The 144,179-nt window shown below is 29.0% G+C and overlaps 9 protein-coding genes and 5 pseudogenes across 29 annotated transcripts in view; 9 read left to right on the top strand and 5 right to left on the bottom strand.

Annotated features, from left to right (window-relative positions):
• LOC145191768 (transforming growth factor beta regulator 1-like) overlaps positions 1–4,088 on the top strand; it is an 8,173-nt gene extending 4,085 nt beyond the window's left edge. Inside the window, exons 4-9 of the mRNA XM_090066197.1 lie at positions 1–181; positions 277–387; positions 530–585; positions 3,315–3,461; positions 3,557–3,803; positions 3,901–4,088. The exon at positions 1–181 is cut by the window's left edge and continues 55 nt beyond it. Of these exons, the coding sequence (XP_089922323.1) occupies positions 1–181; positions 277–387; positions 530–585; positions 3,315–3,461; positions 3,557–3,803; positions 3,901–3,989 (831 nt within the window). The 3' untranslated portion in view covers positions 3,990–4,088. The remainder of the gene's footprint in view (positions 182–276; positions 388–529; positions 586–3,314; positions 3,462–3,556; positions 3,804–3,900) is intronic.
• A 19,805-nt stretch (positions 4,089–23,893) lies between these two features.
• Positions 23,894–26,363, bottom strand: LOC149881974 (uncharacterized; annotated as a pseudogene).
• Positions 26,364–29,826: 3,463 nt separating this feature from the next.
• LOC145191659 (transmembrane protein 164-like) lies at positions 29,827–35,663 on the bottom strand. 3 transcript variants are annotated; one of them, XR_016445172.1, is made up of 6 exons: positions 35,187–35,663; positions 34,428–34,477; positions 31,646–31,926; positions 31,040–31,121; positions 30,826–30,926; positions 29,827–30,732 (listed from the first exon to the last, which is right to left on the bottom strand). XR_016445172.1 is itself a non-coding variant. In XM_090067403.1 (6 exons), the coding sequence occupies exons 1-6, from the start codon at positions 35,565–35,567 to the stop codon at positions 30,502–30,504; spliced, it is 1,023 nt and encodes a 340-aa protein (XP_089923529.1). In that variant the 5' UTR covers positions 35,568–35,662; the 3' UTR covers positions 29,827–30,501. The 3 variants fall into 3 exon arrangements, 2 of the variants coding, with proteins under 2 accessions (XP_089923529.1, XP_089923530.1); XM_090067403.1 differs by having other exon boundaries at positions 31,646–31,823; positions 35,187–35,662; XM_090067404.1 differs by having other exon boundaries at positions 31,646–31,712; positions 35,187–35,662.
• Positions 35,664–48,990: 13,327 nt separating this feature from the next.
• LOC145191069 (multiple epidermal growth factor-like domains protein 8) lies at positions 48,991–79,143 on the bottom strand. 8 transcript variants are annotated; one of them, XR_016444907.1, is made up of 35 exons: positions 78,874–78,967; positions 78,517–78,753; positions 77,061–77,221; positions 76,234–76,446; positions 75,835–76,009; positions 75,616–75,707; positions 75,274–75,475; positions 74,531–74,717; positions 74,150–74,295; positions 73,568–73,864; positions 72,046–72,587; positions 71,725–71,940; positions 70,023–70,253; positions 69,716–69,807; positions 68,111–68,239; positions 67,676–67,783; positions 67,523–67,591; positions 67,258–67,419; positions 66,942–67,096; positions 66,442–66,658; positions 65,575–66,166; positions 65,100–65,411; positions 64,744–64,842; positions 61,812–61,986; positions 61,391–61,554; positions 61,145–61,289; positions 60,196–60,882; positions 59,757–60,011; positions 59,419–59,650; positions 59,092–59,278; positions 57,862–58,017; positions 57,632–57,765; positions 57,403–57,517; positions 50,997–51,126; positions 48,991–50,168 (listed from the first exon to the last, which is right to left on the bottom strand). XR_016444907.1 is itself a non-coding variant. In XM_090066518.1 (35 exons), exons 3-35 carry the CDS (start codon positions 78,677–78,679, stop codon positions 49,188–49,190), a joined length of 7,791 nt encoding a protein of 2,596 aa, XP_089922644.1. In that variant the 5' UTR covers positions 78,680–78,753; positions 78,874–78,930; positions 79,056–79,143; the 3' UTR covers positions 48,991–49,187. The 8 variants fall into 8 exon arrangements, 7 of the variants coding, with proteins under 7 accessions (XP_089922644.1, XP_089922646.1, XP_089922643.1 ...); XM_090066518.1 differs by lacking the exon at positions 50,997–51,126 and adding an exon at positions 79,056–79,143 and having other exon boundaries at positions 78,874–78,930; XM_090066520.1 differs by lacking the exon at positions 50,997–51,126 and adding an exon at positions 79,056–79,101 and having other exon boundaries at positions 78,903–78,957.
• A 5,624-nt stretch (positions 79,144–84,767) lies between these two features.
• On the top strand, positions 84,768–97,757 carry LOC145191074 (golgin-45-like). 4 transcript variants are annotated; one of them, XM_090066736.1, is made up of 9 exons: positions 84,768–84,873; positions 85,284–85,334; positions 87,583–87,611; positions 87,958–88,289; positions 95,671–95,729; positions 95,838–95,978; positions 96,443–96,571; positions 96,963–97,230; positions 97,554–97,757. In XM_090066736.1, exons 2-9 carry the CDS (start codon positions 85,306–85,308, stop codon positions 97,704–97,706), a joined length of 1,140 nt encoding a protein of 379 aa, XP_089922862.1. In that variant the 5' UTR covers positions 84,768–84,873; positions 85,284–85,305; the 3' UTR covers positions 97,707–97,757. The 4 variants fall into 4 exon arrangements, with proteins under 4 accessions (XP_089922862.1, XP_089922863.1, XP_089922864.1 ...); XM_090066737.1 differs by having other exon boundaries at positions 84,793–84,911; XM_090066738.1 differs by having other exon boundaries at positions 84,832–84,906.
• LOC149881973 (uncharacterized) lies at positions 90,101–91,777 on the top strand (annotated as a pseudogene).
• Positions 90,749–93,257, top strand: LOC149881972 (uncharacterized). Its single transcript, XM_090067757.1, has one exon. It carries the CDS (start codon positions 92,482–92,484, stop codon positions 93,115–93,117), a length of 636 nt encoding a protein of 211 aa, XP_089923883.1. The 5' UTR covers positions 90,749–92,481; the 3' UTR covers positions 93,118–93,257.
• A 300-nt stretch (positions 97,758–98,057) lies between the features above and the next one.
• Positions 98,058–122,579, top strand: LOC145191071 (conserved oligomeric Golgi complex subunit 3-like). Of its 6 annotated transcripts, none has more exons than XR_016444984.1 (25): positions 98,058–98,292; positions 99,560–99,670; positions 100,195–100,256; positions 100,462–100,627; positions 101,091–101,165; positions 101,270–101,362; positions 101,504–101,638; positions 101,983–102,066; positions 102,466–102,509; positions 103,962–104,088; positions 104,528–104,619; positions 104,694–104,799; positions 104,924–104,957; positions 106,702–106,781; positions 107,846–107,923; positions 108,034–108,088; positions 108,459–108,553; positions 115,887–115,944; positions 120,571–120,660; positions 120,978–121,181; positions 121,268–121,309; positions 121,755–121,929; positions 122,001–122,128; positions 122,242–122,340; positions 122,419–122,579. XR_016444984.1 is itself a non-coding variant. In XM_090066732.1 (24 exons), the coding sequence occupies exons 1-24, from the start codon at positions 98,140–98,142 to the stop codon at positions 122,443–122,445; spliced, it is 2,355 nt and encodes a 784-aa protein (XP_089922858.1). In that variant the 5' UTR covers positions 98,068–98,139; the 3' UTR covers positions 122,446–122,579. The 6 variants fall into 6 exon arrangements, 3 of the variants coding, with proteins under 3 accessions (XP_089922860.1, XP_089922858.1, XP_089922859.1); XR_016444986.1 differs by lacking the exon at positions 115,887–115,944 and adding an exon at positions 105,456–105,577 and having other exon boundaries at positions 105,749–106,781; XR_016444985.1 differs by having other exon boundaries at positions 98,123–98,292; positions 99,560–99,699.
• On the bottom strand, positions 98,299–99,149 carry LOC149881971 (uncharacterized). 2 transcript variants are annotated; one of them, XM_090066740.1, is made up of 2 exons: positions 98,965–99,149; positions 98,299–98,791 (listed from the first exon to the last, which is right to left on the bottom strand). In XM_090066740.1, exons 1-2 carry the CDS (start codon positions 98,988–98,990, stop codon positions 98,449–98,451), a joined length of 369 nt encoding a protein of 122 aa, XP_089922866.1. In that variant the 5' UTR covers positions 98,991–99,149; the 3' UTR covers positions 98,299–98,448. The 2 variants fall into 2 exon arrangements, 1 of the variants encoding a protein (XP_089922866.1); XR_016444987.1 differs by having other exon boundaries at positions 98,657–98,791; positions 98,929–98,980.
• Positions 111,035–114,024, top strand: LOC149881970 (uncharacterized). Its single transcript, XM_090066735.1, has 2 exons — positions 111,035–111,504; positions 111,646–114,024. Exons 1-2 carry the CDS (start codon positions 111,147–111,149, stop codon positions 113,235–113,237), a joined length of 1,950 nt encoding a protein of 649 aa, XP_089922861.1. The 5' UTR covers positions 111,035–111,146; the 3' UTR covers positions 113,238–114,024.
• Positions 122,580–125,292: 2,713 nt separating the features above from the next.
• Positions 125,293–128,394, top strand: LOC149881969 (uncharacterized; annotated as a pseudogene). The gene is made up of 3 exons (XR_016444757.1): positions 125,293–126,221; positions 126,791–127,714; positions 128,204–128,394. The product of XR_016444757.1 is annotated as an uncharacterized LOC149881969 (transcript).
• Positions 128,219–130,662, top strand: LOC149881968 (uncharacterized). The gene is made up of 5 exons (XM_090067495.1): positions 128,219–128,394; positions 128,671–129,656; positions 129,778–129,847; positions 129,990–130,158; positions 130,415–130,662. The coding sequence occupies exons 2-5, from the start codon at positions 128,775–128,777 to the stop codon at positions 130,551–130,553; spliced, it is 1,260 nt and encodes a 419-aa protein (XP_089923621.1). The 5' UTR covers positions 128,219–128,394; positions 128,671–128,774; the 3' UTR covers positions 130,554–130,662.
• Positions 130,663–135,293: 4,631 nt separating this feature from the next.
• Positions 135,294–138,315, bottom strand: LOC149881967 (uncharacterized; annotated as a pseudogene).
• Positions 138,316–142,157: 3,842 nt separating this feature from the next.
• LOC145181748 (uncharacterized) overlaps positions 142,158–144,179 on the top strand; it is a 4,021-nt pseudogene continuing 1,999 nt past the window's right edge. Inside the window, exons 1-3 of the transcript XR_016445004.1 lie at positions 142,158–143,311; positions 143,614–143,770; positions 144,149–144,179. The exon at positions 144,149–144,179 is cut by the window's right edge and continues 158 nt beyond it. The product of XR_016445004.1 is annotated as an uncharacterized LOC145181748 (transcript). The remainder of the gene's footprint in view (positions 143,312–143,613; positions 143,771–144,148) is intronic.

Raw genomic sequence — 144,179 nt, 5'->3', positions numbered from 1 at the left:
CAGAGCACCAAAGCATTGGATGCTCTTGAAAGGACCAACCCTGGAAAAGTTCCTTTGTCAATATTGAGTCCTGTACAACCAGAGCATGGGAATGTAGCTGCCATTAAGAAAAAAACTAAATTACAATCTCCTTTGGTTGAGTCTACGAATCGAAGTCCTGCAAAAAGCTCTGACAAAAAATGTGCTTTTTTGAATTTTTTTATTTATTTATTTGGACATATCAAATAACAGATTATTTTTTCTTTTATCCTTTAATTTCTATATCTTTTTCATCAGCTCTACAAACGCAATACGATGAAGATGCTCGCTTAAGCGACGAGAAGCCTAAGCGCAAGAAACCTGGCACTGCCAGAAAACGAGTTCTACCGCTTCACCTTGATGATCTCGGTTTAAATTTGTTTTCGTGAATCCTGAATAAACATTTGTCAAATGTGTCATAAAAAATCAAAACATTAAATTTTAGTTTGTTTTTTTTAATTTTAGTTGTTTTTTTTTAATACTTTTTTTAAAGAAAACTTTTTGACTTTAGGTGTCCCCCTTTTCCCAATCACGTTGGGCACTCTATGCGTCTATGATCTTGGAGAGGTAAGTGTCAACGTAAAAAAAAAAAAAAGTCAAAGCATTATTTATCGAGCTGTCTTAGAAAATCACCTGCCTTTGTGTCAGACGTTTGTGACCGAAACATCAAAAAGTTCGTGTAATTTTATCCAAGTTTTCGCACAAAAAGTTTGTACGAAATTTCTCGAAGTAATTCGGAAATTTAAAAAAATTTTATTCGGCATTTTCGATAAAGTAGGATAATTTCATTCGGATAAGTAAAAAAACTTATGATGCACTGAACATTTTAACGTTTCCTTTTGAACCCAGGAGTTTTTAAAAATTAATATTGACAACATAAATAAACTGACTTACTTGATTTGTCCAAAAAAAAAATTATTGAATGAACAATCTGCTTTTTTTTATTTTATTTGATGTGTTGTGATTTCCATTAACATAAAATCATTCTTATTGATATTTTTTTAAAGTTAAAGGAAAACTTATGTTAAGTTGATACTTCATCTGATTATTTAGTAGACATCTGCATTACGAACGTTCCGTAGGATTATGAATTTACGAAATTTTGAATTACGAATTATGAAATTACAAAAATTACGAAATTACGAATTACGAAAAGGCAAGATAAGTCATAATTTTTTTTTTATAAATAGATAAAAATTACGAATTCAGTCGTAAATTTCGTGTGTTTTTTTCGTTCACATTCAAGTTCGTTAGCATTTTAATTTTGAAAAATAATTTTACAGAAGTGTTGTCAAATTTTAATTAAGTGATAGTTTGGTGTTCATCCATGCAAATTAAAATTAGTCAAATTTCGTCACAAAATTTAATTCTGATTTGCGTGATAAACACCAAACTATCACTTAACTAAACTTTTTATTGTATTTGGTGATAAAAACATTGTTGTGTGCAAATAGACAAAAAAGGAAATTGCTTTTTAAAATAAATCAAGGCGGAAAAGTTGATCAATCAAGCAAGGCAGTAAATCGAGTTTTTGCTATTGAATTTCGAGAGAGCTTTGACAATCAAGACCCTATCCCTAGAGCTGATTACAGGTTAAGCAAATGCAAGTATTGCCCTAAAGTCATTCGATAAAGAAAGGGTGTTAATGCCGGGATTAGTAATCCTTGAAAGATGTTACACCGATTTTACAACCAAAATTACGATGTGTACACAGGACACTTCACTCAAGAAAGGCCTCACATCAAGAAAGGAAGGTTAATGACTTAAGGTTCATCAATGAAGCCTATTTCTTCAGTTATGTAGATGAAACTTCCCTTTTATCCCCCTTAGCTAGAGTTTGATCAAGATCTGATAGAAATGTTCATCTGTACCAACTTACTTTTCAGCCTTGTGGAGAATAAAGGATTCCGAAAATTTTTCACCTGGCTGTAGAGTTCCTTTATCAAATAACTTTTAAACGACGGCTCTCATCTGACCTTCTGACTGCTCCAAAGGTGAGTTCTCAAACTGTCTGCAACTCTATAAATTCTCAAGAAACAGACCAACAACAAAGGAGTTAATTCTTAACAGAATTTGAAAACGAAATTGAGAAAAGGCTTCCTGACTGTGGATGCAACAGTTTCACATATACGGATGAAAATCTTCTTCATCCATTTACAAGGGTGCGCTGCTGAAGAAGTTGGGCTAGTTCAATAAAATGAAGATCCAAATCATTAAAGAAAACCCTTCCAGATTGGCATTTTTGGATAAAATTCAGGAAAATGTTTGCGCCAACAGAAATATCTATTTCTTTGTATTTCCATTCACAGAAATATACATTTTAAGATGATCATTTCTTATTTATGTGTTGCAAATTTGGCTCTTAACGACCTCTAAGGCCAGATTTTTCGTAAATAAGCCATCTTTCTGAATTTTAACTGAAAAGTTTCATGTCTTACGAAAATGTTTGGAATTTAAAATCTCGTAATTACGTATTACGCTATAATTACGTTCGTAACTGGGAATTTTTTTCGTTGTGCAAATGTCTATTAGAAATAATAGTCTATTATATGTCTATTACAAATAATGTGTCTATTATAAATAATAATTTACTTTGTATTATTTCATTCAATTCCAATTCCATCATTCCGATTTTAAAATCTTCTTAGTATCAATTCGTAACACTTTGTTACGGTTACACTTTGTGGCGGTTACATTTTGTGGCGGTTACATTTTGTAGCCGTAACAAAGTAAATAATCCGGAGTTTTATATTTTATAATCATCAAAACTTACTGAAAATTTTGAAATCAATAAATAAGGCAGATAAGTCTTTTTGGATTTTCAAGTTTGAGTTCCAAACGGTGTACACCAATATGTAACAGATTTACTATCTGGAAGTAATAAGCAGTAAAAGGTGGCTGTAAGGTCGCAACTGTAGTTCGAAAAGTTTTATAATCCAAGTCAAATGTTATTTCAGACAGAATTTTCTTTTAAAGTAGTTTTAAAAAGTTAGAATGTTATGAAAATAAATTATTTGAATATCTGTATATAAAATAATATATTTAATTTAAATTTAAATTTTGGCGACATTTTGTTCGAAAGCGATAAAAATCTGACTTTTCTTTTAAATTGATTTAATGGCAAAGTGGTTTTTCGAACCATTGGTTATCTTATTCGAAAAAACAGGTTTGAATCGAAAAATATTTTCGAAGGAAGTTTTTTCAGAGTTTTGTAAAATCAAATCAAACAAAAATTTATTCGATCCTGAATTAAATGTATCGCAAGCTTTAAAAGTAAATTTTTGTAATTTTTTCAGGTTGTATCCCACAAACCAGGTTTTCACTCGGAGCGATATATATGGCCTATTGGTTTTTGTAGCACTCGACTATACCCTAGCATGTTAGATCCGGACCATCGTGTGCAATATTTTTGTTACATTAAAGATGGTGGATCAGACCCAATGGTAAATTACAGTTTTGACTTAATTTAAAATAATTTTGTTGTCGTATTATTTCACCTGCAATAAAAAGCTTTGAAGGTTTTCTCGGAACTTTTTAGTTTGAAATTATTCCTGAAGACGAACCTGACCAACCAATAACAGCAGTGACCGCTACTGCCTGTCATTGTGTCGTATTGAAAAGATTAAATACCGCTCGAGGAAAAACTGCAACTAACACGGGATCTGGACCTGAGTTTTTTGGGTTTTCTCATCCGACCATTCAATACTTGATCGAAAATCTTCCTGGTGCCAATTATTGTGAGAAGTATCAGCGCCAAAACTTTGAGCTGGCCGAAAATTCATCAGGTTCTGTACCGCTTTTTTTAAAAAAAAATTTCGCAAAACGATTTTTTAAGTTATTATGAGTAATGTTAAGATTTTTTTTTTTTTTTGCGTTTTTTAGCTGCGAGCGGTAATGTTATACGCATCGACAACCTACCAAATTTACTGTGTTACAACCGGTCCCAACTGGAACTACCGCAACCAAAATAATGCTTACTTTTTGAAGAGATGCTTCAAAAACCTTTTTATTTTGTATATCAAACATTTAAAGGACGATTTTACGAAGATCTTTGTGAACCGCATACATGATTTTCGATTTTGTTTTTATTTTAAGTTCGCCTCATGTGATGATGTCGACAGATTCAAAGCGTCGGTTTTAATTCTTATGTAAAGTTTGAACTTCTTATTATAACTTTCAGTTCAACATAAACTAGTAACGAATATTATGAATGCTGACTGGTTAATGGAGTCTAATATATCTCCTAATAAATGACAATCAGACGTTCGACAAAGAAATATATTACTGAAAAAATAATATGTTTTTTAATCTAAAATTTAGTTTGAAATAGAAAAAGAAATCAGTTGTTAAAAAATTATATCATATTTCTTTTTTCGTTGTTTATGCCGACTCCTTATTTATCCCCTATATTCTCAAAATAAAAACTTAAATCTTTCAGTACAGTACAATTTTAACAGTTCCATGTGTCATAAAAGTGACTCTAAAATCTGAACTAGTGTAAGAAAAAGAAACTTGGTGGCAATACACCTAATGGGTGCAACAACAAGTGGGTGAGATTTCAGCCTGATCTGTATTTCAGGATTTACGGCAGTTTCAACATCGAATTTTTGTGTTTTTTGAACTATTACCAAGAAATCTCTCTGTTAAAAATGCTCTTTTGATGTCAGTGATGTCATAATGATGGCAGTTAAAAAAATCCATAGTGATATACAATTAGAGAAATTTTTGAATTTCTCAAATTGTTAGTATATTACTATAGATTTCTCAAAATCGATTCTGAATTATTTGTTCTCTTTCTAATTTGATAGAGTAAAAAGTTCTCAGTTTTAGTTTAAATTTAGTAAAAAGTTCTCAGTTTTAGTTTAAATTTTGATAGTTTTTTGCTACTTATACCTCAAAACGTTACTTCCAAAATGCAAGTAAACCCTAAAAAAAATGTACAAAAACTGGTCAAAGGACTATCAGTTGGTAAAACAAAAACAAACAAAAAAAAATACGTTTCTGTTAACAAACTTTATTGACTCTCAATACCTTCTTAAATACATTTACTTTCAAAATTAAGTGAAAAAATGATTATTTAAACCCTTTTTTTTACTTTTTTTTTTTCACCATTAAATAGCATCTGGTTAAAATATAAGACATGTATTTTGATTTTCTTCACAAAATATTTATTAATAAATAGCTCAATATACTCTTTTAGTACAAATACTCTACAACACTACTTTTAAATGTAATATCAAAGTTCATAGTTTTTAAATTAACAGCATTTAAGGATGAAGTTAAAATGTTCATTGTAAACCGTGAGCTACGATTATCTGCTTATCTCTTATAAATTAAATTATACTCGCAGTTCTTTAAAGATGCTCACTGTCAGTAGGCACTTCACATGATTTTGATTTCTTTACTATCTTTAACCATAATTATTACCAAATTATTATGCACATATGAAAGTTAAATATACACATATGAAAATGAAGAAAATATGTAAGTGGGTCATAAGCAATAAAATCTCTGTGGAAACCATTTAAAACAACTTGAAAACAAGAGATTTTTCAATCTTTAAAGCATTTCAATCATTTGTTCCTGAAAAAAAAATGTTACTAATAAATTTGATTATCGTTAAAAAAATATAATAGATTTATCTTTGTTTACATTTAAATTGTAGGATCTGAAATAACAATCAACATCAAAAAGATTTTAAATTAATAATTACTGAAAAAAAATTCCAATCATTATACTTTTTATAACAAGATCATATCTCCTTTATCAAAGTCAGATAACAGTGGAAATGTGTAAATACTGCTAGCTTCTGATTCATTAATAACATTATATGATGTTTGCTTGACTTTTTTTCCGACTTTTGCTATTCTAACAACATCTGCTTTGCACCAAAAACACTCTTCTTCATCTACAGTCGACTCTCGATATCTCGAACAGTAAGGGGACCGGAAAAAAAGCTCGAGATATCGAAAGTTCGAGATATCAAGAAAAGGGTTGAAAATAAATAAAATTGCCCGACTTTCATTAAAACAAGTTATTTTTCTGACAAAAATCATTAACAACAAAAACTACAACTTTTGGAAAAAATCTGTTATCTGATATTGCTTTAAATTATCCATCTTTTCCATCTTCATTAAATCCTCAAGTTTTAGTGCTAGGGATTGTATTTCATTTCCGTATTTTGAGCTGTATAGCGAAGCATTTTGAATTGTTTCAAAAGCAATTTCTAATTGAATATCAGATGGGCGTGGCGGGGCTTCGACGTCAATAGCTTCGTCAACGCTATCTTCAACTTCATTATCGTCGTTTTCAAAATTAGGGTCTAAAATCTGAGCAATGATTTCAGCATTAGTAGCAAGTGAACCGGTGGTTACTACATTGCAATCTAAACCAATGTAAGATTCCGCTGAGAGATCTTCTTGGACGGCACGAGGATCTAACTCTCGCAAACGGTTAAGTTCTTCTGTCAAAAATTTAAAAGAATGATCATCATCAGCTTCTTCAATACTCTTGTTTGTTTTGCTGATACCAGCTTTTTTAAAGCAGTTGATGACAGTCTCCTTCGACACAGCATTCCACGAAGAAACAAGATCTTTCATTGCTTGAAGTATAGAAATTTTTGGCATGGGTTCGTTATTATCGACAGCCTTGATACACAAACGCACAATTTTGTGACGATAATGAGCTTTAAGACTTCGTATTACGCCTTGATCCATGGGCTGAAGGACAGATGTGGTGTTAGGGGGGAAAAATATTAGGTTGATGTTGCTTAGCCCTTCGATGTGTGGGTGGGCAGAACAGTTATCCACCAGGAGTGCTACTTTCCTGTCTTGAGCACGAAAAAATGAGTCAAGTTTCATTACCCATTCTGTAAAAAGGTCTCCGGTCATCCAACTTTTTAGCTGATTTTTATATGTGCAAGGAAGTCGTTTAATGTGCTTAAAACACCGTGGGTTTTTAGATTTTCCAATAACAAACATAGGTAATTTTTCTCCCGTTGCACTCCCTGCTGCTATGCCTGTTAGTCTGACTTTACTATTTTTTCCCCCAAAACATTTTTCTCGTGATAAATGGTATGTTTTGTTTGGTAGGCACTAGTAAAATAGTCCAAACTCATCGGCATTGAAAATGTTTTCAAGCTTGTAATTCAAAAGCAATGTTGGAAGTGTAGTTTCATTCCACGAAGCAGTCATACTATTCGTCACGGCGGCACTTTCGCCTGAGATTATTTTAAAGCTGATGCCGTTCCTAAAAATAGGAACAGAATAATTGAATTTTAATTACACGTTTAAAAAACTAAATAAATTAAATATAAACAGATACATGTTATTTGTTTATATTAAAATTGAACAAGATTTGACAAAATTTAACTGACCTTTCTTTCCAATTATGAAACCAACAATCAGATGCTTTAAAATCCAACTCTCCTAATGCTTCTGCGAATTTTAGTGCCTTTTCTTTTAGTATGGTACCATCAATTGGTACTTGTTGACTTCTTTTTGCAACTAACCACGTGTATATGGCCTTGTCTACATTTTTGAAATTACCACTACGAAGTTTCTTCCGTTTAGATTTTGTGCCATTTTTTTCCAGTGAGGTTAATAACTTGGTTTTATTTTTAATCCAGGTTGATAATGTGTTCTTTGGGACTCCATACTTTTTGGCAACCTCTTTGTTAGACATCCCAGTCTCTAGGTCTTTTAATGCCTTGCATTTTTCTATTATAGATTTGTTCGTGAGTTTTCGTTTAACGAGCGGCATGTTGCTGCGTTTGACAAAAAGAATAAATTATATATTAAAGGAAAACTTTTCAGAAATTCGATTCTTAAAAAAAATCGAATTTAAAAATCGAATTAAAAATTTTTTTTTTTCGAAAATTGGAATTTAAAAAAATTAAATTTTATTAAAACATTTTTGAAAAAAAAAATGTTGAAAAGTTCGAGATAACGAGAGAAAATTGCCCTGTGGACCGAAAACAATGTTCGAGATACCAAAAAGTTCGAGATAATAAGGTTCGAGATATCGAGAGGATTAACTAGTACGTTATACGTAGAGTATAAACTAGTACGTTATGTCCATGGGACCGCTAAAAAAGTTCGAGATACTCAAAAGTTCGAGATATCAAGTATTCGAGATATCGAGAGTCGACTGCACTTCTTTTATTTTATGAAGAACTAAACTACCTGGATCATCTAATAAAGTCGGTGAAAACTGGACCTTTTTTTGTCTTGCAAGATGTGACATTCTAGAATCCATTTAAATAAATGTTTACTTTGTTTTAATGATTCAACTTTTGCACAACTTTGACTTCTTTAACTTTTCTGACTTTAAAAAAGATTTCAATTGAAGAAAAAGAAAATTATTTCTTTTGTTTTATTTAACTTTTTTTTCACACGGTTTAATTTCTTTTTGAGATTTCTTATTTCTTGACACAACATTTCAACTTTTGCATTACTATTTTCTAGCATTTGATTAAGGTAATTTAATTCCATATTTAAAGTTTGAGATTCTTTTTCAAATTATACTTTTAATGCATCAATTTCTTTTTCTTGTTTTTTCAATTTTATTTATCTCGATAAATTTTCTTGTTTAAATTTCGAATTCGTTTGTTTTATTCTTTAGTTTCAATGTGGTAACCTTTTTTTCTAGACTCAACAGGCTTTTGTTTGTTGCTGTATATAGTGCTTTACACTACATGGCTTGTCTTACAAATTCTAATTTCTCCCCATTGCTGGTTTTTACAGCTAATTTCATTTTTTAAATTTCACTTTCAAGACCATTCAACTGGTTACAATAGTTTTCAGAAACTTTTTTAAAATTGTCGATTTCTTCAACTTTACGCTTTAGAGTTTTATTTTTGATTTTGAGATGAAGGTCTTTCATAAGATTTGTTTCTTTTTCAGATGACGTTGATTGTAAAAGTGGTTGAACATATGTTTCAGATAATGGTTGTATAAAATTTAAAAGCAAAAATTCTTCTTTCTTTTTTTTAGTGAGCGACTTAACTTTTTGAATCACTCTTTTTATTTTCGAAAACAAAGTAACGTCATTTTTAGCAATTTGGAAATTAGAAAAAAAATGTTGTCTAAAAACTGTGCACACATTGGCTAAGCTTTTGTCTTCTAAATTTTGATACCAGAAATACAGATCTTCATTCTGCATTTCAAATTGCTAGATATAAAAAACTAATTATATATCAAAATCGCATTAATATGCGCTTTCTAAATATCCATCTAAATAACTAGCTATATAGGTTAAACGGAATACCATAATGGCGCCTAGGAAAAGTTCGAAAAACTGATGGAAAGTGTATTTTTTAAATTGATAAATCCAGATATAAAAAGCAAATGGTTATAAAAATTAATATCAAATACTATAATTTAATAAGCTTAATATTCTTTTTGAGGTGCTAGAATGCCAAAAAAGCAATGTAAGTCAGCATATTTAATTGTCAAAATGTGTAAATTAACGTAACTATGAAAAAAACGATTGAAAAATTTTCTGGCTTCTTTTTTAAGGAACTTTAAAGAATAACCTTCACAGAACAACATTTTTATTTAACATTTGCCAAAGGTATGCAACGGGCAATTTGGTTTTAAATAAGATAGCTTTAAAATATTTCCCGAAAAAGTTGCCGAAAAAAATCGCGTTTATTTATATGCGACACAGAAAATGTCACGTGACACGGAAAATGTCACGTGACTGAAATCCCTATTACTGTTAAGATCCGTCTGTGATTTTTAAGTCACTGCAGGTGAAGAAACCACTTAAGTATTAATCTAATCTTAAGAGGTTTATGTAAAAATTTAGCTCTATCATCTTGCTGCTTGATGTTTGGTTTACAATTTTTACGAGTTTTTTTTAATCTGTTGTTAGACAGACCCGTATTTAACTGTACATTTACAAGAGCTGGAATGGTCAGTTTTGGAGCGCTTGATGGTGACAGGACACTACTTTGACCTGAAACCAAAACATGTTTATAATAAACAAAGTTTATCATAAACATGTTTTATGTTTATAATAATCTTTGTTTAGAAAGTTTGGTAAAACTTTTAAATTATTCGTTTAGAAACTTGTCAAAAATATACTTCCTATAATCTATCTAGCTTCATTTCTTTCAATATATGTATACAAAAGTTATATAAGTAACAAGGAGGCCCGCCGGATACTATAGCAACTCGAAAAGTTCCATCCGGGGATAATTCTTTATTGGAAATAACTCGAGATCAATTTGTTCATCTGCTTTGGCATCTTTTGGTAATAAAGATTGAAAGTTTTCTCTGTATCTTATTTGATAGCATTGGTGGGGCAAACCTTTTCCTGAAGGGCTAAGGCATGTGCTGTAATGCACACTTGGTACTTTCTCAATGGTAGTTTGCTCTTCAAGAGGATGTTTTTCTTGCAGCTTTGAACAACCAATTTGAAAGATTAGGAATAACACATCATGCCTCTTGTTTCAAACCTCACTTGTATTGACTTAAAATCAAATAAAGGGGGGAGTGCAACTTCTTTCCCCTCTTGTTTCCAGCGCAAAGTGGTTCTGCACGATTTTCAGAGTCATTATGGTACTCGAGAATCACTGATATTGATCTTGGTCTTGTACAGTTGGCTTATTCGATCTGCTTGGAAAACAGTAAACTATCTTAAACACTTTTTTTTTGTACCTCTGCAACTTTTTTTATAAAATTATAAAGATTGATTTTCCTCAGACTGATTTTCCAAACTTTTTAGCGGTCAGTTATCTTGTTATCTTATCAAAACTTTTTAAATCAATTATCTTAGTCAATATAAAAAATATTTGGTTTCTTCACAGTTTTTCTGTTTTAACAGAAATAAATATTTTTCATTTTCTATGTAGATATTCTTAGAAAAACATTTCAACCCTTTTTTAGCATTTTTATGCACTTTGGAAGTAGTTTATACCTTAGGAAATGCTGAGATTTTCACACTCTGCATAAGCCAAGTGAAACCACGCTTTAAATAGCAAATTGAAAAAAGTGACCGAATATTACAGTAATCGGTAACGTTTTGAGGTATAAGTAGCAAAAAACTAACAAATTTTAAACTAAAACTGCCATAAATCCTTAACCAGTAAACCATTCCGACTGAAATGTTATCTAAAGTTTGGTGTGGCTATAGGCTACATTTGCACTAATTTTTATTAAATTATATAAAGTGTTTCTCATTCTACAGGTGTTTTTTTTGACGCACTATGAAGTCAAAATTTCACTCAATTTGAACATTCAAATTAAATTATTATTTGCGGACAAAATTAAAAGATTTCAAAATTTGCATCACAGGGTACTTCGATGTGTACGATCACCCCATATAAGTGGCGTTCTTTGGTCATCTAGATTGGTATTATCATGATCCATGATAACTGTGGTCTGTTCACTGAAGAGTCCTAGCGGAGATTGTTCACGATTAATGAAGCTTTGATATGATACCATTTGGGACTATCAGAGATGATGCCTTGAACTGATCAGTTTTGTTTGCTTATCTGTTTCCAGGACAAATCTAAAGCATGACTTAACAACTTCAATACATTTGCATCGATAAGTGACCAGATATGCTGAATCCTTTGTGATTCTCTGGCAAATCTTCTGAGGTTGCAACAAGAATTTGCTTTTTTACCCCAGTATATTAGTATATTACTATAGATTTGTTAGTATAGATTTGTTAGTATATTACTATAGATTTCTCAAAATCGATTCTGAATTATTTGTTCTCTTTCTAATTTGATAGAGTAAAAAGTTCTCAGTTTTAGTTTAAATTTAGTAAAAAGTTCTCAGTTTTAGTTTAAATTTTGATAGTTTTTTGCTACTTATACCTCAAAACGTTACTTCCAAAATGCAAGTAAACCCTAAAAAAAATGTACAAAAACTGGTCAAAGGACTATCAGTTGGTAAAACAAAAACAAACAAAAAAAAATACGTTTCTGTTAACAAACTTTATTGACTCTCAATACCTTCTTAAATACATTTACTTTCAAAATTAAGTGAAAAAATGATTATTTAAACCCTTTTTTTTACTTTTTTTTTTTCACCATTAAATAGCATCTGGTTAAAATATAAGACATGTATTTTGATTTTCTTCACAAAATATTTATTAATAAATAGCTCAATATACTCTTTTAGTACAAATACTCTACAACACTACTTTTAAATGTAATATCAAAGTTCATAGTTTTTAAATTAACAGCATTTAAGGATGAAGTTAAAATGTTCATTGTAAACCGTGAGCTACGATTATCTGCTTATCTCTTATAAATTAAATTATACTCGCAGTTCTTTAAAGATGCTCACTGTCAGTAGGCACTTCACATGATTTTGATTTCTTTACTATCTTTAACCATAATTATTACCAAATTATTATGCACATATGAAAGTTAAATATACACATATGAAAATGAAGAAAATATGTAAGTGGGTCATAAGCAATAAAATCTCTGTGGAAACCATTTAAAACAACTTGAAAACAAGAGATTTTTCAATCTTTAAAGCATTTCAATCATTTGTTCCTGAAAAAAAAATGTTACTAATAAATTTGATTATCGTTAAAAAAATATAATAGATTTATCTTTGTTTACATTTAAATTGTAGGATCTGAAATAACAATCAACATCAAAAAGATTTTAAATTAATAATTACTGAAAAAAAATTCCAATCATTATACTTTTTATAACAAGATCATATCTCCTTTATCAAAGTCAGATAACAGTGGAAATGTGTAAATACTGCTAGCTTCTGATTCATTAATAACATTATATGATGTTTGCTTGACTTTTTTTCCGACTTTTGCTATTCTAACAACATCTGCTTTGCACCAAAAACACTCTTCTTCATCTACAGTCGACTCTCGATATCTCGAACAGTAAGGGGACCGGAAAAAAAGCTCGAGATATCGAAAGTTCGAGATATCAAGAAAAGGGTTGAAAATAAATAAAATTGCCCGACTTTCATTAAAACAAGTTATTTTTCTGACAAAAATCATTAACAACAAAAACTACAACTTTTGGAAAAAATCTGTTATCTGATATTGCTTTAAATTATCCATCTTTTCCATCTTCATTAAATCCTCAAGTTTTAGTGCTAGGGATTGTATTTCATTTCCGTATTTTGAGCTGTATAGCGAAGCATTTTGAATTGTTTCAAAAGCAATTTCTAATTGAATATCAGATGGGCGTGGCGGGGCTTCGACGTCAATAGCTTCGTCAACGCTATCTTCAACTTCATTATCGTCGTTTTCAAAATTAGGGTCTAAAATCTGAGCAATGATTTCAGCATTAGTAGCAAGTGAACCGGTGGTTACTACATTGCAATCTAAACCAATGTAAGATTCCGCTGAGAGATCTTCTTGGACGGCACGAGGATCTAACTCTCGCAAACGGTTAAGTTCTTCTGTCAAAAATTTAAAAGAATGATCATCATCAGCTTCTTCAATACTCTTGTTTGTTTTGCTGATACCAGCTTTTTTAAAGCAGTTGATGACAGTCTCCTTCGACACAGCATTCCACGAAGAAACAAGATCTTTCATTGCTTGAAGTATAGAAATTTTTGGCATGGGTTCGTTATTATCGACAGCCTTGATACACAAACGCACAATTTTGTGACGATAATGAGCTTTAAGACTTCGTATTACGCCTTGATCCATGGGCTGAAGGACAGATGTGGTGTTAGGGGGGAAAAATATTAGGTTGATGTTGCTTAGCCCTTCGATGTGTGGGTGGGCAGAACAGTTATCCACCAGGAGTGCTACTTTCCTGTCTTGAGCACGAAAAAATGAGTCAAGTTTCATTACCCATTCTGTAAAAAGGTCTCCGGTCATCCAACTTTTTAGCTGATTTTTATATGTGCAAGGAAGTCGTTTAATGTGCTTAAAACACCGTGGGTTTTTAGATTTTCCAATAACAAACATAGGTAATTTTTCTCCCGTTGCACTCCCTGCTGCTATGCCTGTTAGTCTGACTTTACTATTTTTTCCCCCAAAACATTTTTCTCGTGATAAATGGTATGTTTTGTTTGGTAGGCACTAGTAAAATAGTCCAAACTCATCGGCATTGAAAATGTTTTCAAGCTTGTAATTCAAAAGCAATGTTGGAAGTGTAGTTTCATTCCACGAAGCAGTCATACTATTCGTCACGGCGGCACTTTCGCCTGAGATTATTTTAAAGCTGATGCCGTTCCTAAAAATAGGAACAGAATAATTGAATTTTAATTACACGTTTAAAAAACTAAATAAATTAAATATAAACAGATACATGTTATTTGTTTATATTAAAATTGAACAAGATTTGACAAAATTTAACTGACCTTTCTTTCCAATTATGAAACCAACAATCAGATGCTTTAAAATCCAACTCTCCTAATGCTTCTGCGAATTTTAGTGCCTTTTCTTTTAGTATGGTACCATCAATTGGTACTTGTTGACTTCTTTTTGCAACTAACCACGTGTATATGGCCTTGTCTACATTTTTGAAATTACCACTACGAAGTTTCTTCCGTTTAGATTTTGTGCCATTTTTTTCCAGTGAGGTTAATAACTTGGTTTTATTTTTAATCCAGGTTGATAATGTGTTCTTTGGGACTCCATACTTTTTGGCAACCTCTTTGTTAGACATCCCAGTCTCTAGGTCTTTTAATGCCTTGCATTTTTCTATTATAGATTTGTTCGTGAGTTTTCGTTTAACGAGCGGCATGTTGCTGCGTTTGACAAAAAGAATAAATTATATATTAAAGGAAAACTTTTCAGAAATTCGATTCTTAAAAAAAATCGAATTTAAAAATCGAATTAAAAATTTTTTTTTTTCGAAAATTGGAATTTAAAAAAATTAAATTTTATTAAAACATTTTTGAAAAAAAAAATGTTGAAAAGTTCGAGATAACGAGAGAAAATTGCCCTGTGGACCGAAAACAATGTTCGAGATACCAAAAAGTTCGAGATAATAAGGTTCGAGATATCGAGAGGATTAACTAGTACGTTATACGTAGAGTATAAACTAGTACGTTATGTCCATGGGACCGCTAAAAAAGTTCGAGATACTCAAAAGTTCGAGATATCAAGTATTCGAGATATCGAGAGTCGACTGCACTTCTTTTATTTTATGAAGAACTAAACTACCTGGATCATCTAATAAAGTCGGTGAAAACTGGACCTTTTTTTGTCTTGCAAGATGTGACATTCTAGAATCCATTTAAATAAATGTTTACTTTGTTTTAATGATTCAACTTTTGCACAACTTTGACTTCTTTAACTTTTCTGACTTTAAAAAAGATTTCAATTGAAGAAAAAGAAAATTATTTCTTTTGTTTTATTTAACTTTTTTTTCACACGGTTTAATTTCTTTTTGAGATTTCTTATTTCTTGACACAACATTTCAACTTTTGCATTACTATTTTCTAGCATTTGATTAAGGTAATTTAATTCCATATTTAAAGTTTGAGATTCTTTTTCAAATTATACTTTTAATGCATCAATTTCTTTTTCTTGTTTTTTCAATTTTATTTATCTCGATAAATTTTCTTGTTTAAATTTCGAATTCGTTTGTTTTATTCTTTAGTTTCAATGTGGTAACCTTTTTTTCTAGACTCAACAGGCTTTTGTTTGTTGCTGTATATAGTGCTTTACACTACATGGCTTGTCTTACAAATTCTAATTTCTCCCCATTGCTGGTTTTTACAGCTAATTTCATTTTTTAAATTTCACTTTCAAGACCATTCAACTGGTTACAATAGTTTTCAGAAACTTTTTTAAAATTGTCGATTTCTTCAACTTTACGCTTTAGAGTTTTATTTTTGATTTTGAGATGAAGGTCTTTCATAAGATTTGTTTCTTTTTCAGATGACGTTGATTGTAAAAGTGGTTGAACATATGTTTCAGATAATGGTTGTATAAAATTTAAAAGCAAAAATTCTTCTTTCTTTTTTTTAGTGAGCGACTTAACTTTTTGAATCACTCTTTTTATTTTCGAAAACAAAGTAACGTCATTTTTAGCAATTTGGAAATTAGAAAAAAAATGTTGTCTAAAAACTGTGCACACATTGGCTAAGCTTTTGTCTTCTAAATTTTGATACCAGAAATACAGATCTTCATTCTGCATTTCAAATTGCTAGATATAAAAAACTAATTATATATCAAAATCGCATTAATATGCGCTTTCTAAATATCCATCTAAATAACTAGCTATATAGGTTAAACGGAATACCATAATGGCGCCTAGGAAAAGTTCGAAAAACTGATGGAAAGTGTATTTTTTAAATTGATAAATCCAGATATAAAAAGCAAATGGTTATAAAAATTAATATCAAATACTATAATTTAATAAGCTTAATATTCTTTTTGAGGTGCTAGAATGCCAAAAAAGCAATGTAAGTCAGCATATTTAATTGTCAAAATGTGTAAATTAACGTAACTATGAAAAAAACGATTGAAAAATTTTCTGGCTTCTTTTTTAAGGAACTTTAAAGAATAACCTTCACAGAACAACATTTTTATTTAACATTTGCCAAAGGTATGCAACGGGCAATTTGGTTTTAAATAAGATAGCTTTAAAATATTTCCCGAAAAAGTTGCCGAAAAAAATCGCGTTTATTTATATGCGACACAGAAAATGTCACGTGACACGGAAAATGTCACGTGACTGAAATCCCTATTACTGTTAAGATCCGTCTGTGATTTTTAAGTCACTGCAGGTGAAGAAACCACTTAAGTATTAATCTAATCTTAAGAGGTTTATGTAAAAATTTAGCTCTATCATCTTGCTGCTTGATGTTTGGTTTACAATTTTTACGAGTTTTTTTTAATCTGTTGTTAGACAGACCCGTATTTAACTGTACATTTACAAGAGCTGGAATGGTCAGTTTTGGAGCGCTTGATGGTGACAGGACACTACTTTGACCTGAAACCAAAACATGTTTATAATAAACAAAGTTTATCATAAACATGTTTTATGTTTATAATAATCTTTGTTTAGAAAGTTTGGTAAAACTTTTAAATTATTCGTTTAGAAACTTGTCAAAAATATACTTCCTATAATCTATCTAGCTTCATTTCTTTCAATATATGTATACAAAAGTTATATAAGTAACAAGGAGGCCCGCCGGATACTATAGCAACTCGAAAAGTTCCATCCGGGGATAATTCTTTATTGGAAATAACTCGAGATCAATTTGTTCATCTGCTTTGGCATCTTTTGGTAATAAAGATTGAAAGTTTTCTCTGTATCTTATTTGATAGCATTGGTGGGGCAAACCTTTTCCTGAAGGGCTAAGGCATGTGCTGTAATGCACACTTGGTACTTTCTCAATGGTAGTTTGCTCTTCAAGAGGATGTTTTTCTTGCAGCTTTGAACAACCAATTTGAAAGATTAGGAATAACACATCATGCCTCTTGTTTCAAACCTCACTTGTATTGACTTAAAATCAAATAAAGGGGGGAGTGCAACTTCTTTCCCCTCTTGTTTCCAGCGCAAAGTGGTTCTGCACGATTTTCAGAGTCATTATGGTACTCGAGAATCACTGATATTGATCTTGGTCTTGTACAGTTGGCTTATTCGATCTGCTTGGAAAACAGTAAACTATCTTAAACACTTTTTTTTTGTACCTCTGCAACTTTTTTTATAAAATTATAAAGATTGATTTTCCTCAGACTGATTTTCCAAACTTTTTAGCGGTCAGTTATCTTGTTATCTTATCAAAACTTTTTAAATCAATTATCTTAGTCAATATAAAAAATATTTGGTTTCTTCACAGTTTTTCTGTTTTAACAGAAATAAATATTTTTCATTTTCTATGTAGATATTCTTAGAAAAACATTTCAACCCTTTTTTAGCATTTTTATGCACTTTGGAAGTAGTTTATACCTTAGGAAATGCTGAGATTTTCACACTCTGCATAAGCCAAGTGAAACCACGCTTTAAATAGCAAATTGAAAAAAGTGACCGAATATTACAGTAATCGGTAACGTTTTGAGGTATAAGTAGCAAAAAACTAACAAATTTTAAACTAAAACTGCCATAAATCCTTAACCAGTAAACCATTCCGACTGAAATGTTATCTAAAGTTTGGTGTGGCTATAGGCTACATTTGCACTAATTTTTATTAAATTATATAAAGTGTTTCTCATTCTACAGGTGTTTTTTTTGACGCACTATGAAGTCAAAATTTCACTCAATTTGAACATTCAAATTAAATTATTATTTGCGGACAAAATTAAAAGATTTCAAAATTTGCATCACAGGGTACTTCGATGTGTACGATCACCCCATATAAGTGGCGTTCTTTGGTCATCTAGATTGGTATTATCATGATCCATGATAACTGTGGTCTGTTCACTGAAGAGTCCTAGCGGAGATTGTTCACGATTAATGAAGCTTTGATATGATACCATTTGGGACTATCAGAGATGATGCCTTGAACTGATCAGTTTTGTTTGCTTATCTGTTTCCAGGACAAATCTAAAGCATGACTTAACAACTTCAATACATTTGCATCGATAAGTGACCAGATATGCTGAATCCTTTGTGATTCTCTGGCAAATCTTCTGAGGTTGCAACAAGAATTTGCTTTTTTACCCCAGTATTATTACCCCAGTATGTTTACCCCAGTATTTTTACACCAGTATTTTTACCCCAGTATTTTTGGCAGTGTTTTGGGTAAAGAGGAGCTTTCTAAAGTTTTGCATCAACAATGTTGATGCAAAACTTTAGAAAGCCCTTTCCACCATCTTCATCACCATCACTAAGCTTTACTATGTAATCTTTCCGAACCTCTGTAATTCTTTCTGTAATCGAACCTGTAATTCGAACCTGTAAACCTTCCGAACCTTTCCAAATCTGACTGAACTGATTTACAAGATTTGATAAATCTTTGCAGTAAACAACCAAGTGGCTTGTGCTTAAACCTGTTTTTGCATCAAAATTTTTAATTTCACAGGCATGAAAAACTTAATCAGCTGTTATCCTGCCATTTGGAAATTCCTGTAAAAGTTGGGCTTATTCACCTGGTTGTTTGTTATTTGGTCAACACCTCTTACCAACTTTTTTATTCTGTTGTTCGATAGTCCAGTGTGCTCATTATGATATTGATAGGGCGTTGGGTAGTCAATGCTGATGATTTGAATGGCACTATGGCACGGTTTAGACCTCTAAAAAAATATTTTTCAATAAAAAATTTAAGTCTTAATATCTTTATCTAATTTTTAAATCCTGTTCAACAACTTTTTTTGTTGTTGTTGTTGCTAATTGACGAAATCAGGTTCTCATAAAGAAATATCGTTCAATACTAAAAGTTAAAATTGAATGTTCACAGTTTGATTATAAATGATATCATTTAACTGATTTTACTGGAAGAAAGGATGTGTATTAGGGCAGGCCAAAATCAAAAATATTTGAAAATTACCCCTGGCTGTGTGAAAAATTGTTTCTCAACATATAAAAACTATTATTTAAAAAAAAAACATTTTATCGGATGGTTCTGAGTACTGCCGATTCACGTTTTTATGCTAAAACATCCCCAAAAAAAGGGAGCGAGGAGCATTTTGTATCAATTCCAAATGTTCAAAATGCACTTTTTGTAATGAAAAATATGTTTTACTTTTATAATTTAACTCAATGATTACTTGTAATCTAGTTTCCTTCAGTTTGGTGTTGTGGTCATGGAAAAAAATTTTTATTGAACAATGTCAGAGAATAGTTGCTTCTTATTCAAATAACCAACAAATTTTATATAAATTTTAACCACTTCAAAAATTTCGTTTCGTACTGGATCATCCAAAAGTTAACCAAACATTTTATATATATAATGTAATATAAATTTTCAATATTTTTTATAAACATCTTTGTTTTACATTCGTAAGGATCTGAAGATAATCCGAGCATAACTTGATTCCTAGCTCAGCAGTATTGTTGGTAACATTCACTGTTTTAATGAAAAATTTCATATTCAAATAGTTTTCATCTTCCTCCCATTCTGAAGGAGGATGTTTGAGCCATTTGCCATAATTGTTCAAATTATAAAAGAGCAACCATAGTCGCTTCCCAATATATGACAAAAAAAGCTCTGATTTCATTTGAATTGATGGAAGAGTAGGTTTTCCAGAATTGATAGCATGTGGCTTTCCAACATCTTTCAAATTTAATACAACTTTAGTTTTTTCATTTGCAGGAAGTTTATTAAACAAGAGACCGACACCTCCTCATTTAGATACCAAGAGTGCCTGTTAAGAACTTCTTGAGCTTTAAGAGCTGCGACAGAGAAGGCTCAGATCTGTCCCAGAGCTCCTAGATCTTTGTATAACTGAATATCATTAACTGGTGCATCAGCAGCTTTTGTTTCTTTTAGCCAAGCTTTAACATACATTACTGAGCTAAAAGTAAAAAAAATCTTTAATTGCATTCAAATTGTTGCATTCAATAAACGTGACATCCATAAAATCTTTGTTGCATTCAATAAACGTGACATCCATCTGGCATGATAATTCGCTCCACTAGTTTTCCATATTTTAGGTTCTGGTCCGCCTAAGAGGTAAAGTGTTAATTCGGCAGCTGCCTCATAATCAGCTAATCCATTCTTTCTGAAAATCTTTGAAATCCAAATTAACATCAGCTTTTGTTTCTTTTTTTAAAAAAAGAGATCCAAAATGCTCCTAGGATCAATTCTAAAATATGATGGCAACAAGCAAGCCAAAGAAGAGTTTTCATTGATTTGCATTCCTCTAAAAGAGTTTCAGCTCCATTCTTAACCCCTGTATTACAAGTAGTCGTATCAAAAACCTGGGCAATATTAACTTTCAGATCCCATTCCTCTAAGTCTTCTAAGACTCCCATGCAGATAGCAAGTCTTGTACCAGACTGTAAAAGTTTTATTGATAATATTTTGCCTTCAACACAATTAGGAAAACCACTCACAAAACAGTACTCAAACATTTGGCCAGAGATTTGTTTCAAAAGTTTCCTACTCCAGCGAAGTGTCAAATAATCTGAATTAAAATTATTTTAAAATTCTCTTATTTTCCTTACAATCACTTGCCTATTTTGCTTTTTTGATCTTCCTAAGGTATTTATTGAAATGTTAACATCCTCAAGTTTAACACCCCCTGCATAAAATGAAAATAAAAGTTTAAAGATTGGTCAATAAAAATTTTATTTTTTTTTATACAAAACCAACCTAGAACTAGAACAGCAGAAGCATTCATCATTAGCTGAGAAATTGATAGCTTTGTTCTGTCTGCAGTTGCTGTTATCATTGGATGAAAAATAAAGTTTCTTTGAAAAACCAGAGTGATATTATCTGATCCATTATCTTTCTTTGCCTCAGGTTCACTTTTATGAGAATTCTGAGATGCAGAAGCCATAGAATTATTAGGTTCACTGACAAGAGATTCTTCAGCTAAGTCACTGCTGTAACCATCCAACTGAACAGTTTCTTCATCATTCATTTTTCTTTTCTTTTCCTTCTCAGTCGCCATCTGTTTCTTTTCAATTCTTGTTTTTTTTCTCCTAACACTGTAGTCTAGCATATTATCTTTTACGCTAATTCCTCCATTTTTTGTTCCATTTTTTAGAGCTGTAAATTAGGCAATATCTTCATCGGCATGTTTAGCTGGTCTGGATTTTCTAATGTCATCTTTACAAATAGGAGAAGTAATATCAAAAATTCCATCTAATGTTTGATTGAAGCTCTGTTCAAGTAAATTCTTCTTATTGAAGTGCTTACTTTTAGATTTTGTGAGCAACCTCCATTTTTCATGCAGCTTTAGAATATTTTCAATGCTGTACTTAACTTGCTTATAGGGAATATCGGCTTTATCCCAGAATAGTTTGACTGACTTCATAGTAAGCATTGCAGCTAACTTAGATTTTGAAACATTGCTTTGAGCATGCACTGCCTCCCTAACTTTAGAAAACTCTTTATAGGAACTATCAATAATTCTCAAGTGATACCTTAAAAAGAAAGACGCAAATTAAATTAAAATTCTAAATATACTTTCAAAAGCTTAAAATAATGTCAGTCAGAATTAAAATTGTGTTAAGTCTAACCTAAAAAACTTGTAAACATTTCTGGTAGAGGGTAGACAGCTTGTTTATAAATCTTCAAAAGAATATTCAACCAACCATATTTTGTTTGTTGACTTTAAAACATTCCCGTATTTCTTTTTCAGACTTTCTTAATTTTTCTGATTTAATTTCTTTTTTCTTCAGTTTAAGAGGTGACGTTCTTTTCATCGTCTTTTTGCTTTGAAACACATAATACAATTGTAATTTTAAAAAAATGAGCATCCATTATCTATCATAGCTTCTTTATTATTACGTCTTTTTATGAACTTTGTTTACGATAAAGAGAAGCATTCTGCAATTACTTAATAAGCGTTTTGCAGAATGTATTAAAAAATTGGCATAACTTTCATTGAAGTATTTTGTTCATGTTTTAGTATAACATTATAAATATAAAGAGAAAATTCGGCAGTACTCAGATACATCCCACAAAAATCTTTTTATATAAAAAAATGCTTTTAATGATAAAAGGAACTATATTTATTGCAGCCATCATCACAATATCTTTTTTGAAAGATTTATATGACAGTATGTATGCCCTAATGTGTATACTATCACTCCATATAGATGGTGTATGTATGTATGTATGTATGTATGTATGTATGTATGTATGTATGTATGTATGTATGTATGTATGTATGTATGTATGTATGTATGTATGTATGTATGTATGTATGTATGTATGTATGTATGTATGTATGTATGTATGTATGTATGTATGTATGTATGTATGTATGTATGTATGTATGTATGTATGTATGTATGTATGTATGTATGTATGTATGTGTGTGCGTATGTATGTATGTATGTATGTATGTATGTATGTATGTATGTATGTATGTATGTATGTATGTATGTATGTATGTATGTATGTATGTATGTATGTATGTATGTATGTATGTATGTATGTATGTATGTATGTATGTATGTATGTATGTATGTATGTATGTATGTATGTATGTATGTATGTATGTATGTATGTATGTATGTATGTATGTATGTATGTATGTATGTGTGTGCGTATGTATGTATGTATGTATGTATGTATGTATGTATGTATGTATGTATGTATGTATGTATGTATGTATGTATGTATGTATGTATGTATGTATGTATGTATGTATGTATGTATGTATGTATGTATGTATGTATGTATGTATGTATGTATGTATGTATGTATGTATGTATGTATGTATGTATGTATGTATGTATGTATGTATGTATGTATGTATGTATGTATGTATGTATGTATGTATGTATGTTAGGGGTAGTCATTTTGAGGGAATTTTTGAAAACGAAGTACATACCCAGCTAAAGTTGGAGCAAATATGCTAAAACTTTGTCAAATTCTTTTTTAAGTCAATCGGGTGACTTTTAAGTCCCCCTCAAGACTAAAGTTGTTAAGAAATTGTGCTTCAAAAAAGGAAAAATAGAGTATGTTCAGAGTGTTTGAGGGGGATTTAAGTGAAAAAATTATTTTCGTTTTTTTTTTTTTTTTGTTATTTGTTATCTATATTTTCATTTTAAAAGGGTACGTCATCATGTTTTTTACATATTCTTAGTTAAAACCATATTTACGAAAGGAAAAAATGAAAATTTTACGTTACGCAAGAGGTTATGAAATCAGCTAATTATGTATTTTCATACTTAAAGTTCATTCATATTGACAGCCGGAAAAATTCACGCCTAAATCAACCAAAAAAATAAACTGTTTTGAACTAAAAGTAATTTACCATTTAATAAAAATCATTAAAAATACTATCAAGACAAAAATTATGCATTAATTGAAATATGTATTTTAAAATGAACAAAAATTTTTTAAGTCTACAATTTCCTTTTCTACAGTTTAAAGAGTGATATCAGGCTTTCTGATAGTTTTTTTTTTTGTAATATTACTTTTTCCCACACCAAAAATCTTGAAAGTTGACCTTACTTTGTCGACAGTTAAAAGTCTGTTCTGCTTGTCATATTCATTTTCGTATATTTGCACAAACTGCTGCATCATTCCGATTGCTCGTTCAGAATGATCATTGACAACAATTAACATTTTGGCAAAGTTTTCAAAATTCTTAAACGAGGACTGGGTGTGCCAATATATTGGGGTGGAAGTGACAATCAGTCTCTCACTCTCTGGTTATCCAACCCTATAATTGAAAAAATTAAATATGAAAACTCATTAACCAAAAGAGAGAGGGTTGGTACCTTCATATTATTTATGATATTAATCTCGTCTATTCGATCTTTGCTTCTACGTTTAAATAAATCTGGATCCGGCATTTGGAAGGAAAGCAAAGCATCTGCAATGGCTGTTTTTTTATCCATAGAAATATTTTTATCGAAAAGAGCCAAGGGAATAATCGTTGAATCAAGATACCATGTATGCTAATAAAGAGATGCTAGCACAGCGTCTAATGCCTCCGGATTGGAGCAAACTTTCTTATACTCATTCATCTGAAAGATTGCATCAAGATCCGACGCAGGAGATTGAATCGCTTTATGTGCTGATACCACCTTGTGTAAAAACATACTATGAACTCGCAGATGAGTTTCAAATCTTCGCGTAGATTATCATTTTCTTGCACAAATGTCAGCTGCTTGCACAAAAGCTGAAGTTTAAGGTGGTATAAACTCTTGCCCAAAAACCTAGCATGATGAACAGCTCTAGTTTTCTTTAATTTGAAATGTGCAGAAGGGGATAAATACTGCATGGTTAGTTCAACCAACTCTCTTCGGTCATTTCTCATATTGCGTTTTTTAGTAATATAGGTTTCACAGTAATCTAAAGTTTTCGTTGCAGCTTCCTTCAAAACTGTTCCTTCCACAGTTTTCCAATCAAAAGAGGTCAGGTTATTTTTGTCGTATTTGAATTTAGGGTTCTCAAATATATGTTTGAACTTTACGAATAAAGGATTTTCAGGCCCTACGCTTTTCTCTTTTATCACTGCTTCACAGAAATGAACCATTCTAAGCTCAATGATATGATGCCTACATGCTAGTAGTAGAAGGTATTTGTCTAGCTCTTTTTCAATCCTAATAAGTGATCCTTTCTTAGAACCAGTATTACTTGAGGTTGTAGCAAAGCATACTCCGCATACTTTTGAAATGAGATCATACTCTTCTAGTATTTTCATGATTCCTATATACATATCTTCACCTGAAATAGACGGCAAGGCAGGTATTCCGAGAAGATGCGACACCCCCTCAATATTAACGAGCACAGCTAATCTTTCATTCTTCAGTCTTTTTCCATGATTCATTTCAAACAAAGTCTTTCCGTCAAAATGAATTATACAGGGATAACGGCTTTTTTCCAAGGCCTTCTTTATATCTAATTTAGCAATTTCTGCAGTATCCTTGGCAGTTTTTTTTATCTTCCTTAATGCTGTTGAAGCACTGGCTTTGCATTTTGCGATATCAACTCCACATTCTTGAAGAATTGCTCCAGTTACTTTTTGTAAGACATTGGGAAAGATATCATTTGCTGTAGCTATGATAGATACATTTCCATCAAAAATATTCTTAGGGACTTTGGCAGTAATGTTACAATCACCTGCTCTTCTATAATTCCAAACTTCGGGTTCAAATTCTGAATCAGAATCATTGCCAGTGTCAGTGAAACTCAAGTCTAATTCTGAGGTAGCATCAATCTTAGGAGATTCGTATTCTAGCCTTGTCCTCTTCCTCATTCCTTCAGAAACATAAAAAATGTTTTAACATAGTGTATGTGTATTAACAAATAATGTTTGTTAAATTAGCAAATTTTAATAAAAAAAGGTCAAATTAACCCACTAAAAACAACATAAAACCTTTTTGCTAAATTTTCTATCTTCTGATCCCAAACTAAAATGTCTCGGCCCTTCCTGGTCTTCCAAAAAAGTTAAATCATCGTGCTTATCTTTATCTGAGCGTTTTTTATCCTTCCTAATTTGGTTCTTTAAATCTGTAGAACCAATCCAAAACAGCTTTTTCAAAAATGAAATAAACTCCCCTTGATTAACCTTGTCTCTAGCTGTTCCTCTGTATTTATTTCTACTCAAATCTGAATACCTCTTGTCCATCTTCATTAGATTCTTGATAATATTTTTATCTAACATTACTTGAAATCCCGCTTTAAGCCATGGTCTTTTAATTAAGCCTAAAATGCATTCACAATCATCTACTTCACATCTCTTGTAACCCTGAATCTTGTTAGGAGGGCATGATAAAATTGTTGACTTCTTAACATTATGAGGAAGTAGTGATCTTCTGTAGGCAATGTGTTGAAGAATATCCATTCCAGTAGGGAGTTGAAGACCTTAAGAAAAAAAAAACCAATATTGTAATTTTTAACATAAAGTTTAAAATTCAAAACAATTTTTTAAAATTAGATATGTACATGTAATAGCTGGTTTAACCTCATTTATGATAAAAAGTTTGCTTTTGCTTGATCTGAGAAACTTCCTCACCCCAATATCTTTTACAATTTTTTTTCCATTTTTGTATTCAATCTAAATAGATTTAATGGTTTGTAATTAGTTAAAAACTTCAATACAATTTTACTTTATATTGTAATTCGATTAATAACAATCAAGTAAATATGAAAGTTATTTACAAAAATGAAATAATGTAACGCAATCTCAGGTACAACTTGTTTATAAAAACTCTTAGTCACTTAAGAATAGAGTGCAGGATCTTCAGCACATTTTCTTCGGCATTGTTTTATAAGAACTTTTTTATTGTTGCTGATTTTCATATCCTCTTGCGTAACGTAAAATTTTCGTTTTTTCCTTTCGTAAATATGGTTTTAACCAAGAATATGTAAAAAACATGATGACGTACCCTTTTAAAATGAAAATATAGATAACAAATAAAAAAAAAAAAAAAAAAAACGGAAATAATTTTTTCACTTAAATCCCCCTCAAACACTCTGAACATACCCTATTTTTCCTTTTTTGAAGCACAATTTCTTAACAACTTTAGTCTTGAGGGGGACTTAAAAGTCACCCGATTGACCTAAAAAAGAATTTGACAAAGCTTTAGCATATTTGCTCCAACTTTAGCTGGGTATGTACTTCGTTTTCAAAAATTCCCTCAAAATGACTACCCCTAATGTATGTATGTATGTATGTATGTATGTATGTATGTATGTATGTATGTATGTATGTATGTATGTATGTATGTATGTATGTATGTATGTATGTATGTATGTATGTATGTATGTATGTATGTATGTATGTATGTATGTATGTATGTATGTATGTATGTATGTATGTATGTATGTATGTATGTATGTATGTATGTATGTATGTATGTATGTATGTATGTATGTATGTATGTATGTATGTATGTATGTATGTATGTATGTATGTATGTATGTATGTATGTATGTATGTATGTATGTATGTATGTATGTATGTATGTATGTATGTATGTATGTATGTATGTATGTATGTATGTATGTATGTATGTATGTATGTATGTATGTATGTATGTATGTATGTATGTATGTATGTATGTATGTATGTATGCAGTTGCCTAATATAACGCAGAGGTGTACTCAAACCCCTATAAAGCTTTTGTACTGCCCCGCTCCAAAATTTAATAGGTGCTCTTCCCTACTTCAAATCTTTAACAAATAAAAAGCAAAACAATATTTGAAGCCTATTTTATTTGTTTATCTTTATAGAAAAGCACAAGCCCAATCTAATTGATTTTGATTCGTATAGAAAAATCATAGAAAAGTTAAGTCCTTAACACGAAAACACACACACACACACACACACACACACACTTTACATGACTTGTTAGTAGTAAAAATATGAAATGACTTAACTAAATGATAGTTTTGATGATTGCTAGCTTGTGTCGAATTCTCGCCAGACGTAGAAACGGGCAATGTCAGAAAGAAGAAAACTTAAACACGTATTTGGGGGAAAATTTAATGCAGTTCCTTTGCATAAACACCGTTTAGAAGTTTAAGGGGCTTCTCACTGACTAGTATATTTCTTCTCATGTAAGAAAGGAAAAGTAAAATTACTGAGATCGTCTTTGAACGATTTAATGCTTCATTGAAAATTTTGATATTCAAGATTCATGCTTTCTTTAGGAATATGCGGAAAATTTCGTTCAGACTGACGTGAGCAGTAGCAAAAAAGGTAGCACTGATTTTTTCATGTTATCCTTCCTTACATTTGAGAAGAATGCAGAAGATGCGACCAAACCCCAGCTGTTTAATGTAATTACGTTGAAAATTTTATCAGCTACAATTCACTGCCCTTTTTTATCAGAAAGGGCAGTGAATTCAGACCACGTTGGCGTAAAGTTCGCCTTTGGTAGAGGTGGAGGATTTTTCAAAGTTTGCTTGACTATCGATGATAAGAACTGACTTGACACAGGGTAAATGCACATAATAAAAATGCTGGATCAGTTAATTCTCGACACAAGTGTTAAAGACATATTGATTACTGCCATTGCCTCAGAGGTGATAGAGACCTACAGAAAAGACAGTAATAAACTAACTGAAAATGGAGAAACTGTAAAGACAGTAATAAACTAACTGAAAATGGAGAAGCTAGATATCGTTTACACATTTGCATTGTATCTTAAGTTGGTAAGTATGATTGGGGGCATCCAAACACATTGCTGTACCTTTCTGGCATCTGGTGTAAATGTTTCAAAGCTTATTTCCATAATCCACAAAAAGGAAAATTGTTTTACTTGCGGACAAATGGTCATAAAAAAATGTGTTAACGCATTTAATGAAGCAAACTCGACGCCTTTGAATAGGAAAAACTCTGTTGAAGAGCGGGATTTCAAGAGTGGTGTTCATAAACTCTTAGGTGACGAAAATGGATTCCTTTCTACTTGCCTTTCTCCACCCAGTTTAAAATTGTTTGCTGATATACAGTATCCCCTGAAGTTGCCGACAAATAGATAAAAGGCTTGGACTTGCACGACCAAAATTGCACTTTGAAGAGTTCAATGGAAATGTGTAAACGTCTGCAGAAACGGACTGAAATGATAAATATCCATAAGTGGAAGCACTAAAATTATTTAATGATTTCACTTCCTCTTGTTTTGGAAAAGAGCTTGTTCCAAACTTTGTAGAGCTGATTAAAACATTCAAACATGCATACTTAAGGCTGAATACCAGTGATTACTGCTGTACACGAAATCTTACAGCACGTTCTGCAATTCTGCCAGCTTGTAGAATGGGACCGGAGAAAATTTAGTGAACTCTGAGTCTGTTTACAGACTCAGAGTTCACATCAGCTTTAACAATTTGTGGGAGAAGAGTTCTATAAGTGCCTTCTTCAAGACACATATAGAAAAAATTTATTGCAAGCAATCATTAAGTATAACGGTAGAAGGATTTTAAATGATTTTTTAAAATACATTTCATTTTGGTAATACACAAACATGCCATCCTAACTCATTAGTATATTAGATAAGTAAAGAGAAAAACGAAAAAATGTTGAATAATATACAAAAAATTTTTTGTCGCTTAAACCCTCTGACGATCGTCAATTAAGCGAATCAAATTTTAAAACTATCAAAATTTTAACATTAATTGTGCATTAACAGAGAGTTTTTTAATTAAGTCTGATTTCAATATTTTTATAAAAATAGCATTTAACTTTTTTATTGCAACGTTGTCTTATGTAAATTTTTTTTAAGTTACTCAAATGGTGTAGAAGTTTTATTTTTGTCAGATGGTGCAACAGATGGAAGATCAGATGGTGCACTTTGTATTTTATTTTGATGATGTATAAGAAGTATTTAATTCCATAAATATATTCCTGGTTAAAAATGTTAAAAAATTTTTACACTCATTTGATCAGAAAATAGAAGCGTGCTGAAAAACACGTGCCTAAAGATTTATTAAGCTTCTCTCAGAGTTTGAATTCCAGAAATCTGACTTGTAAAACTAAGCTCTGCATAAATATTCATTTCAAAAATAAAAATAAACGCTAATAATAATAAATGACACGTCATAACAATATTTACATTTCCAAATATTCACAGAAAAATAACAAAACTAACTAATAAATAGTCGAATATTCTCTGCACTATTGCATGCCATTATTGAATATTCGGCGCTAACTTGTTCCTACTTCTAAAAATCCCGTAGAGTAATAAATGTTCCGTATTTTATTTAAAAAGACGCAAGAGAATCTCAACAGCAAAAAATCAATAAAAAATACATGTATGTTAACGATCTAAAATATTAAACCCAATTTTTAATTTCAATATGAAATGAACTAGACTAAATCATTTCATGCATTATATATGCATACTTGTGCATTATTTATGTATAATAATACATTGATACCCTAAAAATAAAAATAAAATACCAGTAATTTACTTCTAAATTAAAAAAATATTATTTGAACTAAAAAAGCTTTGTAATCACAATTTTAAAAAAATACTAATAGTAATGCCTTTAGAAAACTTCACTTTAATTTATCTGAGCTTTTAGCAAAACACAACATGGAATATGCATTTTTCTTTCCACTAAAACTATTAACAAAATTTAAAAAGTAGGCAATTAAAATGGTGTAAATTTTTCCGAACGATATAATCAATAATGGTTGATGGATCATCGCAAACCATCGCCAGGAAGGCCCAAAAAACGGATCTGATATTGCAGGACAAAGAACGCTGTTTAAATTCACAAAAGTTACCTTAAATGTAATAGAAGGCATTATTCATCATTTTACACTTTTGAACATCGCGTATAAAAAAAACCTAAAATTTATCTATATTAACATGCTTACCAAGGCAATTCCTTGAAGGAAATACATCATATAAAAAAAGAAGACAAGAATTCCCAAAAACGGCCAAGATATATCTGTTAAAGGTTCACAATTGAATGCACCTGTAGAACAAGTTTTAAAGTGTTAAAATTTCCAAAATCTTAAAATAATAGTTTGTATATTTATTCGCTAATTTTATTCTCCGCCTATTTAGACAGAGATTTGCTCATATTACCTCCAACAAAGATGAGGTACGGAGGAACAATAATTGAAATCATTATATGTTGCAGCCAGTACATCAGTTGCTCTCCAAAACTCTATGAGACAGAATAAAAGAAAGCTGTTGAACTAAAATATTGAACTAAAAACAACTAAAGCAATAAAAGTAATTTAGAAGGACAAGTAGTTAACTCTTAATATTTTTAAACACCATTTTCACTATTGCTAAAATTTTAGTGTAGTTTTGAAATAATTTTTAAATGAGATCTGAGCTCTGAGCCACTTTTTTTGCTTATGTTTTCTAACCCTCATTAATATTATTCTTTTAAATAGAATTGCCTTAAAGGAGTTGCAAAGAATTTATTCATAGATAAATAAAGAGAAACAATGTAAAGGACTTTAAAAACTATCACAAGGATTTTTTACAGATTATTAGAATATTTGTTAATAAATAAATTGTTGTCTTTATAGCACAGATTTTTTTCAACAAAACAAAACATTTCTCAGGATGTTGTTACATAAAGATAAAATGCACTTTTTGTTGCACAAGTTTTTAAGCATTAAACTTATAGAATTTATTTCACTAAAAAAACTTCAAATGTATTTCACTAAAAAAACCCACCTCAAATGTATTGAGAACAGGAAATATCAGCGCCAGAAAGGTTCCAAACAGCAGATGAAAGTGGACTCTTAAATTCAACATATCCATTATTATTTTTATTGCTAATGTTAAATTAACACTATCATCATTGAATATTACACAAAAAACCAACATGATGTAGCAACCAAGGATGGGAAGTCTAGAAAGTGGAAGTGATAAATAACCAACTTTTGACACTGAAGTCAAAATCTCTTAAAACTGCTGACTCTCAACACCTAACTAAGCATCAGCTTTTGGTTTTTCTGAAAGTATTAAACAAATTTATTTGCAAAAATTTTATTGATCTTTTTAAAAAATAATTGGATTTAATTGAATACTGTTGTGCAATAATTTCAAGGGTTGAAACAAACTTATTAAAAGTATGTTACTCTGTTCACAACATATTTTTAACAATTATTTTAACCTTCTATCTAAACATAAATTATTGTAAATTCAATTTATTTAAAAGGAATAATGGAGTGTGTTTGTTACATGTTTTCATTTTTATGGAAAAACCAAATGCTGATCTATACTCATAATTCTTTTGTCTTTTTAGTTTTATCTCAAATAAATAATAATTATTACTTTACACTAAAGACATCTGCACATTGTTGGTGGTATTTTTTTTATTAAAAAATATCATTCTTTATTGTATTCTTCGACAATAAATACAATTCTTCATTGTATTCTTCAAGAATAAATGAATTCTAACATTTAAAAGATGTTTTGTTCAATGAGTCATTTTTTTCTGACTTCTAAAATTACTCTAACTATTGACTTCCCACTCTTGGTAGCATCCATCTTTTAACATTAACTGGTGAAAACATTTAATTTGGCCTGTTTTTGAAGTGCCATAACTCACTTCAGAATTAAATTTAAACAAAATGAGATTTAGATGAAGTTTTTAATATACTTTTTATATTATTTGAAATTAATTTTTTTCCATTACCCCATTTCTATAGACAAAATCAACTTTAGAAACAACTCAGCTAAGCTCTGAATGAGCTTTGTGTCGATTTTATGAATACAAAACATGTTTTTTAATTGATCTAAATTTTCAGCTTGCTGATTGTTCTTGTACACCAGTCCTACAAAAATACTCCAAAAATTCTCTATTGGACAAAATTCTGGCAAGTTTGCTGGGTTGTCTTCTTTTTTAACAAAATTAACCATTTTCTCTCAAAAGTAATCAAGCACGGTTTAAGTGTAATGAGCAGGCATCAAGTCATATACATATTCATAATACATATTCATAATTGGAATGGTGCACTTTAATGAATGGAATTAGTCTTTTTTTGATAAAACCTTCTGAGTAAATTTTTTGATTGATAGCAAAGCCAGTTGAAATAAAAAAAGGCATTGACATTTCATTTTTTGAAAAACATATCCAGATGAATAACTTCTTTTCAAATTTAGGAAGAAGATTGTATTTTACATTTGTAGAGGCGTCATTTATAATACTTGTGTAAAAAATCTGTTGTTAAAGTCTCATCATCTAAGATGAAAGTTTGATTTCAAAATTTTTCATACAGTCTTCTGCATTTTGTTCTTTTGAATGCTTTCCGAATATTTTTACAGCTTGGAATCTTTATTTTCTTCTCAAATGGATCTCAGTCTTTTTTGCCAACATTTTACTAATGTACGCTTAGTTGCAATCACTCTTTCAGGCTGCTTGTCTTTAAAAAATTCCATCCTTGTGGTCAAACATTTCTTTTAAGTGCTTGATATTCTTTTTAGTCATTATTTTGGGATTATGACCACTTCCTGTTGTTTTTTGACAGCTAGCTCTGCTTTTATATCTCTTATTATGGTATATTATAGTAAAGTATAGCTCTGCTTTTTATATGTCTTATTATAGTATAGATAGTTGATTTTGGTACAAATTCTGTCGTAAAATGGTCAGCAGTAAATTTTTTCCCTTTCCTTTTATGCATTTTATAAAACTCATACACATGCTTTTTTAAGGTCTCTGACTCAGAAATCTTTTTTTTTTCAATTAATAAAAGTATATAGATAAATTATATATTTTCTTAAAGAGGAGAATATTTGCATTATTTTGAATGTATTTACAATGTTTCAAATTGATTGCGATATTAAGAAATTATTCTTAAACTGCAGGCCAAATGAAATGTTATCACCTGTTACATGCAAAAACAACTTCTTTGAGTATTTTTAAAGAGCAATCAAAAATCTCTGCATACTCTTAAGAGCAATCAAAAATCTCTGCATACTCTTTGTATGCAGAGATTTTTGATTGCTCTTAATAAAAAAGAATAACCAAGAATATCTGATGTTATTGTATGATGTTAATCAACACATAAAACTATTTCTGATAAATGTAAAAAGATTTTCCTTTTAAAGATCTGATAATCAAGCAATTTAGATGATGGTATATAAAAAGTTTTATCCCCAGATAAATTTCTCTGAAAACTAACTCAGATTAACTCGAACTTAGTAGTTTTTGATGATAAACCTTTTAAGTACTTCAACTTACAAAAACAATTAAATAAAGCTGCTATTAACAAATACTTTTCTGCTGCAGAGTTTTATCATGGAATTCAGTCAAACTATCTAGGCCTATTATACATTTTCAAATGATTTAAACATATTGAAAATTTTTTAAAAAGTAACAGCAAAGCCATGTTTTAGTAAGATTTGTTATCATTGATGAATTCAACACGCCATAGTCAAGCATTGAAGCATAAGCTTTACATCATAAAACAATAAGTTGTTTCCTAAAAAAAGTTATATAAAAAAACATTACCTGAATATAGCCACAGTAGTTCGTGATGGCTCACTACCCAGCAAGTAGATCTTTAAATAATACAAAATTTAAAAACAGAAAGCTGAGCTATTAAAATGCACAAAAATTGTATATAAATCAGAAATAAAGTCTATCATTATCTTCATAATCTTTAGAAGCCCTAGAAAATATATGCAGCATTTATTTGACTGTAGGTTGATAAAATTCAACTACATATTTTAGGTGTTTTAAGATTTGAAATTTTAATAACCATCAACAACAGAAATTTAGCTTGTTTAAATAAAATACATATTTTTGAATAATAAATACTTAAAGATTTGACCAAAAGAGTGAAGTATATTTAAACAGACTTTTAAGGGAATTACTAGTGTTTATCCTCATTGATAATCTTCATTTACAAATTATGCTGCTTGCAGATTGCTTATATATCCACATGTGTATCCACATGTGCAAGAACCTTTAGTACCTGATATAAAAAACATTTATTTCTTAACCTGGGTTTATAAAGAAAGTGATCTTCAAATATAGTCTTTAAAATCAATAACTTAAAATGTTTTTATAAAAGTAAAAAATGAACACATTTTTTATTGAATTTTTTCTTAAAGTCACTAACATTAAAGGTATACTAAATTGTACTTTTATTTACAGGTTTTAAATCTAATAGTTAAAAATGTTTTTTGATCTGAACTCTTTACCTATAAACTTTACAGATTTTGTATTGAATACATTTTAATGTTATAAATTTAGAAAGCTACACACCTGAACAGCTGTAATTACATGACATGGATTTAACAAAAACAGCCAAGCGCATTTCAATATTTTAAACCCAACTTGTATTCCAAATACAAAGGACAACGTTATAAGTAGAACCTTTCGCATTCCTGATATACTTAAAGCAACACTTTTAGTACACAATTTTTCTATTTCAAAATCTTTCGGACATGATAAGCTCCGAATAATGTATGGCAATAAAGTAATTCCAAAAATAAATGTAAAAACAAAGGTATCAAGAAGACGCTGCTGCAAAGAGATAAAGTTGTAACAATCTTCACCACCATTCCCTGCTATATTATGATTTACACCTGAGTAGCTACTTCGAAAAAACTCTTGCATTCCAAATAACATAGAAAACTGCATCATTTCATTTCAATTTACAAACATTCACTTAACCTATGTAAGGTGTCTTATCTAAAAAGAAAGATTAAGTATATATATAAATAATAAAATTACAAGTCTTTTTTTTTTCCCATGAAATAGGTACAAAAAATGTATTTTAGATGTTGCATTAGGTATATACATTCCTGAAAGTTAAATCTGAACAATTTCTGTTTATGTGTGTTTATTAATCAACTCAATATACACAAAAAATTTTACACTTAAGCTTTTATAATTTGTTAAGACTATAACTACAGTCTGTTTAAAATTATATTTAAGTCTTAGAATATAAAATTAAATTTGTATTTATTATCAGAGTATATTTATAGTATGTTTTACAAAGTTATTTTTATTACTATTAGGTAAGATATGATACAAATTGTATTAAATATTATTAAAGTTTGACATTTTTAATTTTTTAAATTATCAGTTAAATATGAAGTCTGTGACTTAACTCTAGCATGCATTCTTTCAATGGCGCAGCGCTCAATTCAACATTTTTTTAGTATGTCGACAACTTTCGAGACTGCTATTAACCATATTTTTATAAGGAGGTTAACTTGATTTTGAGGGCTTTTTGAAATTTTAAAAATAAGCATAAATTTTAAATCTAAATATGATTTTAGCATTTTAAATTATAATTTAGCAACTAATCTTGAAAATTTACCATGATTTATTTATTAAATTTGAACAAAAATTTACTTTTTTTTTTAACCAAAAATGACCAGTTTAGAGCCTTCAAAAGATCATTTGCGGCATACGCTGCTGTTATTCTGTTATCAAAAGAAATCTGAAGAAAAAACTTATGAAGAGCATGCAACATCTGTTTAAACATGTGAGTACTGATTTAGACGATTTAAAAGTGGTGATTTTAATCTAAATGACAAGGAGCGTCTGAAGCTGCAGTTTGTCAGCGTTTACAATTGACAGGAAAGATAGAAAAACATGGTAAATCCCAGTGGGCATGCATCATCTGCACGACGCCAGTAAGACGTCCATAAGTCCTTAAGACGTCCGTAAAACGTCGTGCGGAAGTTGCATGCCCATTGGGATGGGTGCCATCTGCATTGAAAGAAAGAGATTTGAAAAGAAGTTTCTTAATGAGTGAAAACCATAAACATAACAATTGAATCATGAAATATTCAATTGTTATAGGTGATGTAAAATGGATCTACTTTGACAATCCTATGCAATAAAATCGTGATGTGACCCTGATCAAGCGTCAACATCTACACCAAAGTAAGAAAGTTATGCTTTGCATCTGGCGGGACCAAAGAGGTGTGGTGTATTTTAAACTAAAAACCTGGAGAAACTATAACAGGCATACGCTACCAATAATAATTCATAGCTTTGAATTAAGCTCTTAAAGAAAAATGAACAGATTACGCTAAAAGACACAATAAAGTAATTTTTCAGCACGATAACGCTTATCCACATGTTGCAAAATGTGTAAAAGAATTAATAAGTTTTGTTTACGTTTTAAATAAAGAAGCTAATGTCAATCAACGCAATGATTACGGGCGAACTCCACTACACGTAGCAAGGGCAGTAAATTACCCAGAAATGGTTTCTTTTTGAAAATGGGCAGATATAGACAGCAAAACTTATGAATATGAGCAGACACCTGTCCATTATGCAGTAAAAAATGGTACTGTAGATTCTTTAAAAATTCCTACTAAATTGTGGAGCTAATATAGAGAATAAAGATTATAAACAGAGAACACCCTTGCAGGTGATAACAATGCTTTAACTTAAATGTTGTTCGATTTCTCAAAGATGCTTATAAATAACATCTGAATGAGTGAATCTGAGTGAATGAGTCTTTAAAATGTGAATAAGTCTTTAACAAATACTTTTCTCGTAGCTAGCTGCAGAGTTTGACAGGCCAACTTCTGCAAAACTCCTGATCGAGAAAGGTGCAAATGCTGGTGTGCATGATAGTAGCATGATAGCTGCTCATTCAAAAAATGCCAAATGAAGTAAGTATTGAATTACGCATTGTCAAATAAATGGCAGCCCATTCATTTTGCAGTCAAAGGTGAAACGCTTGAAGAATTAAAATGGGATGGCAACATATAGTTTCTATTGTAAGAAAATTTTTCTGGTTTATGCGTTATCCAGCATTCGAGCCAATTTTTGAATTTTGAAAGCAACTAAAATGTTGCTCTCCAAGTGAATGCTGCATTGACCAAAACAAGTGATAATCAGAAATTATTTCGGTTAAATTCATTTTTTATTATTTAGAAACAAATGTATTTTTTATGATAGTAAAAATCCCTCAAAATTAAGTTAACCTCCTTATTAGTAGATAAAAGGATTATAGGAAACTGAAAAGATGAAATAAAAATATCTCCGATTAAAAAGCTACACTTCTTTAAAAAATTTAAATTTTTATTCGAATCTAAAAAGAAAAATTTTATTCTAAATGATTTCGTAAATAATTTCAACTTTAAATTTAAATAAAATGCTCAGCGGCGCAGAATGGGTTTCAGCCTACCGAAGAGTATCTTAAATTCGCCGGCCTCTTATTTACATATATAAATCCAGAAGGTTCATATTTTTGCACCAAAAGTTTTCGTATCGTAAAAAATTCAAAATTAGTAATCTATTTAAAAAAAAATACTACGAACTAAAATTTACCGTTTTGGGTTTCTTTACTTAAACTAAATTTGGGTAACTTAATAGATAAACAGAAGCTAAAAACAGACGAATAATTAATCTTGAATGTCCATCAAAGTTTGTATTTACACAATCAAATCTCGGGTTTTTTGCGGGTATGTAAGTTAAGTAATTATTAACGAATTTATGTGTTTAAATTAACATAATTGACTAGTTATTTTGATGAAATAAATATAAAAATGGGTCTGTTAATAGGAATAAAAGTGAGATTATAATATTCACATAAAAGTATAAAAAATTTTAATTAGTGCACTGATTGTGTATTGCATGGAATACCTATCAATCTGTATCCCCTGCTTGCCTTAACCTTTGTAATACCCATTTTAAGTTAATTTCTTATTAAATAGCTTCAATATTATCTCCTTAGACCTTATTTTGAAAACTTGTGGGCTCCTTTAGCATTTATAATTTTGAAATTTAAGTTAGAAAAAAATTTTTCCTTACTTACGGATACCCTCAAATTTTTTTTAAAAAAAGAAATCAAGTTTTTCCTAAAGAAAAAAAAAATAGTTAAACTAAAAAAGTACACACATGATAAATAACAATTATTAATTTTCTTAACAGAAGGGAAAACTAAGCATCAGCGTTTGGTTTTTTAGTTTTAAAAGAAAAGTAAAACGAATCCAACTTCTATATCACTAGTAAGTATCACCAGGTTGAATCAATGATTTTTATATATAATTCTCATTTTAGGCCCTTTGTTATTTACAACATCTACATATGTTTGAATAACGCTAAAGTGTTATTTAAACATATGTAGATTTTGTAAATGTACTGTATTTGAACAACATAAATTCTTTAAATAAAAAACATCACATCAAAACCGATTTAGTAAAATTACATTCAAAATTAAATCTCTGAGATAGCAAAACCAATCTTAAATTTATCTTTACAGATACATGTGGAATTAGTAGTCAGACGTGGTATTAATATAGTAAATACTGTCCTATTTTCACAACCTTTAATATTTAACCTATAAAGATTGTCAAGACTAAAATGGAAAAAGAAAATTTAATATAAGAGGGAACATTCAGTCTTTCAACAGATGGTAGCCATATTGAGAATACTGTAGGAGTTTAAGATCTAATACCAAAAAGAAACAATTTGCATATATGATTCCTTTTTAGATACTGCTGGCTCTACAGACAGTTTTGGAACTTTCCAAAGAAGGAACTCAGATCTTAGTTTTATTTGAACCAAATTGCGTTATCAAAAATATTTTGGAATTTTTATGATTTTCAGTCATATATTGTATTCTTCTATACTGCAAGATTTGTTGAGTTTAGAGGAAAAGTAGGATCAAAAATAGACTGCAGGTTTTTTTCAGAAATACAAGTGATTTTATAATGCATATTGGTGTTGTCGCAAGCAAACCACTTAAGTGGAAAAATTTCGAAATTTACTTTATTGATGAAAACTGTTGTTTAGTACAAGAAGTATTTGTGGTTAATATTATAGCAACTTGATTATATTTCAAGTCCTGTTACAAGATTATTGAATTCACAAAGATTTATAGCTAATTACATGATAATGACAAAATACACAGTTTTTTGTATGTCCTGTAAAATTTAGCTTTTTGGACGCGTTTTGCTTGTGACAATGACGATATGTAAATGAAAGGAAACTAAACCCTTATAAAGTGTTAGTGAAAATAGCAGTGCTTGATCCTGAACGTTCATGTTTTTCAAAGTATCAAAATAGTAGCATTCAGTGTATTATAGGTCTTAGCTATTGTTTAAAAAATTCCAAAATCTAACTGCAATTTAGGACTAATATTACAACTTAATGCAAACGCATTAAATTTTTATGTAATTGTATTAATTACAACTTATAGAACCACAATATAAAATTGATTAAACAAAGAAAAAAGAATCATATATGATTAATATTCATCCAAGAAAAAATCTCGTGACATTATCTCAAGCAGTTTATGCACATTAGTAATTTTCTTTTGCTTGACCAGATAAAACAGTTTCTTGCAATCGACATTTAATATTATTACTTTTGATTAATTCAAAGATTAAGTATTTGGTTGAACGTTTTTAAACATAAATTTCTGCACTTAAAATTTGAATATTTTCAATGAAAACAATCATAAAAACAATCTTGAGTAAGTATGTTGCGGCTGAGTTTAAGAAGCAAATATCTTTAATAAAGATTGTAAAACTAAATAGAACGGCCTATTGTAAATGCTTCAATGCATCTATTTATCAAAATATTGTGAACAAAAGGCATTAGTAGACCTAAGCCTACCTGTAGGTGAATCTTTTTCTTTTAAAATGATGAAATTAAAACGATATAGGTCATTGTTAAAGGTCTCGTCCCAATTAAAGTAAATACCAAGGAGTTTTGAAATGTAATTTCGTTCACCGTCGATGTTGCCACTTTTATGTCAAAAAATTACATTACAGCTCTCATCCTTCAAAATACAACAAAGGAGAACAAATCTAATTGCATCTCTAACAGTTCTTAAGTCCGAAGTTGAGTTTTCTGTTTCAAATGAAGCACCTCTTAAAATGTATCTTATTCACTGGAGTTTTAATCTAAAGTTATATCTCCTCCTCATAAAAAAACTTTAAGTATTTTAGGCCAACTCTGTTTGAAAATGGAGGAAACATGAGATGACTTTTTGCAAAAGCGTATAACTTTTTAATGACTGTTAAACCTATTAATGAAGACCTGAACATGCTTTTTTACAATCGGATATTTTTGTAACTAAATCTCTTTTAAAAATAATAAGTAATAATTACATATCTATAAAAACAATGAACTCTTTAATATTTAACAAATAGTTTCAACAAATCTAATTTAAATATGAAGTTTTTTAAACTTTTAATTTCCGAGAACCTGGCGCAAGGTTCTAGGAATATGTATTCCTAATATTTCGAGATACGATAGCCCAGGATTACATAATGCATTCCTGATATCTCGAGATAGGATAGCCCAGGATTACAAACCTTGCATTTAAACCACTTTTACTCATAAACAAATTGTTACCACTTTTCTTATGAACAAGACATAAAGAGTTCAACTTCTGACTGGGAGGCAAAAATTGTGTAAAACATGATAACGCTTCGAGTTGTCACCAGGGGTATGAAATAAAAAGTTGCAACGCAGAAGCTCACTTCTAGACCAATGTCTTACTACTTTTTATAATTTTAATAGATGGACAATATTAAATGTTAGAACAATATTTTCATTTGCATTTGGTAGTTTCATTTCATTTTGCATCTGCGGCAGCCGAGTTTTCTCTATGTAACATCACAGGATACAACTTGTAAAATAAAGATAAATAAAGAGTAATTTGAGTAGAAAAGATTTTATAAAACTATTTCATAAAACTTAAAACATTATATGTAAGTATGATAGTGTCTTTAGAAAACTATATTTGTAAGTATGATAGTGTCTTTAGAAAAACCCAATAACAGCTTCTTTTGTCATATTCTAAATACATACATTATTTTAAATACATGTTTTTTGTCACTTTTCAGTTAAAAACTTTCTGAGCTTTTATATGACTCCACAATTTAGATATTCAAATTCTCTAACCGAAAGAATCCTTTTCATCACAAGGACCAATTGCTTCCATTTAAGCAAATTTGATAACGAAAGCACTTTTCTAAGTATTTTCGATATTATGCTAAAAAATTGAAGGAAAAATTTTGAGTTCAAAAACATTTTTATTGATCAAAAAACTATATTCTTTTTATTAGTTAAAGATAATAAAATCGTAGACTTTATTTCTATGATCTCACGCTATTTTGTCTCTAAGCAGGAAAATAAAAACCCCCAAAAAAAAGATCGCACCAAGACAATAGCAAGTAAATAGAGAGAAAAACTTAGGAGAGAAAACAGAAAGTTAATGATAAATGCAAAAGGAAAATAATGATGAAAAAAAACTGAGAAAATCAGATATATAGAAAAAAGAGAATTAACAACAGAGGTAAATTGCTGGAAGCATAAATATGTTAAAAGGAAGAGTGACAACAAGAAATAAATAAATAGAAAAACAGAAAAGGAATGAATGAAAAAAGGAAGAGAATGACTTATAGAGAGAAAAATAAAAGAAAGACAAAAGATAAAGAAAATACTTGTATATACAAAGATATAGAGACAAATTGTTATATTTTAACTATTTTAAACATTTTATACAACCTTTTTATTATTTAAAGTTATATTACGAAGTGTGTTAAAAAAATACCCGGAATTTTCGTTTTTTTGAAAAAATATTTATTTATTCGTCTACATTAATGTTTTCTCCTTCAAAGTAGTCCCCATTTGAAACTATGCACTTGTGCCAGCGCTTCTGCCAATCCTTGAAGCACTTCTCAAACTCGATCTTTGGGATAGCCTTTAGTTCATTCAGCGATGCGCAATTAATGTCATCTATGCTTGTGAAACGACAGCCTTTTAAAGTTTTCTTCATTTTTGGGAATAAGAAAAAGTCGCACGGAGCCATATCTGATGAATACGGAGACTGGGGCATGACTACGGTGTTGTTTTTGGCCAAAAAATTACGAACAAGCAACGACGAATGATCAGGTGTATTATCGTGGTGCAAAAGCCATGAATTGTTTTGCCATAAATTGGGGCGTTTTTTTCGGATTTCTTCACGTAAACGTCGAATAACTTCAAGGTATTACTCCTTATTAACCCAACGACCTTGTAGTAAGAACTCATGATGAATTACGTCATTATAATCGAAGAAAAAAGTAAGCAAAAATTTGACATTTGATTGAACCTGACGTGCTTTTTTCGGTCTTGGTGATTTAGGGTGCTTCCATTGCGACAATTGTGCTTTGGTTTCACGTCATAACCGTACACCCATTTTTCATCACCAGTTACAACCCTTTGAAACAAACTTGGATTGTCGTTGACGTCATTTAGCAGCTCCTGAGCGATGTTCATGCGATTGTTTTTTTCGTTGAAATTCAGCAGTTTTGGAATGAATTTTGCTGCCACTCGTTTTATGCCCAAAACATTTGTTATGGCATGAGCAAATTAATATGCCAACTTCATCAGCAACTTCTCTTATTGTGATTCGGCGATCATTCATATCCATTTTTTCCACTTTTTCCACATTTTCATTGATTATTGACGTACTGGGCCGACTGCCCAGTAGGAATTGGACGTCTAAGGACGTCCAATGCCTACTGGGCGGAGTCTTCGTCATCTTCAATGTCTTCGCGGCCATCTTGGAAATGCTTATATCCGTAAACACTTGTTTTTTTCATAGCAGACTCACCATAAGCCTTTTGTAACATTTCACACACTTCGTTACACTTTTATTTCACTTTTTATGCAAACTTTAACACAAATCCTTTGACTCTTTAATTCTTCCATTTTTTAAACAAGCAAAAATCGCCAAGCTCATAAAAACACGTCGAACCTTAGCGAATTCCACAGACAAAGTAAACAATGAATATAGCTGAGAATTTTATCATACTTTAGGATAATGTATACCAACACACACACACACACACACACACACACACACACACACACACACACACACACACACAAAGATGCTGACAATCAGGCTTTCTAAACCCACGAAAATTAAAAATTCCGGGTTTTTTTTTTAACACACCTCCTATATTCTTATTTCAACTCAACAAATATAATGAACATAATTGTTCATATTTGTTTCATAGTTTGTAGAGAATTGTAAACCTCTAAATAATATAAAATAAACTCAACTAACTTATCTCTATCAATTTAAAAATTGAAAAACTTTGCATTTCAATTTTCTTTCGCGAATTCCGTTTATTTGCAATAATTCCAGCTTATTCAGGATTCCAGTAAGTTTTAGGTTAGGGTAAAAACCAATTGATATTTGTATATAACTAAGATAAGGTATCTAATGAAATTTGATTTATCATCGGATGCCACGTTTGGTTATTTCTAAACCTTAATGTACATTTTGAATACAAAATGCACATATTTAAAAAAAAAACTAGGATATTGCTAGTGTTAAATGCTTGAATCAATCAGAAGTATACCACATGGCTACGTTTTTACCACAACAAATTGGCCTATCTGTGGATTCGTCACATGTTCTTAGCTAAGAGCCCCACCCTTTTAAGATGGCAGAACTCTTGGTTTAGAACCTGATTTACAATCCTTAATGATCAAAATTATTAATTTGATAAGATTCAAATTCGTTTAAACCGCGTTAATTTTTAATTTAAAAAATATCTTTTAATGCTTTATTTATTTAATCTGAAAACTTAACAAAACTTAAAACTTAGCTGTTTCAGATCAACGTACATTTTGACGGGTGATAATTTTTTTTCAACTTTTTAACTTTTTTTTTAAATTGAAATACCACTATGCGAAAAGCTGTTTGATAAAAATAAACCAGCTTTCCTCTGTAATCAACTCTTTTAATTGAGTGTTATTATTAAGAAAAACAACTGTTGGCTTTTCTAAATATATAAGTTCTATTTCAGGTACTTTATATGAAAATAAAGTTTCTAAAATGGCTGATTTAGTTAGAAGATCAAGACGGGAATCAGCTAAAACCATAACAACTGCTTTAGGAGACAAGTACCAAGAATGAGCTTGCATACTCTTCAACAGTGCAGTACCTGCTTTTAAGTTCCATACTTTCTGTATAATTTGTGAATTTTTAAAAGCTCTAAAATCATTTAAAACAGAATGCTCAGCAAGACTAGACTTCAAAAACATGGGTGCATGGAAAATTGCGATTATGAAGCACATCTTCGAAACATTTTCTTTTTGTTGTTCATGTAGATAATTAATTACTGGTGATGAAATTTCAAGTACCAAGTGATATATGGAATCTGCCATAAAACGAGCTGCATGACAGGCACCGGGCTGATAAATTTTAAAATCTTTTAACTTATCAGAGTTGATGTTAAAATAAAAAGCAAGATATTCTACAAGATGCTTGTAACCATCCCTTGGAAAAATTGTGTTATTCAGAGAAAACTCTATAAAACTCTTTGCTTCAAAATATAAATTGTATATGCCTGAACCAAAAGTGAGTAAATCCTCAGAAAACTTTTAAATTTATATTTAGCATCAGGAGCAGAAATTAATGGCAAAAATTCCTCCCATTGCTTCCTAAAGTTGGAATTAAGTGTATTATTTGGGCCTTTACTTTTAGCCCCAGTTATTGCTTTGTGCACATGAGTAATGTGCAGTTTGTAAATATGATGTCAACACATTAACCAAAGCAGTGGTTTCTTCAAAGTTCTTGTTAAAATCATGATTGTTCCTTCCAATCTGCCTGTATTTGTAGTAGTAGTGTCAGTACAAACTGCAAAAACCTGGTCGGTTACTTCAAAATACTCCAATAGATTTTGTATAACTAAAACCTGGTCAAGTGTTTTTTCAGTCTTACTTTGTACAACTCCAAGAAGAAGATCATCTGTCTAAATTCTGGGCTTGTAACAGAAACAGCAATTCGATCACGGTTAATTTTCTGCTTCAGTTTTTCTTCAATAATGCTAACTACTTTATCATCAAAATGGAGAACAAGTTTTTTACCTCTTAATTCATCTCTATAAATTTCTTGTATTTCAATACCTTTGTGTGCTACAGTTTCAAAGCGTTTCTGCCTCACAGTCTCTCTATTTAATTTTAAATCTTTCGTTTCAACACCTAAGTAGTTCATTACACAAGCAATAAACATAGTTTGATCTCTGTAACTTATCCCTTTTCTTACACTTAAAGGTGTTATTGCCGCTATAAGACCATCTCTGGTAACAATATTATGATCAATTATGGTAGTTGCATGTGTTTGTTTTTCTTTATTCATTTTAGATATTTGGATTTCATTGGAATTGTCTTCTTTCTGCTTCAAACTCACATCTTTAGAATCATAAGATAAAATATAAACTAAAAAGAAATTTTTTTACAAAGTCTTGATAAGGACATAAAAAATTTAATAAAGCAAATAAATACCAGATTCTAAACATATCCTTCCTTTATTGCAATTTTGTTCCACTTCCAGACCATAATCAGCTGAAAGACACTTATTGACTTCAAGGCATTCAGCAATATCTTCTTCAATTTCCATCATGGGTTCAAAAGAGCCATCTGTCAACATTTTCTTCCTGTATTTTTCATACATTACATATCTCTCCATTCTTCTTTCAACTCTTGCTTCTTATTCCTTATCTCTAATGTGACTAATGAACTGAACTTTTTCATTCCTCTGATCTTCAATGAATGAAAGATCTTCCATTATACTTTCTTTGTTTCTAGGCATATTGATACTCTGACGGATTAGTTCTTCTATCTTTGCTTTTCCAATATCAAAAAGACCTTCCATTATACCCTAAAAAAAGTTACTTATAGTTATATATTAATATACTCTACATATTAAATCTTAGTATAAAATATTATTATACAGATCTACATATATTACAAAACAATGTTATATGTCTGTACTTGAAACTCTATAATTTTTTGTTCTCTGACATCTATCTTCCAAGTTAGTTTTTCTTGTTTTACCATAAGCTGCCACTTTTTGTGAAGTTTAACAAATTTTTCAAGAATTTTTGATTCAGAAATTAAATAGTTGCCAAATCCGCAGATTTTCCAGAGGTTTACTATTTTTCAGAGGAGACAAAAGTTTTCATTTTCTCACTGACATGTAGGGTTTTCTTTGCATACGATATCAAAACTTTTGCCAGTTGCACATGCAAAGTTTGTTTTTAAGCTTTTAAATCAATTTGACCTAGAGCTAATAAGATATTGGTAATGTCTTAAAACTGTTCCATTGGGAGCTGATAAGGTGGTAATTCAGAAATTGGTGATTTAAGGAGATACAATGGTCTTCTGACATTTGTATTTAAGTTATATAAAGAATTGGTTTTTATTTTTTTTGCTTTTGCCATCCTAATCTGTAAATGCAATACTTAATTAGTTTTCTAAAGTCATAAATGTGCAGGAAATATTCATTCTATTAGTTCATAACAAAGAATAGTAGAGCTTAATGTTAACAAAAAGTTAAAAAAAAAAAAAATAGAAAAAGTGACCAATATCATAAAAATCAATTTTTACATATAGCACTTTAAGTGGTCAAAAACAACTTTCTCAGACCTTTTGAGAATCGTAATGAGACGAAGAACAGCTTTAAACGTAGTCGTAATTTTTGAAAAAAAAAATTAAAAAATTGTCACCCAAATGTACATTATTTTCTGCAAGATTTAAACACTATTGAAAAGACTTGGAACATTAATTAGATTGCAATACTGGAAGATTATATCTTTGATATTTATTACTGATAAACCACAAAAAAGATAATTTGATTTTCAACAGATTAAATCCCTGAGGTATTTTATATAGGTTTGTTTTTTTCGAACTCTTCTGTCTATTAGTATACACTAACAACATAACTTCTTAACATATATATCTATATATGTATATATATGATATATATGTTAAGAAGTTATGTTGTTATTAAAGTCATTAAAGTTGTTTTTTTGTTTTTCAGAGCTTATCATTAGTTAGGATTATGTCAAAACATAGACATTTTATGATTTTACTTCATGAGGCAGGCGAGCGTAAATATGATATCGCTAGAACCTTGAAGGTTGCCGAGGAAACTGTATTGAAATTAATTCAGCGATACAAGGAGTTAGGTCATGAAGGTGACAGACCAGGAAGAGGTCGAAAACCCTTCGTCCGTTCGTCTCGCTTACCGAAAATTATAAAAAAATTGTAAATGGGAACGACTACTTTTTTCAGATGAATAACTTTTTACAATTCAGAAAGCCTACATTCCTCAAAACGATAGGGTCTGGTCTCAAGTGCCCCCAGAAGATGGACGCCATCCAAATACATCCTTACTCATGATTTGGGCTGGAATTTGTGCCACTGGGAAAACTCCTCTCGCTTTTATTGATCAAGGGATTAAATTTAATTAAGAAAAGCTTTTAAAAAAGCGGATCCTTCCTTGGGCTCAAAAGGACTTTGATGATAACCACTGGATCTTTCAGGAGGATTCTGTTCCTGCTTACAGAGCCTGAGTTACACAAGACTGGTGTCGTACCAACCTTTCTTCATCACCTTTCAAGAATGGCCTCAATCTTCACTTAATCTTAGCTCCCTCGGTTATTCAATCTGGTCAATTTCAGAGAAAAACTGTCGTTCTAAACTCCATAAAAATTTGGAGCCCTTAAAGCCATTGTTGTGGATAAAATAGGTGAAGAATGGCTTCGGCCTACGGCCCTTAATTTCTGAAAACGTTTGAAGCTCTGCTTACAATCTAAAATAACTTCTGTGAGGAATTTCTCAATGTACAAAACTTTCTTTCACTGATGCCTTTTTCTATTGAAAAAAGTCTCCGTTAATTCTTGTCACCCTGTAATAATATGATTATTTGAAAATAATGAGGCCTAATAGAAATATCCCGTAAGTGTTTAACATAATAATGAATTAATAATATTTTAAAATGTTGTTTTTTTTTCTTCCTAACTTTTAATATTTAAAAGTGATTTTCCAGGTTTTCTAGAACCTGTACAAACTTGTTCTTCTAAAAATCAGTAATCCTCCGATTTTTATCTAAAACTTTGCAAAACAAAAAAAAAAGAAATTTCACGAAAATTTGATACCACGAAACACAGAAGAAAAAAACACTAGAATGAAAAACTGACTACTACTCAAACAGAAGAAAATAAAGCTAATAAGTCATAACAAAGTATTATAAAAGTAAAAAAGAATTATTATGTTATGAGTTTTAAATAAATAGATGTTTCCTTACAAAAATTTATTTTAAAATGCTTTTCATGACAATATACATCTAAAAACATAAAAAATAATTTACAACAGAAGCATAATAATTTTTTTGCTATAAAAGATGCCACTAAGAAAAATGTCACATCATTGAGAAAAATGTCAGTCATTATTGTTGAAAAACGTGAAAAATTACTTAACATCAACAAACGTTATTCAAGCAACTGTGGATAATATTCGAGTATTAACAATACGGCCTTGCGGGCCGGTCAACGACGTTTTTATTTGTAATAGCTGTTGATTGTGAGCTAAAGTTAAACCACTACCCAAGCAAAAACAGCATTCAGCCAATTCATTAGATGGAAACTGCACCATTACTGTTATAACTGATGCTAAACTATCTTCAGTATCCTGAGTAGCTAGCGGAGTAACCTTATTGCAAAGCGAACTTTTTTCAACTTTTCGCTTACTTATTAGTTCATCGTTGTCACAAAGCAAAAGTTTGTAAGATCCAATAGGCCTGTTAGCCATTGTCTTTAAAGCCAAATGCTGCTCTCCCACAACGATGCCTTGCAAATATAATTGTCGAGCTTTCCATGCCAATATAAAAAAGCACATGACAATAAGCAAACACACAATTAAAACGAGGAAAAATAGTATTAAGTGTAATCGAGGTAGATCTTGCCTGTAATATATAAAAAAGGCCGAAGCAGGTTTTTTAATGGTAGATAATCCTAGATAAAAAAATTTTGTACTTAAATCATGAATGGGATATTTAATGATTATTACTAAACGCTTTCTTAGGTTCTTAACAAGCAAAATACTTCCAGAATACTCGCAAAATGTGGCAAATTTATCTGAGGATATTACTAATTCTGGCAATGTTATATATTCGTTGGATCGTCTTCCTCGCTTTTCGGAACCAAAAATAATTGAAAAATTCTGACTTTGAGTCGTAGCATTTTCAGAAATAACAAAGTACTGATCCGAATCGGTCAGATACACATCCAGTTCCCCATATATGACATCAATTACTAACCGCATGTTAACATTTGTGTAGCTAGGTGAAGCCATAAAAAATGAAGACTTTTCAGATGCTAGAGTTCTTAATACTGGGTCAAGGACAGTTGAAATCTTTTCGTAACACTGCTTTCCATTCACTGGGTCTCCACTGAAACTGTGTTTACAATGTGTGCACTAAAAAACAACGAAATACTTTTTTTTACACGTGGCAACCTTTTTATAAATGATTAAAATTAAAAATTTTGTTTACAATGAACTTTTGATTGATGAATGAGCAATTTATTTTAACAAAATGAACTTAAAATTAAGTTCATTTTATCAAAGAGCTTGTTAAAAAAAAACAATTTCTGAAAAAATCGCTCAAGTAAAAGGTATTTTAACTATTATTTAAATTTAAAAACTTTTTGCGAACTCTAATTACTCTAATTACATTAATTTTAAAGCAAATGAAGTTAAAAAACATTTCTTATCAACTTTCAAGACACCAAAAAATATTGTTTTATAGACTATAGAAATGATTACAAACAAAAGACTAAATTTCCAGCAGCAGCAGCAGTAATAAATTAATGCAGTACAATACAAAACAGGACAACACAATACAACAACACAAAAAAATACACACTTTTTAGTTTTCCTGATATCAATCATGTTAATCTTCTCATTAGATTATGTCTAAACAGACTGGAAGATTTGAAAAAAGAAAAACTTAGACCTAAATATTTGGAAGTATACCTATCTACATTACTTTTATCAAACAGACAACTTCAAGAGGCCTGATAAAATTAAGTCTATCTAGAGATATCAAAAATTGAAGATATAAAATAGGGGAGACCGGGGCTAGTTAGCTACAGTTTTAATTTTTGAGCTCTATGCATTTCTGATATCAAATTGCACTTCAAAGGAATATGAATTTGGCAAGCATGTTCAAGTTTCAAACATTAAAAATAAATAATTGTTGGCCCAAAAAAGGCCTCCAAAAAAGAAAAAAATGTGCCAACTTACCCTGGCCAGGGGGGGTTGTTGCCTATACCATCAGGGTAAGTTGGCACACCATATAAAAAGAGACAAGTTTAGCAACATCAAGCATCTATTTCAAACGCATCTTTTTATGAAAACTCTTGATAACTTTTATCTAAAAATATTTTTTGACATAAACCTTTATTGCCCTTAAGTTGATCAAATAGATTTTTCTTCTATAAAAATAGCATCAACAGCATTTTTTGTAACATTTTTAGAACTTATAAACCTGTCTACAGTTCTTTTATAATTTCTCATGTGTGTAGGTCTGTAGTGTTATATAACTTAAATGAATTTACAGCTAATCCAAAAAGTTGTAAGTTGGCACATGTTGCCAACTAGCCCCACAATCACTGCGCCAACTAACCCCAAAAGCTTTTTGCTCACAAAATGGCTTATAAATGCCCAATAAAATGCAAAATATTGAGAAACACAAAATGTGCCTGGTTAGAGTGAACCATACAACACCTACATCTATTCGAGTTTACCTGTAAGCTAATACTAATGCTTTTTAAAATTGAAAAAGTAATTTAATTACAAAAGTTACAAAATTAGTAAAAAAATACAAAAATCGCTATAACTTCTATGTGCATTCACATATAGCTCTGATACAACACTGAAAGATGAATTAGTTAAGTGGGAAGGTTCCATGTGAATTTTAGAAATTTCTGGTGGAAAGTTCCAAAGTTAAACGCAGTGGCTCAACTTACCACTGTAACCAACTAGCCCCGGTCTTTCCTATACAAAGAAGTATCTTTATGTGTGTGTGTGTGTGTGTGTGTGTGTGTATATATATATATATATATATATATATATATATATATATATATATATATATATATATATATATATATATATATATATATATTGAGGGGATTTTAAATTCCTAAAGATAATTTTGTTTTTATAAACATTGAGTTGCAGAGATCAAAAAAAAAAAATTCTCAAAATAATATAATTTTCTCATTTTACATTTTATTGTTTCTAAGCAAACAAAACTTTTCTTAAAATTTTTTGTTAACTGTTCTTAGCTCATTACTTATTGAGTTAGAAATTTACCACTTTTTTGGTAAAATTGCTCAAAAATTTCTAAACATATATTATTTAAGTTTTTCAGCTGCTTAACTAAAATGGTAAAACTTAGCTTTATTATTGTTACTGATAGTATACTTTTATTTATTAGAAATTTTTATTTTAGTTGACAAATAAATTAGAGACTAATTATGTGATGTCATAATGGCTAATTTACAAAGATTAATCTTTGTCAATTATCAGTTAGTATCAAAGTATTTTTAACATCTAGAAGTTTGGAAGTAATTCAAACAAAAACTAAATATAGGAGAACCTGAGACAGAACACGCCACTACTTTTTTCAGAGGTCATAAAAATCTTATAAAAACAGCTGAAGGTTGGATAAAAACTTTGACTGTTTTTATAAGATTTTGGATAAAAGTTTTGACATTTTTGACTTGAATAAGCTTTAAAAGCTTCAATTGCTTTTATAAGGTTTTTATAACTTCCAGATGTATATGTCTTTAGTAAAGAAAGAGTTATTAAAGACATCAAATCAGTTTTCAAAGCTTGAACTGTTTTTATAACGTTTTTTTTCTTTTTCTTGTTAACATGTGTGTAGGCTGCACCATTGAAAATTTAAATTAAACACAAGAAAACAGTGCATTTGGCATTATTAACTCCATCACTAGAATTATGCATCCATTTGTGGCAACTACTAAATGCAATCCAGTTCTTTATTAAGTTTGAGTAAAGTTCTTTGCAATAAAGACACTCTTTTCACCACAGACACTCATGTCACCATTGTCAGCAGAGGAAGATGTACCTAATAGAGCTCGCTTTAAACAGCATCTACTTTCTACAGTGGCTTTCTTAGTTTTGTTCTTATCGTCTTTGGGCTGTGCAGATTTTTTGTTTTTTGGCTTTTGTTTTTCATCTTTTCTGGAGTTTGTATAAGTTAATTTTTTACTGATACATCTAAATAAGTAGGCCAAGATGGCACATTTAAAATTTTATTTGTGCTTGAAAAGTTATTACATCGACAGATCATAAATTTCCTGAACTTAGCATAAATAACTCAATATCAAATGATTAAAAAAATAGCATCACTAAATACTAAATGTTTAATTGTCATATTTTAATTGATTAAAATCTTTTAGTGGGATTACTTATTGCTGCAGTATTGGCAAAAGCAGAACCAAAAGAGATGCTATGTTAAACATAGTAATGAATTTTCATGGGTTTTCATGTTCTAGTTTCATGTTCATAGCAAACATTTATTCATTTCATCTAAGGGCTGCAGCTGATCAGAGGCATGTGGCGGGAAATTCAGCAAGATCATTCCATTTTCTCTCATCACTTCAAGGTTTTTTATGTATTGAAGTTCCTTCAAGAATAAGGAGAACAACATTTTTCTTGGATGTTTTTTGGGTTCACAGAAACACTAATTTTTTCACGATTAAAAACGCACCCTGGTGTGAGCTTGTATTCAATTTCCATTAGCAGATTAAAAAATATGCTAATGCTTGATTGTTTTAAATATTTAGCCCTAGCTCCAGATGTAACTTCGGACATGTGAATGCTTTAGACTGAATGTTTTTCCAGAAAATACAGCATCCAATCTTCACCTACTATCTTGGTTTCTTTGCTACCGATAAGAGATTTTTTTTTTTCCAATAACATAAAAGCCATTGTGTGGAAATTTTTCACAGCTAATCTATAAAATTTACTTTTCATCTCTTTAAGTCTTTCATTCAAACTTTTCCTTTTTTATCAATTTTAAATATTCTTCTCTTTGATCTTTTTCACATACTGATGTGAAGTTGTTTTTGATGAGAAATTATTAATGGTTTTTAACAGCCAAATATCTCCAATAAAAACTGCTTAAATGACTTCTTGCATAATGTCTGTTCCTCATTTTACATCTACTTGTCTTTCATATATACTTTTTGACCATCTGTAAAGATAAAATAACATAGGTGTATTAATAATAAAATAACTAATACATAAAAGGTTAATATGATTAGCAATATCAGTTTTTTATTTTAATATTAGGAGTGTGGAAACTAACCATCAAAACAACACAATGTCAATCCACAACTATCTAACAAAAATCATTTTAATACCACTGTTATAATTAAATTAATAATCACACTTTAAGTACAAGATAAGTAGGCAGAATTTTTAAGTAAATACAGGGGATTAATAGGGCTTAATCTATTTTATTACTGATAGAAGTCTAAATTATTTTTAAAATGTATAGACAATATTAATAGGATTAATGTGTGGTATAATCAATTTTTGAAACTGGAAAAGCAAAATCTTTTTATGAAAACCATATAAAAAATATCTTATGAAAGAACTAGGTCTAAATCTAGTTTAGAATAAGACCTATTCTGACTAAAGTTGATAAAAATTCCGGTTTTATTTATATTCAACCTTAGATAACATGGTTTGCATGAAAGGGTTAAATTTAATAACTAGATGATTGGTAGATATAATAACTAGATTTAAAGAACATTTAATAAACCCACTTCAAATTATATTTTAAAAAAATAACAAGATAAAAAAAGATACTTACAATAGCCAGTTGAAAATCTTAAAATCTTTTAATGAGTAATGAGAAAATCAGGAAAGCAATCTATGATGTTAGCTAAGCAGCAGAGGCTATTTCATAACGCTCATTTCCTGTCTAAATTTAGTTTCTAATTATTCTGTATTTTGCATCATAAAAATTTAATAAATAAGGAACCACTTTAGTGTTCCATTTCCCATGGGTTTCCCCTATTACATGTCAAACATGCTTTAAAAAACCATATTTTTTAAGCCAAGTTAACAGAGTTTAGTATAAGTATTAGTAAATGCTGTAACTGGTGTGAGCCAGTGAGTGTGGTATCAACACACTATGACAGCCGATTTACTTAATTGTTGCTCATCCAGCAAACAAGACCTGCTTTAAAACTGTTGAGTGATTGTGCTTTAACCAAGGCCAATTAAAGATCGGCCAATTTATGGAATCGCTTGGCAAGCATTCCATAAATTGGCCGATCTATTAAATAGAAAGTTTTCACGGCATGCTTGCTTAGTGATTTCTTTGACGTATTTAAAGCTGTGACCTCTTCTTTGAGTTTTTTTAATACTAATTTTTTTTTATTGTTTCCAAATTGTTAAAACCGTTGAAGAATTTATAAAGTTGAACCATATCTCCTTGTTGCCTCCTTTTTGTCAAGGTAGTCAAGTCAAGAGCTTTTAGATGATACTCATAGTTGATTTTTTTAAGAATGGTATTAATCGAGTTGTATGATGTTGGACTCTCTCTAATAACTCAATTTCTCCCTTTCGAATAGGTGACCAAACTTGTACTGCAAACTCTAACAGTGGTCGTACAAAAGAAACAAAGTATTCTCAGTAGTCTAATATCTAAGCAAACGAAGCATTTTCTAATCTGACCCAACATTTGGTTGGCTTTGCCTACACATTTTATTACATGATTTTTCTATTTCAGATTGCTTGAGAAGATTACTCCAAGATCATTTTCAGATTCTGTTATGTTTAACTTTTGTTCATTAATATAAATGGGTGATTTTTTGTTATTTTGGCCAAAGTGCATGACCGTAAATTTTGAAATATTAAATTTCACAAGCCAATCTTGAGTCCACTTAAAAGCTGAATCGAGATCTGATTGCAAATAAAGAGTTGATGCACTGGAAAGCATTTCATTCATAATCTTGGTGTTGTCAGCATATACAGTACTGTTAATAAGTTTTAGCCCACCATAAGTATATAATTATTTTTGATTTTATCGTAAAAATATTACTTATGAAATAAAAAAAAGACTTATGAAGTAAAAAAAAATCTGGTTTATAGACATATATTACAAACAAAAATATCTAGAAATAATTTAATAAAACATGATACTAGAACAAAAAGCAATTAATACTTCTTATGTCCGCCTTTTGCATTGATCACAGAATCTCCTGAGAATTGATTCATATAAATTTGTAATGAAATTTTATGGACTCTCTTTTTAATATTCAAAAACGTTCTTCAACATTTTTGGGGTTATATTCAGCCTTTTTTTTATCCAAATAATCCCAAGCACGTTCAATAATGTTCAAATCTGGACTTTGAGGAGGCCAGTTCATTACTTCAAGAACTCCCTCCTCACACATGTCCTGTAAATATCTTTTGGCCACTCAGGAACAATGTTTGGGATCATTGTCTTGCTGTAGAATGAAGTTATTACCAATTAGTCTCATTCCAGATGGTATTGCATGATGTTGTAAAATTTCTATATATTGTTCTCCTGTCAGTTTGCCATCAATTCTAATTAAATCACCTACTCCAGATGATGAAATACAACACCAAGCTAAAACAGAACCTCCCCCATGCTTGATTGTTGGATGTAGACAATCAGGGCGATAAGCCTCTCCAACCCTTCTTCTTACATACTGTTGTCTTCTGCTACCGAACAATTCAAATTTTGATTAATTTGTGTATAGTACACGGTTTAACATTTCTAGCGTCCAGTTATTATGCTGTTTTGCATATTTAAGTCTTTTTTCTTTATTGCCATGAGGCAATAAAGAAAAGGCTTTCTCTTAACCCCGCTTTTAGCAAATGTCGTTGAATGCAAGATGAGGAAACATTTGTCGCAGTCGCAGCCTGAATGTCTTGGGCTAGTTCACTACAGGTTTTTTTAATATAAAAGAAATAAAAAAAAAATTTAAATTAGAATAAGTTTTTCTGGTTGAAAAACAAAAAATAATATTAAACACACAGTATCTATGAAATATGTTTGTAAACTGTACTATCATCTAATATGAAGCCTTCATAGCAATAAATAAAAAAAAATACAAGAGCAAACTAAAAACAAACGAGCTGATACAAATTGGATTCAGATCAGCATACAATAAAAATAAACATGTTAGATATCTAAATACAAAAATCTATGTAAAACTTTGATAAGTATTGCTTTTGTTTGTTAAAATAGTGTTTAGTATTGTTTGAAGTTAGACATTAGTTTATATAAAAAATATAATCAAAAGCTATTATTCAAATTATGTTAAAAAAACACGAGTTTTAATAAGTGGGTTAAAACTTATTCACAGTACTGTAGCTTTGTTAGATTTTTTAGAGTTTCAGGCAAATCGTTTATAAATAGTACCTACAAGAGTGGTCCAATTATCTTGTGGCACACCATTGGTAATTTCTACCCAAGAGGATACCAGTGTTGTACAGCTTTTACTTTTATTTTTTATATAAACTGAAAAACTTTACAAATTGTTCCTCTTTTAGCTTTCACAGCATCAAATCTGGCCATAATATAGTTAGCAATTTTTCATAAAACAGACATGTAAGAAGTATAATCAAAAAATACCTGCTCTTTAAAGCAATCTTTCTTACAAGTTGGACTGACTTCAGTATTATGAGAACACTGGCAATCTTCTCCAGTATTTTTATCACATATATCTGAATGACCATTACATTGGCATCTGTGATGAAATGCAATATGTACCAACAAAAAATTAAACTATCAATTTCAGATTTAAAGATGAAAAGATTAAATATCTAAAAAAAAAAAATCTCAAATATGTTAAAAAGCTTACGGCTGACATGCTTGATTAGAGAGTTTAAAATACCCATCAATACATGAGTTACAGTAGTCTCCCTCACTGTTGTTTTGGCAACCAAAGCATTTTACATCACTGATACTTTTTGGTCCATAGGAAAGTGAAAGGAGCTAAAATTTTAAAATTGAAAGCAAAACCCTTTGTGTTTTAGAGAAACTTTTTAGATTATGTTTTAGAAAAATAAAAATTCAATTACAAATACTTACAATCTGGTCGATGTTTTTATTTTTGAGAAATTCGTACTCTTCATTTGTCATGCATACATCTGTATTAAAATTGCAAATAGAGCGACAGTCTTGACAGTTACCACCAGCAGTAGGATCTCCTACATACAATGGTTTGCACTTTTCACAAGTAGATCCCTTTGGTGATTTACAAAAACAATTATTTTTTTCCTTGAAAAATGCTTTAAAAAATTTATGTCAAATCATCATCATCATCGTCATCGTCATCGTCATCATCATCATCATCATCATCATCATCCTCATCCTCATCCTCATCATCATCATCATCCTCATCCTCATCATCATCATCATCATCATCATCATCATCATCATCATCATCATCATCATCATCATCATCATCCTCATCATCATCATCATCATCATTATCATCATCATCATCATCATCATCATCCTCATCATCATCATCATCATTCATCATCATCATCATCATCATCATCATCATCATCATCATCATCATCATCATCATCATCATCATCATCATCATCATCATCATCATCATCATCATCATCATCATCATCATCATCATCATCATCATCATCATCATCATCATCATCATCATCATCATCATCATCATCATCATCATCATCATCATCATCATCATCATCATCATCATCATCATCATCATCATCATCATCATCATCATCATCATCATCATCATCATCATCATCATCATCATCATCATCATCATCATCATCATCATCATCATCATCATCATCATCATCATCATCATCATCATCATCATCATCATCATCATCATCATCATCATCATCATCATCATCATCATCATCATCATCATCATCATCATCATCATCATCATCATCATCATCATCATCATCATCATCATCATCATCATCATCATCATCATCATCATCATCATCATCATCATCATCATCATCATCATCATCATCATCATCATCATCATCATCATCATCATCATCATCATCATCATCATCATCATCATCATCATCATCATCATCATCATCATCATCATCATCATCATCATCATCATCATCATCATCATCATCATCATCATCATCATCATCATCATCATCATCATCATCATCATCATCATCATCATCATCATCATCATCATCATCATCATCATCATCATCATCATCATCATCATCATCATCATCATCATCATCATCATCATCATCATCATCACAGTATTTTTTATGTTATAAACCTCACCATTGTGTTATTCCTACAGTCCAAACAAATACTTCTGTCTGTTTCATTAGGGCAATTGCTATGACCATTGCACTGACATGGCACGCTACAATTCTTGCCAGTCCATCCAAAGTTACATATGCATGTGTCTGGTGATATGCATTCCCCATTTCCGCAGTCTCCACATAGCGGAACACACTTAGATAAACTTCATAAAGGATAATAATAACATGAAAAACAACAACAAACAAATAAATAATTATTAATAGAAAAATAAAAAAATAAAAATTTTAGTAAGAACACCTATTAAATCTGTTCAATTTTTATAAAACTAAAACTTTTAATCACCTGCTATTGCTCAACAACCTGCTATATCCTGGTTTGCACTGGCATTCAAATCCCATTTCTTTATCTACACATGCTTCATTAAGATGACAAGGGTCTTTCAAGAATTCACATTCATTTTCCAGTGGGCAAACCATAAATGCCCATGTCTTATTCATTGCAGAAATATTTGAGTTGATAACTAACAAACCCTCATTATCATAATCTGCTTGACCACAAATAGAAGTTGCTGGACCTTACAGGAGAAACAGTTATTTAGATAATTAGCTAAAAATATGTTAAACAGGAAAAAAAAAAAAAAAAAAGGAAATAGATGAATGTAATTTAAAAGGAAATTTTACCTTCGACATCACCTTTTAAACATCTTCCAGTTCCTTTATTATCATCTGCACACCAACCACAATGTGCCAGCTTTATACAAGACAAGCAATCATACTGTAGCTCACAAGAAATCGGGCACTGATTCAACATATTTTTAGAATAAAGTTGGCCACATGAACCAAATGAACACTTTAATGGAAGAAGTGAATATGAAATGCAAGCACTTAACTTCTCACTCCATAAACAGCCAGTTGATCCACCAAAATCACCTAACACTAAGAAAAAAAATCATATACTGTTTAAGTCTACAAACCTTCACTCAATAAATCTTTGCTATCATAATATTCTCATGCATCTTAAATTTAATATGCTATATTAAGTAAAAAAAAGTCAATTATTATGTTTTTGTTTTGCTGATTTAAAAGAAATTGCTTTTAATGTAGAAAAAGAAGAGAAAACCTTGCACATTTAAACAATCATTACAAGTTGTGTACTCAATGCAATATCTTGGACACTGTTTTGATGAATCTTTGACACCCTGAACTTGTGTACTTGTTAGGCTACTGGACTTAAGAAGAGAACTTTCAAAGCAGTTGTATGGGTAATTTAATCCATAAGTTCGTATAAATTCTGATGTGTACTCAAAATTGTAAGTCCATATGCAATTATAGCCACAGTTTAGACAGGAAGCTGCAACACATGAGTACTCTCCACATTGATTAATTTCAGTATAAGACAAACATGATGTCAACTTTGAAACACAATGGCTATTTAGACACCATTTGCAACTGCTACTTTTTGGATATGTTGATAAACAAGTACCACAAGATGTATAAGTTGAGCAATCTCTTGCAGCATTCACTGAACAAGCCACACCATTTACAATAAAAGAAATATCTTCACCACAAGATAGAGTGTTTAAATCAAAACAGAAAGGAACTTTAGAACTACACCAACTACATCCCATTTCAAACAAACAGTCTAATTTTGTTCTATGACGCTGACAAATGTCTCTAGGTGGAGTGAAGACTGTTAACTTACCATTAACATTATAATTAAAACCACCATATAAGAAAATAGAATTGTTAAAAGCAGCTGATAAAGCAAACATCACATTTGTCTTTCTACTCTTCTGAAAGTAAGTTGCTAAACAAAATAAATCATTGATGAATAAACAAGCTTTAAAATTTATATTATATTTTGACGCATTACAGAGGGAAGATGAAATAATTAACTATAAGCAACTCTTGCTGTTAATTTATATTTGTATTTTATTTAATACTCAGAACATTCAGTAAAAATAAAACTACTAAACAAACTAAAGTATATTTCAGTGTTATGTATAACATGTGAAATAGAATTTATCAACCTTTTATGTAACATGTGAAGTAAAAAGATATTTAAATACCATTTTTCTTAACAAGAAACCATTGATTGCATTCAGGTCTCCACTTATAAATATGATTATTAAAACCATTTAAGTTATCATAACCACCAATGATGAGTAATGTGCGATTGATCATATGTCCGCAATGTCCAAAAAGAAAAGGAGGCTAAAATATGAACCAGTTTAGGTTTTAACTTAGAAATAACTTTTAAACTACAATTAGAGAAGGTAAACATTTTACACATTTATGATAAACAGAAAGGGTACCAAATTTCCAGGTCTTGGCTCCATAAGGTTCCAATATTCATTTAAAGGATCAAATACATAAACCTGATTTGATACTTGAAACTTTTCATTATAAAAAGCCATTCCACCATGTACAAATATCTTTTTCTCTGCAGGGTAATAAACTGCTATATGTCCATAAAGAGCTAGAAATAAATAAACTGAACCAATTGCAATGTGAGCCCATAGATGTTAGAAATAATAAAGTTAAACTTGATAAGTCTGTGTATAGAGGTCAAACTACTATCAAAAACCTATTAAACTTATAAAAAGTACTAAAATAAAATTTATGCAGCTTTTTGTGTAAAATGTGAATTTTACAAAGTCTTTAACAAACTTGATGAACTAATTATATAAGTTAGAACACTTTAAGAAGAGAGAGAAAAAAAAAAAAAAAAAAAACCTGAAGGAGTAAGTCCAGTAAATTTTTGATATTGTTCTGTAAGGGAATTGAGTTCAATTAACCGTATGAATTCACTGTAACCATCAATTGGATCATGACCACCAATTATATAAACAATATCCCCAACCAATGTACATGTGTGCCCTGCCAGTTTTACATTTTTCTCAAAATTTCCCTAAAATAAATTTATAAAACATATGTTCATTTTTAGAAATTTATTGTCACATATCAAAATATGCACAATAGATAAAATTTTCAAATTTTTAAAAATTTTAAAAGAGCATCAGCCTTAATGATGTGAATTAATGCAAATACATGATATATAGCACTCTTGTTTTACTGTGACAAAAACCACTCTCATGACATAGAAATATTTCTTATTCTCATTATGACTTGTTTTGTTTACATCAAATTATTTATCACATTAAATTTTTTATCACATTTTGTTTTCATTAAATTATCAATCATTAGAGTACACTCTTATACCAATCAACTAAACTGTAAGTTATTTTACATACTGTACAATAATAAAGATTTGCAAAAGTTTCTGAAATGAAGATAAACAATTTCATGAAATGGAGATTAAATCACAAGGAGAAGTTGATTATGCAACAACAGCACAAGTAAAAATGTATCCATCAAAAGTAGTTGCACAAAATTCCTCAAGCAGTAGTATGTCTTCCTTCATCTAGCAAAAATGTAGCATCTTTAATTGCATCTAATTTATCAACATCTTCAGAAACTTCTGATAATCATAATAATGAATATGGTTATACTATTGACAGTGTTAATCCTCTTGCTAAAGTAAGAAAAACAAAACAATATCCCACTACAAAAACTGCACTTCAACTAGTAAAACAGATCATATTAAGTTCCTGTAAATCAGCAAGAGTTTGCAAACAACTCTAAAGAAAATCTTAAAAATGAAAATTGAGCTCCGATCCAAGTTGCTGCATTAAAAAATTAGAACCACGAAGTTTATTTAGCTGCACTAACCACGAAGGTTATTTAGCTGCACTAAAAATTTAAAGAAAAAGGCATTCCAATACTTTAGTTTATTGGATGTTAAGGCATTCAATGGACTACGTTTTGGTAGAAATATATCTCCAAATATATCATATAATTTTATGCAAGCCATGTGATATATTTCAAGTGTTACAATTATGCAAATTTAAAAATGACTTTCAAAGAAGTGGTATAAAAGTATTAAATGGTGCGATGATATGCAGCTTTTATAACAATTGGGAAATGGCTACTGATATTATCAATAATATGCTATATTTTTTTTTATCATCTTTAAAACATTACCTAATATAAGTAATGCAATATAAAGAGCAATTTATACCTTGTTTCCTTTTGTACTACTCTCAGACAAATGTGAACTGCTCAATGAAATTTGTAAATTGATTGTGGAACTTGGTTTAAAATTTAATTCAGTGACCATTATGACAATTATGAAAAATAGTCCAGCTTTTTAAAGAAATACAAGAAAGCACACACAATTTTTACAAAACATTGAAATAGGACAACATAGCAATTTAAACACAAGGAAGTGATATTTGTGTCATACAAGCAGTTAAAATTATGAAAGAAAAAAAGGGTAAAATTGTTGAGAAAGTCAATTTAAAGTTTATTTTATTAAACAAGTGATTGTATTGCATTATTCATCATTCAATTATTACCACTGAATTGTGTTTCATATTATGATTTACTCAAAAATACATAAAATTTACAAAATTATTTTTGATGAATCCTCAGGCCTTTTAACTTTAAAAAAGTAAATTTTTGAACCCAAAAATTGTTGAGTCCAAAATTTCAAAAAAATTTTTTAAATTTCTTGAGGGACGTTTTTGAAATAAAACCACCAATGAATGTCTAATTCAGTGTTTTTATACCAAAACTTATCTGGTAAGGCCATGGTCATATGAGGTTCTGCACAACTACGTATTATTAGGAAAATGTTTGATAAGCTGAGAGAATTCTAAAGGTCAGAGAGAAAAAAAAACAATAAAAAAAAAAATAATAAAAATAGAACAGGTTTTATAAAAATTGCTGTGCTTATCTGATTGTTGACAGGCTTTTTTTTAAAAAAATGTTTAAGATATTTTAACTTTTAGTACTATAGAACAAATACATATTGCCACTCTAGAGACTGGACATATTACTATATCTAATATATCCAGTTTCTTGAGTGGTCAAACCCCAATAAGAACTATGAGGGTCTAACCCCTAAAAAAGTATTAAATATTTTGACATAAAAAAGTTATTTGAACATAAAGGGCAACATTTTACAGATATATTTTTAAATGTTGTAGTAACATTTCTAGTTGCACACAATAAAAAGACAAATTAGTAAAACAACAACTAAGTAATATATACATTGACTGACAAATAAATCAATTGCTTAAATGCAGGACAAAATTATTTTACACACTTTTTTATTACATTATGAAACAATAAAATTTGAAAAACATTTTTTAAATTAAAAAAAAAAGAATTTCAAATTGAATTCAAAGCATTTAATTTATTTTAAATACCTGGAAGATAATAATTCTAATCTTTTTCGGGTAATAATGATATTAGCAAAAAAATCAACTTTATTTTGAAGAGAAAAATGTAAAGAAAAAATATCGTTGAAATAATGACCATTAAACTCCAAATGTGTTTCCAATTTTTTTATTTTATAAAATTACTTTAAACATATTGTTAAGTATATACTGGATTTTATCATAGATATATTTGTATATTGAATACCATTTTAAGCATAATGATTTATCAAATATTATACTAAAATTATTCATATATTGACCATTATCTTAAATATATTTTATATGATGTTTTAGCTCTTTTTAATATTTATAGCATTCTAGTTTTGGATTCCTAAATCTTTTTAATTAAATGTACATAAAAAAAAGAATAATATTTAACTTACAGTTAAGTCAGTCCAGTTATTTGTTAGAAGGCTGAACTTCCATATCTCTTTAGAAAGACTGTAATTAGTTGTAATACCACCATATATATACATATTTTGCTGTAATTAAATGAAGAATTTTTCTTAATGGCTAAAAAGGATCTTTGTAAACAAAAAGTTTACAATAAGAGAATTCTTATTGCAAAACCAAATAAAAGCTTTCTCAATTTGTAGTTGTTTTTTTTAATGTTAATTGGTCATGCATTAATTAAATGGTCATTTATTTGCTCAATTCTTCAAAAAATAAATTTAGTAGACAATTTTAATGGAAGAAGAATGCACTTAAAAAACAAAAATAATAAAAAAGTAAGAAATACCTTATAAAGAAAAGAACAATGAAAATATCGACCTGATGGTTGAATATTACCAGTGAAAACAAGTTTTTCTCTGAACCCTGTTACTATGTTAATACGAAAAACATCTGGAGACTTGAGAGTTCTAAAGTCTCTACCACCAAACATATACAAAAATGATTGATCGTTAACTAAAGTCCCACCAAACCTTTCATCTTCTAAGAAATTTCCTGCAGATGAAAAAATGTGCAATGTTGACATTTGCCAAAGAGAACTGGAAACTATCTGACTACAATTTTCTCCTGTAAAACCTGCTTTACATCCACAATAAGCGTCCTAAAAAGGTTTTTTTAATAATTTAGTAATCTGTAACCATATGCACATAATAATCTAAAACAGTTATTGGATTGATTTATATACAGATTATACAATAACATAATTTAATATATGATATTTTAAATACTGTAACTCATAAAGTAATCAAATATATAAAACTCACTAAGATACAAATCCCTTGATTTCTGTTTTCACTGCAATTATTTAGACATTTTGCATATTCACAAGAGTCACCAAAAAAACCATCAGGACATGCACAAACCCCCAGTACACTGCAAACATATGGTGATGGACAATAATCAGGGCACTTTAAAATTTTAAATTTAATGAGAAAATTTGAAGCATCTTGTTTAAAAGTTAAATGCTTTCCTTCATACACCAATGATAGCATACCAGTGGACGATTGAAAAACTTTTTCAATATTTGTACCACACACTCTGCCAAGGTTTTTAAAAGATGACATCAAGAAGTCTTTTTGATTTCTGGGATTATACGGAATTCCATCATAAATTGTAAGTTGAGACTCAAAACATGAAGTAGGATAGTTGGTATGTGGTAAACTGATCAATATTCGTTCATTGAACTGTGATGGATCAGAATAAATATATTCGTTATGTGTAAAATTACGAGTAGAGATTAACCAAACACATGTTGTATAGTCAGAAAAGGGAAACTCATTTGTAAAAGGACTTAATAAACCAGAGTATGAATTAGAGATGATGCTGGATCGCTTACATGGTACATAACAAATCCCACTAATTGCAACAGAAATATTTTAATAGCAATACTTCAAAAAATAAAACCAACTCTTTTTTTTAAAATGATATATTTATGGTAATAAAAATGGAAAACTTTTTAAGAAAAACAAGGTCTATAGTCAAATTAAAAAATTGTGATTTTCAGACTCATTAAAAATTTACTGACACACACATTAATACAATTTGTTAAATGAATACTTACAAAAGATTTGTTGCTTAAAAAATGATTATAAAAGTTATGAAGGTAAATAATAAAATTAGTTAAAACTTACTTATCTTTTGGATCACCAACAAAACCAGGTTCACAAAGTTCACATTTATTACCAACTGTATTATGCAAGCAAAAACATATACCATCAGTAGAACTACAGTAATTTTGAAAAGCATCTCCATGACCATTGCACTCACATTTCTTGCATCCAACAGAAGTTAAAGCATTTCCATACGCACCTTCCTCACAAATTTCACAATGTTTTCCAGAAGTATTTTCTAAAGGCATCAAGAATATTACATTGTAATTTAATCATAGACCTTGGTTTCTAGAAAATCTCTGGAAATTCTTATGACAAGATATTTATCTCCAAAAAATAATACAATCTTTTATATCAATAAAAAAAAAACACTTCAGATTCAGTCTCAGCTTCAAAGGTAATATTTAATAAAGATTCAGCTTTTAAAACGATTTTACAGGAATTTAGCAGAATAGCCTTAGTGCAAAAATCTGCAGGTCTGATCTTTTAGCATCCTTTAAAAGTCAAAATTTGAAAGTTACCTTGGCATTGATCACATATGCCAACTTCACTAAAACAAGTACTGTGGCCATTGCAACCACAATCTACAGAACAACTAGAATCAGTCCAACCTAAATTACATTGGCATTCATATGTGGTTTCATTACATATTCCTTGAACACATTTATGCCAGCATCTGAAACAAAAAATTTCATTTTTCTTTTGAGCCCAAAATCAAATGAAATTTAGATTTTTACTTTAATCAATCATCTATTTGATGATTTCTTAAAGTAAAAATCTAAATTTCAAATTCAGATACTAATCAGGATTCACTTTAATGTTCAAATTAGTCCTTACGTTTTTTTACATTCTACTTTTCCATCACCAATATAACCTTCATTGCATATACATTCATAGGAATACAAAGTGTTGACACAGATGGAATTGTTGACACATAAGAAAATACCTAGCTTACACTCATTGATATCAGGACAGATTTCATAGCTCCATGATGACACACTAAAAAATTTAATGGATTGTTTAAAAACAGGATTGTTAAGTCAAAAAGCCAAGTTTAAAAATTAAAAAAAATAAAATAAAATTGATACTAAAAATAGTAAACCTTTTGATCATAACAGGAACATTTTGAAGGTCGCCATCATTTGGACCAGAAAAATCTCCATTAACGCAACTTAATAAATTATGTCATAATTAAAAATAAAATACATAAAAAACCGAATCAAAAGCTGTAGAAAGAAAAAAGCCAATAACTAACCACCCTATCCTTGGATCATTGAGATCATAAAGCCAACCACATTGAAAAGCTTTTAAGCATGATGAGCATGATGTTAACATGGTACAATTCTGTAATGGAGCTAAATATCTAAGAAGTTTTTATAAAGCTATGAGGTGAAAATTTTTTTTTCATAAAATGTAAAACTGAGTAAAAAAAGTTGTTTAAAATTAGATCTCATTCACAATAGCAAGCTTACAAGTTCACTTTACTTAAAATTAATAAGCAAAAATAATATTTTAAATATAAAAAGAATTACATTTATTGTATTAACCTATCTTGGTACTTGCTTTTTACATGAGCCCATAGATCAACGAGAAAATATTTTGAATAATTTTCAAATTGATTCAACTTATTAGACTCATTTTATCACAAGCTTAAAATTCATCATTTTTAAGAAAACTATCTATTAACTACCTATAATATACAGTTAGGCATTCTCCATATTTATTCTCAACAGCAACTTGAGAGTAAAGCATGCACTTTTTTCTTTTAGAACACCATACACAGGTTAGTTTGTTTAAACAATCTTCTATAGATGATTGGCTAAATTGAAAAATTGTTAACATTGAGTGAATACAGAGTTCCCAGGTGCTACTAAATATAGAAAAGAAGAAAATTATCAAATGAATTTACTTTAAATTAACAAGAGGAATACTAATCTCTGTAGAAATCATAAAAAAATGATAATGACAATCATCTTCAAACTTTAATTGCATCTGTTTTTTCTGCAATCACAAATATTGACAGAATCCTGTTTTTTTAACAAGTTTCATTCTACTATTTCTTTAATTTGTTGAATAAAAAATTTAAGTTAATTAAGACTCATGCAGGTGAAAGTTTGTTTACTGTTACTTCCAGGGTGAAAAAATGTAACAGGTTGCAAGTCTTTTTTAAATTTAGAAGTCAATTGCAATTTAACTTGCATAAAATAAAGACAAGCCATCTTACTTTTCAGAAATGTTGAAAAACTTTCAAACTTTTGGAAACAGCACTTACATTAAGCTTTTTCTCCAAGCAGCTTTTCCCTTTAGAAAAAATAGGGAAAAAGTTACAAAAATGTATTTTCCTGCTTTATCAAATTTAAAGCTAAACAATCATCACACAAATAAACTAATATGTAACTTTAGGTATCATTGCAGTTTAATGCAAATGCATTATCTTATTCAAAGATAAATTTAAATGGCTCACAAGTGTTTTTCCAAAACAAAAAGGCTTGCCAAAGTATTTTTGTAAACAAATAGCAAATTATTGAAGGGATTTCAAAAAAGTATTCCATAGACTTTTCTCTAAATTTTATAAAATGCAACTTTACTTTAAGTATTAAACTTTAAAGTTGAAACATTCATTTACTTGATATGGATTGTTCTGCAATTTACTTAATATTTATTTTAATGCAACTTACTTGATATGTATTGTACTGCAATTTATTATATGAATTGTAATGATTTTTGATAAATTTTTCTCTGTGAACTGAAAATATTTAAAAGTATTCTAAATAAAACAGATGTCCACAAGTGTCCACTTTAGACAAACTTTCACCTTCACATGGCCTTAGCTTATCTACCCCATTAAGCTTTGTTAAGCATTAGGGTTGAGCTTTTACTATGTTTAAAGTTTAGTGGGAAAAAATGTTTAAAATGTTATGTTTAATGCCTACAAAAATATTTAAAATATAATATTTAAAAATAAAACATGACCTTTAAGAAAACACATTTTATCAAGAAACTTAGCATTCCCTCTGCGCATAATTTTTAACACAAAAAAACTGACTGCCAAAAAACAATTTCTGACTCCACACTAGTTCTACCAAAAAAAAAGTTAAAAATTTCATGTGAGTTACAGTTTTGTTTTTTGCTAGTATTTTCATATTTTTAACGTTTTCTAAGTTGTTCAGTATCACCAGGCAATAATTTGGAAAGTTTAGTTGTTCTAAGCTATCAACAATTAAAACATTAAATCAGTGCAAATTAAGTATTAAAATTTTGAGACTTTCACTATTAAAATTTCACAATTTCTTACTTAATACAAGAGCTGCACTCTAATGATGATGACATAACAAGTTCTTTTCTTGCACATTTTGATATTTTATCATCCCAATTACAAAATGAATTCTGAAAGAGCAAAAAAGTTACTCAAAACAAGTGTTAACCATATGACAATTTTTACTGAAGTTATTTTATAAATAAAAAGAATTTAATATAAGGAAAAAAATTAAAATGCGTAAAGGTATTATTTTATAATAATTCTTAATGGGATTGTTAAAAATTCTATGAAGGTGTTAAAAATTCTATTTAGTAAACTGAAACATTGGAAAATAAAATTAGACCTTTTTGCAACTTTCACAATCAAAATAATGACTGCACAAAAAACATTGAGTTTGGCTCCTAATCAAATATTCAGCTGATGAGTTAAAACATATTAGCCAACTGCTGCGAGGAATACAGGACAGCATATTGTCACACCATCCACAATATCCATCTGATACACAAGCAGAGCAAGTTAAATACTGTGAACAGTTTGATGTTTCAAATGGCTGCAAATAACTTCTTGGTATAGGCTACAAAAATTTGAAAGAAAAGAGCAACTAGATAGAAAGACATTATTTATATTCCTTTTTACTTAAAAAAAAAAAAAATTCCTTTTTTATTTTTAAATATTTTGACATTTCAACAAAAATAAAAGTTATTAAATTGGTTATTTTAAAAAGAATAACACAGGTAAATAATAAAATTTCACCATGAATTTACATAGTTGGTTCAAAGTAATTTCATAATGCTAATCCAATCCATTTTTCAACTTTTTCACTTTTCTTTAATTTCTTATATTTCTTAAAAATAGCTTTTTTAGCAAATTGTTCAACAATTTGATCAAAGTTAGGATAGTTAAATTTATTAGTTGAATATAAAGTTAAATCAATTTGAATAGTTAAATCTATAGATCCTTAAAAAATAATCATATGTTCAGCATTTCATTAACTAGAGTCTCAATAACTTTGCAAACAAATGGCTAATTTTAAAACTATGTATCATTTGATAGAGCATTAAATGAAGCATTATTTTTTCAAAAATTATTTAGTTATTGTAAATTATCATAAATTATGTATATATTAATAGCAATGAAATTTTTATACTTCAAAACTAATCATATGATTTTATACTTAATATTAAACATTTAACAAAAACAAATATTATATATTGTATATATATAGGTCTTGTTTCCCTCTTGCTTAAATAATATTTAAAAAAGTATTTAAATCCTTTTACTCAAGCATATTTAGTAATTGCAGACTAAAGATAACATATACCAATAACTTTTACATAACTGAAAAGATTTCATATCAGTTATATATAAGTTGTTGGTACATGTTATCTAAGTCTGCAGTTAATTGTTGGTATATGTTATCATTTCAGTTATTAGTATTATATGTAAGGACTCATACTTTTCTACAAAACATAAAAATTTCTACATTTAATGAAGCAGCTAATCAGAGATCAATTGAATGTTGGAAGAAAAAGTAATATGAACATCATTTGGAATGCTTGATTAAAAATTGGTTGCAATATTAGTATTAAAATAGAAGTAATAGAGGAGCATTAGGTGTACTAATATAAAAATTTATTGATAACTTATTTAATGTTCATCATAGAAAACTAAACAAGAGAAAGAAGGTTACCATAGAAACTGAATTTGACTTCTAAACTAATTTGGATTTTTTAGCCAATGCCTCAAAAGTGTTACAATAAATTATTTCTGATAGGACAAAAGAGATTTGTAGGCTTCTGTAAAAATATAGACTATAACATTGTGTCCATCGTCATAATAACAACTAAAATCTAATGTTTTTAATATAACTCATTATAATATTTATTTTTCACTTTTTTTTATAAGCAAAAAAAATTTACAGTTTTAAAACTAACTTAAAACTCTAATATTTAACTGCACAGCTGAGAAATTGTTATAATTATCATTCTGAAGTAACAGCTACAGTGTCTTCAAATAACTTTTTAAAAGTGAAGAAATTATCTTACATAGAGTGCAAAATAATTATTATCTGTATGATTCCATTGAATTTCAATAGCAGCATACTGATCAGAACCGAGCTTCATTAAGTCTGCCTTCAATTCAAGATTGTACCATAATTTCTGTGTTTGAAAGCGATCATTTTGATCATAAAGAAAAATAGGGTTCTTTACAGCTGCAGCCTCATGGTATTCATCATTAAATGGTAAAGAAACTACCTCAACCTGATAATAAGGAAACATTTTGGATCATATAAAAAATAAACAATCACACTAATATTAATTACAAAATTATAAAAATAAAGTGTTTTTGAATGATAACATCCTTACCAACTTTGAAGCATTGCTTGTATCTGATAAACTTAGTGTTGCATTTATGTTTTTTCCACGAAGCAAAATTTTATGGTTAGTAAGATCAGCATTGGAAAAGCGAAAAAAAGGGTAAACTCTTCCTTTTAAAACCAAAGTTGCTTTTGACGTGACATTATAAACAATGGATTTTCCATCAGACAAAATTTTAACAAAGTCAGGATAGTCAAAATTTTCTGGCTTCAAGTAGTAAGCATAACTAATTCCTGGAGGTTCATCAAAAACTTGACATTTGCTTGTTGTATTAATTAAAACTCCTTTGCTTGAACCCCACCACAAAGTTTTTTCTTGAAAACAAACAGCACTTTCTTTATACTGACATGAACTTGTTAATGTACACCAATTGCAATAGTCATACATGGTACACTCCTCACAAGTAGATAAAACTGTACATTGATCACGACACTGATATGGCTTCAGTATTGCATCTGAGCAATTTTTTTCTTGATGATTAGGAAGACAAGTTGAGCAATAAATACATGAAGGATCAGAAAGACATTTATCTAAAATATTTATTAACATAAGGGTCATTCAAGAACTAGTACATAATTGTGAAAAAAATATTGGCACATAATTGTTATACAACTAATAATAGCTAATTATAGTCTAAAAACTGTCAGGAATTCAAAAAATAAAGCACATTTTTAAAAATCTTTTACAATTAGTTTAAGGTATGTTTGTAAAGAAATGCTTCTGTAAAAGTTGTTGACTTTATAAACACTAATTTGTGGTTAATAGTTAATACTAAATATTAACAAACTAAAGGTTTGCGGTTCCCACAAACTCTTTACCAAAAAATTATAAAAAGATCCTTCAAAAATAGAAACCTCAATATAACTTAAACTAAAATGCAAAACTACATTGATTATAACAATTGTTTATTTACATTTTTAATGTAAATAAACAATTGTTATCATTACATGTAACCACATACCTAATCATTCTATATGATAAAATAAATACAATCAATTTTTTGACTAAAACTTTACTAAATTTTTGAAATAGAACTTTTTTATTTATAACATCTTATTCAGTATTAGTTTAGAAACTCAAAGAATAGTACTAATTATGCATAATGTGCTAAAGCCTTTTTCAAAATGAAACTGATAATAAAAATTTAATTACTCTGGTTAACAAACGAAAAAATCATGGAAAAAGTTAACTTCTTTAAGTCTTGTTACTAGTTTTTCTTCCTGATTAAAAATCTGTAACTAGAAGTTAATTCCTGAAAAATATTATCCAGCAGAGTTATCCTGAATTGCCTATACTTAGCAATAGGAGGGTAGATAGGGGCAGAAAGAACACAAACCACCTCTCATACTTTGTTTGCAAACAATCTATTGCACTCTTAGCATATAAGATAACTCTATTTTAATAAAATGTTCAGAACTCAATAAATAATAGAAAAAAAAGTAAATTAATGTGGTTTTGCATTAAAGAAAAATACCAGTGAACTTTGATATTTTTGTATATGAAAACAAACCTTTATCTTGAGAGTACAATATACAATGAAAGCCAGTAACCCACACACCATCTGTCCTTAAAAAAAGGACTTCAATTGGGATCTTGAAAGCTTGAATATCATTTAATAAAAAAGCCCCATTGAAACCTCCAACTATAAGAATTGTCTGCTTATTCATCATCAAAGCAGTGTGAAGATATCGCTTTTTAAGTGTATACAAAGTATTATTCAGAGAATAGGTAGTCCATGACTTACAGTCAAGGTTGTAAAAGTATGTTTCATTAGAAGGCTCATACTCAGCATTTGAAAGCCATCCACCTTAAAAATTGAACAAGTAATAAATATCTTCCAAAAAATATTTAAAATAGTAGAAAAAAGTGTAGAAAATTGGGTGGTCATAATACACATGTAAAATTGGATTATTGAGACGCTATAAACAGGGTTAAATATTCATATTTTAGGTCAAATACTTTTCAAAGCTAAATATTTTTAAAAATTGATTCATGCTAAGAAACATCAAGTAACCTAAAAAAAAAAAATTGCAGCAAAATATCACTAAATAACACTTAACAAATTTTAATTTTCTTCTTTAAAAAACCTTACCATGTACAATGAGATGGCTTCCAGCAATAACTGAAGAGTGAAAAGTAAGAGCAGGTGAAGGATTTTGAGATAAATCTGGCCATACAATCCATGTGTTAAAATTGATATCAAATACAAGTATGTCACGTGAAACTATACTTTGAGCACTAAAATTCAAAAATGATACAATAAAGTTTTATCTTATGTCACAAATATAATTTAATCTAAAACCATTTAACAATTGTTTTTAAGAGAAATCAAGAAATGTTTATTCAAAATCTTTTCATTCTGAAGTTTTGATAACCTTCTAGAGTTCTTATTTATAATAAACTTTGCTTAAATGTAGAAAAATTTGTTAAACACTAGTAAAAAAAATATCAAATTTTTTTATTACAAACATACTTTCTTGATACATAAAGAAGTCCTCCATATACCACAATTAAGTTTTTCTCTTGGTAATAATTGGCAGAATGTCCAACTAGTCTCAGCCTTGATTGCAATGCTTTCATTGGTTGGATAACTTTCCATGTGCTTGAGTTATAACAGTATATATACATAGCTGAAGATATTTTGTCCCCAAAAACTCGCCCTAAAAATATTATTTGTATATTATTTTTTAACTTCTTAAAACTTAACATAGATTAATATCAAAAACACTTCTATATCAAGCTTAAAATTTCATTATCCACAGAAACAAAAGCTTCTGTTACACTTTTCATATATTTAATATCTTATTATTAAAAAATTTCATTTTTTATTAAAAGTGATTATAAAAAAGATTGATTAATGTTATAATGTACACCTTTATGAAAGAAAGAGAAAAAGTCTTTTTAAAAAAGTCTTTCAATTAACTAAAAAGATATTGTTTGACAAACAATTTGAACTTCAATTCTTTCACGAAATTTTTTAACAATGAACTGTTGGAGTAAATCTTTGTTTTTTTTACCATAAAAATGTGCTATAATACATAAATTATATTATCGTAGTTTGTGCATGATTCAATGTAGTCAATGCAAGAAATCCAATACCTGCACAAGTCATTTTTGTAAAGAAGAATTACAATAGCAATTGATAGCCAAAATAAATATTCCATAAGTAAAAGAAAATTAAGCAACAAAATTATTTTTTAAATAATTTTTCCATACCTCCAAATATATAAATCTTCCATCCAACAACAGTTAGAGTGTGCCCTGCAAGACCAGGAACCATTTTACTATCACTTAAAAGCTTCCATTTAGTGTTAAAATACCAAAGTTCATTTGAGAAATTTCCATCAACTAATTCACCACCAAAAATTACAAGTGCTTCTTCAGCAAATTTATCACCAGCATGATCATAGCGAGCAGCCTATAAAGGAAAAATAGTTTTTAGGCTTTATTAGCTGCAAACACTAAAATGCTGAAATAAAAACTTTAAATTAAACTTATGTGAAGTTACCCTGTAGATAAAGTTCTTATAATGAAATATTTTAAATATTTTTACCGTACCGGTTTTGGATCATTTACATCAACAACTGCCCATTGATTCCAACTAAAGTTGTAATACAAAAGCTGGTCAGACAAACCATCACTTGTGAAACCTCAAATGTAAAAAAAAACAAACAATTTTTTCTAAATATTTTTAATCACTAATTATTGAACATAAAGTAACAGAATACATTAATATAAAAAGCAGAGAAAGTTTTTATAAAAATTAAAACAAAATACCTCCATGAACAAGTAAGCTATTATTAATGTAGACAGCAACATGACTTGATCGAGGCTTAAAAACTGACGATCCAGTAGATACTGTATACCATGAATTAAGACCATCATTTATCTTGTAAGGTATTGAACAAGATTCACCAAAAAAACCATTCCCACATGTGCAGTTCAGTAATTTCTTAAAGTACAAACTGTCTATACATACAGAACCAAAAACTATATATATATATATATATATATATATATATATATATATATATATATATATATATATATATATATATATATATATATATATATATATATATATATATATATATATATATATATATAATTATCTAAGTTTTATATATATACATATAAAATTATCTAGAAAATTAAAATAATAAAATAATCAATAACCTCATCACATTCATTAAAACCAAGAATCTTGTAGCAATATTTAAGGCAAGATTTATCTTGACAAGATATCCAGTTTTTACTCTCAAGACAATTACATTTTCCTACTGAGCAAGTACCATTATTGGAACAGTTGTTTGGACATGAATTAATTGTATAATTGAGTAGAAAACCATTTCCATACGCTGAACTATCAGAATAGAAGTATAAATACATCTAAAATAAATTGAAAAAAAAAAACATTTTAACGCCATGTAACTTTATAATTAAGTCAGAACTTTGAATTAAGAGGATGAGCTCAACAAATTGATTTTTATTTATATAAACTTTATTAAGTTAAAAAACAGAACCTTGAAAGAATTTTTATAAGATATTTAACAACAATCTTTGATGAAACTATAGAAATTTGTGAATCTATAAAATCTATTATTTTCATCACTCAGTTTATTCTTGAGCTAAAAATTACTTTTTTTTTAACTAAAAAAAAAATTTTTTTTTGATTTTATCACATACATTTTAGCAACTATTATAAAGTTCCCTCTTTATTTAATGTACCCATAGAGATTAAATAATAACTCATCAACATTCATAATGAACTTCACTTAAAAAATCACTGTTAATCGAAATGACATTTGACTAAATTTTTAGTCTGTATATAATTATAAGACATGTATCTAGATTTTAGAAATAACTTTATCAGGTAATGACATCAACCAATTTTACCAAAACAAATGCCTTAGAACAAAACATTTATAAAGTCCCAAAGGAGCAGAAAATTATTTAGTTAATGAAAACAAGCATAACTCATATGTTGGTAGGACTTTTCTGACCTGATTAGTTGTACTAGTAAAGGATACACCATTTTGAAATCCACTCATTGAAGCAATTAATTTTGATGATGAAGAATTTCCATCAAATACAAATAAGAGGTTAAAACCAAATTCAGTATTAAATAATAAAAACTCAATTGTAATTGTCTTTCCGATTTCTCCTACAGAAAAAAAAAAGATTTTTATACATAAATATAATAAATAACCTTAAAACTCAAACGATTTCACAGTGACATGCAAAAAATTCTGGTTTATGACATTTTGTACTCTAATTTATTTAAAAAAAGTTTAATGATTTATAATTATTATGAGATGCATGAGATATAGGAAACAAAATAGTATAGCAAAAGAATAATATTTTTGCTTGTAAATATATATTTATAATTGCAACTGTTATATTTACATGTGCAAACATTTCTGGCCGCTTTTACTTCAAGGAAAATCACTAGCCCATGTTCTATAACTAACTTTGTTCCCATATCCTTTGCAGCAGAGTTCATAATTCCATTGATGTCAATCTATGGACCTACTCCTTGTGCAGAAAAAATTCCCAAAGTCATCACACTTCCTCCATTACGTTTTACAATTGGAAGTAGACACCAGATTAATGGTTTTTTAATACAAGATTAATGGTTTTTTAATACCTATAAAACCAAAAAGTCCAACATTATGTTGTCTTCTTGTCACTTACTGCAACTAAAAGTAGCAAGGTTTTTCATCATTTAGCTTGCGTGCTATTTTGGTTGATTTCTGTTAATGATAAAACATACATTTTTTTAGACATTTTTCTTGGTCTTCACTATGAAGAAAATCTTTTAAACCATATCTACAACATTATTTTACAATAATATTGTTCATGGTTGATTTACATATTGATAATAGTGGAGTATTTTCACAAGAAGATTTTCCTTCCTTTAAAAATTTTATTACTCCCTCACGAATTTGGATTTGCATGTTAAACCATGTTTATTCTCTCACAACACTTTATGAACTAAATGCAAACATTCAATACGCTATTATCTGTAAATACATCTTTGAACATCCTACCAAATAATTGTATACTATGTGGCTGGAAACTTTTGTACATGTAAATATAACAACTGTAATAATAAATCAATTTACAAACATAAGTAATACTCTTTTTCTATATTATTTTATTTTCTAAATCTCATACTAAATTATCTTAGTAATTATAAATCACTAGTCTTTTTTTAGATTAAACTAGAGTATGAACTGTCACTGGCCAGATACATTTGCATGCCACTGTATATACACACATAATTTAAATACATGTGTGTATGTATGTATGTGTATATGTATGTATGTGTGTATGTATGTATGTATGTATGTATGTATGTATGTATGTATGTATGTATGTATGTATGTATGTATGTATGTATGTATGTATGTATGTATGTATGTATGTATGTATGTATGTATGTATGTATGTATATACCTTGGATCAGCCATTCATCACAATGCGCATTCTCATCATCGCTTAATGATTCTAATTTTATTACACCTGTCTCATTTGTCAATATTTTACGATTATTGAGGCAGCTCAATGATAAAGAATTAATAGAACTTATCATAAAGTATACATATAAATAGCAAATCATGGCAGCTTATAGAAGACAATCACATTTTGTTTTCCATACTGTTAGTCTTTTGAACAATTTTCTCATTTTGAAAACTAAACAAGAACTGTATAAAAATAATATTTAACTTTTCAGATAAAGAGGAATTATTACACTAATATTTTATTTGAAATATCCAATAATGAGTGTCTTTAAAAAAAAAAAAAAAAAGGCACCTGATAAAAATAATGAATCACATTTGTACCTGCATCAAAAAGGTTGCAAATATAAATCTAAGATGTCAAAAAATCTTGTTTAAGCTAAAGAAATTGCAAAGAAATGACAATAACACAAAAAAAGTCACAAGAAATATATTTACATAAAGATATTTGGTAAAAATACTTGAGCAACATTTTACCTTTTTTATATCAAACATACTTATTTATAAATTTTTCATTTATATTGAAAAACTTTTCTGCAAAAAAATGTTCTATAGAAGCATAACTGATTAAAATTTAAATTACGACTTTAAAAAACAGAAAAAAAAAAAAAAATTAAAGATTAATGTTCAACTGAATGTAAGTAATTTCAGCAATAAGTATATAGCCTTGAATTTTGACTTTTGATTGATTTCTTAAGAACTTATCTTGATGATAACAATTTTTAAGAATTTATAAAGTAATAAAAAATAAAAATAATGAAAGCAAAAGTAATAGTAATAAAAATAATAAAAACAAAATAATAAAAATAACAAAAACAAAAATAATAATATTAAAAATGTAAAAATAAAAATATTAAAAACAAAAGTAATATAGTAATAATAATATTAAAAAAATTAACAATAATAATAATAATAAAAATAATAATGACAATAATAATAATAATAATAATAATAATAATAATAATAATAATAATAATAATAATAATAATAATAATAATAATAATAATATTAATAATTGAAAAAATAAAAATAGTAGTAAAAACAAATATAGTAATAATGAAAATAATAATTAAAATAATTAAAATTGTAATAGTAAAAACAATAATATTAATATTGTAATAATAATATAAACAATAATGATGATAAAATAATATTGAAATAATTCAAGAAAATGTGCATAATTTATGGTTGTAAAAAATGACAATTTGGGCTACTACATACTTTTCAGCTACTAACTGGATGGCCTTGCAACTCATCAGATTTAAATGTCATTAAAAATTGTTGGGATTGCATAAAGAACAGAGTAATGGAGAGAAAGCCTACAACCAGACCTCATCTACATTATTAAGCATGTCTGGATAGAATTCAATCCCTCTGCCTATTACTTCTTGCCTTGAAATTAAGGGCCTTCATATAGAATATTAACTATTTATGAACTTTTCATCTGAGTTTATTAAATTCAAGCTGTAAGAAGTTTTTATTATATTCAAGCTGTTTTTATTATATTCAAGCTTTTTATTATATTCAACAAACATCTAGAAATGAAGGACTTAACAAATCCATCACAAAAAATGAGACAAAGAATCACAATCTTTTTTGGTTGGCTGAGTATCATAGAAACCGTTTCCCTAATTCACAAAAAAATATTTCGAAAGACTCCAAACCCTAACAAGTGTTGAATAAATCTTTGGTGATTTTAAGAACTACCTTAAACTACTTAATACAATTATGTAATTTTGAAATAGTTTTTTGTAACTGCAGATGTTCTTTTGAAATGTGCATGAGCTAATACTTGTGTTTAAATTAACATTTCAATTTTCTTTTCATAGGAAAGGAACAGAATATTTTCATAAAATTTCGTTAAATATACTGTAGTGTAGTTTTAGTAGATATATTTGCGACAGACAACAACATGCTACTTTTAAAGAAATCGTAAAAGCCATACATAATCCATATGAATAAGAAATAAATAAAAGGAAGTCTCTAACTAAGAATAAAAATATACATAAAATAAATAGACATTAACTAATAAATTCAGTAGAACTCAAAAAATGTTAAAAAAGAAAAAAGTTATTCAAACTTGCCAAAACGAAAAAAAAAACAAAAACAAAACAACTAAAATCATGTAAGCGGACCCTAGCGATTTACGGCTTTTAATGGGAGATTACAGGGGGTAAACCTGTGATAATAAGAAAACCACCCAAACATTTATTTCTATTATATCTTGTTTTTTAGGTGAACTTTGACGCAAATAACACAGGTAAATAACATAGGTAAATAACACAGGCAAAAAAATATTGCAAAAACTATTTAAACAAATGCAGCTAAATATAAAGTATTTTTGGTATCTGAAACCATATCTGGCATCAGTTTCTTGTTTCACATTCAGACCTTAATCGTATTGTTAAAAAAGGGATATCAGGCTAAATAAATAACAATTAACTGATTTGAAACATTTATTTAATTACAGATTTCAACTTAACATTCCATTTATTTTACTACATACAACAAAAACTGTAAGGAAAATTTTTGCAACCAGCAAAAACTGAAAAATGAGCTCATGCTGACAGAAAACAAACACCTTTATTTGCTTTGAACACTCTCTTCAAATTTCTGACTACTTTACCCTAAAATTGCGGCTTTGTTTATGAAGTTTTAGTGAACTTTTTCGTTTGAACTTTCTTTTTTTAATCTCAACTTGCTTGTTTTTCATCTAATTGATATTAAATCCACTAACAATTAGCAAGGTAGCAAGAGATAATAAACAAGATAATAAGAGGTAATAAGTAAGGTAATAAGAGGTAATAAACAAGATAATAAGAGGTAATAAGTAAGGTAATAAGAGGTAATAAGTAAGGTAATAAGAGGTAATAGGAGGTAGCAAGGAAAGACCATGTAGGTTGTGTTCTAGAAAAAGTTTGTATGCTCCCAAGCTAAAGTGATATTCGTGATTATCTTATATTATCAAGACTGGTTCTTTTTTAATAGGTTTTGTAAAAGAAATGAAGTGTTCTAGATAATCATCAAATATGGACACATTTATCCAACTTGAATCAGAAACCGTATTAATGATCTCGCTATTTTGGCTTTTATGCTACAGTTTGCTGATTCTCTATCTTTTGAAAGTAAATATTCGAGGTACATGTTTACCATTAGTAATGACAGCATAAACAACAGTTGCCTTGACACCAAGCTCTCCATTTGTTGCTTTTGCAACTTGAAAGCTCTTCAATGGTCGCTTTTGCTACTTGCTTTAAGCTTTCTGGAGCAAAACTTTTAGAAATTTTCTAAACAATATTCACGCTTGTTTCTGCAATTATGAAGATAAAATAACTAGGAAAACTCAGCTGTACAACGTCAAAACACAGTATCTGTATTTTTCATAATTGGATATGAAAATGATTTTGTAAAGTACGTTGGGCTGCCTCCTTAACTTCATACTTATCACTTGAAGCTTCATAGTATGAAGTTTCAAGTGATAAATATGAAGTTAAGTTGGCGGCCTAACGTACTTTGCAAAATCATTTTCATATCCAATTATGAAAAATACAGATACTGTGTTTTGACGTTGTACAGCTGAACTGTGCTTCAATTGGAGGACTTCTGATTGGTCAAAACACTTTAACTTATAGTGTTTAATACTTTTACTCGGTTTTACAGCTTTTACTCGGTTAAGTGACGTAGCTTCAGGAGTTCGTAGAGTAATGGAAGTCTTGACTACAGGAAGGTGCTGTATACATGAAAAAGTATTACCAGTATTATAAAAAAGCTTTTTGCGATGACTATGGTGTTATACCATAAAATGGTTTACAGCAATTAAGTATTTATTTTTCTAACTGGTCCTCCAAGCTTTTATCAAAAAGAGTGGGCCAACCTTTTTTTTGTTCCTTAAATACTTCTTGATTAACTTGCTTAAGTAAAGTTGTTTTTGGCACTGAGTATGAGGTAGTTTTTTTGCCCAATATAAGATGTTTACTCCTAACAATTATCTTTTTTTTAATTAAGATACGATAAACAGATGAGCGAATGTCTAAGGGAACTTTTACCTTAAACAAACTCTATTTAAATGCAGTCCTAAATACTCTACCGTTCAAAAGCTTGTGGTCACATTGAAATGTCCTTATTTTTGAAGGAAAAGCACTGTACTTTTCCTAACTTTAAAAAATACACTCTATACATTGCTAATGTGGTAAATGACTATTCTAGCTGCAAATGTCTGGTTTTTAGTGCAATATCTACATAGGTGTATAGAGGCCCATTTCCAGCAACTATCCCTCCAGTGTTCTAATGGTACAATGTGTTTGCTAATTTGCTCAGAAGGCTAATTAATGATTAGAAAACCTTTGTGCAACCATGTTTACACATCTGAAAACAGTCTAGCTCATTACAGAAGCTACAAAACTGACCTTCCTTTGAGCAGATGGAGTTTCTGGAGCATCACATTTGTGGGGTCTATTAAACGCTCAAAATGACCAGAAAAAGAAAACTTTCATCTGAAACTCGACAGTCTATTCTTGTTCTTAGAAATGAAGGCTATTCCATGCTAGAAATTGCTAAGAAATTGAAGATTTCCTACAACGGTGTGTACTACTCTCTTCAGAGGACAGCACAAACAGGCTCTAACTAGAGTAGAAAAAGAAGTGGGAGGCCGCGTTGCACAACTAAGCAAGAAGATAAGTACATTAGAGTCTCTAGTTTGAGAAACAGACGCCTCACAGGTCCCCAACTGGCATCTTCATTAAATAGTACCCAAAAAACACCAGTGTCAACATCTAAAGTGAAGAGGCGGCTGCGGAATTTTGGGCTTCAGGGCAGAGTGGCAAAGAAAAAACCATATCTGAGACTGGCCAACAGAAGAAAAAGATTAAGATGGGTAAAAGAAAACAGACATTGGACAGAAGAAGGCTGGAAAAAAGTGTTGCGGACGGATTAATCCATGCTTGAGGTGTTTGGATCACGAAGAAGAACGTTTGTGAGACGCAGAACAAATGAAAAGATGCTGCAAAATTGCCTGACGCCATCTGTTAAGCATGGTGGAGGTAATGTGACAGTCTGGGGTTGCTTTGGTGCTGGTAAGGTGGGAAATTTGTACAGGGTAAAAGGGAATCTGAATAAGGAAGGCTTTCACTCCATTTTGCAACGCTATGCCATACCCAGCGGACAGCGCTTGATTGGAGCCAATTTCATCCTACAACAGGACAATGACCCTAAAAACACCTCCAAATTGTGCAAGAACTATTTACAGAAGAAGCAGGCAGCTGGTGTTCTACCGGTAATGGAGTGGCCAGCGCAGTCACCAAATCTGAACCCCATTGGGCTGTTGTGGGAGCAGCTTGACCGTATAGTTCGCCAGAAAAACCCACTCAACCAATCCAACTTGTGGGAGCTGTTTCTAGAAGCGTGGGGTGCTATTTCTCCAGCTTACTTTATCAAATTAACAGCTAGAATGCCAAAGCTGTTCAATGCTGTAATTGCTGCGAATGGAGGATTCTTTGACCAAAGCAAAGTTTAATGTTATTTCAAGTACAAATCATTATTTCTAACCTTTTCAATGTCTTGACTCTATTTTCTATTCATTTCACAACGTATGATGGTGAATAAGTGTGACTTTTCATTGAAAACACAAAATTGTTTGGGTGACCCCAAACTTTTGAATGTTAGTGTACCTACACCCCACCACCCTCACCTGATGCATAAACACCACAATATTCTCCTCAATAAAATATTACTAACTGAAGTTGAAAAACATGTTTTTCACAGTTTTCAACGAAGGTTTCGATAACTTCATAAAAAATTTACCTTTCTTTGACTTTTTATATTTTATGAATGAATGCGTTTTTCTTATTTTGGAAAAAATAAATTTTTTTTGTTTGTTTTGGAAAAAGATGTTTTTATCAAACGTATTTATTTTAAGATGCTTAAATTAATGTGTTAGGATTGTTTTGATTGTTAAAGAATTAATAAACATTAGGGAATATATTTAAATATATATTTGTGTTGATCGATTTAATACTACTGCAACAATTAGAGTTGTGGTAGGAGAATTGTATTGATCTAAAACAAACAAATTAATAAGTTTTCATTTTTAATTACATTGTCACTTAACGATAGTTCTTACTTCACCGCAGATTTTTATATTTAATTAATCTGGGTAATCGATTTATTATGAATGGGAAATCTACCGACAATAAGACGAAAGTTACGGGTTATTTAAAAACTTTATCGTAAACATTTAAAATGGTGTATTTCTGCGATACAAAGTCATTTTCAACCACGGGCTACTTAAAATATCTATGTACTACTCTATTTTAATTCCTGATACATAATCGTAGAGTATTAAACTTAATTTTATATTGTATTGAATTATACATATTATTAACTAGTATGGTATTTTAACTTTGCACAATTTAAAGTTGTTTCACTTTTTTTATTTCAAAGTTTTAAATTAGACAATTTATCTTCTTTTTTTACCAACAACTACCGACTACTTAAAATAACAAAACTGTAAACTCGTCACCATGGTTTTCTACAGTGATATAAATTTATATTATATCAGTTATTGTATAATAATATGCAAAAATATATTGTAAAATAATATGCAATAAATATATTATCAGTTATTGCATATTATTTTACATTAAAAAATTGTAACTTATTTTTTTGACTTTTCAGGATTATAAGTAAATTCAGGTTTTTTTGTTTTAGTTTTAGTTGCTATATAAAGGTCATGGAGCCGACTGTTTTAAAGATTTCTAGGTAAATGTATGTATGTATGTATGTATGTATGTATGTATGTATGTATGTATGTATGTATGTATGTATGTATGTATGTATGTATGTATGTATGTTAGGGAGGGTCACTTTCAATTGAGATTAGGTATTTTTTAATGTCTCAGACCATATGTGAATTTTTTTTTTTTTTTGAGAAGTTTAAAATTTTAACATTTAATTTTTACCCTCAAAAATTGTTTTCTTTTGCAAAAAATGTTTTTTTATGTGTAGTTGAGAAACTTTTTTTGTATTGCTCTAATGATTTTAAAAGTATGCTAGAGTAGACCTTTTGAAACATTAAAGTTGGCCCATAAAAGGCAATTTTATAAAATTTTTAAAATTATTTTTGATGCTCATGTATCTTATGTCAGAATTTGCTACAAAATATCAAATAGCCTCCTTATTATATAAAAAGATCAGCCACCTAATCAGATTGATTTACTCAACTTTTTTATGTGTAAAAAAGTTTGAGTAAACCAATCTGATCAGATAGATGATCATAGCTATAGCTATGAGACTTTTACATGAAAATTTATAAGCATTTACACATAAATAGGTTGAGTAAATCAATCTGATCAGGTAGATGATCTTTTTATACAATAATGAGGCTATTTGATATTTTGTAGCAAATTCTGACATAAGATATATGAGCATCAAAAATATGTATTTAAAGCAAACATTTCAAAAAATAAAAAAATTTTAATATCATTGAAAAAAATTTAGTCTTTGATTTTAAATTAAATAGACAGCTTTTTAAAAAAAGATACTTAAATTAATAGTAGTTTGTGTTTGTAAATGTAAATTAACCATTATTTTTGTTTTATCATTTTAACCAAGTTAGGTTACATAAGAACAATAATGGATCATAGAGCATATTACCTGTAAGAGTAATATGTCCCTATAATCAATTGTTGCTTGGATAATCAATCTATAATGTAAGTAATCATATATATAAGTCATATATATAAGTCATATAAATAAATCATAAATCATATATATCTATAATATAAGTAATCATAAATCTATAATATAAGTAATCAATATGTAATTTTTTTTAGAATTACTGGAGCACTAGAAAAAAGTTATACAATTATGTATGAAGAACATTTTTCTAATCATTTACATATGGTTTAAGATATGCCCAGACAAAATCTTTTGAAAGTATACCACTCTGTAATGTACATTCACTAAAAAATGCTTTTTGTAACTTTTTTTTCTTCTAATTTTGTTAAAAAGAATGTAAAATTACTTTTTTTGTTTATTTGTTGAATTTTGATATTAAATTTTAAATACATCTAACATCTAAGAAGCAAAAATAGTATAAAATTACTGTTTTAATTTTTATAACATCTGTGGTTAAACAATTTGATGCCAAAAAAGTATTTGCAAGCTTAATTATTTCTGTTTATTATTTTTAGTAGATGAATTTCAATAGTGGTTTACAATTTAAAAAATCACATTTGCATAATTTGAAAGTTTAATTCTTTTTTTTTTTTGGTAAATATTTTCAAAAATAAAATAAGCAAAAGGAACTTGGCCCAAAAAGCAAAGTATGATAACAAATAACAAAATGCAAAATTGTGAGTTATTTCCAATTTGCTGTCAGCAATTAATTAACAACAAGTTAGGGTTAACATCAAACAGCTTGCTTCAACAAACTCAATACTAAGCCAAGCCATTTATAGAGAAAATAAATAGAAAATAGATTAAGTAAATCTCAAGAATTCGGCTACAAAAATTGAAGCAGATATTAAAGGATACATTAGACAAATGCAAATTCAAAATCTTTTCTTCAAAATGTTAAAGAATTTAATGACAACAGTTAAATAAGGAGTTTATTTTGTTTTGGGTTGAAATGAATCGCTGCTTCTGCTGTTAGGAAAACTAGTTTTATTTATGGGAATATTATCCTTGCAAAGCCTCAAGCAAAAGCTCTTGAGCAAGATGCTCAATCTCCAGATCTTTATTTATTTAATTATTAGATTATCTTTTCCATAAATATTTTTTTATTTTTAATGTATCAAGTATACATACATCACAAGTGTTTTAATGATTAAAGTAGTTTTTTTAAAAATTAAAAAAAAATAAAAATATCAGTCTTTGAAAATTTTTTTTAGTGACTATAAGGTATGTATATCATATGGAATGTTGTATAGCATTTTAAAAATATTATATCCCATAGAATATTTGCATTTCAAATTTTTTTTTTATCAGCATTTTAATTGCTTTTTAGAAATGGATTAAACTGCAATGAAGAAGATAGTGAGTAAATGGTGGATAATTTTATAAGTGTTTTGAAATTCATTCATTTATCATGTTTTTGTTGTTAAAAATATAAGGTATAAGGTCAGTAAAATCACTTCTTTTGATCTCTTAATAACTTTTCATTTTTATTGGTATTTTTCTTAAATTTTTATGCACATTTTTTATGCAATACTACTTTTCCTCATTTGTACATCTAATTTGTCAAGTATTTTTAATATATATTATAGGCAAAAAAAAAAGATCTAGGAAAACAAATTATGTAAAAAAGTTTTTTTTTTTTTGCAGCTTTTTTTTAAAAAATATTTAAGTTTTTTGCTCTCAGATATTTTTCCTTTTTCTTTAGTTATCAAAGAGCGCTTCCCTGGAGATGGAATGGAGTCTGTCCTGCCTAAAATTATACCAACTTTCTCACAAAATGAGTTTTCTGCAACTGCAGGAAATCTTAAAAAATTTAAAGCTCTTCAGAACTTTCATAAATCTGATAGCTGTGATAACCCTCTAACATATTTGCCAAATTCTTTGACCAATGAAGACATAACAAATATGCCTTTTCAAATTCAAAATGAAGGTTTATTAGAGAGATTAAATGCAAAAGTCCAGTTTTTGCAAGAACATAATGAGAAGCTAATTGAAGAAAAGTTGAAAATATCACATCAATTGGCTAGCCAAACACAAGTTAATATTTTTATTATTACATTTTTACTTTCTAACTTCAAAAGAAATAAAACTACATCATTATTGTGTCAAATTAAATCAAGTGGAATGCCTACCTATGAGAGTGTAAAGGATAATTGAAGACATAAGTGAATGAAGGTGTTATGTTACACCAATATGGAACTGTCCCTTAACACTTACATCCGCGTTAAATCGTGTTATGGGTGAATTAATATGTAACATAACTCCTTCATTCACTGTGAAAATCGTATTTTAGCACATTTTTGTGCGGTGTCATTATGTTCATGTGAAAGAGCGTTACTTAACACCTTTATTTGTGTAAAAAAGTGGAATTTTGTATTTTTGCGACATAACGCCTTCATCCACTTATGTCTTCAATTATCCTTTATGCTCTCAAAGGTAGGCCTTTTATTGTCATCCTGTGGCTGCATTTTATGTTTGAAAAAATGAAATAGAAATAAATTTTTTTTGCAGACATTTCATTTGTGTAGCTTTTTCTATTTATGATTATTAGTTTAGCTTCCAAATATTTATGACAACAAAAATCTTAATCAAGTAAAGTACTTTTAATAAAAAATAATCCAACATTCCAATTATTCAAATACTTTTAAGTGTATCATCCAATACCATAGTATAACATTTTGATCATATTTGATCCAATTTAGAATAAAAGTCCTGCAAATAATTAACAGATGTCAATATAAACGTTCATTACAAACATTTCTAAAAGTTTAACTTATTTACAAAGCTAAGTATATTTCTACCCCATATGTAGTAATTATTTATTTACCAAGCCAAGTCAATTTCTAACCTCATAAATAGTATTTAAAAGCAGTATAAATAAACCGTATTAGTAAACAAATTAAAATTTGTTAACATCAAATTAGTTATCATTTTATTTGAAATTGGTAGATGAATATGCTTAACAAGTGTTTGTCTTGAGCATGCAACCCTAGTGATCCTGAAATACTTTCTTTAGGGTAATTCCATGTCAATTGAGCCAGGCCATGTCACCATGCATCTCAGATTTTGCTGATTTTTATACAGTTGAGAGTACTTAGTAAAACAAGAAATTCTTGAAAATTTTAGCTTCTAGCTCCAAGAGGATCCTGAAATATGATCATTTTACTTTCAACTGATCTTGGCCAGGCCCCTCTTGTCCTCTCAGAATTATGACCTTTGTTTAAAGGTTTCAAGTCACATAGCTTTAAAAATATTTGATATTTTGACTTAAAAATTTGTACCTGGCTATTTTCAGGGTTGAAAAATCCAATGAAATAATCAAAAATATAAAAAAATATTTTTAAGTACCTGTAATTATCAATTTAAATAAATTTAGGCAATTTTTTATATACCTGATTTTGATGCTCAAGAAACCCGCGTGACCTTGATGATATCAAAAAAAAATATTTTACACATTATTCTAAATTTTAGGATCTTTCAGAAAACATAAGAATTTTGATCTGCAAGTATATGGATTTCCATATATGGATAACGGGACGCAGGCCCCACCTTTTTGTAGCGGAATCTTGCAATACATTTTCCACTACCTTTCAGACTAGCTAGAGCTATGAAAATTTCTGTATTTATATAGTGTCAATAAACGAGCATTTTAAAATTAAAAAAGGGCCTAAGACACTAGGGGAGGGGGCTGGGGGCATGTGCCCCATTTTTTTGAGCAGAATCTTGAGATGGATTTTTCACTATCTTCCAGACAAGCTGCAGCTCGAAAACTTTAAGCATTTGTGTAGTCCTCATGAACATGCGTTTAAGTTGTTTCAGGTCAGATGACCAGATGGTCCATGGGGCTGGGGCACCTGGGACCATGCCCCACTTTTTTTCTCAAAAAAAAATTTTTTTTTTTTAAACTTATTTAAGATAACTTTAAAACTATTGTCTTCAAATTTTTTTTTTAGATTTTCATTTTTAACAACGTTAAACATTTCTTTGATAACATTGCTTCTCAAATTTTTGTGATTTACATTTTGATTTGCATGTATAACATTAAAAACAGTCTAAAGTAATGGTTTTAACAGAATTTCATTTTGTATAATTTAATCTTTTTTAATTTGAATTAAAAAAGATTAATATATTTTGCTAATTCTAAAATGGTAACAGCAATTTGTTAACAGAAACAAAAAACATCCTGTCATTACACTAATATAGAAGAAATTTGTTACCTATTAAAGTCATCATTAACATTTTTAACATTAAAGAATTGAGTATAATTAAACTTTGTGAAAAGGAAACTTTCTTTTTGTCAAAGTAAGATAAAAGAAATCAATCACTGTTTAGCTTTGTATTACCATGGTGATTGGTTAAGTTGCTTTCATTAAATTAATTACTATTGGTTTATCATTTTAAACTAATGTCAAATTGTTTTTAGTGTTACAATAAGAATGGATTCATGTGATTTTGGAAAAAAGTTAAATGATACTTCTCATAAACTAAGTTATTGTAGAAAGATTGATTTAAAGAAATTTGATTGCTATAGAGAAGATACCAACGAAGAATTTATTTGGAGATCTGGAATAACAGATGATAAAATTTTAACAATCTGCCTTCATCATGCAAAGATTTTTGGTACACACATTTAAAGAAGCACACAAAATATTGTAATTTATTGGACAAGCATAAATCAAAAAGAAAAGCAATCAAGGTAAATATTTTTGATAAAAAATTATTGTAAAATCTTTTTTGAATAATAAAATTAAAAAATGAAATTAAATTCTGGTTATGCATTATATATTGAAATAAGTGCAAATAATTTTCATATTGATAGGTAATTACTAAAATCAAATTGTTCTTTTCATTTCAGGGAGTCATGTAATAACATTAGACATGGCAAAACAATTGAGAACTAATTTTCCAAATGTTGTGCCTGGATATCAACTTTGTCGGAGCTGCTTTGAAGCTATAATCAGTAAATTTCATGAACAAGATAATTGTGAACTTGAAGAATCTATTTCATGTGGTACTTCTGAAAAGTCACGAGAGGCGTTAAATGTTAGTTTGGAAGCAATAGGTGCATCCCCATAAAACTTCATGGCATTCGAAAGCATCAACGGTTATCTGTCGCTAAAAGAAAAGTTATAAAAACATTGTCGAAGTATGAAGAGCATATTTTAAAAGTATATAATGTTAGGGAAGAAGAACTGAAACATAAAATTCCTCATACGAAAATTATTGACAAAAGTAAATGCGATGATCTAGACAAACTAACAGCAGAAATAAAAGAAAAGTTAATTGTTTCTGACCAAAAAACTAAAATTCAGTTGTTAACATGCTGCAAGATATTTCAACGTCACTATATACCAAATTAAAGAAGCGCGCAAACTAAAGAAAATAAGTGGGATTTTTTCAGTTCCAGGTACTAAGAAAGGAAAAATATTTTCAGAAATAACATTAAATAGAGTCAACAATGTATACCATGATGACAAATTTACTAGACAAATGCCTGGTAAAAAAGATTACGTAAGTATTGGTAGAAAACAACACATGCAAAAGCGCCTTATTTTATGTAATCTTAAAGAACTTTACGTTTCTTTTAAAACTAAATATCCTCAAAAAGTTATTGAATTTTCTAAGTTTTGCAGTTTAAGACCAAAATGGTGTATAACTGCTGGAGCATCAGGCACTCATTCTGTTTGTGTATGTACCCTCCATCAAAATGCAATACTTTTTTGTCATCAGATCTTTGTAAGTACAAATAAAATGTACTTACAAAGATCTGATGACAAGAGATGTTTGTGATGCGACAAGTAACGAGTGCATGGTTCATCTATGTCCGAACTGTCTAGGTGTAGTTTCTTTAAAGAAGTTTCTGGATGCACAACTAATTGACAATGACGAGGAGGTGTCAATCAATCAGTGGCAGAAAACAAACAGAACAACATTGATCTATCAGACAACAACAATGGAAGAATACAAATTGATGTTATCAGAGGCAATAAACAAGTTAACAGCTCATTCCTACATTGCAAAATGTCAAGCAAGATACCTAAAGCAACAAAAGGAAAATTTAGCAAAAGACTGCTGTATTGTCTTAGGTGACTTTGCAAAAAAATTCACTTTTTTGATTCAAGATAAAATCCAAAGTTACCATTGGTGAAAAAGTCAATGCACATTGCACCTCGTTGCCCTCTATTTATTAAACGAAAATGACCAACTTGAAGAAAAATTGTTTTGCTTCATGTCAGAAGATAATGAGCATGACACTGGTTTTGTGTATGAAGTTCAAACACAAATAGTTAACTATTTAAAAGAATATCATCCTAAAATTTCAAAGATTCTTTATTTTTCTGATGGTTGTACTGCACAGTATAAAAATCACAAAAACCTTTACAATATCTGTCTCCATAAAAATGATTTTGACATTGATGCAGAGTGGACATTTTTTGCTACAAGTCATGGTAAGTCACCATGTGATGGTATTGGTGGCACTGTAAAACGATTAACTACAAATGCAAGTCTACAAAGGCCCATAAATGGCCAGATATTGAATTGTAACAAAATGTTTGACTACTGTATTAACAATATTAAAGGGATTATTTTTTTCAAGATTGAAAAAGAAAGACTGACAGAATTGCGCACCACTTTGAAAACAGGTTTTGAGCTAAGTAGAACAATTCCTGGAACTAGGAGCTATCATCAATTTAAACCAGAATTTGTAGATACTATTAGCTTTAAACGAACAAGTGAAGATGTTCATATAACAGGCATTTTTTCTATTTCTGGTATTCAAATTTCTCGAAATGATCAGCAAATTAACATTGATGCCTGTAACAACAAATGGACGTTTTTATACTTTGACCGTCGATGCATCTAAGCTAATCTTAACATTATCTTGACTTTCTTTTTTTTGTATTTTATTTTGTAAATGGTGAAGTAAAACAGAGCAAGTATAAAGCAATAAAAATTTTTGAATACAATATTTTCAAATTTATCTTAAATTTAAGACACATTTATGTGTTTAAAAAAAAAAAAATTTTTTTTTGAGAAAAAAGTGGGGCATGGTCCCAGGTGCCCCAGCCCCATGGACCATCTGGTCATCTGACCTGAAACAACTTAAACGCATGTTCATGAGGACTACACAAATGCTTAAAGTTTTCGAGCTGCAGCTTGTCTGGAAGATAGTGAAAAATCCATCTCAAGATTCTGCTCAAAAAAATGGGGCACATGCCCCCAGCCCCCTCCCCTAGTGTCTTAGGCCCTTTTTTAATTTTAAAATGCTCGTTTATTGACACTATATAAATACAGAAATTTTCATAGCTCTAGCTAGTCTGAAAGGTAGTGGAAAATGTATTGCAAGATTCCGCTACAAAAAGGTGGGGCCTGCGTCCCGTTATCCATATATGGAAATCCATATACTTGCAGATCAAAATTCTTATGTTTTCTGAAAGATCCTAAAATTTAGAATAATGTGTAAAATATTTTTTTTTGATATCATCAAGGTCACGCGGGTTTCTTGAGCATCAAAATCAGGTATATAAAAAATTGCCTAAATTTATTTAAATTGATAATTACAGGTACTTAAAAATATTTTTTTATATTTTTGATTATTTCATTGGATTTTTCAACCCTGAAAATAGCCAGGTACAAATTTTTAAGTCAAAATATCAAATATTTTTAAAGCTATGTGACTTGAAACCTTTAAACAAAGGTCATAATTCTGAGAGGACAAGAGGGGCCTGGCCAAGATCAGTTGAAAGTAAAATGATCATATTTCAGGATCCTCTTGGAGCTAGAAGCTAAAATTTTCAAGAATTTCTTGTTTTACTAAGTACTCTCAACTGTATAAAAATCAGCAAAATCTGAGATGCATGGTGACATGGCCTGGCTCAATTGACATGGAATTACCCTTTAGCATTTCATCAAAATTTTTGTTATACTGTTTTTTAAATAGAGCTTTATTGTGAATTCAAATTTTAACCAAATTCATAATAATACAATTTTTATTTACCTATAAAAATAATTTTGAATTAATATTTAAAATTTATATACACTAGTCAAAATTTGCTGTTAATTTAAAAAAAGGCAACTACTTTTAACTTTAAATTTTTATAACCTTAATATTATGATGAAAGCACTCATCTTACTCATCACTCAGACACCAAGTAAATTTAAGACTTTATGTATCCATATTCCACTTAGAGATGCAAAGAGTAACCATTAGAAATTGCACCAAATGATTTTCCATTATGGAGAAAAATGTAGTTTAGTCTTTGAACAACCACCATTTATTTGGATGTTTGATGTTCAATTCAATCTTAAGTCCTGGTACATTGCAACAGTTGACAAAATCTATTGTTAGTTACAAAGAATATTAATTGGCTTTTTTCCTGATTGCAAAAACAACTTACTTTTTTTACCCTTTCAAAATTTTGTTTTTAAGCTAATAAGCTAAGATTTCTTTTGATAAATCTCTCCCTTAATCATTTAATTCTACCTAATCAAAGTTTTTAGGCATTGTCATCAATGCATCTGCAAAATCTGTATTGTTACTTTTTTTGGTGTTGTTCTCTAACTAATTATTTTTCTATTGAAGGAAACTGTGAAAACAGTTAAATGTAATTTATCTGAATGAAACAAGGAGCAGATTCCTAAATCCAGATCTGGGTAAATGGTTTTGGTCAAATTTTTTTATTATAACCTGAAATCTTTTGTTAGACGATAATAACAGTCAGTTATAGTTCATTTACTCCTCCCCAGACTTCTTGACAAACTGTAGGAATAGCAAATACTTTTTTTTAGTTTTCTTTGTCCACTGGCTGAATTTTTAACAGTCTATGAGTTAAAGCCATACAGATGATTATTATATTATTTTATTATTATTTTTTATTCTAAAATTAAAAAATAAACGTGTTTAGATATCTTATATCTATATTGTTTATGCCGATAGTCTTATAGTCAAACACATAGATATTAAGTATAAAACTCCATTTGCATACATGAGTGCTTACATATTTTTTAATTGAAATTATCTCTTTTTACAAGCACAAAAGATTTTTAATTTTGTTAACCTGTTTTATTTGTTCTACTTTGATAAAATGCTATAATAAATTCAATAAAATCCTAGGGGATAGGGTTGTTCATCTTTCATTGTTAAGCTGAATGAATGAGAATTTTTTAAAAAACAGACTTCAGTGTATTGAAAGTTTAATTTAACATACTTTAAAGATGAATTAGTTTAATTTACTGTTAAACCAGATTTTTATCTTTATTTAATTTTATATTTATCAAATAGGATGATTACCCTTATTACTTGGAATAATCAAAAATATGTAATAAAAGTCATTCATTGTTTATATTCATGTATACTTATATACTCATTGTTTCAAATGATATTAAAACCTTGAGTTAAATAGTTACATACTTTCAGGTTAATAATGAGCTGAAGAATCTGTTAATTGCTTCAATTGGTGATGATCTAGAAGCAAAGTAAGAATCCTAGACTTCTAAAAGTTCTTTTACTTTTACAAAATAAAAGTTTTTTAAATATTTTTTTTGCTAACAATTCAATCTTATTTTTTAAATTGTGTTTTATAGACATGAGCAAATGATTTTGGATAGAATACAGAGAGATTTAGAGCTGCAAAAGTTGAGAATTATATTAGAAGAAAATCAGGAAGAAGTACAGCAAGCACAAATTCAAGTAGATGTGTGGAGAAGTAAATTCCTTGCTAGCAGGTTGACTTTTATCTAATTTGATTTTAAAATATACAGCATTTTTGCATAATTTTACCTCTTTTTCTGAGAACCTTCTAAAAATGTAGTTCTATGTAAATACATAAAATGTGCTTCTATGTCGCTAAATAAAATTTAAGGAACTGTCTAAAATGTGTTGTTTTTTTTTAATTTAAAAAAAATCATTTTTAAAAAAGTTATCCTTTTTAAAATCACTGCAGAAAATAGGACCAAGCATTTCATCATTTTACATTTGTATAAATTAAAGAATTTTTGTCTATATTTGTTGCAAAGTTTGATAAAATAAAAACTTTATTTTTAGATACTTTTTACTTTTTTGGCTTTTAACATGAGCTGTATGACTTAAATCAATTTTGTGATATTCTTTTCTATATAGAATTATTTTACATTTTTATAGCTTGCTATCTTAGCTTTCTGTTGGTTTAAGTTTTCTGTAAAACTTTCAGGGTAATGAATGAAGAGTTAGTTCAATGGAAGTCTGCATTGTATTATAAATATAGAGACTCCCATACTGCATTGCAAAATCTTTTAGAGGAGCATTCAAAGATCAGAGCTCTAAATAGTGCAACAAGAAAGTAATTTTTTTTCTTTTACTAATTTACATTTTTATTTTTTCTAAAGGCATGCATGTTATATTTTGTGTAGAAAATGTGTTACAAGAAACTTGAATAGCTAATTTGTTTAAATTTAATTTTTGTATTGCACACATCTCAGTAAACAAAAAGGGTCTCACTTTCCTGAAGACTTTTTTGAAAAGCAGCTCTCACATTTGTTCACAAACCGATAATTGTTCAAGTTTCTCTTTTCTTTGAGGAAACTTTAACTTTTTTAGAGGTCTCACTTTTCTTTGAGGAAATATTTAACTTTTTTAAAGGTCTCACTTTTCTTTGAGGAAATATTTAACTTTAAGTGTCCATAGAAAATTTTTAAGTTCTAAAGCTTTAGAAAAAATTTTACTTTTTTTAGAGGTCTTGTTAAAATTGCAGAGTTGCTAAACTGTAAAGATGTATCACTTGATTCTGAAATTGGTTTGACATTGGTTAATACTGCATTTCTAAATCATGACCTGGTGGAGTCGCTAATAGAAATTTTAGAGGAATCCTCTTTATTGGAAAAAGCTTTACTAGAAATAAAAGAAAATATTCCATTAAAGTGTATTTTCAAAAAGAATTTAGTAAAAGAGACTTTTGTAAAACCAAGTGAACTATCAACAGCTGAGCAATTAGCACATGAGGTATGAATTACATAAGTTGCATATTATTATACTAACATATGCAATGAGTTTTTTGATCGACTGCAAAAGTTAAAAACCAGTCTAAAGAAAACATATAAGACATACAAAATCATCAAGAGCATAAACTTAGGCAAATCATTATTTATTTTTGTTTTCTTCATTTCTACTTCCACCCATCATTTTATTCCTCATTTTATCCACTCGTAATAAATTTCCAATCATACCATTTCATCATTGCAATTGGAAAAAAAAGTTTTTTTTTTTGTAAGATAAAGAGCTTTAGTTAAAAATAATTTCTAAGTGTATATAACTTTGTTGTGTAGATTGTCATGAATAATGGTATACAAACAGAAGAGCTTGTTCGAATGAGAAGGGATTATTTAGCACATAATAGAATCAGCCATTTTCTGTCAACAAATTATCATGTAACATTTAATTGCTGCAATTCTTGTAGAGGGCATCTTATACATTTGTAAATATCCTTTTGAATGTAAAAGATTTTCATGAAGGAAATTCTGTAACTGGAATAATGTTTTAATGATTTTTTTGTGCACTTTGTTTTATGATTGAACATGATTTTATAGTGTAGAATATTGGTAATATTTTTTAATACACTCATGAAAAGAATATTATGCTAAAAAATTTTAAAAATTTTATTCACCATTTAGAGTAGTTTAATATCACAATTTTTCTAAAAAAATATAATAATAATATAAAAATAATATGGTTTTATATATTTTTTAACTGTGGGGTTGATAACTGCATTTAAATTGTATTTATCAATAATTATAATACTAATTTTTAGAGAATTTTATTCCATTCAGTTTGAATTAAAGAATTTCTGAAGAACAAATAAATAAACTTTAAAATTTGTGTAACAAAATTTTTTTTCTAAGTATATATATAAAAATGTCAAATAAATTAAATGTTGTTGAACGCAGATATCTTGACTTGATTGGTTTATGGGACTCACGTGCTTCAAGTCTGGCTCCACTTTCTGAGAAGCAAAAAGATAGCATTGTTGAGCTTAATACATATGTGCATAGACCAATTCCAAAAAAGGTAATTGCAAAATTTTCAGCTTTTGTCAAAATTTTAAAAGGTTTCTTTGTTTAAACCAAATTTTTTTTTCAAAATGAACTCCTCATCTTCTCATGTACATTAGAAGCTTAGAAGCTTTTATTCTACTAAGATATTGTAATCTAAGTGATTATAGTCTTAAACAATTTCAATAATGTTTTGTGTGTACATATTTGGTTCCATGAATACTTTATTCCTACTTTTATACTCCAGTGCCAGTTGAAGAAGTGTTGGAGGTTTATTTTTTGCTAAACTTTCTGTTGAATAACACATTTGTGTTTTCGTATTATTACTGAACTTTGGGCTTGTTTTCTTTGTTGTAATATTGTGCTGATCCTTGTTGCTTGTTAGGTATATTATTTCATCTTCAGAACATGTAGATGGTTGATCTTTAATCCTTGGCATCAAGGGAGAATATTCAGCATCACGTATTTTCTTCTTCTTGTAACTTTGCAAGATTTTCTCAAAATGTTTCCTAGTTCTAAATTTAATTAAAAAATTTTAATCTTTAAAAGGTTATCAATTACAAAGTTAATTTAAAGAAAATTTTTATTGTTTGTAAATAAAAAGTTCATAAGAAATTCTTAAAAAAAGTATAAAAAAAATTTTCATGTTTACTATCATTACTATGCTATATCAATCTTCACAGCGTACCTATGTTCTGCCATTCCAAAGCACATCTTAACTTTTTTTTTAACTATTTACGTTTGTCTTTAGTATCTCTAATCCTTGTATTTACATTTATTTGAAAACAAATATTTTGTCTTTTTATTGCAAGTTTAGCATTTTGATAAAAGACAATAAAGCTAATTAGAATCAAAATGATGAGAAAAGTGTTCAGAATTTTTGAAGAGATTTATTTTATGTTTGAATATATTTAACACTGATTTACAAATTTTTTTAATCACATTGATATAATCTCTTCACAGTTTTCTAAGGTTGTTTAAGAGTATTGCATGTTTGCTTTATGTCAATTTTATGTCAATCATTGTAAATCAAAGTATAATAGATAATGAAAAATACTTTCTATTAGCTTATATTAACTTATTTATCTTTGTTATGTTTTTAATAATTTAGTGATGATGATGATGATGATGATGATGATGATGATGATGATGATGATGATGATGATGATGATGATGATGATGATGATGATGATGATGATGATGATGATGATGATGATGATGATGATGATGATGATGATGATGATGATGATGATGATGATGATGATTTTTTTTTTTTGTTACAGTTTTGTAAGGAGAAAGGGGATGAAAAGTCAGATGTGCAGCATAATGATGAAATTTCTGAGCATTTGGCAAGTTTGGATCTTGGAACTCGCAAAATTGAAAACTCTCAACAGGTTTTTGGTTTGTTCTTTGCAGACATAAGGTTTCTATAATTCTTATACATGTTATTTTCAATTTAAAAAGTAATGTTTTTACAAGTGTAACTAATGTCACAAAAATTTTGTAACTTTGTTTCTAACCCTGGAATAGATTTGATGTTAAATTAGTGGTTTATTTTTGAGGCAAAATATTGTAGTATCTTTCAAGGAATTTCTCTCACTTTAAATCTTTGGTAAATTAAGTTGCATGAGCTGATTTCAAAAACTGACTTTGCAGAATTTTCAATAATTTCTTTTAAAGTTGTTATGATTCCCTTGAACCAATGAGATGTTGTATTGTTTCTTATGGCAAACATGTAACAATAAATGTCTGATAAATGTAATTATGGAGTCATGAATAATTTCATTTTTGTTTTTTCTGTCTTTTATTTTTCTTTTAATGCAAGTTTTAAAATGTTATTATATCTGATTTACTTATTATTGTTATTATATTATTATGTCTATTATATTTTAACCATCTTTCATGGTTTTCTTTATAGTTTTTTTCATGGTTTTCTCAAGTTCAAACTCAGATGGAAGAAAATAAAGAAAAAAGTTACAAGTATGTTTTTTTGCATTATGCTACTGCAAACTTTTAGCATGAATGCTTATTAACATAAGGAAGACTCATTTAATATTCTAATTTTTTTGCTTTTTTATTATTTAGAATGTATTTTTATTATCTAGAATGTGTTTTTATTATTTAGAATGTGTTTTTATTATTTAGAATATGTTTTAATTATTTAGAATGTCTTTTTATTATTTAGAAGGTATTTAGAAACTTTGATGAATTATACTAATAAATGTGATGCAATTTTGAAAGAAGTTTTGGAGGTTCATAGTCATTTAGATGTGTTAGAGAAGCAGCACAAATTTGTTTCTGAACAAACTCATGCTCTTCACAATGCTTGTGAGCATTCTCTTCAAGAACAGGTTATTGGGAAAAAGTGTTTGATTGGATCATATGTTATTTGTAATTTTCAGCATTGCTTTTGTTTTAAGTTAAAGTTTTAAGTTAAAATTTTTTTTTTTAAATTAAATTTATTGGATTGCCTGCTTATCTTAGGGAGTTTTAGTTTTGAAAAATCTAACAAAGGTTTAACTCATACATTCAAATCATCAGGACTTCTATATTAAATGTCTTGGTTCAGAACATTTGTTTCTAAAACAATTTATAACAATCAAAAGAAAAATGGTTGCTTTATTTTTAAGATTTTGTTGAACTTAAAGGAGAGACTTGTTGTAGATTTCCAATTGTTGTGCAATCTAAAAGCAAAAGGCTTTTCCTTAATATCAATCATTTAATATTTTCCACACTTTTAGTACTCATTCTCTTATTATAAATCTCAAAGTTCTTGCAGTTGTTAAGATTTTGTGATGTGTTTGATGTTTTTAGAGTAATTTGATGGATCAAGCTGAAGACATTTCATATCATCTATCATTTTTTAATTCTTATGAAGTTATAAAAAATGTAAGTTTTTCTTCAAGTTGCAATAAAATTTTCTTTTTTTGTTTTAATTGATTTTTTTTAAGATTCATTTTCTAAATTAACTTAATTTATATGCATGTAAGTAGAAGTTGAGTAGTTCCACAATATCAGTGACAGGAGAATCCTTTATTCATTTACTGAAAAAAATAGATGAGGCGATTGAGTATGTTGAAACTCATGTAAGATTTGTTTGTTTAAATATTTAATTTTGGTTTTATTTTGTTGTTATGATGCTAATATTAGATAATTATTCACTAACTTGAGGTTGCTAAGTTTTCAACTCAATAATATTTATTATGAGTTACTGCTCTTTTATTTAGCAAGACTTTAAAGAATCAACATTGTATGCAGCAAGATTCCAACAATGCCTCAATCAAGCATTAAGTCTAGTAAAACAATATGTCACAAACATATTGAGAAATGCTGCTAATAAAGCATTGGCTGTCATTCACAAGGTTGTTTGTATTTTAATTTTTTTTTAAACACTATTTAAAGAGATCCATAAATTGTAATTTTGCAAATGATAGTTGACCAAACTTTGATGGCTTTGATGGTTTTAATGGTTTTGATGGTTTGCATTTATAATGTAAATGTAGTATATCAATGGTCTAAGAGTATTGATGATAACTTTGTGAACCTGCTGAAAATTGTTAGATAAAGAGTGTTTTTTAGCTAAAGAGGTTAATAGCAATTAATAATAAATCTATCCTCATTTTCAAAATATGTTTTCATTATTTTGTTTGACATTTTAAATTTGTTTTTTTATTTAGTTATAATGATAATTATTATGTTTTCCCAGGAAACTGATCCATTAATGAGTTTTAGTGACAGCTCATTTGCTTTACTATATGGCAAGTTTAAGAGCCAGGCTATGAGAGTCAAGGTTTTTACTTTTCTTATATAACCATGTTATATTAGCATTAAATTCTTAAAGTCTTCTTTTTATTTTAGTCTTATGTATAGCTTGTTATTTATTTTTTATTATTCTTTTTATTTCTTCTTCTTCTTCTTCTTCTTCTTCTTCTTATTATTATTATTATTATTATTATTATTATTATTATTATTATTATTAATATTATTATTATTATTATTATTATTATTATTATTATTATTATTATTATTATTATTATTATTATTATTATTATTATTATTATTATTATTATTAGTTGTTTATGCTATTATTAAAAATAATAATTATTATTATTATCATTAATTGTTGAACTATTATTATTAATTATTGTTGAAACTTTATCTAATCAACTTACTTTAAATATATTTTTAGTGCATTATGGAGCAAATTGAAGAGCGTTCAAAAAAGAGCACTGAGTCAGTTTAAATTATTTTTTATCTAAGTTGTTTTAGACAAAGTTATTTTAAATTAGATTTTTTTATAAATTCAAAGTTTTTCTAGATTGTATTTTTGTAATAATAAATTTTAAAACTGCGTAATTTTATGTAAATATGGAGCAATTAAATAAAAACAACAAATTAGAAAATGTTGTTGTCTTTATTTAATTTAACTTTTTTTAATTTTTCATCTTTAAACATGACAGTTAAAGTATATTAAAGACAATCAGTACCCAACTATGTTTTCTGAGTTTCTTTTTAACCTTTTTGAATTTTATGTTGGAATTGTTGAACTTTTAGAAATCTTATTTGATCACGGCCATTTGCCTGTTGTTATGATCAGTAAAAATGTAACTAAAATCTGAAAATACACTAGTAGCCTTTAGTAAATTCAGCCATAATTAGCAGTGGAAAGTCTTAAAATGCTTATTCCAACACTTCAATTAGATTATTTTAACACTTCATAGATTATTTTGTTTGGTTTACCCATGCTGAGGTGCATTATCATGTCATTTTCCAGTGACACCCTAGGAAACAACCTGATTTTAACTTTTTTAAAAACCACTACCTCATTTAGTTTGACATCCCTATAATCAACATCCATCCAGCTATCATCTTGATCTTTTACCAAGATGATAGTTGGATGGATGTTAATCAGTTCATCAAGCACTTTTCAGTAGATAGATACCTACACATAATTTGAAGGGTTTCCAGATGCTGGTATCTATAATTTCTTCTACTGTGTTGGCAATCAGTTCCACCTCTAAATGAAGGGTGCTCTGCTGAAAAGTGCTTGATGAACTGGTTAACATCCATCCAAACTACAAATAAAATTGTAGCTGAAAAAAGTTAGTATTTCTTTTTGATCAACTTTATGACATTAAATTCTTTACCTATCTTGTATTAGTTTTGATTGATGGTAATTGTAGAGCTAGGGTAAAGGGAATGACATGGTGACTTTATCATCTTTAAAGAGCTGCTCCAGTTGTTTTTCAGCAACTTCCTTTCAACATCTTCAGGAGTTTGGATTACAAGTTCTAGAGTATATAGAAATATAAATAGAGAATTATATAGAAAATATAAAGGTGTACAGGCGTTATTTTGTGGAAAAATTTTAAATACTTTGTTAGGACAATCTTAATAAGGTCCTTCTTTATTTTGAATGAAATTAGAATTTAAGAAAACTTTAATTCATTCAATTGCAAAAACATTTGTTTCAAACTTAATTTAACTGGCGCTATTAAAATTTTCCATCTTAAAAGGCTTTTTTTATTTCAAAACAGATGATTATATTTAAAATTGTGCTTATTCTCTATAGAATTTTATAACAAATGAACAATTGTATCGAAGTTATAAATTTTTAAGTGATTGTTTCTAAAAATGATTTGTAAAACAAATTATTCATTAACATTACTTTTTTAAAAAATGCAGATATGATTCCCTAATTTCTGACTGCCAACAGTGTTATCTTGAATACAGATGGCAATTGGTTTCACCATTTGTAACTGAAACAATCCATCAGTTAGAACAACAACATTCAAGAAATCCTTGCACTTTGGTAATTCCATATAGTAAATCTTTTTTTTATGTAATTGCTGATATTTTTAGTAATTTCAGATTAAAGGAGGATAAGTTACTTTTTCGGTTTCTCAAGGAAGTTCACATTTGAATGATTTTGATCACTTGTTTTGTGATTTGTATAACTGACAGCCCAAAAAACATTAAAAAAATGTCTTTAATGATTATATGAATTTTTTAGCTGAAATAGAATACCCAATATTCAATTGTTTTGACAGAATGTGTCCAAGGCTCACTTACAAAAAAGTGATAGCCTGTATTTTTAATAGGTTTCTAATAAGGAGGTTTTTAAGGCATTTGCAATACAAGTATGAAAATACTATGTATGAAATATTTTCCTGAAAATTTACTTAAACAATGAATAATGAATATAAAGAAGGAATAAAAACATTTAAGTTACAACATCAGTTTTTTATTAGTTTCGTTCAGGATGCTCATTTATGGCGCATGTGTGTTGCGATGAATACCAACTCTATCATGAGTTTTTTGCCAAAGGAAAACAAAACTTGGAGTATATTTTTAAATTTTTTATTTAACGTTCTAGACAGAAAAAAAAACTTTTTTGCTTCTGTGTCATTTTTTTAGTACATTAATGGAAAATCTATGTGGTATATTATATGAAACATTTCGACCATTAATTATTCAAATGACCCACATGGAAACATTAGCTGAACTTTGCAACATTTTAAAGGTTGTTTTGAATATTTGTTACTACTTATTTTCTAATCATCTACTGTTTATAGCTGTATGGCATACAAACATTTTACTATTTTTACATTTGTTTTAATGCAATTTTGTTGCTAACATATTTAAAGGTTGAGATGTTGGAGGAGCATGTTCCAAGGAAGAGTGAGTGAACTTCTATTTTAATTTTTTTTTTCTTTTGTTTGAAAAATTTCTAAATTTTTTTATACAATTTAGTTTCTTTTTTACATAAATTTTTTTGATTCCAAGTAAATGTATAAAATAAATGTACTTTTTCATAAATAAAAGATCTTTTTTCCTTCTATTGAAAATTTTTTTAAAATCACTGAACCATGTTTAAAAAGTCTTCTTTTTAAAGTGCTTTTAGCATGATTAGTAAATTCAAACCATTTTCCAGAAAAGTTATTATCACTTTCTTTGAAAAATTTATGAGAAAATGTAACATACCTTATGTAATGTTCATGTAATTTTATTGTGATTATGTTACTCAGTCTTGTCTTGCCTACTTTTAATATAAACTTTATTTGTAAACCTTAGAAAGGGTTAATCAAAAAAGCAATCATAGGGCAAATTGAAACAGTATCAAAAATAAGAGGATTTTATTATTATTTTTTTCATGATGATTTTTGCTTCTTGCTGTAGTACAACAAAATTCTGACCTAAAAGATTTTTTGTGATCAAACAAATTGGGAAGAATGATCCTTTTATATTGTTAATAAAAGTTTTATTTGGAAATAAACTTTAGTTGAAGAAGATAAATGATAGTATGGTTTTTACTATTTTGTGAATAAATTTTTGCTAAAAGTTAAATGTGTATGCTTAATAATAATGCATGACAATATAGCTGAACTAACAGTATTTAATAATATAGCCTTTTTTTGATTCCAGAAGAATGAGGTTTTAAGAAAACATTTAGTGACATAATCTTGTTGCAGGAGTGCATCAGGAAACTATATTCTCATGATGATCTACCTACCTAGAAGTTATTCAGCATTGTTCCCAAACACTTTAGCCACCTAACAGATCTGTTTACTGTGATGCTTTTGCATAAAATATTTGCTGACTTTTCTGTAGAAAGTATAAACCTTAAGGTAAAACTGGATAAAGTGAATGCTCAAAATTTAACCAATATTGGTTTAATCAAAGGTAACACAAGATTATTATAAATATTTGAAACCAACTCTAACTATTACATAGCTGATGCCATGCACTATTTTTGCTAATCTATAGACCACCAATTATTTCAACTCTTCACACTGCAAAATGCATTGGGAGCTCCCAAGGAATTGCTTAAAGAAAGATTTAAATGAAAGAAACCTTGTTAACTATAATGCAGATTTATACAAGCAAAACGTTTTTGTGAAAACATACTTAAAATTATTTTGTTACAGTGTTTTTGACATTTCATCAAACCATTAGTTTGTTTATATAAGATTAACAAAATTTTTTTGATTTTTCAACTCTTCACCTGTTCCAAATAACCCTGATTATGAGGCTTCTTAAAAACTTCATTGATGCTTTTTGGCTCAAAGTTTCTAACAAAGTTTAATAGTTCAAGTAATAGTTCAACAGTTCTTTTTTAAAAAACCTGCTACACAGCACAGAGTATTAGAAAAGAAGCACGTAATAAGCAATCCTTTCACTAAACTTGTTGAGAATTACTAAGTGCATCTCTGATTTTGGAGTAGCAAGTTGTCAAGACAGAGTTATAAAGATATATTTTAAATTTAAGTTTAAAAAATAATTTTAAAGTGAAAATTATTTTAACACAATAAAAAAGGCTATATATAAAGAATCTAAATGTCTTTAATATTCTTAAGCTTTTTAAAGTAGCAAAAGTTAAAGTTATGTAAGAAAGAATGAAGTTTGTTTCCCTTTTTTTTTTTAGGTGATCAATTAACTTCATTCCAGGTTATAATCTCTGAAATGCTTGAAGATGTCCAAGAAAGGCTTGTGTATCGAACTCAGGTGATTTTTTTTCTTTTAATATTATATGTTCAAAATGACATTAGGCTTATTTCAAAATGAAATATCTTCACAACAACACAATCAATTTGATTCATTTTTTTACCATTTATTCATGACACTTAAAAAATGATATAACCTATTAAAATGATTTATAATATTTTCAATTGGAATTTCTAATTTTTGTTTTCACATAATATCTTGCAAGAATATTTTTAATACTTTTTTGATGTATAAGCAATTTTCTCTACATGTTCTCAAGTGAAATCACTTGTTTTTCACTCTTTTTTAAGTGACCTTTTTAAAAATGACCAGTAGGACAAGATGAGGATACTCTTCAGGACATTTAGATGGGTTAGCTGATTTTGAGACAAAGTTGAGTTGTTCTGTTCAACTGCCTTCTTAGAGTTATGAACCAATGTTAAATCAGGCCAGAAATGTGTTGTAAAAGTGCTGTGGCTCTTGATAAAAGGTAGCATTCTCTTCAGAAACTCCTTGATGTAGTTATTCAATGTTAAAATCTGCTTTGTTAAAAAGTGAAAGCAATAGAGGCAACTACAGTAAATTGCTTGCCAGATGAAGTAACCATGAGTAAATGTCTGAGTCCAAATGTATTTAAGCTTGTTTTCTACATCTTTATCTTTGATAGTAAAATTGATGTTTGGGAATACAAGTGAAATCCTATTTGATATAACCTTTTTCATCTATAATGAGGTATTTATAATGTATCATAGAGATGATCTTGCAATTTTTTATTCTTTTGCAATTGCAGAATGTGAAGATAGTGGATTTTGAAATTTCTTTTCCAGAAATTGTATGGACTAATCTTTGTTTATATTTTGAATTAACACCAAAGTAAAATTTATATTCTGAAGTATTTACCACATCATTGAATATGGCTAAGAAAGTAAACAGTTGAATCATATTTGTTTTACCCCACATTTGCTCAGTACCATAAAAATATTTTTTAAATAACAAAGTTTTCAAATTCATTCAAAGACTGTGTATATGACATATTACAACCTAATGTGAACTTTTCAATGAACTATAACCCACTTTATGTTTAGACTTATATAAACAAAGATATTGCAAAGTATGCACCTTCAGCTGGTGATCTTGCTTATCCAGATAAATTAATGATAAATGTAACGTAATTTTTTTTCTTATAAAGTTCATCTCATAAACTTAAATGTCAATTTTTTTTTTCTTATAAAGTATCTGATAAAGTTAAATATGTCAATTTTTTTTTTGTTAGTTGGGAAACAGCGCAGATTGTGAAAAAGATGAGAAGTTTTCAGTTTATCGAAATGGTATAAAGTTTAATACTAAAAGTAGTGTATGAATAATTTAATTTTAGGAATGGTGTATGTATGACTTAGTATTATAATATTTAATATTTATTTACGTTACTAATTTTGATGCTTTGAAAATTTCTCTTCTGCAATTTTCTGTCATTAAGTTTTTTTAAATCTTATACCAAACAAAATTTAATTTTGTTTATCTACTGTTTATTTTTTAATAATCAAATAATTTTACTGTTAATTTTCTTAAAAAGAAAATGTTTAATAAATTAGTAGAAAAATAGTATGGCTATTAACTGTTTTCTGTAGACAAAATACTTATGGATTTCTTAATTAAATCCCATTTTTTAATTTGTAATTTTGTAAATTTTTTTTTTAGAAAATCAAACTGCTGTTGTTGATCTTCAAGCTATGTGGTATCCTACTGTTAGGAGAACATTGGTTTGTTTGTCAAAACTCTATAATTGTATCGGGGTATGTTTTTATTTTTTCATTGAAATAACTAAGTTTTTGCATTCTTCTACTTCTGTATTTTGAAAACCAGAAAAGTTGGTATAGTTAAATAAAATATGAAAATATTAGGAATGATAAAAAAGATTAGAATTTCAGCTTTGGAATCAATGAAACCAAGTGCACAGCAAGTGATGCTAACTGCTGCCAGAGAAAAAAGATATATGCATCCTCAATTAAATTTATTAAGGCAGTATATGATATAGGCTTACTTCCATATTTCAGTACATTTTTTAATGATAGAGATTCTAAAGAGATTTCTTTATGCTTCAATTTATCAATTATTGGTTGCCTATTTTAAAGTGGAAGTTATTCATCAAGTGAAATCAAGATAATATTCAGAATTCTTTCACACAATGTTTATAAAAAAATTCTACTCTTAGAGCTTTAAAGTTTTAAAACTTTTTGACAACTTTTTTAAATGAATAATAATAATTTTTTTTTTTTAATTTGAAATCTCATTTGCATTTGTTTTCTGAGCGTTTTTAATTGAGAGTAATCACTTGTATGCAGTATCTACAGGCCAGAAAAAAATAGCTTAGTTCTTTATGTGTTAACTCCCTATTAACAGTCTGGTTATTAATTTGCACAAAAAACAAGTTAGAGATTTCTTTTTTATTTAGAATTATAACTTTAATGTTTATCCTTGAGTATTTGCTTTCAGTTTTGGAGCATCAGCAATTATTTTATTTAAGGTCTTAACAATAGCAATTGCAGAATGTGATCCATAAAAAGGTAAATATTTTGGAATCATATACTGCAATTGCTATTTCACAATTTTTAAAAATCAAAATATCTGTAAATCACTGCTATGAAATTTGACCGCCAGGTTGAAGTTTGTGTCAATGAAAAATTCTGATTAATATAGTCTTTACTAACATATAGTAATTGGAAACAATTGAGTTTGAAATCAAAATTGTGTGCTAAGTATAAAAAATTTTCAATTTTCATCCTTTTTTTCAATATATTTTACAATAAAGATTACAACATGGATGATACTATTATAAAACTCTTCTTGTATCAAAATCGACAACAACCTTTTTTAATTTTTCTCCATGTTTAATATGTTCTGTGCTGACTTTATATCTTTTCCAGGTAGGTTTAAATTTAGCATGCACTGGTTCACCAGCCTGTTCTGCAAAATTTCCCAGTCCCATGTTATAATGTTTTATAAATGGAACAATGTGGCTCACAATAATATGTATTTTACATGTTGTAGATAAGGTTAATCCTTCTATGTCTGCATTATGGATGTCATTTTGCAGGGATTTAAAAATATCAGTAAAGTTGTTAACAGTTGTTTCAAATTCTGGTTTTAAATCTTTACCAAAAGCAGCATCTTTTACTGATTTAAAAGTTTGTAAGCAGTTAATTACAGGTAATATCAGATGTTAGTATATTGGGGTTTCCTCAATCTCAGCTTGTTCAAGATAATCTAACTTTTCAAGTATTTTGTTGGACTTATTTCCATCCCACCCAATTCCGTGGTAGCTTCGAAAGATAATATGATGACAAGTCAACCAAGTTTTAAAACCAGGTTTCCAGAGGAACAACAATACTTTTCCTAAAACTCCAACTGCCCCCATCATCAAGTGCAATTCTGGTAGAGCTATCTTATGAATAACTAGTTTTTTAGGATTCTTATCCAAATAAATTAATCTTTTACTAATTACATTCTAATAATTTGACATTTTTGTGTTTGGTATCCATCATCTTTATATTTCTGAGCCCAGTAGTCAAGACTTCTAGATGTCCTACAATCTCCAGAGATTAAAGAACATAATCCTGTACAGTATAAACAGGCATATTTTCCAGAATGTTTAGACAGACCTGGTACAGCATTTACACATTTTAAGTTAAAAGCTATATAATAATTTACTTCCTCCAACTTAAGTTTCGATAGAATCAGTCCTAAATTCCAGTTGGATTCAGGAATGTCCTCAACTATAACTTAAATCTGGATACGCTGAACTCCACTATCTTGATACTTTGAAGAACAGGAATGCAGATTTTCAGGATCAATCACATTACATACAACCTTCAGGAAACCTCCTCCTCCATCCACAGCTATATTCACAAATGCTTTATGAGGGTTTAGTTTCCTTTCGTTTGTAATATGCATTACAAAAACACTTGTATTTTTAACAAAAAACAAATTGCAGTCTATTTTTGACCCTCCCTTTTTTCTAATCTCAACTAATGCTGCAGTATAAAAGGATTCAACATATGACTGAAATTCTTCAAGTTTCCCAAATATATTTTTGGTAATGCAATTTGGTCCGAATGAACTCTTTAGACTGGAACCAAAACCTGAGTTCCTGCTTTGAAAAGTTCTAAAACAGTCTGTAAAGTCAGCAGCATCTGAAAATCAATTATTATCAAGAATAAAATGGAGAAAGAAAATTTAACACAAGGGGCAACATTCAATCTATCAACTGGTGATAACCCAATTGAAGAGCGTTTTTTCAAAAGGGATATAAGTCCATTTTTGCTGAAATCGAGTTTTTTTTACTTTTGGATTCTATAGTGTAAATGGAACAAATCTAACTATAATAACATGGATAGAAAATTATTTATCCACTTTACTTTCAATATTAAAATCACCAAGTTTTTTCAAAAGGGCATAAGTCCCAGCATTAGAAAAAAGTATAGCAAAAACTTAAGTTCACGCTTGCGCAGTAGCAACTTCCGTAACAAATTTTATCTAAAAATGGTATCTAAAATAATAGATTCAGAACTGGAAATATTTTCTTACTCTCTAACCCCTGGACATGGTCGGAAAAGATCGAAAATAAGCAAAACAGGAGAGAAAAAACGCCAGAGATATTCATCTCTTGGAAAATTACCTGTCATAGCTTGTAGGCACAACAACAAAAGATGTAAAGCAGGCAATCTTGGCAACCTGGATATTGTTGGTGAGCTCAGTTGTATTACACTAGCCACTTTTGTTAGTTCAGAATTATTATAGTTAGCTATGAGTTTCAATCTATACTATGAATTTAAAATACAAATAATTCTTTATTATATCAATATTGACATACCAAAATTTTTTTTAGGTTTTTTCCAGAAGCTGTACAATGAAGAATTAAAAGTTAAACAGGATAATTTTCTTCTGAAGTTTGTTAAATTAACTCAAGTTAAAAGACACAGGCCAAGGAATGAATATTTTTGTTTGAGAAAACATTCAATAAACTACAGTATTGCTGACAGAAGTTGTAAAACAGTTCCAGTTTGTAAAAAAACATTTCTTTCCATAACATGTGTTGGAATAAAAAGATTGCATAATCTTATAAAATATTACTCTAAAAATGGGTGTCTGAGACCTGAAAAACGCAGAGGATTTAGACAAACGATAGGTGATAAAGAAATCACCAATTCAATAGTGAATTTTATAAGTCAATATAAAGGTTGTGTTTCACACTATGGGAGAGGGAAAAGTGTTAGAGTGTACCTTTCACCTGAATTAAATGTTGTAAAGTTATGGAGAAACTGGAAACTTCATAGAAACCAAGAAAATATGGGTATTTCATCACTTTCTAAATTTAAAAACATTTTTTACACAAAGTTTAATGTTGGATTTGGAAACCCAAGAACAGATATCTGTTCTTTTTGTGAAGCACAAAAGAAGTTGATAAGAAAAACATTTGATACAAAGTTAAAGGGAGAAGAGTTTGCTAAATATCGTCTGCACAAATTAAGAGCAAAAAAATTCTACTCTCTTATGAAAGAGAAAAATGAAAATGTCATTAAAGTGTGCTTTGACATGCAACAAAACCAACCACTTCCTAAATTAAGTGTTAGTGAAGTATTTTATGCTCGACAAATTTGGCTCTATAATTTAACATTTGTTCGACATGATCAAATAGTACAAAACAAAGATAACATTTTTATTTATACCTGGTTGGAAACTCAGAGTGGTAGAGGATCTAATGAAGTTTCTTCAGCCCTGGTTCACTATTTGTCTAAGTTGGAAAAAGATTTAATTACAGAAAGAGGAGCTAAAGTGAAATTAGATCTACATTTATTTTCTGATGCTTGTTCATCACAGAACAAAAACTTTGTTGTTTTGTGTTGTTTGAAAAATTTTGTGGAAACGAGTGTTATGTTTAATGCTGTTAAACATTTTTTTCCAATCAGGGGTCATAGTTTTTTACCTCCTGATCGAGTTTTTGGGCGTATAGAAAAAGTGGTACGCAAAAAAGAAACCATTCTTTCTCCTCTGGAATATTACAAAATATTTTCAGAGCATGGAGCAGTGCAAAAACTAGGAGAAGATTGGTTTCTTAAAGATTACCAAAAAATGGCTAAACAGATTCTTAAAAAAAAAAAGCCATTTCCAATGAGAGATCAGAAAATTATAATTTACTCTCAAAAGAAAATCGAAGTGCAAAGTGCATATTCTGCAGAGCCTTGTCTAGTTAGTTCTTTATTAAAAAAAGGACAGTTATTTGCAAAAATGACTGAAGCAATACCAAGACCATTAGAAAACAAAGTCAAAAAGGAAAAGAAAGCAGATGTAAAAAAGTTAATGGCTTTCTTTGAGGTACCATATGATGCAAAGGACTTCTATGCCTGTATTCTTGATGGTATTGAGGGAGTAATGCAGAATGATGTTGATGAGTTTGATGAAAATGAACCGTTTGTTTAAACTTAATAAAATAATTTTACTAAACTTTTGTTTTGTTTTTTTGTATTATAAAATGTTCTCTATTGTTGTCTTAAAATGAGATTGTCTAAAAATATGTACTAAAAGAATATAATATTAAATCCATTCAAATAATTTTTTGTCCCAAACATTAAGGGTTCATACATTAATGACGTCTCTGCTGAAAGGGGTACTAATGACGTCTCTGCTGAAGGGAGTATCAGTAAATTAATTCAGATGGTAATTATTGGTAAAATTTTGAATTAAAACAAAAATGTTTAATTAAACAATTTAATTATATCATAGGCATCTTGAATTCCTTAAAAACTCTTTAACCAATGTTTGATTAACTCAATTTAGTATTTTTATGAAAATAAAAAAACTGATCTGCAGCATGCTTTGAACTGGTATGGCTGAAAACCATCGAAAAACGTTTAAAATATTTTCGCTTTTCAAATCTCCATTAAACATATTTCTGGCATAAAACAACAGTTTTTTATTTTTTAAACAGCGTACGTATGAATTTTAATTTTTTACAAAAAAAGAAAAATCACAGAGAGGGTCTTACTTATCATGTAACAAGGGAGGAGGTGGTCAAAATATTAGGTGTGTTTTAAGAACTTACGTTACAAATTTGTAAGTCCATCCAAATAAACTTAATTCGCAAACAATTTAAAACATAATTTTGTCACAAATACTTATTTTTCTCTAAAAAAATGTGGACTTATGCCCTTTTTGAAAAACTTCTTACATTTTAACCCGTTATAAGTATACTTCAAAAAAAGAAAAATTTTAATTGTAAAATTATTTTTATAAAAATCAAAATAAACTACCGCTTACAAAAAGAAAAATTTTTATTTGTTGAAAGTTTAAATAGATTATTAATTTTTTTTAGTTTTTTCAAAATATTTAAAATGTGACTTATATCCCTTTTGAAAAAACGGTCTTCAATTCAGATTACCTTATGAATCTTGTATTTGAAATCAGAAAGAACCAAATCTGCAAATATCATCATATTTGAAGCCAATTGTTCTACCTGTAAAGCTCCAATACCAAAGGCTAAATCAGTAAGGTTTACAACTATCTGACTTTTACAGCAATTATGAGGTCTTCCAGCACCTTGATAAAAAATTAACAAGAATTTATAAAGAAGGAAATTCACATACAAAATAAGAACAATAATCAAATAATTGAAGATTATCTTAATCTTTTTTTAAATTATGTTTACAAAAAAAAAAAATTGCATATTACAAAGTTTGTAATTTAAAAGTGAGTAAAGAGTAAACTAAAGGATGATAAAAGCTTATTACATTTTCTGTTGCAAATAATGTATATATTACATACATACATACATACATACATACATACATACATACATACATACATACATACATACATACATACATACATACATACATACCTACCTACCTACCTACCTACCTACCTACCTACATACATACACTCATACATGCATAATGTGATATATTATAATCCAAATAATTTTAAAGCATCAGATTTTTACCTAAAATATCAAAACATTGACAGCATAAATTTGCAATTCTGTCAACAGTTTCAGGTTGTGTAGATAGAATAGTATCTAATATATCAACACCATGTCTGACTACTGATTCTACATGAATCTGTAAAGATAAATTTGGTTTTGCTGAGTCAAGTAGGTAAAGGTTTCTTTGACAAGTAGAACAAATCATTGTAGAATATGCTTCTAAGTTAGGATCATATTTGTAATTAACAAAAGGATTTATTTTCTGAATGATAGGTTCAGAAACTGTAGTTAACTTCTTTGATCTTGCACCTTTATGTTCCAGACAGACGCAGCAAACACTAAATCTTGTCAACATTTTCTGTATTTTATATTTTGTATGAAACTGTAGTACTCAGGATTTTTCAGTGCATTTTGTATATTTCTAACTAATAAAAAATAGATGAAATATAACATTTATTTTTTGAAAATACACTAACATAGCACGCAATTTTGATTTCAAACTCAATTGTTTCCTATTACTATATGTTAGTAAAGACTATATTAATCAGAATTTTTTAATTGACATAAACTTCAACCTTGCAGTCAAATTTCATAGCAGTGAAATAATCAATTGTTGTGCTCATGTATGCATTATTAGCTCTATTTATTAATATATCTGTACTAAAGTCTGTTTTTGAGATATTACTATATTATACATTATAATAGGAAAAATGATACCAAATAGAGAATCAATGGTGTTTCAGTATTGTAGGAGTATAATACTGGTATTAAAACTGATACTTAAAGAAAATGCTTAAATTACATTTATTATGTAAAATGCAAAACAAAAACATTAAAATAGTGATAGTTTTTTTAAAATATTAATAAATAAAATTGTAAAACACAAGGACCTTAAAATCACACAATTTTTGTCTATTTGGTAGAATTTTTATCTCTAATTTCATTAAAGTACTCTCTTAAAAAACAAAGAATATCCAGATTTTTTTGTCCATTCTGCACTAAAACTTGTTTAAAATTACACCAGCAGCAGAAAAAGCCTTTTTGGATTCAATACTAGTTGGCCAAAGTGCTAAAAGAAGATGTTAAAACTATCAAAGATATTTTCCTCATACATCTTCATTTTCAAATAGCTTCATTTTTTTTTTTAGGCACTTGATTATATTGTCAGCACATTCTGGTTGTTTCCCGATAGGGGTGGGAGTTAAGGTTAGTTTTAGTCTAACTAAAATTAGTTAACTAACTTTTTAGTCTAACTAAATTTAGTCTACTAACTTTTTAGTCTAACTAAAAACTAGTCGACTAACTTTTTAGTCTAACTAAAATTAGTTGACTAAAACAAAATTTAGTGCTAAAAAACACTGAATAACCTATTCCATGAAATTACATGAACATAATGAATTATGACAAATTAATTTAAAGATATTCATCAAAATTTATTGTTTTGTTTATAATAGAGTTTCTGACAATTAGGTATAAAAATTGTTTTGTTTGTACCAAGTATTGTCCAAAATTTTCTTTTATTGATTTAAATAAAAATTGGTTTGTCAGCAGATCAACTCCATCAAAAACAGCTGATATTTTATACTGAAAACATAATTAGTTATTCGCATTTTAATAATAATTTTTAAAAGAAAAACAAAATTGAGAGTTGAACAAGATATATGTTCATACACACAATATAGAAATAATAAAAAACATGAATTGCCTAACTGTTTCAATCTTATTGTTTTCATTGTAAATATTTGCGTTTTTATGAGTGTAGAACGAAGTAAATTAGGTATTTTTACCTCAAAAAATCATTGCCGGGATTATGTAAAGGAAATCTGAAAATGCTTCTGCATATAACAAACCTTTCAAAAACATGGCACTATTTTTTTTTATAAATTGATTTCACATGTATTTTATAATTTATAATTCACTTTAATTAGAAATTGAAAAATCCAGATTTGAACCGCTTTTAATTGAAATTTAAAACAAGCACTTAAAAATAACAGGAGACTAATTAGATAAGTTTTATTACAAAATTCCAGGTGTATATGTCACAAACTTTTCTCCAAAAACTTGAAAATCGACCTTGAAAAAGATACCCTGGAGATGTAAATTATAACTTACAGCAATTTGTTATTAAAAAAATGACGCTCAAACCACTTCACAACTTACACATAGCAAGTTTTTAAAAAAGTATTTTGTGGGTAAAAGTAACAGTATAATTTTCGCAAATTAAAAAGTTAGTGGACTAAATTTAGTTAGACTAAAAAGTTAGTCAACTAGTTTTAGTTAGACTAAAAAGTTAGTCAACTTAATTTAGTTAGAATAAAAAGTTAGTCAACTAAATTTAGTTACGGTTTTTTTAGTTAAGTTAGTTATAAAGAGCTCAAAAAAGTAATTATAGAATGCAAATGTTTTTTTTTTAAAAAAAAGAATATCCCAGTTTTCAGTATACTGGTTTTGGATTCCCGACATTATACTTTACTGTTTAAAACTGTTTTTAATACTATATATATATTGTTGTTAAATAACTTTGTTTTTTAAAAAAAATATGTACTTCGAATATTCCAGTCACCCTCAGTTCCTTTTTATTCATTAAAATCTTAAATTCTTTCAGTTTCACAAATTAAAAAGGAAAAAAAGCTTTCAACTGGAATTTCCAGAAAGTCTAAATCCTGATTTAGATCTGGGTTTCTTGGAGATTCCAAAGACTGATTAGTGAGGTTTTTGTGTTATTCTCTGGAAGTTTACTCATGTCATTGAAGTAAATAAATAAAACTACAGAAGTTTAGCTTTTGAAAATTTGTGAGCCTAGACCTTATATGCAATCTTATTTTTTATGTTGGAATTCTTTGGAAACAATCATAGCATATGCACTAAGAGCTTTCATATCTGAAGATATGAATTTCTAATCATGTTTATCTTTTTTTGTAATAATTAACTTCTAAATAATTCTTCATAGGTATGAACTATCTGTAAAATAAAAAATTTCTGCAAAAATTAATTTGAATATACACTTAACTGCAAAATTAACACACCACTTATAAATTCTGGCTTATTTTGAAAAATATTATGTATTTCCCAGATTTATCTGTTACAAACATAATAATAATCTGTTACAAAAAAATATTGTTATGCCTTTTAAAGGTTTTATTCTTATTCTGTTTCCCTTATTTAACTTCAAAATTATAGCAGTTTTTCAAAAGTAGCATTTTTGCTGTAATTAAACCTCACTTCTAAAAGAAAAATGTCTATTGATTTTAAATTATTTTAACAGTAGAAAAGATAACTGTCATTTGAGCAACACATCTGTTTGCAATGCATTGTTCTAGACAAAATTTAAGTTGTGATGAATGTGTTGCAGTTGTTACTTTGTTCAATGGAGGATTAACAAATTACAAACTTTGTATAAGATTTGGAGTGTCTCATACAAGTCGGTAGGGTTCTACAATGGTTTTTAGAGACCAATGATCACACTTAGACGAATTGGCTAAGGCAGACTAGGAGCTACCAATGCTGTGGAGGACCAATTTTTAATGCTTCAAACACTGAGAGAATGGCTCACTACTGTACAAAGTCTCCAAATACAACTTGCTGAGGTTCATGGAACTGCTGTTAGTCAAAATACCATAAGAAGACTTCGTGCTTTAAATTTACGACCTCTGGCAGCAGCTACTGGTCTCAGATTGTTTGTAGCCCACTGAAGAAACAGACTAGCTTTTTCAAGGAGGCATATGAATTGGGAAACACATGATGAGAAACAAGTTTTATTTACAGATGATTCAAGGTTTTGCCTTGTAAGTTCTGATCGCTGCCAAATAGTTTACAGAAGACCAAATGAAAGATATTTTGCTTTTAGCATTAGAGAAACCACTTTATGTGGAAGTGGCTCATTGATGGTATGGGGAGAATATCTTTAACAGCTTGCACAGAGCTTTTTAATGTTGATGGTGGACGTCTGACTTCTCAACGATACACAGCAGACATTTTATAACCTTTTGTGATACCTTTTGCACCGTACATTGGAGATGGATTACTTCTTATGCAGGATAATGCTAGACCACATACGGTACATATTGTTACTAAATGCTTAAAAATGTTGATATTCAAGTTTTGGAGTGGCCAGCTTACAGTCCAGGTATGACCCAGTAGAGCATGTTTGGGACATAATGGGATGCCGTGTTAGAAACCAACATCCACCACCTAGTAGCTTAGACGAGCTGTGACAAAGTCTTATCTGCGTGTGGAAAGATATCCCTCTAGAAATGATTAGATCTCTAATTGAAAGTATGCCATGGCGCTATTAGGCTGTAATATCATCAAGAGGTGGTAACACAGCTATTGATAAGTCAAATATGTTTCAATTTAAGCTAGAAATCGACCGGAACAAAGATTTTGCCAGAACCGGAACCAAACCGATAATAGATTCTAAATATTCCTAACCGGAACTGAAAATAAATCCAAACCGGAACAGGAACCGAAAATAAGTAATATATTTTTAAAAAATTTGTTCTAATTCAAACGAAAATGAAAGTAATAAAAATAATTAAAAGCTTTCATTTTTTTCCAAGTTTTATCCGAAACCCAAGGCATAGAGAAGCTATTGGACAATCCAAAAAATCATTTAACACTTAAATGATTTTTTGAATCTTCAAAATGCACATTAATCATTTTGGAAGATGAATGTGCATTTTGCCCTGTTCGAGATAGCGCAATAATTTTCACTATGTGCGAAAAAGATGGGGTTTTTTTTCATTGTCGTCAGATTTTGAGCTGCAGGAGCCTATTCATCTTTAGAAGGTATAAAATTGTCCATTTGGGTCATGACAATGTGTTTAGGCAAATGAGCTGGTGAGAATCAAAATTGTGTAAGTCCAGCTTAAATGATAACGATAAAAACATTACAAAATATGAATATTAATTTAAAGTTAATGTAAACAAGAAAATTAACTAGTTTTCAAACAAACCCAAATTTTATTTACATTAATTCTCAAGCTTAACAACTAATGAAAAAACTTTTTTAATTATTTTTATCAAAATGATAATAAGGCTATTATTCTAAATAAAGCTTTATAACAAATATTTTCGGTAGCATTTTGAACCGGAAATCCGGCCGGAACCGAAATCTTAAATATGCCCGGAACCGGAATTTCGGATAAAATACAGCTTAAATTAGTGTGCATAACAATAATGATCATTTTATTTTATTTTGTTAAACGAACCATATTTTTGTTTTTAGTTGTTTTTTTTTCACCATCCTTAAAGTCAATTTTATTATTATCATGGAAATAATTGTGTTCATGTGTTCTATTCTTAACATGCTTGTCAAAATATATGATAATATTGATGGCAATTAAAATAAATCAAAATGTATAAGTGGTGCATTAATTTTGCAGTTAACTGTATTTATGTAATTAATACATTTTGTGTTTACAACAAGTTGTTATAACATTTTATTTTCTGCCATTGCATAAATGATGAATAAATTTTAATGAAGAATGTTGGGAACATTCAGAAACTAAAATCTCATAGTTGCTTAAAGATTGTTCCATTAAGATATTAAGGTATAAAGATTGTTCCATTAAGATATTAAGGTATAAAGAGAACTTATCAAAATCTTTAAATCTGTAAAGGTCAAATTAAAATTAAGAACTAGTTGGTGCATTAAAAAGTAGTTAGCAGTCAGTAGTGGTCAGTACCAGTCAGTAATATTCAAACACCGTTGAAATTTTTTAAAACTCATTACTAAAAGTTTGCATTTTTTAGGTTATAAATAAAAACTTCTTGATTTCTTATACTGTACTTAGAAACAAAAATATATTTTGAGGTTTTTCTCTTTTTTAGAAACCAACATTTGAAGGAATTGCACAAGAAGCTCTTTCTTCTTGTATACAAACGCTAAAGTATGCTAGTAAAGAAATTTCTATCAAAAAGGTGATTTTTTTTGCATGAAAACTTAAGTTGTTAGAAATGACATTTATATTTTGAGAAAATGTAAAATGTCGTTTTTTGTTGTCATCTTTTAAGTTGTTAGAAATGACATTTATATTTTGAGAAAATGTAAAATGTCGTTTTTTGTTGTCATCTTTTAAATAAATGTTGCACTTTTAGTACATATTTTAGTGGACTTTTAAAACTTTTTTAAAACTAATACACTTTTTGCTCTTTTTATTTTAACTTGTTTTATCTCAATGTTATTAAAATGTTTTGACTTTTTTTCTTCTTTTTTTTAATCATTATTACAAATTTAGGGCTCATTAAATGGACATCTGTTCCTCATTAAACATCTACTAATCATTCGGGAACAGATATCTCCTTTCGATGTAGATTTTGCAATTAAAGAAGTCTCGCTAGATTTTACAAAACTGCGCACTGCAGCTTATGGTTTGCTCTCAAAAGGAACTCAGCTCCTTCGAATCAGTTCCAGTAATGCTCTTCTTGAGTTTTTTTTAGAGGTATATCTTCCAATTTCTTTTTCAAGTATAGTTTTTTTTTTTTTTTTTTTTTGTTAAAATTTAAATTTAGGTGTTTTATTTTACAGGGTGTACCTCAGCTTACTGAGTATTACATTGATTCAAAAAAGGTATCTTCTAAATCATGATAATTAGTAACGTATTATGAATGCATAATGAAAGCATTAAAAATTATTATAACCATTAAAAATTATCATAATAAATTATTTATTATAATACTTTGATAATTCATTCATAAGTTACAAATTATTAAGTTATTTATTTCAATTTTGTTTTTTTTTCAGATTCCTAAACTTTTCAATTATAAAAGAAAAATCTGAAGTTTTAGAGATGTAATAGAATATTTTAGGCGTTTCTATACCAAAAGAAATTTCAAATGTATTATCCATTTGAATAAGATTGTTAAAATTGTACCAATTCCTTTCAGGATCAAGTGATTCAAAGATGACAAACTATAATTGCAATCCTATAAACATTTTCCTAAGAATAAAACCAAAACTTTGTTTTACAATAAAAATCACAAAAAAATTCTTTACCAGTTTCTCCTTCTTTCAGGAGGTAGATTCCGAATTAAAAATTGTTTGTGAGCACTTTATCAACGATGTGACAGAATCTTACATCTCCCCTCTAATCAGTTTACTTGACAAAATTGATACTGTGATAAAGATGGCGGATGCGGACGGAAAGGACTCAAAACAACTTTTAAAGCAGCAACCTTTTGCTAAAGCAGGTTAGTAAAAATAATTAGAAATTTAGAAATTCTTATTTAATGTGATTTATGATTGTTTCGTTGTTTTTTAGATGCTGTGCGTAGAGTGGTTAGCGAAACATACATGATGTTAAAATCAAAACTTCCTACTACTCTGCAAAGTCTCACTTTATATCTGGCTAACAAAGACACGGAATACATATTATTTAAACCAATCAAAGTAATTTCCATAAATAGTACATAGTATAATGAAACGCAATTAGTATCTTTATTTGTGTTTCTAAGAAATCATTTACTATAATTTATTAGCCTAAAAAGTCTATAAATTTTTAGTCGAAGGTTCTTCGAGCTTACAAACAACTTTCTTCACTTGTTCATCAGTATTATAATGAAGAAGACCAACAAATTATAGGCTGTCCGACTCAAGAACAGGTAATAATAGAACAAATACGTGTTTGTATTTTTTACGAAAAATACAAACTGTTTAAATGATAAAAATTTTTTCTACAGGTTTCATTACTCATGTCCTTTCAATGAACGTGTTTTGGTGATGTAATTTCATCGTGGAAATTTTATACTTCGTTTTTGTGCTGTAAAATCAAAAACGTTTGTTTTGATAGATGAAAAGTGTTAATTGTTTCTCCTCCTTAAGAAAATATTTAAAAATAAAATTAAGGGTTTAATACTTTTTTTTCCCTGGATGAAAACGCTTATTCATGATATTTATTTGGCAATATCATTCTGATTCATTCCACCCACAAACCTTCTAAATACATTGTGGTTTCCATTTTTATATTTCACTTTTAACGCAGAAAAAATCTTTTCTCTTTGTTTTTAAATATTAATTTGTTTTGTTTTAGAAAAAATAGAGTTTCAATTATATCAGAGTATGAAAATATTATTTTAAATTTGAGCTTTGAGTTAATGGAGTTATGTTGTCTTCATAATTTTTACGTCATGGAAACCATCAATGTAATTTGAGTTGGCTTGATAATCCTATCAAAATTCTTTATTTGAAAATAAAAAATTCTATTAATATCTATTGGTTGCGAAAGGGATTTCTTTGGGGAATTCCCGTTATGTTTCCCTTAAAAATTCCGTAGAGAAAAATTAACCAAGGTCTTTTTCCTTGTTTTTACGAAAGGATTTGAAATGTATTGGTCATACTTTTTGCTTTTCTTCGTGGCGTTCGTTTGTTTTAATGTGGATGGCCAACCGTTAAGATGTCAACTAAATAGTGATATGAAGCCAAGTTTTCTGACTTATGGAGGGTGGTTAAGATGTGACTTAAGTTGCTCGTGTTACAACGGCTTGCGCTTTATTGGATGTGAAAGATGCTGTTGCGATCTTCAACGAGTAATGCTAATCGATAATAAAAATACTTCCACAAATCTCATTACCTTACGCCGTTAAATTCAAGAATACTTCATGTCTCGACTTCCTGACTTCAAAAGCTTACAACAGAAATATGTAATTATTAGAACGCGCTATTTATTATTATAAATAAAGTGTAACGAAACATTGGTTGACTATAACAGTTTTTAAAATTATGTCGAAAAAAAATTTAAACAAACAAGAGTTTTCGATGAAGATATATGTGACTATAACCACCAATAAAAAGCTATTATCCTAAACAGAGTTTCAAAGTGCTTCAGGAAAATGATTGCTAAAAAACTTTTAAAATGACTTTTTTTGCCGATTACCATCTTCACTACACTTTAGGTAGATACCTAATGAAAAAATAATTGAAAATAAATTTGATCAAGAACCTTTCCTTGTCTTATTGTTATAATTTCAAACAAAAATCATCAAAAATATTTTAATTTTGATTATTAGATCGCACAAGTATTTAGCTTTAGTATACAAGAAATCATTTTTTTAGTATTTACTTAGTACACAAAAAATTATTTTGATGATTTTTGTTTGAAATTAGTGTAAAGAAAGAAGAGATCAGATCTTTAAAACAGGATCAAAGGTCTTGGTCAAAGTCTTTTTTTTTTTTTTTTTTTTTTTTCTTTTTTTTTTTTTTATATTTAGAAAATCATACCAAAGTTTAAAGTAAATATGTAAAAGACAAAGTAAAAAACGTTCACACAGAAAATGTCTATTTTCCTGAATACATTCTGTTTACAAAAATATAATAGTAACATCATTAAATCCAGAAGGGGCTCAGCTGTACTCTACTGCAAGTTAGGGTTTAATAAAGTTTTTATTTAAAATTATACAAAAATAATTTATATAATTGACTGAATAGATTTTTACTATTTCTTACATACACTTTTATACTTTTGGTCAAAATTATTGTGGCAATATCTAGAAAACACTGAAATTTAGACAATAGTTAATGTTGTTTTTGTGCACACAGACAACAAAATTAGAAGATAATTCTTCTATTGAGAGTAATCGACATTTCGTTTTCATTAGAAGATAATTCTTCTACTGAGAGTAATCGGCATTTCGTTAGAATTCAGTTTACTCTATGTTCATTTTTCAAGTGTTTTGCATTTTTGAAAAATTTTTCCGTATCTCAAAACTTTTTTTATTATCTCCACAAAATTTAGTAAAACTTGATACTTGTTTATACTGACCACTAATCAATATGAGCACAAATTTTAAAGCCCATAACCAATATAATATGAAGGGAAAAAATCGAAGGTTCGATTAATATCGATAAAAAACCGGTCAATATCGATTATAAAATCGATCTAAAAAAGAGAAACCTTTTTTTTTTTTTTTTTTTTTTTTTTTTTACCTAAAACCGATATAAACGAATTAAAATCGATCTAAAAAAATTTTTTTTCCCTTGTAACTTAGTTGAACTACACAAAAGAGTCACGGTGAAGCATTTTTTTGTGGCAAAAAATTTTATATAAAGTTATAAGTTGTAAATCTACAACTTATTTTTATCCCGAGTAACTTAGATCTATCAATTCAATTCTTTTTTTTTCTTTCATATTGGTATTTTTATTTTTTTAGATTTTTCCTTTTCACTTTTACCGTCATCAAACCGTCATCTGGAGTTTTGCTCCAGTAATTGGAAGTCCTTTTCCTAAACTGGTAAAGTCTTTCAGTGTCTTCCCTTATTTTTTAGAAGGACCTCCTTGTGCTTGACTTGATTCTGATGGTTTCCTTTTTACCTGTCTTCTGTCTCTTTATCAATTTCATCGCCTTCAATGCTAGTGACTGTTTTAATGGTATTGTACTGTTGTTCTGCAATATTTTTATTCTATTTTTCTGTGAAATTTCTTTCAACAGAATCTTAGTGCATAAAATTATCCTTGATGAATGTCAGTGGCAGGTTGTTGTTGCATTAAGTTTGTGCCTTTCGTTACTCACTATTCCTTCTCCGGTTGAGAGTACTCTCATTGTGCAGAGCTTGTATCCATGGAGATTGGAGATTTTTTATCATCTGATATTGTTAACACTCAAGACAGTCAAGAAGAAATTGTTGTAAATAATGTACATTTGCAAGTTGAATCTTTTACAAGATCCTTAGCTTTATTTTATCTTCAGTTACAAACTAAATTATTTTTATCTGAGTCTACAATTGAAAAAATAGCAAAAGAATTGCAAAATATTAATTACATGAACATTAGTCATTTATTAAAATCAATTGAAGACAGGATGCATATTTTAGGAGCAAATGCTGATCAAATAAAAAAAAAACAATAGCTTTAGCGCATAAGAATAATCTGCACGATGCATGTCATCGTGAAAATGGCTTTCTTCGTTCGAAGCATTCTCGTAAAAAGTTTTTTAAAGCTAACTTTCCTTATGTAGCCCCTAAGATAATTAAAATTGGGCGAAACCGACTAAACAAGTTATCTTACTGCAGCTATGTGTCAGTTGTAGATGTTCTTAACAAACTTTTATTAGATAAATCTGTTTAACTGCAAATTGAAAATAGTAGTCCATCAGTGAAAGGAGTTTACTCAGATTTTACAGATGGTACAGTTTTTCAAAAAATACGCAATGTTTTAAATATACAACATAATCCGATTAGTTTAATACTTTTCCAAGATGCTTTTGAAGTTGTTAATCCTTTAGGTTCCGCTAAATCTAAACATAAACTTTTAGGTGTTTATTTAATGCTTGGAAACCTTTATGTACAACACAGGTCAAAAACAGATCAACTACAATTAGTGATGTTAATTAAGGAAATAGATTTCAAGTTGTTTGGACAAAAAAAGATATTTGCTCCTTTAATAAAGGATCTTGTTTATCTTGAGAAAAATGGTGTCATCATAAACAATATTCAAGTGCCAACTATTTTGTTTTCCATTGTTGGTGAAATTTGGGAAGTCATACTATTGGTGGTTTTGGGCGCTACTCCACTTTCTCCCCCCACCCCACCCCCACCCCCCACCCCCACCCTAATTTTATGATTGATTCTGATAGAGAATTTTATGCTGATTAAGAATCGTATAAAAACATGGGTCTCAAAATCAACGGAAAGTACTCTAATCTGATGTTGAAAGTACAAAAATATACCACAAATCGCTAATATTCGCCATCTTGAATTCACTAACTTTACGGTTGATATTGTTTTTAACCGCAAAACATTGCCAGCCTGGTTTTTACTATAAGGAATTTTTTCTGGTTTAATATAGATAGCGATTCCACGGCTCAACGAAAAACATCTGACGTTTGACAAAAAACACGAAATTTTCATGAACTTTTCTCTCATATCTTTTTGTATGCTTAAGCAAACACCTTGAGGTTTTTTGAATCAATTAGTGTTACTCAACCTCTTTACAGCCAAATATAGAAAGTACTATGGATTATATGGCTTCATTTAAATTTTATCCATATCTTAAGACCACTTTTAAGAAAAAAGCTTGAAGCGGGAACGTTTTTTTAAAACGAAGCTTTTGGAGGTTAGGATTCCTTAATACCAAAACACATCCAATTTTTAAACTTTCATTATATTAATTCTGATTGTGCTGTTAAACCTTGCCCACTGAAGCCAATCAGTAACCATAAGTTGTGTGGCTCTGCTTGTCAGAACTGGTGTTTTTTACAGCTTCTCCCACTTTTAATTGGGCAGTTTATAAATGACAGAGCAGACAAAGTATGGGAACTAGTTATTCTTTTAAGACTGATTGTTCAATATGTGACTGCTCCAAAAATTAGTGAAGGTCAAATTTGCTACCTCAAATGTTTAATTGAAGATTATTTGACATTGAGATATAGTTCTTTCCCAGATATAGCTTTATGTCCTAAGCATCACTATCTTGCACACTATCCTGACCTCTTCATACAGTTGGGCCCTCTTATAAGACTTTGGACATTAAGGTTTGAACAGAAACATCAGTTTTTCAAGCGTGTCATTCGTCACAGTCCAAACTTTATCAACATTACATCAACACTTAGTAAAAAGCATCAACTTTTACAAGCATACAATTCTTCCATTACTCTATTTTCAAATGAAGTTATAGCAGAAAAGTCACATCCTCTTTTATTTTCCACATACTCAAATAGCATTGGTAATGCAATTCATTACTGTGGTTTGCACAAATATTGCCAGGTGTCAGTGAAAATGGAAATTAAAGGCACCTTGTACAACTCTGGTGAGATTGTAGTTTTAAGTCAATGCGAATTTGGTGTTGTTGCTGTTGGTGTCATTGTCCTTGTCCTTGTGAATGATAACAAGCTTCCTCATTTTTTAGTGCAGAAAAAAGAAGCACAATATTTGTCTGAGCTTGGTGTTTTCCAGAATTTGGATGATTCTCCAACTGAGCATTTATGCATATCATCAGATAGCTTATACGACTATTATCCGCTTTCAGTTTATATTGTGAACAATGTAGGTTTTTTTGTTTTAAAACATCAGCTATTTGATAAGTAGTAAAAAGAACTAGTATTTTTTTGTATTTTTATTGTTAAATTTTTTTACATCTTTTTTACTATGTTGTTTATTCTTCTCTATTTTATTAAAACAGTACTTAGCATTAACTTAACTTATTTTCTCTTCAGAAAAAAAATCATTTGTGTTCGATTTTTAAATTTAATTTGTATTCTTTTTGAATTAAATGTATTTTTTATGATGTTTATATTATGATCATTATTATACTTTTACTGTAAACTGACATTTATATATATTTATATATTTTATATACATATATATATGTATATATATATATATGTATATATATATATATATATATATATATATATATATATATATATATATATATATATATATATATATATATATATATATATATATATATATATAAAAATAGCTATATATAGATATATATAATAAATCATAAAATAACATTATGTGATAAAGATTCGATGAAGAAGGCAATAATGTTTATTATCCCAAGCTTATCTGGTGAAACATTAGAGCTTATTGTAAACAGATTAATCAATGATGTAGGTGTGCAGAATATTGGTGATTTTTTATTTGTTACTGAAGAAGACTTTGGTACATTTTTTGGCCTATTCAAATAAGGAAGCTTCTTGCAGCATGGAAACAAGGTATATGTTAAATAAAATAGTTATATTGTATTTATGTTATTATATGATTATTTTGTATTATATTAATTGGGTTTGATGTATTTTTATATTTACTTTTGTCTAGTGCAGTCTTTTTGAAGAAGCTCTCTTAATTATTATTCTTGTTATCTGATCTATTTTTAAGTTATTTAAAATTGTTTTATGACGAAGTTATCTGTATTATAGAAGTGTTAATAATTATTAAGTTATTAATTAATAATTTATTTCTTAATAATTAATTTTTATTGCAAATTTTAGAAAGAAATCCTACCATCAAATGTTTTCCTCAGGTTTATGCTTTGGTTCCGGTTTCAATCCAACCTGGAATTTCAATTGTTCCTACATCTGAATCTTCCAGTGTTATGCTGGACAATTGGATAAATGTTTTCAAAGTTCCCTGGGAAAAGCTACCAGCTGAAATCATTGATTTACTCCACAAAAATGCTCCTCTTTTGCCGAAACACAAAAGTACAATGATCAGGGTCATTTGTGATGATATTGTAGAAATTACAAGAAAACCAGGTCGTAAAAGTTTGGAGAAAATTACATATCAAATTGTCAGAAAATACCCCATTTCTCTTGAGGATAAATTTGAAAATCAGAGAGTGGGGACGGGATGCAGCTCTGTTGTGAAAAAACTAGAGGCTCGTGTTGAAAATATTAATAGGCTACAATCTCCAAATCCATTGAAACGAAACTTTGCTTCAGAAAGTTGTGAAATGGATAAAGAAAAAAAAAAAGCAAAATTCAAGCCAAAAGATTTTTATGGATGCATTGATTGGCTGCCAAGACTCGGTGAAAATGAAAATGAAAAAAGTCAGGACAACCATATTGGGTGGCTGCAAGATCATCACAATCTGCACTCTTCATCATGGAATGTTTATGAAATAGAAAGGCTACATTCGTTAACTTATGCTTCACAATGTGCTGATATAGTTGGATTAAATAAACTCAAAATTGTATCGTTAGTAGCCAAATGGCCATTTTTATTTAAAGCCAATTGGTTTTTACATCATTTTAAAACATTGACTGGTGTTGACATAGCTTTTATATTTGAAGAAAATCTTAAAATGAAATCTACCATAATTGTCAAATTTTTGCAACACAAAAAAGAAATGCAGCAAGTCATGAATGAAATGTCATTAGTAGGCCAAGGTCACGTGTTAGCACCACTTGTTGCTGCAATTTTGGGCATTTACCAGTTTTTTAAAGAATCTTCAAAGTTTTTGTTTCATCAAACTGTGGTAAATATTTTTCCTTTGATTTTTTTCTTCCTTGATTAAAAAAGTTTAGAATTTCATATATTTAATTTCATATAGCTAATTTTATCAGTAATATGTTTGTGCCATGTTTTAATACTTGTAGGAGCATGCAAATGCAGATGATATTGAAAAGGACATTACTCTTCCACTATCTCCTTGCATTGTTTTTGCTGGTAACAATATCATTTTTGCTACTAATTATTTAATAAATTTATTAAATGTATTTAAGAACCATGATTTAAATTTTGTTTTCTTAATGTTAAGAAATTTCAAATTTTTATACTTGTTTTTCTCAACATTTTTTTGCCTATATAGGAACATGCATATTCAAGTGTAACAGTTTTCACTTGGTTGTTGATCGGCATGTTATAATAGATAATCTGGCAAATCCACTTTTGGCATTGGTTGTTCTTTTTTCTGCATATTATGTGTTGAGTGTTGGCTATCCAGTAGAGATTGCTGCAACACTTGAGTTTTTGCAGAGGTAAATCGTAAATGTTTATCATACTTTTTTATAAAAAAATTATAAAAATCCATAGCGTTTTTATATTACACGCAACATATTCTTTAACTTCTATATCTTTTACCCTGTAACTTCTACCCTACCTTTTTTACAAAATTACTCCATCCTGATAGGATACTGTACGCTTTATATACTCTACATACAATTGATATACTATTATATGTTTTTTTTTTTACTACAAATAATGATTTATTAGTCTAATCTAATTATTATGTAGATGTGTCGTAAAAGTTAATCCTGAAAAAGGAAATAAAATCGAAAAAAAGATTGGTAAAAAACAGTATGCTGGACCTCACCCAAAAGTATTGAGTTTTGTTAACGAACTGGGGCTGTTTAAATGGACAGAGCAGCAATAGATTAAAAGACGAGTTTTCTATGTTGTGTATTATACTATAATTTTTTATTATTTCACGAGTAGTTTCTTAATAGTGGAATTATATTTTTATAACAACGTATAAATTCTATTCATATATTTTTCACTTTCGAATTGAGTGTCTATTTGCTGAATTAACGGAGTTTTTCCGTTAATTGGAAATGAAAAAATGAAATACGGAAACCGTAAATTTTACGGAGTAAGTGATGTCCCTTTGCTGCCTGACTTTCTCCGTTATATGTACGGAAAAATAAAATAAGGAAACCGTGAATTTTACGGCGAAAGTCCTGTATTTTTTTTTAACGGACTTTTTCCGTTGATTTTAACGGAAAATAGAAACTACGGAAACCGTTAATTTTTACGGAGAAAGTGCTGTCACTTTGCTGCCGGAAATTCTCCGTTGAATCTACGGGGAATTTTTTAACAGTGTGCATAAAGTGTTTCTGGCAATTGAAGACAAGAGAGGAAAGTCCTCTTTCCTTGACTTCCATCACTTTAGAATTTCAAATTTTGATTTGCATCAACAAAATCTTCACTAAAATAAGTTTTGACTTCTCTTTTTATCTCCTTTCTTACTTTTTATTTCACTTCTCTCTGCTAAACTTCTAAATTATCCTAAATTTCTCTCCGCTCCTCTCTCTTTTCTCTTTGTTCATTTGTTTGCTTATTGACCATTAGAGACTTCTTCATGACTGCTGGAGCTGCTGCTACTTTCTGAACTTGATTTATTTTAAAATTAATATCATATCATCTACCCTAAAAAATTTCGAAAACTTTCAAAGGGGGGTCCCTTCGTCAAAAATCGTTAGAAAGCTTATGTGTTTTACTACATATGTGTTTTACTACATATGCGTTTTACTTATGAAAAAAAATTTTAAAAAGTTTTCATTAAAAAAAATCTAAATTCGAAAAAAAAATTTGTTTCGAAAGAAATTTACTTTGTCAGCTCATGTCGATATTGTAGGTATAAGTTGTTAATTGCTTTTTTGTTATTATTATTACTATTAATACTATTATTATAGTTATTATTATTATTATTTTCATTAATATTATTATTTTTATTATTATTATTGTTATTATTGCTACTAGCAAAAAGCAACCCGTATAACGGGTTATGGTCGGTCTGTTACTTGATTTATAGTGGCTGTTTTCCACAATTTAAAGTTGCGAAACCTTAACTAATACCCAATTAGAAAAACGCGTTCAAATTGAAAAAATTAAACCATCTGCAAAATTAAAAAAAAAAAGTATGCGGAGGTAAAATAATTTACCAATTACTTCACATTGAGTAATTTACAACTGACAAAAGTCATATCAGTGTAAGGCAGAACCATTTTCCTCGACATTGCTAAGTTCAGAACAATACGTTTTTAGTTACTGACACAAAATAATAACACTTCGTCATGCTTTAAATTGATGAAAAAGTAAAGCTAAATTCTTGTAATAATTTTTATAACATGAATATAAAGCGAACGTAAATTATACATGAGTTATTAATTTTTTGGTATCCCCTTGATACATGTTTCTTTAAAAAAGGAAATTGACTTTAAAACGTTAAATACACACAACTAAATAAATTTATTAAAAATAACTGATCATTTGACCATTACTATATATGGCACTAATCTGACCATTTTTATATATGCCCTCTTTGTTTCAATATTTTTTAGTAAAGGACCTTCCTTCCCCGTTTTTGCCTTAATGGTGGTCAGGAGAATAGAGTTATTTTTATTAAGAGTAATCAAGTTTTTGATGGAGACTTTTTACCAGAATAATAAAATGTAAAACAATGATTTACATGTATAACAATTTTTTCTTTTTAATATATACAGCTATTCACGAAAGTTTAAACGATTGCAGAATTTTTATCAAGTATGTTTGGTTTTTGTTTAATAAAAAGAAACTGTAAAATGATATCAAATTAATTTTTTTTATTTATTAAAGAAAAAGTAATTAGCTTTAAAATGAGTATCAACATATTATAAAAATTTTAATATTTAGTTAGAAAAAAACAATTATAAAAAATCATATAGGAAAAATAAGAAGCACAAAAGTTTAAACAAATTGCAACATTCGAACAAAAAATTTAAAAAAAAAGCAAAACTAATATTTAAAGTGTCCTCCATTGTTTTTATAGCAAAGATAAACTCGTTTATGCATTGATTCAACTAATTTCATGAACATCACGCGAGGTAACTTCCGCCAGTACTCATTCAAAAGTTGCTTCAAATGCTGAGTTGATTGAACTTCATAATGTCAGTTGATTGTTGATCCAAGACCAAATATTTTCAATTGGGTTGAGATCTGGTGATCTAGGGCACCAGGGCATCACATTGAACTTTTTTTCAAAAATATTCTTTGATTGAGTGAGCTGTGAGAGCTAAAGCCCCGTCTTGTTGAAAGATGAATTGCTTGCTTTTGCCATACAAGTGTCTGATTGATGGATTTAAACACGTTTCCAATGTGTTCTTGTAATTGTATTGATTAATTCGGCCTTTGTACAGCTCAAAGAAGCCTATACTTTTGTGAGAAAAACATCCCCAGATGCCAACCGAACCTCCACCGCCTTGTCGACGATGTTGCAAAAACCTGTCTGAATATTTCTCAGTTGCAAATCTTTTGACATAGATTCTTCCCTTGCGGTTTACGACTTGAAAATTAGCTTCATTACTCCAAATAACATTTGCCCACTGTTCTACAAACCAGTCCAGCCTTTCGTTGGACCACACTCGTCGTTTACGGTTATCCGTGATTGAAAGAATAGGTTTTCTAGCAGCTGTTTACGTTCCATTACCTTTGTCCAACAATGTTCGTTTCACGAGCTCTCTGCTAACTTTTGGATTAGTTTTTGAGTCGTTGAAGATTTGTGCAAGCTTTTTGTAGCTGAGTCTGGGGTTTTCTCTGTTCATTCTGAATATACCACTTTTGTCACGGTTGCTGAGCTTGGATGGTCTCCCAGTACGCGGCATGTCGGAGGTGCCCTTGGTAAGTTCCCAAGTTTTGATGGTTTTTCTAACGCAATATTCAGAAACGTGAAGTATTTTTCCTATTTGAACATTTGCGTGATTTTTTTCCTCGCCATACCAATAACTTGCCACTTGATCTCACTAGAAACTGCTTTGCAACCCATTTGCACGCAATTGAAAATAATTTGAAATTTACAATATTTCAAGTTGATTTTTTAAAATTTAAAAGCTGCCTGATGATGTTGCGATAAACTTTTTGATTGTAATTGACTCATTTTGACTTTATTTAAAAATAAAAAAAATTTTCGCCCAGGATTTATCAATTAATTAGCAAATAATTGATCCTAAATAAAATCGTTTAAACTTTTTTGACACCTCTTAATTTGTATCACCTACCGTTTCATGAAATTTCTGAGTAAACAGTGATGAGTCGAAACCTACTTTTTTTAATTTTATTATTAAATAACCTATATACCAAATTAGAAAAAAAACTATTGAAATCTATTTCCGTTAGATTTTTATTCAAGAAAAACTGAAGATTAGATCTTAAAGTTCTGTAATCGTTTAAACTTTCGTGAATAGCTGTATAAGAATTTAACATATATAAGAATTTTTTCTTTCCTCCAAAGTGTTACAAATGCAAACTAAGATAATTAATTAGTTAAACACCTTACAAAATTTAAGTAACTCGATATTTGACAAATGCGCTAAACTACAATATTCACTCCCCCCCCCCCCCGTTTAAAAAGATCCCCTAAGTTACGTACAACAAATTATTAGGCATAAAATAAAGAAAATTAAAAAAAAATTGAACTAATTGCATATATTTATATCATTTTAACTGACGAAAATTTACAATAAAAGGTAACTAGGTTTTTTTTTATAAACCGTATAAATGCGTCAATCGTAAATCTTTAAGAAAAAAAAAAACACCACATAAAAACTGAAAATCGATTTACCTATTTATAGTAACCTATTTTGACATGGCAGTTAATATAAACATTTATCGAAAATGTATCTATAAAATCTGTTTCGAAGTGCAAAAGGATTAACAATACTAATATATAATTAAAAAAAAAAAAAAAAAAAGGCTAATCACATAATACAGTGAAAAATGTTAAAAGTGTTAAAGAAAAAATTAACCACTCTGTTTAGAGCACATTTTAAATCAAATTTGACCAAAATTTCAACTCAAACTTCAAGCTAATTTAAAAAAATTAAATCTTTAGAGTTGATCAGTAAAAAGTTGCCAAACAGCTGAAAACATTGCATCAATATATGTCCTTGATCCACACAAATAGCACACAAATGTTTATTGTAATAGCAAACAATAAAGAGACCAAATATGAATACAAAGCAAAAGTAAATAAACCTGTAAGAGTAAGGAGTGAGAAGAGAAGTAATTAAAATTAAAAAAAAAAAAACACATGAAAAACTTAACAATTCTTGCTATTGGTTTGCCCATGGCCTACTTTATTTATATGGCCGGATATTTTGCATTTTGAAAAAAAAAATTGAAGGCCAGTTTTCAAAATCGTAATGTTTCGAAAACTTAAGACTTTTTGAATATTTGCAAATGTATTTTACTTTCTAAATTTAAAAAGTCGACAAAAGTAGTTTATATTCATAAATTTAGATACTAAACGAATATTATATAAGAAATAAATAAATAAAAAGATATCAAAACAAGCCTTTATCTTAAAACTTAGAATTTAAGTAAACAGACACAATTTAAAAAACAAGATTTATATAAAGTCTTTAAATCTTTTTATTTTTTCATCAAAATAAAAAATAATTGTATTATATATAGTTTATTGATTTTTTACAAATTTTCTCTTTTTAAACAATTTTACATGATCAACAGCTACTTCGCTGGTAGAGATAATTCTTTTATTATTAAGAAAAATGTTGATAACAATTCTTCCAGCAAGTTTTATCCCAGTTTTCTCATGCATGGGACAAGAAAAAGTCTGAAAAGAGTGACAAAAGTGATTTAACAAATATTCTAAAGCTTGCCGTTGATGTAAATTAAATTTCTTTATTTTGTTATAAGAGTAGTCAATCATAGCAAACGATGTGCAAACATAATCCAAAAGTGATGGTGAAGGAATAGTGAGACCACCCGTAGAAACAATTGTTAAATAAGTATGATCAGGATTGCTTTCATCAATATTAGCACAACATAAAAATTCTCGGCAACATGTACCAAAGCGTTTTTTTAGTTTCTTTGCTATATATCCAGCAATATGAGCACCTACTTCTCTACTTTCTGGTGCTAGATTCATGATTTCTGGAGCACACTGAGTTGGATCGATATCAAGAAGAAAGTTTTTCAAATCTGTTAAATTATTTTCTGACTCGAGTGGCACTTTCAAACTATCATCAAAGTTAATACTTTCTTTAACTATACTTTTGATTTTTAATACTTTTTCAGAAATTGTGACATCTTTTAAACCAACCAAAAATCTTCCACCACTCATTTGTCTATATTGTCCAAATCTCCTTTCTAATGGGTCACTTTGAAACCTCCCAGTTAAAACAAAGTTATATCCGTCATTAAGTAAGTCCTCAATCAATGAGGCATGACAATTAAGTGTTCTTATCAATGCTGCAGCTGTTTGGTACCTTTTGCAATTGCCAAGCTTCAATCCAGTGTGCCATTTCCCTAAGAGATTCAGGTTTTTTTTCTCCAGAAACAACTGCATTACCTAAAATATTACACGTCGAATACTGACTTTTTGAATTTGATAAAACCCACCACTTGTAAAATAATGTCAAAAAATCTGCACTACTTTTAAGATCAAGGAAATATAAGTGAATTGCTGCAGAAGTAGTTTCATTAAAAATTGCAAGCGCTAAAGAAATGTTTTGTTTAAAATTGCCTGGATGTAATACTTTCATTGTTATTTTTGGTGCTTTACGCAAACCAGCACCAAGAGCGAGGTCTTTTTCATAAATATTGCGGAAGGTGCTCCATTTTATTTCCCCACCACATACAATTATAGGATCTTTAAATCCATCAAACTTAAAATCTGGAAATAAAAATCTTTTACAATTTAACAAATTATTTCTGATATTTTTAATAAGATGTACAACATCGAAACAAAGGTAAATCTTTTTTAGATTGTAAATAAAAAACAAATCTTCAGCTTGTTGATTTGATGCACAAAGGATTTTTTTAAAACAAGAAACATTAGAGGAATGGTTGTCACACACAATAACTCTAACATTAAATTCACATTCAGTAAGAATACGAAGACATTCAAAAATTTCTTCTTTCAACCATTCAGCATTGATTGTTTTTTTAGGTGATGATTTAATCACATATGGAATGTTATATTTCAGGCCAACTATCATAAAACAAACTATTCCATTATACAATTCTCCAGACTCATCACTACCAATCATCTTTCCACCAAAATACTCTTCACATTTTTGCAAGTACAGTTCATCAAAAATCAAGCAAATGTCTTGAGATATCTTCCCTTCTAATTTTGAATGTTTTGCACAACTTAGAGCATCAATATTTCCACTAGTTATTTTTTTAAGTAAAGATATTGATGGTAAAGGCAATTCTTCACGCAAAAGTTGGTATGACTGTGTAGAAGTATATCGTAACATCAGTGAATACTTTATAATATTAGCTGAAAAAATAGGTTTCTTCATATACTTAATTTGCTGTAATTCAGTCAATATAGATGAAAACTGTTCAGCTTGTGGTTTAATGTAGGTAGGAAAATTATAAAGCATACTTTTACGAGATAAACAACAATCTCTTCCATGACAAAACCACTGAGGCAATGGCAGGGGTGAACCTTTGTAAAGTAATTTAACATGCATCTCATTGTTTATGCGAATGCACTCTGTAACTTCAGGAATAGATAAAGTACTATGACTCAATTTATAAAAAATCACATGATCATCATACTTCAAGAATGAAAAACCATCTGGAGCAATACTTTCAGTAATATCATCAAAGTTATTAATCAAATCATTCAATAAAAACTGTCCATATTGATCTGGCTGAAATATTCTTTTAGTTGGTGATTTTCTTAACGAATTAGAAGATTTTATAAGTTGTGATGGACCTTCTTCAGGGAAATTTGTGCAACCCAAAATAGTTGGAATAGGCTTTAGTTTTTTTATTAATCGAAAACGTTGATTTGTGTTACCTTTCTTATAATATTTTTTTTCAAAATGTTTGATGCATATTACGGAAGAATTAGTAGGTGTCCAATCTTTTCTATTTACAAATTTAATCCAATTTTTTTTCAACTCTTCATTTTTTGGAAACTAAAATACTACTGTAGATACTTCACCATCATAATTTGAACGACAATTCACAATACAACATTTGTTAGCCATATTCTTTGAAACTCCAGTTGCTCCTTTAAAAACGCCTTACGAAAAAACTGGCCTTCTATTTTTTTTTTCAAAATGCAAAATATCCGGCCGTATAAATAAAGTAGGCCATGGTTTGCCTAAGCAAACCCAATTCAGAAGGTAAAAAGTATCAAAATGTAAAAGAAAAAATATATGTATGTATGTAATGTGTACCCACCCAACAACAAGTCGTCTTAAAGACAAATTGAAGACGTCTTGAAATTGGTCTTAAAGATGTCTTAAACTAGTCTCAAATGAAATACAGTAATATACGATTCACACGAGGGGATATTTGATGGAACATTCCGTGGAACATGGAACATGAACAAATATTCTCTGGTGTGAACGCAACTTGAACAAAAATTCACGGAACATTTGAGGAACTTTTCTACCGCCCCGAAAAGCCAGAACCACTGATCTCTATAATAACTGGATAGCGCAACTCCGAGCAAAACTTCTTATTTTTTGACGCCAAAATCGCCATATTGGAAAGCCCCAAAAATTTAAATCCCGTAAGCTTAAAGTTTTGTTTTTCGACTAATCGCTTTAAATACACAGTATCAGATTTCAGCTAAGAAGAAAATACAATTATGAGCGGATTAAAAAAAGATCTTCGAGGTTCAGAGTGTTCTGCTTATGGGTGCAAAAAGAGGAAAAGAACTGGGGGCTTAAGAAGTGATAGTTCAGGAAGTTCCGATGAGGAATCTACTGTTAAAAGAAAATTAAAAAGAACTTTTCATTTGTATATAATGACCACTGCTTTCTTTAATGATATTATAAAAACAATAGTATTATAATTAGATTAATATTACAATATATCTTTATCATAGATTCTATGACAATAATATATATATATATATATATATATATATATATATATATATATATATATATATATATATATATATATATATATATATATATATATATATATATATATATATATATATTAGCATTGCTTATAACATTATTGTTTTTTTAGATTTCCTTTAAATGAAGACCGTAAGAGAGAATGGATTTTAAAGATGCATCGTGATAATTGGCAACCAAGTAAATCTAGTGTTATCTGCTCAGACCATTTTATGGAAAGAGACATTGATAGAACTGGTCAGACAGTTCGACTTAGAAATAATGCAATACCTACTCGATTTAAACAGTTTCCTGACCATCTTAAAAAGGTATGCAAAGCACAAACTTATATATATATATAAAATTAGATATAAGTATATATCAGTATGCACCTTTTGATTCTTAATTACCCACTGCAAAATGCCTGAGGCTTGTAACATATTTGCAAGGTAAACAGCTTACACATTGTTGTATGAATCATTAATTGGGCAATGTTAGTGTATTACAACCCAAAGGTTCCTTAGGCTGTATATAGTAAATAGTAAATTAAAAATTTTTTTTAATATTATTATTATTATTATTATTATTATTATTATTATTATTATTATTATTATTATATATATATATATATATATATATATATATATATATTAGGCAATAAAATTGCAAACTGAAGTAGATAGTGAAAGCAAAGAATCAACTATAGTGGATGATTGCAGCTCTAGCTATATGGAATTAAATAAAAAACTTGAAACAAGCCAACAAAAAATTTGCATTTTAAAAAAGAAGCTAAAAATTGTTCAGGGAAAGTGTAGCAGAATGAAAAAAACAGTAATTTCCATAAAGTCTGTGGTCAAAAACTTGAATAAAAACAAAATGATTTCCCAAAACTGTCAAGAAATGCTTTTAAAGACATTTTCTGGAGTACCAAGAGCACTTATGCAAAAAATAGTTAATGGTAAGGATTCCAAAAAGGGGAAAAAATATCCTCCTGAAGTTAAGGCATTTGCATTGACGTTGCAATTTTATTCTACAAAAGCATATGAGTTTGTGCGAAAAACATTTGATTTTGCCTTGCCTTGCCAATCACACATTCGAAAATGGTATGCAAAAATTGATGCGAATCCTGGTTTTACAAATCCTGCATTTGAAGCTATAAAGATAAAAGTTAAAGAAGCAAAATGTAAAGATAAAACAGTAGTTTGCTCTCTTATGTTAGATGAAATGAGCATTAAAAAACATATATCATGGGACGGTGAAAAATACAGTGGTTACGTTGATCTTGGCTGTGATATAGATGATGACTCAACACCTGTAGCAAAGGATGCATTAGTTTTTATGGTTGTAAGTATTAACAGCTCATGGAAAGTTCCATGTGGATATTTTTTTATTAACGGTCTCACTGCAAGTGAAAGAGCTAATCTCATTAGAGTCTGTATTCAGCGTTTGTCTGATGTTGATGTCAAAGTTGTATCAATTACTTGTGATGGTCTTGCCATTTTAGTATGCTGGCAGAACTTGGGGCTTCATTGAAAGTTACTAATATGGTACCTTCATTTTCACATCCACTCATAACAAATGAAAAAATTTTTGTTCTTCTTGATGTATGTCATATGCTAAAACTGATGAGAAATACATTAGCAGAAAAAGGCATTTTGTTTGATTCAGAAAAAAAACAAATATGCTGGAAATACATTAAAGATTTACACAACCTTCAAGATGCAGAGGGTCTGAGACTTGGTAATAAACTTAAATCTCAACATTGGAGGCAACAGAAAATGAAAGTTAACCTTGCAGCTCAAGTGTTCAGTTCTAGTGTTGCTGATGCTATCGAATACTGTTGGACAGAACTTAAGTTACCACAATTTAAGGATTGCGAAGCTACAGTAAAATTTATACGATTGATTGATCAGCTTTTCGACCATCTTAATTCAAGAAATCCATTTGCTAAGGGTTATAAAGCAGCACTTCGCATCAGTAATAAACACATCTGGAATCCATTTTTTGATGAAGCTTACAGGTATATTTTACAAATATTCAAATTAAATTGTTTAAATGCTTTTATATTTCTCTCTCTCTCTTTATATTCTTACCTTATATCTTATCTTTATATTCTGTAAAATTGCCAGGTACATAACTGGTCTTCAAAATGAAATGGGTACAGAAATGCACACAACAAAAAGAAAGACTGCTTTTATTGGATTTCTTGCAGCAATAGAAAGCACAAAGCAGGTATGCATGCAATATATATATATATATATATATATATATATATATATATATATATATATATATATATATATATATATATATCTTTCTCATTTACTAATATACTTTTACATAACCATATGCTCTTTAAAAAATTGAAATTTATAACAAGCATTAATAAATATACTTGTGTTTCTGTTATTTTCTCATTTGTTTTCAATAATTTGCCATGTTTATTATTAAGAACTTTATATATCAGCATTAAACTGATAAATGTAAATTAAATTAATAATAACTTCTAGTTTCTGTTCGTTTTTTAAACTACACATGTCTTTAGATCTTTCATACTTTGGTTGAAAAAAAACAAGCACCTCTTAAATATCTTTTAACATACAAACTTAGTCAGGATCATTTAGAGCTTTTTTTTGGGGCAATCCGCTCATCTGGTGGGTTTAATAACAATCCAACTTGTCAGCAATTTACAGCAGCATACAAAAGACTACTTCTCAGAAGTAGCATCACAGGTGGCACTGGCAACTGTGAAACTAGAGACCCAATTAGTATACTTCATGTATTAGATAATGCAGACAGTAGAAGCACTTTAAGTATTGCAACTATTATCAGGAAGTATAATCTTTTAGATATTATAACACCACAAACTACTGATCACGATTACTTAAAAGCACCAAATGTAAATATATTATCAGAGTATAAAAAATCTGCTATATCATATATTGCTGGTTATGTTGCCAAAATGGTTGAAAAGCAATTGGTATGCATACAATGCTGTAAAGCTATTGGTTCAATTGAGTATTGTCATGAATCTACCTTTCTTTCTTTTAAAGATAGAGGTGGTCTTTTCAAACCTTCAATAAGTGTAATCAAAGTGTGTGAAATGACTGAACAAAATATTGTTAGAATGTTATCAACACTTTCTGGAAATTTGCCAAGAATAAAATGCAGTATAGTTGATGCTATTGCAATTTCTGTTTTGGAAGCAATAAATTTATCTTCAGTGTTTCGAGATTTAGATAACCATATGTTTGATACCCCAATTTATGAAAATCATATCTTTACTCTTGTTAAGTTACTTGCTAAGTGCTACTGCAAAATAAGATTGCATCAGCTCGGAAAATTAGAATCTGCAAAAGTTTCAGGAATAAATGTCAGAAAGACTCTCAGTAAACTAGCTTTGTTCAAAAATCAATGAAAGTAACAACCAATTTGAATTTATATATCATAGTTTTGACGATTATCTTTGTATGATGTTTTGTTATACTTTTTGTATTATTGTTATTTGAGAGTTTCTATTATTTTTGGATAACAATATATTTTGAACATGACTCTCGGTTGTATATATAAATGTTTGATTTAACATTTTTTCGTGTAAAGTCACTTGTAAAGTTACTATTTAACTTCTTTTACAAAGCAATTTTTTGTAACGCAAATGTTTTTCGTGTGTTCTCCGCTTTTTAAACTTTAAAACATTTAAAATATGATAATATCATTGAAATATGTATTTTGGTTGAGTTGATATAAACGAAATAGAAAACACAACATAAACAAATCTTCAATCTCTGTATTTTCAAATTCCGTTCAGCGTTCTGGGGCTTTCCAATATGGCGATTTTGGTGTCAATTTTGATATTAGAGATGCGCTATCCAGTTATTATAGAGATCAGTGGCCAGAACAAATAAATGTTCCGGAACATTTTTTGTTTTCGTTTAAAAAACATGGTGCCAATTTTAACTATCTTTAATGTATATCCTGAAAAAACGTGTACTTATCAGACTTCGGTCACTTTGAGCAGACTTGGATCAATTGCAATTGCAATTGTAATTTAATTGCAACTAAATACATTTTCATGATGTAATTGTAATAGTTATTCTATTTTATAAGGTAAATGTAATACAATTACTTGTCATTGAATTACAAGTACAAGTAATTGTAATTCAGTTACTATTACAATTACAAGAAATTGTTAACAATTAAATTTTACTCATTATTTTTAATAGGTGACAAGCTAGTATATAATATCTAGTAAACTTAAAATTTCCACAATGTCTCAGCATTCAGATCAAGACGTAATTGATGCCAGCGTTACTAATACTGGTCTTGTTGCATCTCCAGTAAATAAATTTGTATGGAATATAACTAACACAATTGAACTATTAGATTTATGGAAGGATAATTACAAAGCATTAGTATCTTCAAGAAGAAACACAAATGTTTATAAACAAATGGCAGCTGAATTTTCAAACACATTTCATATTGTACCTCCCTTAACTGGATCTCAAATTCAATCAAAAATTAGTAATATGAGGAAACAATTCAAGTAAGTACTTGTTCTAGACTTAATGTATGATACTTTACTTACTGAAATGCTAAAGCTATTTTACTAAATTGACCATAGTGGTATTCTTTAGTAGACATTTGGTTTTCATTTGTATTCAAAAATATCAAATTGAAATTTAGTTTGTAACTGAATGTAATGATGAATAATTTCTTTAAGAATTATTTCAGGCAGTATTTTAAATTTACAGTTTGACATGTTATATTAATTAACTATCACATTTAAAGTTATTTGTTTCATATTGTATAGTATTAATGATGTGCTTATATGTATGTTTTTTATAGACGAGAAAAACTTCAAGTAGGTTCATCAGGTGGAGCTCCCAGTAAATGGTGGCCTTATGATATAATTGCCCAAATAATAGGTGGTGAAGCTTCCCTTGACAATGACCTTTTGTCCCAAAGTCAGAACTTTTTTTCTTCAGACTGTCTTGGTGATCAAGTAATTTATTATACTTTATTATAATATAATTTAAAGTACTATACAGTACAATCTCTCTAATTCAATTTTTATGAGGAAAAAAAAGGTTTGAATTAGAGAGATTTATCAAATTGCAGAAAGTTGACTCTTCTTAAGCACCTTTCACAGTGTCTTTGCATTTAATCGAAAAATGGAGGTTTTTGAATTAAGGAGATTTGAATTAAAGAGATTGTACTGTATATGCATATATATGTTTGTTATATACTGTATATGCACACTATATAGTTGAGGGAGAATGACTTCAAGTCAAGTCTCTCAAATTTTTGAGATAAATTTTAATGGAAATATGATTTATAATCATTTCTTGAATGTGTAATACTTCCTATTTTTTGAACACAGATTGTGATAAGAGAGGATGACAATAAGATTA

The sequence above is a fragment of the Hydra viridissima genome, unplaced genomic scaffold (genome assembly GCF_058129835.1).
Source record: "Hydra viridissima isolate aposymbiotic clone 2 unplaced genomic scaffold, HvirCarnegie_v1 scaffold_11, whole genome shotgun sequence".
Lineage (NCBI taxonomy): Eukaryota > Metazoa > Cnidaria > Hydrozoa > Anthoathecata > Hydridae > Hydra > Hydra viridissima.
The sequence above is the reverse complement of the archived record's forward strand: the minus strand, read 5'-3'. Positions and strand labels throughout refer to the sequence as shown.

Coding starts and splice junctions, on each gene's coding strand:
- LOC145191074 (XM_090066736.1), top strand. CDS start 85,306: ATGGAGCCGACTGTTTTAAAGATTTCTAG. Junction 85,335..87,582: donor ACTGTTTTAAAGATTTCTAG/GTAAATGTATGT, acceptor ATTGCTTTTTAG/AAATGGATTAAACTGCAATG. Junction 95,979..96,442: donor AGTAAATTCCTTGCTAGCAG/GTTGACTTTTAT, acceptor TAAAACTTTCAG/GGTAATGAATGAAGAGTTAG.
- LOC145191069 (XM_090066518.1), bottom strand. CDS start 78,679: ATGATTTGCTATTTATATGTATACTTTATGATAAGTTCTATTAATTCT. Junction 69,808..70,022: donor ATTGTGAAAGTTGCAAAAAG/GTCTAATTTTAT, acceptor TTGCTCTTTCAG/AATTCATTTTGTAATTGGGA. Junction 66,167..66,441: donor GTTGGTGATCCAAAAGATAA/GTAAGTTTTAAC, acceptor TGTTGCAATTAG/TGGGATTTGTTATGTACCAT.
- LOC149881972 (XM_090067757.1), top strand. CDS start 92,482: ATGTCAGAAGATAATGAGCATGACACTGGTTTTGTGTATGAAGTTCAA.
- LOC149881971 (XM_090066740.1), bottom strand. CDS start 98,990: ATGTGCTTTGGAATGGCAGAACATAG. Junction 98,792..98,964: donor TTTGGAATGGCAGAACATAG/GTACGCTGTGAA, acceptor AATTAAATTTAG/AACTAGGAAACATTTTGAGA.
- LOC149881968 (XM_090067495.1), top strand. CDS start 128,775: ATGCTGGACAATTGGATAAATGTTTTCAAAGTTCCCTGGGAAAAGCTA. Junction 129,657..129,777: donor TTTTGTTTCATCAAACTGTG/GTAAATATTTTT, acceptor TAATACTTGTAG/GAGCATGCAAATGCAGATGA. Junction 129,848..129,989: donor TCCTTGCATTGTTTTTGCTG/GTAACAATATCA, acceptor TTGCCTATATAG/GAACATGCATATTCAAGTGT.
- LOC145191659 (XM_090067403.1), bottom strand. CDS start 35,567: ATGATGCAGTTTTCTATGTTATTTGGAATGCAAGAGTTTTTTCGAAGT. Junction 34,478..35,186: donor ATGTAATTACAGCTGTTCAG/GTGTGTAGCTTT, acceptor TATTATTTAAAG/ATCTACTTGCTGGGTAGTGA. Junction 31,122..31,645: donor CTGTTCTCAATACATTTGAG/GTGGGTTTTTTT, acceptor TCTGTCTCATAG/AGTTTTGGAGAGCAACTGAT.
- LOC149881970 (XM_090066735.1), top strand. CDS start 111,147: ATGGATAGAAAATTATTTATCCACTTTACTTTCAATATTAAAATCACC. Junction 111,505..111,645: donor TGGCAACCTGGATATTGTTG/GTGAGCTCAGTT, acceptor AATTTTTTTTAG/GTTTTTTCCAGAAGCTGTAC.
- LOC145191071 (XM_090066732.1), top strand. CDS start 98,140: ATGTCAAATAAATTAAATGTTGTTGAACGCAGATATCTTGACTTGATT. Junction 100,257..100,461: donor AATAAAGAAAAAAGTTACAA/GTATGTTTTTTT, acceptor TTTATTATTTAG/AAGGTATTTAGAAACTTTGA. Junction 122,341..122,418: donor GCTGTCCGACTCAAGAACAG/GTAATAATAGAA, acceptor TTTTTTCTACAG/GTTTCATTACTCATGTCCTT.